A 144,179-nucleotide genomic window follows, 5' to 3' on the forward strand; every position below is an offset into this window, starting at 1 on the left:
ATATTTTTTAAACTAAAAAATATCTTTTACACATTAGCCTCTTAAGTGTCAAACATATAACAAATTTCAAATCTAATTGTGTTGAAAGAAAATCGGTTTGTCTGGCTGACCTGTGAATCTATGTTCTATCGAATCTCTTTCCCTTTACTTGAAAACTACTTTATAATTTCATATAAAACTAAACTTAATTTACTTTTTTCCTCTTTCAAATGCATAAGTCACAATTGCTCCCTCTATACTGGATTATTCACATCTATATAAAAATAATCTCTAATATTCGATTATTTTAAAAAATAAACTCTCCCCTCAGCTTTTATTCCTCCAGTTATCACTCTATTTCTTTGCTTCCTTACCAAGAAAAATGTATTAAACGCAGTTTAAATATGGGTTGTCTCAAATTCCTCATCTCCCATTCTCCTCAACCTACCCCACCACCTACCTTGATGAGAGCACCAACAGCCTCCATGAAGACTGATCCCAAAGTTACCTCTCCACCCTCATTTTACGTGACTTTTTCATGAACATTCAACAACATATGACTGTTGACTTCTCCCTCCTCCTCCACTTTAAAAAAATATATATTTCCTTTCCCACAGTTCCGTGAAACCATAATAAGTTTCTGCTTTCTCTTATCTCACCGGGCTGGTCTTTCCCAGTCTCATTTGCTTGCCCAAAAATGTTGGCTTGCAGCATTCCCAACGTTCTTCCTCTTAAGGAATTTAATGTGACCTAAAGCTTTGAATACCATCTATATTCTGATGAATTCTAAATTTGTATTTTCCGGCCTGACCTCTGTTCTGAAGCCTACGCTCATCTGTCAAACTGCCTATCTAATATCTCCTCTTAATTCTGTTCTCCAAACCTCTAACATCTAGACTCCTATATTAAACTATTTGATATTTTCTCTTCATCCCACACTCTCATTTCCCACTCTCTCAACTAATGTATAAAAAATACTGAGGGCTCAAGGTGAGAGCCTAGGTGTCATCCTGGATTTCTCTTTACCTGTCCGCATCACATGCAATTCATCAGCTAAGTCTACTAGGTACACCCCCCAAAATAGAGGGTTGTATTTTCTGAAAATAATGACAATTTTGTTTCTTTCTCTCCAATTCGTCTATTTTTCTTGTCTAAATGCATTTATAAGGGCCTCTAAGGATCTGCTGAAGGTAGCACTTCAGAGTGAACATTCTTTTCATGTTCTTGAATTTAATGTGAATGCTTCTAAACTTTTACTACTGAGTATAATGCTTGCTGAAGCTTTCCGGTAGATATACTGTCTGATTTAGGAAGTTTCTACTTTACTATGCTGCAAATATTTGATCATGTTTAATCATGATTGGGTCTTGGATTTTTTAAATTATGTTTTTGGCATGATCATAAAGTTTTTCTCTTGTAATCTGTGAATTCAGTGAACATATTAGATATACTAAAATTGCATCATCCTTGCATTCTTGAGACTTATCTGTTCCCCCAGTCCACACCCTCTGCACTTGGAGCACACCCGTGCCACTCCTGCTCTGTAGCACACTTCGTACTGGGCAGGTTGTTGGTTTTCTTTCACTATGTGATAACATCTCCCTGGGTCTTTTAGGGGGAGCCTGCCTTCTGCCTTTCCAATGCTGTGTTAGAGTTTTAGAAAAGAGCTCCTCTTTCTAGTAGTTTAGGGAGAGGGTTGAAGAGGCTGGAGCCTGTGCTTAGTGTGCCATCTTGAGGACAGACAGGAAAGGATTGGAGTTATTTTGGTTGATGATATTAAAGAGATTTGTGATTCATCCTGACTTAGAGGAATGCCCTTGATCCCAAATTTAATGACGTATAGCAACACTGGGGGAAGTGATAATTCAGAGAAAAGAAGAGCCTTTCCACAATGAATGTTGGCTGAAGTTCAAGTGAGGAAAGAAAAGAAGCAGGTGTGGGAAGAAGCAAAGACAGAGACCATATAATGTCCAGGCCTAAGGAATTTAATTAAAAGCTGATTATTTCCCTTGAAAGTTTCCATCATCATCCCCCACAGAAATTTTGCAGAAAACATTCTCATAGGTATTTAATCTTGAATATGTAAAAGGGGTAGTGAGGAGACAAATGGAAAGTTCCCTCTGATCCAATCTGACCACCAAAATGACCAAAATTTATGGAACCAGGTATGAAGCAGAAAAAAATACAGAAAAGACTAAAGTCATATGGCAGTTTTTTTCTAGAGTAATGGAAGGAGTTCTTTGAATTTCAATAAATGTTGTAGACCTCTATAGGATATTCAATTGGAAAGGAGTTAGAAATCCTTAATAAGTCTTGTATACCTTATTCAGTCCACAAATACCTATCCATCAAGAATTTTTGATGTTCCAAGCACTGTGCTACATATTGGGAATAAAATTCTGAGAAATATGGACCTCAGCCCTGCCTCCATGAAATGTACAGTCTAGTAAGGGAACAAAACATTAAACAAACTAACTGCAAATGTGATGAGAAGTATTCAATGAAGCATGGGTGGTGTGACTGCAGGTACACAGTGTGCAGAGTCAGGGAACAGCTGGTATAGTGTTTCCTCTAAGAAATAATCTTTAAATTGGGACCTAAAAGAGGAGACAAAGAACCACTAGTCAGCCTTTCCAAGCAGACTCCCATCTTTCCAAAGCTGGAAAAAATCAAATTCTCGTCTATCCTCTTTATCCAAAGGTACCTTTAAAAACATGGTTTATGGTTTCAGAATCATGGAATTCTAGAGGTGGAGTCTACCTCTAGACTACCTTTACTATCAGAGGAAAACTGGCTTGTGTTATCAGTGTCCTGACTCATGTTGCTGGAGCTCACCAACTATATGTACAGGAAAGAGCTGTGAAACCAGAAAGGTCTATTTCAGGGCAAATCTTTTGTGAGAAAAGACAGGAGTCACACTGTACTAACAGCAAACTGGAGAGGACTTGAGGAAGGGGAAAATATTTTAGTTGGAATTTTCTGATGACAGGTGATAGAAACTCAACTCAAACTGGTAGAAGAGGAAGGAAGAAATTTATTGATTCAGGAAACAAAATTCTGGGAGTTGACATGGAGCTTGAAGCACTGCTAGATCTAGATTCCTGAGCAATAGATTTAGGGAGTTAGATCTTTGATTTCTCATCGTTTTCCTTTATATAGGTTTCATTGTCCACAAGGCTCTCTTTGTGTGAACATAATTGCAAGGCTGCTCCTGGCTTAAATGGCTCATAGAAACCATGATCTCAGGGAAAAAATCATTCTTCCTTCACCAATGACTTTATTAGTCATCAAAAAAGGACACTGCCTGATTCTACTTAAGTCATGTGAAAATCCACGGTCCAGCCACTAGTCTAGGGGATGGCTTACTCTGGCTGTTCATGGTCTTGTGCCTACTCTTATGATGAGACTGCTGTGGTCCCTTGATTGCCAGCCCATTCCAATCATAGAGAAGGCAGAAGTAACTCTCAGGAGGAAGGTTCATAGAACAGATGAAAAAGGCAGGAAGTCCACTAAAGAAAAGCACATTTATATATTTCTTTTCTCTTTGAGCATATATTGGGCTCTTGTAACTAGAGGAAGGATAGCTACGATCGTATGTTCTTTCAGTTACAGGAGCTGGATCTGGACTCTAATGCTCTGTTTCAAATTCTTGCTCTACAATTTGTTAGTGTGTCACTTTGAAATTTAGGTTTCCTTGTGTGCCAGTGAAGATTATCTATGCATACATGGCTTAGCAGCGCTCCATTCAGCATGGATTTGCAACAACATTGATCCTCCAGCACAGAAGATCCTGACCAAAAAGCAGCCATGTGTCTTGCAAAGCTTTCCTTGGTTTGCATGAAACAAGCCAATATTTCTTTTGTTTGCTTACTTTGGTCTATCTTTCTAACACCAACATCATATTTTCTTGGATAACAGACTTTTAATTGTCAGCAAATTGTTCAATTATTTCCCCAAGGGAAAACACAGGGTGTTTGGTAGACGATGTAGCAGCTCCTGTCTGGGAATAATTCCATGGGAATAATTCTAAAGAACACTCAGAAGGTGAGTATACGAATCAATAACTCCCAAAGCATATGGAATATATCTCCATGAAGTTTAACCTATTATTACATTAGAGCTTTAATTTCCAGGAACACATTCTCCTACTTGGAACAGGGTCTGCCGGCAATAGTGCCTAACTTGTAGGGTGGTTACAATCAGGAAATGACCTAGTCCAGGTAAAGCGCTTACCATCCCAGCTGGCACACAGTGAGTTCTCCATCATGCAGGTGTTACTATTCTTTTTCAGCAAGTATCTGTTGACTACCTACTGTGCTCAAACCACCCAGACAAAAGATATCTGTAAAATATATGAAACAATTTTAGGATTTGGAGAAAGGTGCTCTATAGGGATCCAAAGAAAGACATTCTTGGGGTTAAGTCTTTGGGTGGAGCAACTCTTGTCACCCAATGAAGCAAATGTAAAATGCTAAACAAATCAAGAAACAAATCCCTTTGGTTTAAACAATAAAACTGGGCAAAAGATCTGAACAGAGATTTCTCCAAAGAAGATATACAGATGGCCAACAGGCATATGAAAAGGTGCTCAATATCATTAACTATCAGGGAAATGCAAATCAAAGCTACAATGAGGTATCACCTCACTCCTGTCAGAATGGCTATAATTAACAAGACAGGAAACAACAAACGTTGGAGAGGATAGGGAGAGAAGGGAACCCCTGTACACTGCTGGTGGGAGTGCAAACAGGTGCAGCCATTATGGAAAGCAGTATGGAGTATCCTCAGAAAATTAAGAATAGATCTACCATACAATCCAGCTATACCACTGCTGGGTACATTTCCAAAGATCTTGAAAACACGAAGGCATAAAGATACATGCACATCTATGTTCACTGCAGCATTATACACAATAGCCAAGACTTGGAAGCAACCCAGGTGCCCATCAAGGGACTAATGGATAAAGAAGATGTGGTATATATACACAATGGAGTACTACTCAGCCATAAGAAATGATGAAATCCAGCCATTTGAGACAACATGGATGGTCCTTGAGGGTATTATGATGAGTGAAATTAGTCGGAGGGAAAAAGTCAAATACCATATGATCTCACTCATAAGTAGAAGATAAAAATAATGACAAACAAACACATAGCAATGGAGATTGGATTGGTGGTTACCACAAGGGAAGAGGGGAGGATAAAAGGGGTGATTAGGCTCACATGTGAAGGGATGGACTGTAACTAGTTTTTGGGTGGTGAACATGTTGTAATCTACACAGAATTGGAAATATATTACGATGTACAACTGAAAGCTATATAATATTATAATCCAATGTTACTGCTATTAAAATAAATAAATAAAACTAGAGAAAACCTGAGTTATACATATTACCAATTTTGAAAATGACTGTTCAATTTAATCTCCACTTTTCAAAAGAATTAGGATATTCTGAATAAGATTGAGAAAAAAATAAAGTTGAAATTTGGGTTGATTAAGTAAGGATTAGACCTGTTGAACCCAGTGATTTGTTTCACAGTGAACGTTTCTACAATTCTTCACTCCTTTCTGTAAAGTGTATATGATTTCATGGGATTTTCCTGCCACTCAGGCAGACAGGCCAGGCTATCAGCCACTTCCTTCTGGACAGGCCAGCCCCAGGCCTCAAAGAAAGGAATCAGATTCTTCTGCACCTTTTCAGAGAATTTCTTCACCCATAAATTCATCTTGCCACTGTTGTCTTTGGGGATGCCAGAGAGGGTCTGGTATTCAGCAAAGAGCTGCATGAATGGCTCCCACCCAAAGGCCTCTTGGAGCTTGAGAGGGAAAGTAGGGACAGAATGAGGTATTAAGTCTACAAAATCCACCCATTCACACACACAATAAATTGCTTGCTAATGTTTAGTTACAAGGCACTTTTTAACACATTTAATTCTCATCAGTGGTTCTCTCCTTCTCCATTGCCTTATAATCTTCATTCCAGGGACTGGTGTCATACCTTACTCTGCCTCACTCTAGTCTCAGAGATGGAATCTATGCTTACACATTATTTGGTCCATAATAGGTTCTCAAGAAATGGTAGTTACTTTGGTATTATTATTTCTCTCACTCCTAAGCTTAGTGGTAGATAAAGATTTCAATCTGATCTAGTGAGGATATCCTCTCATCTCAAAAGTGGAAGCCTACCATTTGAAAATACCCACACCATCCAGATGTAATGAAATTTTTATTCTTTGTTGAAGATTTGACTCCTAGTAAGTCTGCCAAATTGCCTTCTGGAGACGGGCAGATATGTAAGAAGAATGCATTCTTTGTGGGTAGAGCTAGGAGAGACTCAGACAGTAGGGAGAGATGGGTGCTCAGAGGCAGGTCCTGGAAGGCCCCTCCAATGGATCATCAGGATTGTAGAACTTTAGAGCTACAAAGGACATACTCCTGGTTCATCACGTAAGAATCTATGACCCTGGAGGATCACAGCCTTGAAGACAAGTTGAAGTAGAATGTCTCAGCCAGCACCACTGTCATTCTTTCATCATTGCTCAGCTGTGATATCATGTATCCATTAGATCATTAGGAGATATCTAATAGTAATTATAATCAACCATTTATTGAACATCTACAGTGTACCAGGAGCTGTGCTGAACACTAGGCTCACAAAGATGAAAAAGGAGAAAACTCTCCTATACTGGCCCCCGATAAGAGAGACAAGTGCTTAAGCAAATAACTGACAACGTCGTGTCATTAGAACACAAAAAGTAATGCAGGAGAGCAAGTAAATAATGTCTCAAAGGAATGTATTCAGGGAAGGTTTCCTGGAAAGCGTGACAAATGAGTTGATTTTGAAAGATGAACAGGAGTTTTCCTGGTATATAAAGAAGACAAAACCATTTTAGGGAGACAGAGCAGTGTTTGTAAATGCACAGAAACATGGAATACAGTGATGTGTTCTGAAAACTATAAACAGTTTGGATTTGCTGGCGAATGAGTAAGAGCCTGGAACTCAAGGCAGGAAGATAAGGCAGAGCCAGATAATGAAGAGTTTGGCGTTCTACCTGAAGGCAATAGGGAGTCACTAAAGGGTTTTTAGCTGAAATGTGCAGTTTATTCAGCAGTGCAGACGTAAGTCTGTTGGGATTGTAGCTAGAAGTAAAGAGACTAGTGAAGAGGCTGCTGGAATAGTTCAGATGAGAGATGCTTGGGCCTTGGGTTTTGACCATAGTGGTGGGAATGAAAGGTGGGGAGTCAGGGAGGTGGCTGCCTGGCCAGGACTTGAGTCTCAGACCCCAGAGCCACAGAAGTCTAGGAGGAGAGCAGTGAAGGGAGTCTGCCCCCCAGAGGCTTTGAAGTGAATTTGTATGTCAAGCTTCTGGCTGAGACTATGACTCTTTCATGCAGATGGGCAAACAGATTAGTTACTATTAAAGACAATGGTATAATCCAAAGCTATTTTGCTGCCTGAAGTAATCTCACACTCTTTGGAATTGTGGAGACTGAAAATCCAGAGACAGAGTGCTGTAGTGCCCAGAATGGGCAACTGGAGTCAGGACACCGAACTTGAGTTCTAGGTCTGTCCCTTCCTATTAATCATAAGGTCAATGGCAAACTGCTTATGCTCTTTAAACTTCAGTTTCTGCCCCTGTAAAATGAAGATCATGACAAGACTTCTGCAGTGTATTTCATGCAGCTGGCAAGGATTAGATGAGAAAAATGGGAGAGGTTTTTGAAAAGCTACAAAACACTGCACATATGGTATTCTTTTATAATGAAACCAGAAGTCTTCCACATTAGGGGTTTGAGGAGGAAGATACCGTCTTGAGAAACTTGCTACCAGGTCACTCTCCCCAAAATATATCCCTGTAATGCATTGATAAAGTGAAGTAATGTCATCGTCTTTTGAGCTATAAAGATGACTCAGAAGAAACAATTGGATCTTGTATTTGACAAAGCTGAGGTTCTGCTTCAAGGTTGTCTGGCCAGAGCTGTGTTATAATTACTTTTCGCAATGACTCCACCCACTTTCATTTATTTCCCAAAAATTCTGAGGCCGAGGATTGGAGTGAGACTTGTATCGTTACCCACTATAGACGTGTAAAACCTGAGCCACAGAGAGAAACCACCAGTCCACCAGGTCCAGGGGAAATCATGGGCCCATGGCTGGTGCGGGTGAGGAAGGAATTGTTGGGCTCCTGGGGTCAGAGCTGTGGGTCCCTACCTCCCTCCATTTCTGCTCAATACCTGAAGATCTGTTTCCAGAGCCATCCACATCTTCCAGGCATTCAGGGGGGTTCCCTTGTCCATGTGCATTTTGATCCTCTGCTCCCGATTTTGAGGTCCCAGAGCAGAGTGGGCCTGAGCCCTGGGAATTAGTTCAGGACCATCTCATTCACGTAGGCTGGCCAGAGGTTGCACATGGCCTCAGTGGTATGGGGATGGATAGTCCATCCGGATAGCTGCTGGTTGTGGCCCAGCTCGTGGAAGGGAGCTTAAATGCCTTTCGACCTTATGATCCCCTCATCAAGGAACTCAGGCACTGGTTGCACATGGCATGTGGTGGGGTACCCAGAAGGCATCCAACCTGAAGAAAGCGATAAGGAAGAAGAGACGAGGTGATGTATGATATTCTTTGCAGATTATATCTCCCCCACGATCCCAGAAGACCCAGAACATTTTGAGTAATCCCAGATTAATCAGAAAAGCATCTGACTTTACCTCCCTGTCCAAGTTTCTTTGCAACCTAGCTGGCATCCTTCCCAGTTTCTTAGAGTTTTACATTCTCCTCCCTACTTGACCTGAAAGTTGCATGTATATGGAATGTGACTATTCATGTCATCAGTCTTTTTTTATTTTTTCATTTTTGTGTGGGTGACTGTTGGCACCTGTTTTTATGTGGGTGGTGTGCAGTGTCTGGATTTGGGACTCTGAGAGAAAACAGTATGTTTCTCCCTTCTAGAAATTAGTCTTAATCCATTTTGTGGAATCATTTTGAGAGCCTGAGGATGGCAATCAGGCTTCCTCATTTTTCTATAAATACCTACATTTTCTCCAGGTTTCTCAAGACTCAACAAGGCCTCCTTTACTCTGCTCTAAGTACCGTCCTCTGCTTCTTTTCATTGCCAGCTCTGTCTCCACTCATTTCTTACATGTTTCATGAAGCCATATGTGACTTATTTTTTCTCCATTCTTACTAGCCTGTGACTCCTTGTCTTGAAGATTTAAATAATTTATCTTTTTCACGAGAACGTGGTTTGCAGGACACTAAGTGTTATGCATCATTTCCTCTACTGATCCCAGCAAAATTTTGCTTTGTAATTTAAATTACATTTGTTCAATTGGAAAATAAATTTTCAGAGAATTCCCCCAGAGCACCCACCAGCTGAGATCTTTACGTCAGCAGCTATCCTTTCAGGATGAAGAAGAGGAAATTGTCTAGCTCCCAGCTTGGCTAGAGCCTGCATCATCTCATCCCAGAGGCAGAGTAAAGGTTCTGGGTCCTCCACAGCCCGGAGGTTTGCAGTTGGCGCTGTCAAGATGATGTTCTCTGTTGCCAACTCTCCCAGGTTGCCAGGTCTCCTGGATACAGCCTCTCTACTCCTCCAGGGATGTCTTACCTAAGAAATAAGTCTGCCCACATCATTTTTCCTGGTTTTATATTACAGAACTTTGACCACAGAGAGAGACAACCTGGTAATTAATAAAGTCTTTCCTTGCCATAAAAGGAAACACAAACCCCTGTCCCTTTCCCCATCCCTCTCTCAGGTCTCCAAGGATCATGTGTCCATATTGTCCAGCTCACTTTCTGCCCTCAAGACTCACTCCCCTTTTTTCCATCACTCAGGCCCCTGTTCTCTCTTACAGCCAGCCCACTCTCCACCTCCAGACTCGCCTCTATTCTGGGACCTAAGCTGAATCCAAATCCCCCGCTCACCCAGCTTGAAGTATGGAGCAGACACAGCTCCACTGATGGTTACAGGCACAGAGCCCAGTTTAAAACCGCTGGGCACAATGATGTAGAGGAGGCCCCCCCCCCAGAGCCAGGAGATGGACATCTTTGTTGTTTCCCAGCTGCACTGGTGCATCATCACAGGGGACCGGTAGTAAGTCTCTGCTAGACTTAGGTTATTGGAGCAGCAGTTGATCAGTACCTGTCAGAGTAAGCATCCATCAAGGGAGACAAGGGAGTCATCATGGGGATGTTTGAATAGCTGTGTGTGAGGGTTTGAGTGCAGACAGGATTCCGACCTGCCTTGTCCTGAGCAGGAGTGAGAAGAGGAGCATGCCTGAGTGGTAGGTCTCACCTGGATAAGGGCAGGATGGCTTCTATTTAGCCTCTTTCTTCAGGGCACCCCTTTCTGGTCATAATGATTCTTTGCTCTCTATGGAGTTTGGGGATTTTTTTTCTTTTGTTTAAGCAAATCCAGCCCCATGTTAAATACTGACTCAGAGAAGACAGTGACTCTCTCTGGTATTTCCTGTGGGTCTCAGCTAGGAGAGGGCAGGATCTGCACCCATGTAAGTATCTATGGAAGTGATCCCTTTATTTAGGATGGGGCTGGAGCTTGGGCAGCCCATAAGGTTTGAGATGTTAGGGGAAAGAATAAAGGTCAGAAAGTGTTTGATATCGGGCAAAAGAGGAGGAGGAGATAAAGAACCTTTTGTGATTCCTTGTTCTCACCAGAACCTTGGGCTTTTCCATGATGGCTTTCCTCTTTTGTAAAGTGAGGGTGGTACCTGCCCTGTACGCCCGGTGGGGTTGTTGAGAGAATCTAAAACATTACTGAGAGAAGAAGTAAAAGTGCTAAGGAAGTGTCAGAAGTTCACTTCGTGTGGAGGTGGGCTCAGAATGCTCTACCTTCAAGTCAGCAGAGACAGCATCATCAGACAGCGTAACTTCTGCAATTTGTCCTTGAGGTAAGTAGAGTCCAGTACCCACCCAGGAACTACTGTTGTCTGAGAAGAACTGTGGAGAAGGTTGAGGTCTTCCCATCACCATGGCTCCAGCTTCACACAGGATCCCCACAGTCCCTCCCAAAGATTTTGCACCTCCTGCGCACACCTGAACTCGCCTATGCTGCCATGACTCATGTGTCCCATATCTCACTTAGAATCCCTAAACCCTACCTTCTTAAAGGTTCATGGAAAGAATGGAGGTGGCCTTCCTGAGGGGGAAGGTCCTTTGAATGCTGCTGAAGTCACCCAGTCCACCATCTCCCTATTCCTGCACCATCCTAACCCCTCTCTTCATTCCATACCTGAACTGATCTCAATGGTGATGGGAGATTCTGTGGGACATAGAAAGGACAGAGTCTGATCACAGAGCAACAGAAAGCAGTCAGTTCCCAATTTGGCCAGGTCTCTGGCCAAGGATATCGGGATGGCCTCAGAGCTGCCCCTAGTAATTGGGTTTTCCTTATTCACGAGTGGTAAGCCCTTTTGTTGGATCATTTCCGGGACGGTTTTGTGCACAGACTCATAGATGGGAATTCCCTTATATGGGATTTGAAACATGTAGGCACAGTCTTTCATTAGCCTTTCTAGCCAGCTGTGGTCTATGCCTCTTCTTTCATTGCACAGCATGGACTTGAATTGGGAGAGAGCTCTGCGGATGCGGTAGGTTATCACCCCGGGATTGTGGACTGGGAAGCAACCTGTACTGCTTTGCTGATCTGAGATGCCAAGGCCAAAGCGTGTAAGGAGCTTCTTCTTCGGACACCAAGACATACAGTTAGAATTTGGGTGTTTGTAGCCCTGCCACCAGGCCTGGCCACCAATCTGCAACCCTCCGCCTTCTGCAATAAATTCCTCCACCTTCTTGACATCCATGTTGCCGAGTGATTCACAGCAAAAGACACTCAAGTCACTGGTCAGAAGGTCTGCCCTTCTCCACTCCAGGTTATTTTTTGATAACATAGTGCCCAGTGCTTGCATTTTTTAGCTCAATCCAATTATCTCTTTCTGGTTCCTCACTAGCCAGTGCAGAGCATTGACTAGAAATGGGCCCATCCTGTGATCAAGGATCAAACTCTTATGGCCACCAAGCACCACACGACCACAGCCATAATGGGCAGCTGCAAGAAAGCAGCCTAATGAGCTGTCTAGTCCCAGGGGAAAGGCCAGGGCTCCATGAACCAGCAGCTGGGTGTGTTTTCTCTCTCCACTGATGTCCAGCTCTGAGATCCCTTCTGGGAGCTGCTGCTGATCCTGACTGTGGTCCTCCCCACACCTGGAGAAGGGGCATTTCCCGCCCTCCCCCCCCCATTAGCACCTGCAAGACAGGTGAGCGTAAAAATAGGTCAGAAGATAACACCCAAGACCTGAGGCCTTTGGGAACAAAACCTTTAAGAGGAAAGAGAGGAGACTGCTATTTTAATCTTGCAGTCTTCAAATCAGTTTTGATTATGAGTAATTAGCATCATAAAACTGTGAGATTCTACTTTAAAGACTCAATATATCTTGAAATAAAAATATAAATTCTCCCAGTGAAATTTTCCAGCATGAACTGCTGTCTCAGTCAACAATCCATTGACTATTCTGAATTATACATTGTTTATTTGAATAAAAATATGAAATAAAGTTTAGAAAACAGCCTATCATTCCCATAAAGAGAAGACCTGCTTATAAATTTGGAAGGCTTATATTCTACAAAATGTGCTCACATACACATGCATAAATAAAAAAGGCCGTGAAATTCCCCAAATTCTCAAATTATCTTTATCAGAGCTCTAGGCTGTCTTTTGTTCTGCTTACTTTTTGTAGTTTTTAAATAAAACCTCTGGAATTATTACATAGAGGAAAACATTTATTCCATCATTTTTTATCAATTAAATCAGGTAAGAAAACATCACCATTTTTTTAAACTAGCTGATAAAATATTTCAGTGTTGTATTAAATTGTATTCTACTTAGCTGTCAAAACTTGGAGGTTGAGTAAATAGATTTTGGCATAGGTATAGTTACGATAAAAGGCAGCAATTAAAAATGAGTGAAAAAACTGAACTTACAAAAACAGTGTGTACAGGAAGATCCAAAATAATATTGAAAATATTATTGAAAGTATAGAAAAATTACTAGAAGGGTATATATTAGAATGTTATTGCAGTTAGCTCTAGGTAGGATCACTTTGGATGATTTTTGTTTCCTTTTATACTTTTTCACATGTTCTGAATTTATCTTCATAATCAGAAAAAAATAATTTCTATATATTTTTAAATGTTCATTTACTGATTTTATCAAATACTGTGAAATAACTGCTGTAAGTTATTTCTTAATTCATTTTCCACATAAAATTGAGAAAATACTTCGACAGTTTTTTGTCTTGTTCTCAAATCAACATGTAGCATTTTAGTTAAAGTATTCATTCTGCCTATAGATTTCTCTATCTGTGCAGACGTTTCACAACTGATTTTCAGGTTGGTGTCTTTGAAATAGAAAACTTACAAAAACTCTTTATAGTTGAGATTTTCTGTGAGTAAACACACATTACTACTGATACTATGAAAAAACAGATCAAGTGACATTATCAAGAGGAAGGGGTGCTGTAGTTAACAAAATATTAAGTCTAAATGATGCTCAAACCAAACCATCCATTTCATTTCAACTCTTGATTTTTTGGGAGAGGGAGAGGCTTCCAAAATAGATAATATAGCTCAATGGTTAGGAGTTCTGACTCTGACTCTGAACAAATGTGGAGCAGAGCACTAATAAATTAGAGATCAACTTTCTCATTCCTATTGATGTCAAGAAAGCTTTTGATAAAATTTATTCCTGATTTTAAAAAATAAAACAAAATTAAAAACTAAGTTGTAAGTTGAGGAAAACTTGCTTGTCTGAATAAAATGTAGCCATTAGAATATGCAACATCAAAACATTAGAAGCACTTCTGTTAAACCAGGAGAAAAAGACCAAGGTTTCCCTCTATTACTGCTGCTATTCATAATTTTAAGGGATGTCCTATTTAATGAATGAAAGAAAGAAATATTATAATGAAATGAGTAAAAAATTCCATTATTTGCTACTAGATTCCATCTACTAGAAGATTTAGGAGAATCAACTGACAAACTATTATAACTAATGAAAGAGTGTTTGAATTCAATATAGACACAAAACTCAATAATTAAATCAGGAACAGATAATTATACAATGGATAATTTCATAATTCATAATGGCCAAAAAAATATAAAAGTATCAAGAATAATCCTACTACTAAGAAATGTGAAAAGACTTTCTAGTGAAATCTATAAAACTTGACAAAGAATATACAGGAACACCTGAATGACTGAAGAGACATACTTTGATGCTAGATGAATAGTTCCAATTTTTCAAGATGTTAATTATCCCTAAATAATCTCTAAATTGAGTCTAATCTTGCCCAAAGTCTCAATATATTTTAAAGGAACTTGATAAATTGCTTCTATAGTTTAATTTGCAAGAATAAATGTCCAAAAGCAAACAGGAAATTTTTGAAATTGCTGAGCAATGTAATATGGGGATATGGAGAAGAGTTTGTTTTCCTAGATGTCAAAATTCACTTCAGAGCTGGAGTAACAAAAGCAATATGGTTGGTGCAGAGTCAGACAAATAGGTCAGAGGTCCAGGGGAGATAGCTGAAGAACAGATTCATACTCATATGGAAGCATATTATACAAAAAAGTAACCTTTAAAATCAGTGAACAAAATACTGACTTTTCAACAAATTGTACTGTCAGAATTGGCCATATGTTGAGAAAAAATATGTATGATATAATACAAAAAAATCTATATGGATTAAAGATCTAAATGTAAAATATAAAACCATAAAAGTACTAGAAGAAAATAGAGGGAGGTATTTTTACACATTTATAATGGGAAAAGACTTTTTAACAATAAAAGGTGCTATGAAGGAAAAAGACTGATAGATGTGACCACATACAAATGTAAAACATGTATATAACTCCCAAAACAAATTAAAAAACAAATGGTAGAAAGAAGTATTTGCAGCATGTAACATAGACAAAAACTTACCATGTGTACTATAGAAAAAAACACTTAGTAATCAATAAGACAAAGACAAAAACCAAATAGAAAAAAATAAAAGTTGTGAACAGACAATTCAAAGAAGAAATACAAATGACCATAAACATAAAAAGAATCCTCTCCATTTGTAATCAGAGAAATACAAATTAAAATAAGAACATTTTTCACATTCCATACTGGTAAGAATGTCAAACAAAAATTAATAACACCCAGTAGTAGCGATTGTCTGGGACACTATTTTTGTTATATGTGTAAATTGATATAGCCTTTTAAAATGGCAATTTGTCAGTTTCTATTAACATCTCAAATACAAATATTTTTTAATTAGCTATTCACCTTTTTTGGACTGTATACCAAAAAACACTTGCAGTTGTATACAATGACATATAAGGATATTCATCTTGAAACTTTGAATAATAGCAGATATTAGATCCCATCAATATTTCCATGGGTATATAAGTTACACTATGGCCACCACATGGAATACTATTCATCTGTGCCAAAGAATGAGGTAGATTTATATATCCAGGGGATGTAGGCAACTGAGGAAGAACTTTGACCTATCTACTTCTTGGGATTCAAATCATAGGACCATTATAGCTCGTTTGAGTCAACCTTATGATTATGAGAAACCACATCACTTGTTCAATTTCTAAAAGATAGAGAGAATCCTACTCCACTGTAGAAGGAGATGTCACAGGGCTGCCCCTGGTTTCGTAACCACGCTGCTACTCTACTTTCATCAACTCAGAGATAATTGCATTGCCCCATTCCACTCCTGGGGAAAGAAGTATCTTAATGCAAGGATTAGACTGTGACATGTTCTCCCTGCTGTCCCTGAAGTACATTGACCCTCAATTTCATTCATTCCTTCATTCAATGTTTATTTAGTACCTACTATATGCCAGGTAGGATACTATGTGCTAGTGATATAACTCAAACAGACATGATTCTTCTCTCTCTTGAACTTTATAGATGTTTTCTCTACTTACAGCCATCTCTTTCTAACTGGTCAAAATTCGGGGGCACAATAGTAAATAAAACAGAAAAACATCCTGCCTTCAAGACATTTAATACCCAGTCCATAGGAGAGAACAGAGAGGATTGTTGGTGTCGCAATCCAATGTACACATCAGGATAGATGCTAAGAGGGCTGATGGCCACTCTGAGTTTATTATAACCAGCGTTTCAATATATACATAACTTACATCTGTTAAACATACACAGGTGTTCTGGATGAAGTAATTAGTGAATGCCAAGAATTCTTAGTGATTTCTCAAGGAGCCCTCCCTCGGCCTCTGTTTTGATATTATCATGTTATTGCTGTGCTTGTATATTTTTATCTCGGAGCAGGCAAGTTCTCCAAGGCAACAGCTCCTCGTGCTCCCAATATCAATATCGTGTCTCCATCTGTGCCCCCAGGCGACTGCGCCTGTCTTAGGTTGCCCCGCCCTGGGGGGTCTTACCCTTCATTGGCTGACTGGCCTTCTCACCTCTGGGTCACAGTCTGTTGGCAAGCCTTTTCCGGTGATTATTAACCCTTCCTGCGTCAGGGGCGGCTACAAGGATATTGTCCCTTATCCGCCAAAGGTCATTTGTATAGTTACACTAGTAATTTGCAATGATTCTCTTCCATACCAACAAATTTCTCCTCTGCTAGACTGAAAAAAGGGGGAAATGGGGCTGCTATTTAACACAGATCAGACTCCACATAGGGACACTTACCTCATGTGGAGTGGGATCTTGGGCACGTTCTCAGAGACCTTGAACTGGCCTCTTTCTCCACAGGTGTTGGTGAAGTACACTCCAGCCACGCTGGTCACCTGGTTCCCGGGGAAGCTGGACAACACCTTGTCACGGCCGTGCTGACTGGCCCAATACCAGGCCTGGCCCCCAGTGAGCAAGCCCCCTGCACGTTTCACAAACTGGGTCAGCTCTGGAGTCATGCTGTCATTGTAGGCACTGATGCAGTAAACCCCCAGGGCATCTCGCAGTTCTGGCTGACTCTGTGCCTCAACCCCAGAGCCCTGCAGGATGTTTACTAGTGATGCCAAGGACGGTTCACTCCAATGGGAGCCCCAGGGGAGGGAAAGAGCCAGCCTACTGCATTAAGAAGAAATGGGGCCAAGCCAGCATCCAGCAGGTAGCCCTCACGGGACACAACAACGAGGCGGCCTTGGCCATAGGAGGAGGGAACAATGAGGACCTGGCCCTTGTCATTCACCATCACTGGGAAGGCAGCCTCTCCAGTAAGAAGGAGTTCACTGGGGATGGGGCCTTTGGGGACATCCCAGCTTGTTACTCCATCCATGAGGGCCTCGAAAGCAGCAGTGGGAGTTGTCCCCATAGTTCTATTAGCTGCTGCAGAGGAAAGCAAAGATTCAGTATAGTAAATGAATGAACAAAAAAATAAATCTATAGTTCCATCTGTGAAAATGTTAACACAGTCAAAAAAGGAAAATAAAATCTTAGTATTATTATGAAAAATAGAAAAAGATAAAGGCAACAGTTACCTTCTTTCTTATAGTGTCCTGTTCAACAGAACCTATAGCTGTACTCAGGTACTTTCAAGTAGCTACCTCTCTGTTGATTTCCCAGGCTCTACAACTCTTCATATATATGATTTCTAAGGAGCTCCGCTCTCTCAATTTATTTTCATTACCCAGACATTTCTAAGGAGCTTCACTCTCTTGATTTATTTTCATTAGTCAGACATTATCTATCCCTCCTTATCTCCCAGATGTTCTCTTGGCTCTGTCCCCTGCTGGCCCAGTCTCCTCTCTTCCAGGCCCATTTTGCCCATCAGAAATTACATTTACAGTAATTCTTCATTATGACAGCTATAAATGATCCCTATCGTTTATCCTTGGCCTGCATTTCTCTAATGAACATAAATCTTTATTTTTAATCAGCATATGGAACATTAAAGTCATCTGCCCAAAGTCTGTATACAGGAAATTTAATTCATCTCTATCTTCTCAACAGTTACCTTTAGATCAAATGCGTAAGATTGTCTCTCCCATCTGCATAGGGAAGATAATATGGACCTTGAGGGGTTTTGATCTGAAGATTGATGTCAATGGTTTGCTGAGAGCCTGGCACATTATGCAACTATAAGTAAATTTCTGTGATTTTATCACTCTTTCTGGCTTCTGAAAATGATGGGAGACACCGCAGCCTCAATCATGATCACCTTCTTCCTCCCTCCTCCTTGACCATCCAGTTAGTCACCAAGCTTTGTCAAGTGTCTATCACTTTGGTCTCCATTCATATTGCCACTAACCTGCTTCAGGTTCTTAGTACTTCAGGCTTTGGTCAAACTGATCTGGAATCTTTGATTCTCATCCACTCCCGTGATAAGAAATTCTCAAGTCTTCACCACAGGTAAACTATGATCGCTTCTTTCAAACTGGTAGAGGAGGCTGCCGGAATCTCGCCTCCTCATGTTTTTTCAGCTTTATCTTCCACTACTTTCCCCAATAAAGACTCTGGTCCACTTGGAAAATGTGAACATGGCCTGTGATTTCTAGTCTCTGTCCTGTAGAATCTCATTCCCTCCCTCCTTTCCCTTCTCTTTCGCCAACACTCATTATAAGAATTTAAATTACCGGAAGAAGGCAAGTGAAAAAGTTTCTGTATTTTTTCTGAGAATAAAGCCTTTTTCACAGAAGGCACTTGCCAGGGGGTCTTTAGACCCATGAGACATGGTTTGGTCCATTTTGAAGGCTGGATATGAGCAAGGGCATGGTTGAGGAGCAGGCTCTGCTGACTGCCCAGCCTGACTAAATGTCACCCTTCCCCCAGCTTCTTCCAAGTACTGAGACTGGTGAAGCGAGTTGAGGAGGAAAATTTTGATCATTTTGAGAAGCCAGTAAGTTTGGCAAAGTGTTTCAGTTTCAACACTAGCCTGGAATCTGTGAGTGATAGTAGGTGATTACTTTTCAAAGTTAAAAGATCTGGTTGCTCCTTTGCAAGTTTAAGGAAAACCAGGAGTTTTCCATGGGATCCTTGAGTGCCTGGCATCTAGATTAGTGAATACCCTGCCCAAGCGATGTGTCCTTTGATGCGTTACCGATGAGGCAGCCAGAGGCATGTGCAAAGATACTTTTATTTGGATGAGGTAATCAATTTTTTTGCCTAACAAATCCTGGAAGAGTTCAGCCTCAAAAAGAAATATTTCAGAGACAATAGTTAAGTCTTTAGACAGCTTGAGAATAAGCTGAGTTGTGCTTGGCTGGAGGAGGTCTTGGGAAAACAGAGAGGTACAGAGTAAAAGAGACATTGTGATTTCATCAGAGATTTTAGGTAAAATTGGCATCCACTTCCCTTTCATCCCAGAAGACCAGGATCCAGAAAGGGAGAGAGAAAGATGCTAGATCACCAATCTGGTGATGGATACCAGGTGGTGATAGGGCCACTACTCCTGGTCCCATCCTCCCACTCAATATACTAGCCTGAGCTCATGAGATTAGGGGAGCAGGGGCAAGGACTCTCAACATGAAGGGGCACGACTGGAGATTCAGGTTGGAGGAACAGCATATATTCCTGTTCAAAAGTAAATCATAATGTGAGTGTCTTAAAGCCAAGTAGAAGATTTTGTTACAAAGCCAAAAAATGATATTGTCTACAGACAGCCCCCATCCCGGGTATTTTCTGAAAGTTTGAGGTCACCAGTGGTTGGGGGAGGGAGAGACATGAGTGACTTTAAATAAAAGAGGGTGGACGATGGAAGCAGTGAGACTGAAGTGGGAGATGACCTGAGACTGAGAAGATAAAGGGGCTCTGTGGGTCCCATGGGAATAGGAGCCTGTGGACAGCCTTTGGGAAGCACCTCCAGGGAGGTGGAAGGATCTGGGGCCAGGGGGTTCAGGGGACGAGAGAGGAAGGGTTTGGGTGTTATGTCTAGAGAAAATGGACACATTCACTGGGGATCCCAGTCTCTGTGAAGATGTCTTAGCTCAATGAAGCCCCAGAACCACTGCAGAGACCATGGAGTTTTAAAGAGTGTACATCTCAGCTGTGGCCGTTGCAGACCAAGGACCAGAGGTGCCTTCCTGAATGTTTTTGCTTAACTTAAGTACCGAGCTAGAATTGAGAGATCCCCAGTGCTTAACAGACAGTGAATTTCCTACTAGTCTAGGAGAAAGTAGGCTTGGAGTAGAATCTAATTTGATTAAAAGAAGATACAGTATCTGACATTTCTTCTCCTTTTGAGATTGCAGAGTAAGGATCATGTGAACAAGAACAGATTGTGACCTGCCACTACCTGTGTGACACTCTGAATCAGATTAAGAATGTTAGAGCCTAAAGCACTGGCTGGATGGTGGTGCGGCCTTTGCACACTCCACATGTAATAAAAAACCAAACCACACACTAAAATATAAAAGAAAAGCAAACAAAACTCTGATTTTCCCTTGGGTGACCACTTCAAATGTTTTTCCCAAATTAAATGTGACAATTCTTTCACATTTGCAACATTTTTTGTTTTTCGATGCCTCTTCTTTGCGGCTGCCACAGCCCACCCACTGGATCCCACAGTGCTGGCGACAGAGAGCATGTCCTTTCACCTCTCCAGCCATAGTTGCTCACCCACAGTGTAACATGGCAGGGTCTCTAAATCCTTGTCAGCCCTGATGCTCTGCCTGCCTATGGCAGCCAAACAGAAAATTGGACTCTTGTCTGATAAGACCCAAGAAGGATAAATATGGCATGAACAAAAGAAGGAGAATCAGGGCACAAAGAAAATCAGAAACAGAAAACAGACCAAGAGCAAGGAAACTCCTCTCATGAGCTTTGGACACCTGGGGGCTCCAGTTCAAACCCACACATTTGCGTCTTTCACTTATACAAAAGTCCAATAGCTCCCCTCCTCTCAGTGGTACCACAAGCCCTAGGCACACAATGTCCAGGTCCAATACACAGGAAAGAACCTCAGTAACCCCTCCCTCCCCACGTGCCTGCACAGCGTGAACATTCACATTGCAGAGACCGTCAGAGAAGCTCACCTGGTCATTTTGCGACTGTAGCTCAGGTCTAGCGTGAAGGAGAAGAGTCGTCTGTGTAGAAGTGATGAGTGGATAGTCTGGAGATGCTATATATAGGGAAGAAGGTGTGATTATCTTCCAGAATATCTTTCTTCCTGCTTCCTTTTGGGAGAGTGGCGCTTGGCTGGGCACCTTCACTGAATACCTGAGTGACATTTAAGTGGTTCTCCTTGCCAGTCTCTGGGTCACTTCTCTCTGGGTCTGGGTTTGTAAAGGCAACTGAAATAATGTAGGTGCTGAGATTGTCCTAGCCTCTTCAAAGTGCCCTCTAGATGTCACCATCATGCTCTGTATGATAATAGTTCCCTGTGGTAAGCAAGGAGGTCTCTGCAAAGCTTCTGTACTGGTTATAAGAAACATGGACCAAAAAATGACAGGACGTGGAGGCAGGCTGAGGAAAGATTTTAACAAAATGAGTGAAAGCAATGAGGCCAGCAACCGTTCTGGGCGTGTCCCGTTAGAGAGTTTCCTTGAAGGAGGCTCATTCTTGAGTTTTCAAGAATTTTATTTTTTTATTATTTGCTCTTTGGACCCTGGTTAGGAAATTGGAATGGCACTACTGACCAGACGGGGCCAGACTAGACATTCTGCGTTGGGCGACTGCCCTCTAGTGAGAGGCAAAGGCAATGCACTCTGGTGCTTGGCATGGTCAATCCCTGCTGAGAAGCCTCGCAGGCCACCTGGGATCAGCGTTGATGACTTGGGAAGAGCCACAGTGCTGAAAGCCCATTCACCAGGGGCTCATCTTTGAACCTCCATTCACTGGAAGCTAGGGTGCCTCATCACTAATTTGCTGAACTTATTTGTTCCTTTTTGCTATTTGTATAGGGTGGAGCATTTCATGCCAAATGAGGGTGGGTTTTAATAGATCATGAAGAAGCCTGTCTTGTTTAAGTTTTAACTAGTTTTGGGGCCGGCCGGGTGGCACAGACGTTAAGTGCACATCTTCTGCTTCGGCGGCCATGAGTTCACTGGTTTGGATCCAGGTGTAGACATGGCACCGCTTGGCATGCCATGCTGTGGTAGGCGTCCCACATATAAAGTAGAGGAAGATGGGCACGGATGTTAGCTCAGGGCCAGTCTTCCTCAGCGAAAAGAAGAGGATTGACAGAAGTTAGCTCAGGGCTAATCTTCCTCAAAAAAAAAGTTTGGGCTAGTTTTTATTTTATTTTATGACTGCATCTGAAAGAATTTTTAATTGTCCTTTTTGCCAAAGTCTTGCTACCGTAGCTGGAGGGAGACGGGACAGAGAGAATGAACTCTCTGCTTGGCAAAAGATGGAGAGCAAAGTGACCACTGAGACATGTATGTCCTTAACAGTTAATATAAGAAAAAAAAATGAACACAAACTGAACTAAGCATCATCCTAGGAAGTTAGAAAATCACACTAAAATAATGCCTCCTCCAAGAAGCAGGAGAAAAGAAAAAATAAAACTGAGAGTAGATATCATTTAAGTAGAAGCAAAGTAGAAATAAACTCAAAGTTGGTTTTTTGAAAAGACAAATTTCTGGTGAGATTGATGAAGGGAAACAGAGGAGTGAGAGAAAGCACAAATAACAAACGTCAGGAGTGAGAAAGGAACAAGACGAGAGATGACGCAGTGATTAAATAATCACACAAGGGTGTTACACACAACGTGAAGCCAACACATTGGGAAAGGTCGGTAAGCAAACTATTGAAAAGCATAACTTTCAAAACTGAATTGAGAAAAAGGGTAACAATAATTCTGTAACCATCAAGGAAATTTTATCAGTAGATAAAAACTTCCTGTAAAGGAAATTCCGGACACAATGTCTGGTGAGTTCTTTCAAATATTTAAGGAACACATAATTTTAATCTTATGAAACCCTTCCAAAATAAGCAAAAGAGGGGAACATTCAGTAACTTATTTTATGAAGAAGGATGTAACTTTAATATGAAAACATGTCAGGGACACTAAAAAAGGAAAATTGTATGCTAATCTAAGCTGTAAATATAGATGTAAGAATCTTAAGAACAATATTAAGCTTATAAATAATAACTTACACATATCATAATGCATGTGACTAGTTGGTTTAACACCAGGATGCAACATTGGTTTAACATTAGAAAATCAATTAATGAATCCACCTGTGTTAACAGATGAAAAAAAGAAAATATGTGATCATTTCAGCAGTTGAACAAATACTTTTTATTAAACTCAAAGGTCATTCAATAAAATCTCATAGAAAATAAGGAATAAGAACAAACTTTCCTAACCTGATAACGGATATGTACAAAAACCTATGTTAAACATTACAGTGAAATGATGAAACATTGAAATATTTCCCTTTGCGATAAGGATAAAATAATGGTACACTGTTACCATTTTTATTCAGCATTGTATTAAAGGTCCTTGCCAGCAGAGAACAATAAGAAAAAAATAAATGCAATAACAAATAAATAAACAAAGAAGCAAATAAAAAAGTGTTATAAGGGTTGGAAATAAATTTATAAAAATTTAGCATTCACTGGTGATATGAGTATGTATGTGGGAAAAATGAAAAAGTTCTCAAAGTTTGAGAACTACAAGGTTTAGCAGTATGGCTGAAATTAATATAAAAATATTAATATTTAGCAATATTGCTGGAGTTAACATACAAAGTTAACTGCAATCCTGTACTAACAATTTACCAGTTGTGAAATGGATATATTATTTCTTTGGAATAATGGAAAAATCCACTTATATTAAAAAATATGAATGATTCAAGAATAAAGTAACATATCTAGAAGATGTTCTACATATTATGGGAGAAATTACAAACGTGTACAAAGAACCACTGGAGAGTACCAAACTAGATGTAGAGGTAAGATGTTATCACAGACTGCAAAACTAACTTTTTAGAAGATGTCAATTCTCCATAAATTGATTTATATTCTTAAAAATCACTTCAAATCAAATCCCACCAGGGCTTCTTGTTGTCGTCATTGTTTGCCTATTTGTTTCGATGGAGCACAATGAGCTGATCTTAAAATTTAAATGGAGGGGCTGGCTCTGTGGCCGAGTGGTTAAGTTCGTGCGCTCTGCTGCAGCAGCCCAGGGTTTGGATCCTGGGCGCCGACATGGCACCACTCGTCAGGCCACGTAGAGGCGGCATCCCACATCCCACAGCTAGAAGGACCTGCAACTAAGATATACAACTGTGTACAGGGGGAGTTTGGGGAGATAAAGCAAAAAAAAAAAAAAAAAGATTGGCAACAGTTGTTAGCCCAGGTGCCAATCTTTAAAAAATTTAAACGGAAGCAACAAAGAGACAATAGTTGAGTGTTCGTGAAGAAAAACAAGGAAGAGCAAACATAAAGATTTGTTCTTAAAATATTACAATATTGTAGCATTGGCAAAGAGATAGAAAAATAAATCAATAGGAAAAAAATAGAGAGCCTCCAAGAAGACCCCCAGACGCAGACAGTGGCCCTGCAGATGATGAGAAGGGTGAACTCCATGAGCCGTGCTGTGACAACCAGGAGCCCACGTGTGCAAAAACTGAAACTGTGTTCCTAATTCACACCAGACACAAAGCTCGTTTAAATCCCTAAACCTGAAAGGAAAATTATAAAACTCTTAGAAGCTAATGTAGAAAAATATCTATGGCATTTGGGTAAATAAAAAATTTAAATCGAGAGACAAATAGCAAGCAGTGATGAGGCACATGTGTGTGGTGATGGATGGTAATTAGTCTTTCGGTGGTGAACACATTGTAATCTACACAAAAATCAAAATATATGACGATGTGCACCTGAAATTTATATAACATTACAAACCAATATTACTACAATTTAAAAAACCTTTTTTTTCTCCCCAAAGCCCTCCAGTACCTAGTTGTATATTCTAGTTGTGAGTGTCTCTGTTTGTGCTCTGAGGGACGCTGCCTCAATATGACCTGAGAAGCAGTGCCATGTCCGCGCCCGGGATCCAAACCAGCAAAACGCTGGGCCGCCGAAGCAGAGCACCTGGCTACTGGTTACTCAGCCACAGGGCTGGCTCCAAAAAACTTTTTTTAAAGATACAAATAGCATTAACCATGAGGAAAAGATTAATAACTTTGACTTGTAATGTTTATCAAAAATATCAGAAGAAGAATGAAAGGTCAACCCAGAGTGGGAGAAGCTATGGGCAACACACGTAACTAACCATGGTCATACATACAAAATACCATGACAGATAGGAAATGCAGTAGAAAAATGCACAAGAAAAAAACAAATAACAAAATCTAACTGTTTAGTGAATATATGCAAAACTGCTCACCCTCATTAGTAACTAGGACAATGTAAATTACAACCACAATAATATGCTATTATGTACTCACCACTTTGGCAAAAAAATAGGGACTGACAATATTAAGTGTTCACAAGGATCTAGAGCAATGGAATCTCCTCATACATTCAAAGTGGCACAACTTCATCTTTAACTTGCCTTTGTCTACAGCTAGTATTTACCTGGTAAAGTTGAAGCTGTGCACACTCCATGACATAGCGCTTCCGCTCCTAGGGTATCCCAGAGACACCCTTGCACATGTGCAGCAGGAGACAGGTATAAGGATGTTCATAGCAGCAAATAGGCCCTGAATGAAACAATCGAATATCTATCAACAGCAAAATAGATGAATGGAGTATAGCATATTGATACGCTGGAACGTTAGGCAGAAATAAAAATGAACTATAGCTAGCTGCATCAACACAGATGAATTTCACAAACATAATATTGCACAAAGGAAGGAAGTCATAAAAGATTACATAAAATCGGATTTTATTGCATTTATATAAAGTTCAAAGTCAGTTAAAACTAAACTATGTTGTTTCAGGTTGTGTACACAGGATAGTAAAACCATAAAGGAAAGTGAAGGAATGATCAGGTTGAAAAGTCAGGTCAACGTCCACCCGGAGGTAAGAGAAGGGCTAGGATCTTGGAGGGCCATTTGGGGGTTTTCAATTATTGCAATATTCTATTCCTTAACCTTGTGGTAGTCTAATGGTTTACTTTACAATTAATATTTAAATTGTACTTATGTTTTATGTACACTTTTTGTGACTGTGATGTATTGCATAATAACAAGAATATGGTTGGGTTTTACGTTCTGACTTCAAAAAGCCCACGTTTAGTTACTAGAACACATTATAACTTATATAGGAACCATGACAATGTTCCTAAAAAATACATTTTCTTTTCAAGTTTTAAAGTCTCATTATAACAAATGGATTATGGCAAGTACAGGTCAAAATTCTGCCTGCTTCTGAGTTGTATCTTACTGCTTCTTCCTTCAATTGTCGGGCCCTAGTGCAGATTCAAACAAATTTCCATTTTTCCTTTGAATTTGATCTTTAAAAGGCTTAAGACTATGTCCTAATGCCCAACTCCTACCTCAAGATCTCATTATTTCTGGAGGGGCCCTAAGAGGTTGGAATATTTTTGATAGAAAATTGTAATTTCCCAGTAAAGTTAATTTGAATCACTTACTGCTTTCAACTCAGAACTGCCTACACCAAGGAGTCTTGCTTCAACTAAAGGCAAAGAAAAACAGGATAGAACCTCCCTAAACACTGTCTGTTTTTCTTTGTCCTTTTCCAGCTGAACAAAGGATTTGGATATAATTGAAGGGCTTCATTGGTTTTGATCCTTCTAAGGGCAACCACCTAACCACATTCAGAAACCAATTTCCCGCCGCTGAAGAAGTAGCTAGAGCTCCCAAAAGAACATCAACTCTAATGAAGGACTGCCTCATTCTGTTCAGAATCTCTCATACTACATAGGCATGCATACACACACACGCGCACACACACACATGCACACGCATATATTTGGTTGGTACCAATATATGAGACTACATTTTTACTTTATCTCTATATTTGGCCAGTTGTTTTCAGATTGATTTGCTCTATATTAGTTTGGGTCCAGCACACCAGATGTCCCACATTCTAGGGCTTGATCCCAGGTCCCATATCATTGGATGTGATATGGAATTCTCTGTGCACGTATTTGATTCCTCAGCCTTTCAACATCTTTGGGCCCAATATAGATGCTGCTGTTAGTGCTGCCAACTTCAATGAAGGCCTTCATCTTATAGCCCTAAAGCAGGGCCGAGGTCCTTGACCAGAAGTTTCAGAACAGAGATTCAAATGAAGTAAAAACCCTTGAGGTCAGAGACTCGGGTCTTAAGAGGAACAGTCAGAATTCCCTGATCATGGCTCCCATTTGGTGAGGTGATTATTGACCCGGGTATGGATGAAATCCCTGATAAGTTGAGTTTTATTTCCTAATATACTTCTTACATTTTTTTGGCAGAACTCTTATTAGCTGTAACCATCTTGTGGCTGGAGAGCCTGTTGTGACTCAATTTTTGAGAAGAGTTTGTAGCACTTGATGTCCTTATGTTTGTAGATTTTTTTTTATTTAACCAGAGCTCAGAAGTACCAAGTGGCAGACTTTCCTTCTCTGTGTGCTATGAGCCAAATGGAAAGGCAGCCTGTGCTGTGACCTGAAGAGCCTCTGGATACCTCCTTACTCCTTTTCCCCAGTGGGAGGTCACTAATTTATGCATGTCCCAAATGATTAGGCTGGAGAAGCCTGCCCAAAGATTGAATGGGCTACTTCAGTTGTTAAAAAGCTACTAACCTCTAGACTTCTTTCTTAGACAACGGGGTTTAAGTGAGAGGAAGGTAGTGTTTACTTTGGGAGGATATTTCTCTGTGGTTAAGATATCTCTATGGCCAAAAGCCTTGGGAAGGCTCTTGGGCTTGTTGTAACAATCATCTATTTTATAAAAGTCACAAATTTACTAAGAGGCGTTAATAAAACTTCATATGCGTAATTGACAAAGGCAATAAATCTGTTGTATACTAAGAATCTAAATCTATCTTACCAATACTGTGAGCTAAACAGATGGATTTGTTTCTATTCCAGTAAAAGCAAATTGATTTGGGAGATAGTAAAAGTGAAGCACATATTGACCAATCAGCTGCTTTTTGGGAAGAGTCACACAGATCTCTCTTTTAAACTAAAACTAGGGCAGGAACTGAGTTTGCCACAACGGGAACAATTTCAGGGTTACAGTTGATGGCCGGGAGCTGTAAGGTTTCCAAAGTGGCCACAGGAGGGAGACAAAGAGTAACATAGGTGACCACAAAATCTAGTGTGTAAGGTTCATTCAAGATAGAAACTACCATAATTCCCTTTAGCAGGGCTTGTTATTTCATTTTAGCAATATTTGCCAGAAGTAGGAGGTTTCATAGTTCCATTTTGTGTGATCAAACACTAATGCTTTAATTTGTTTGAAATTAATTGCCCATTCTTCTAATAAGTCAGTGGCTATATTGTTCTCAGGGGAGGAGTTAGAGGGAAGTTCCTTTTTATCTTCTTTAAAACTCTCAAGTAGCCATTACTGCTTCTCTAAAGTATCTGAGGGTGATTCCATTCCTTTCAAATTTATCCAATTTTCTAGGAATTTGGGTATTTCAGAAACTGGATCTAGTAACCTGTAAGAATGTATGTGGGCCCTTGTCCAGTGCTCTCACACATGAGGATGGAAGTCAGGGTGTCCTTAAGAATGAGCAAAGGACTCTTGGATATAAACCCCATGTTTAGGACAAGCTTCTAGGACTCCACCCAGCTGTTATCTTGAAGCATGGGATCTTGAAAACCTCCAGACTAGGCAGGCCAGGGGCTTGGGTTTGAAGGATGTGTGCTTGGAGGAATGACTCTTCTCATTAAGTAATTCTGCTGTGACTAACTAGAAATAACCTGCTTGGTTTTCAGCAGTTTGGATCCGGTCATTTTGTGACTCAGTAGCCAGACACAAAGTTTCAGGCAAGCAGAGCTGCAGGCTGTGGCAGACCCAGTAACCGTAGAGTCGGGTGTGCTGGCAGAGAGTGTGGGCTCCAGAGTCCAACCTCCAAGGTTGGAAATGTGGCTTCACTACTTGCTACCTCTGTATCTCTGCTTCCTTCTCTGCAAAACGGAGATAGTTAACAGTACTTATCCTGCAGGACGGTCGTGACCATAAATAAAAACACATAAAAGTTCCCGGCAGATAGCATTTATTGATGATGCACCAGACCAGCATTGAGATCATTGGGAGCAAATGTTCTCTGGAATATAGAATACTTTGAGTGTCCCAGTTACAATTAACCGTGAACCCAGAAACAAGCGGCAGAGCCACAGTTTCTCCTCGAGAGATGGGCTCCGGCTCCCCCTGTAGAGAGGGTGGGAAGAGTCAGGTCTCTGTCTTTGACTCTATGATAACCTACTACACCCAGCAGTATCCCTCCAGTTACCCCTCCCTAACATCATGGTAAGGACAGCAGGTCTGGAGTTGAATCTCCTGGGGTCAAATCCTTTCTCTGCCTCGAGGGAGGCTAATCACATTCTGTGACAACCAGGAAATCAGGTACCATACATTTTTGGAGGTTAAATTTGATATTTAATAAAAATTCAATAGTGAACATGGGCTGAATCAGAACTTTGCTGAATCCCCATTTTCTAGGTGAATTTCTTTCTAAATTGTACATCATTCAGAGAGGATAAGCTCCACAAGTTTTTCATTGCTATGGGCTTCCGTCACCCCGTGATGCTTCCTCTTATTAGTTTTTTGACTTCAGAAGTTAAATATCCCTAACATGTTCGTTTCCTCAACTATGGAATGAGGATGATAATAGCCCCTACCTCAGAGGTCTGTTGTGAAGATTCTATGAGATAATGCACAGAAAATACCTCACACAATGCCTGGGACATATTGACCGCTTGCTATGTGCTAGGTATCATCACTGTTCTCTCAATCAACAAATACCCATTGCGCACAGTTTATGTGAAAAGCACCTGGCAAAGGACACCAGTGAAATAAAAGGAAATTATCCTAGAGTTGAGGGGAGGATGTGCTGATGGGATTCAGAAAAAGACATTCCCTGGGTCAGTTCTCCTCTGAGAAGCCACTCGGCTCTCAACAAAGCTCATGGGATGATATTCAAAACAACAAAAATATGGTTTAAAAGCAAGCTGGAGAAAAATGACTAGGTGTACACCCCATTAATCCCAGAGACGACTCTCCAATTAGAACTCTGCCTCTACAAAGAGTTGAGGGGGTTTGGAATGAGATTATGAGAAAGCTCAGGGGATGCTGGATGGTAGGTTAATTAACTGACTGTGGCCTATTTTGATCTGCTGCATCCAGTAATCCTGTCCCAGAGTGAAGCCCATCATGTCTGTGGACCTCTCAGAACAGCTGCTGTCGAGAACTGACAGTGCCTTGTCTCCATGGCAACCAGAGGAGTCCATCGCTGTCTGTGCTAAGAACAAAGAAGTTTATGGACTTGGTAAGGGTTGCTCAAGTGACTTTTACCTTTGGTTGAAACAAAAGTACTAGAAGATGGAACTAACCAAGAAAACCAAACCCCATTAGTTTTGTAACATCCAGTCTGAGTTTATACTATCTCTTTTGAGTTGACACCATTCCTTAGGTTAGGTTAAACCCAACAATCCTTCCAGAGGTGGGAGAAAGGATATACGATTGGCCAGGAGCCCCACAACTATCACTGATACCATGAATGGGAGCAACACTGATATTCATTAAATACTCTTACACAAGGACTGAACACAAACCTGAAGGTAGTCAACTCCGAAGTGAGATTCAATTTTCAGGTTGTCCACACTAAACTGGACAGAGAGGCCACTATGAGACAGGCAAAATCTAAAGACGACCCTTCCATGTGTATGCACGTCTGGTGCACGACATGTTCACCATCACCAAACAATAGATTTTCTACCCCAATATCATGGGTAAGAATACAGACACAAAGAGAGGTTACGTGATTTTCCCATAGAACCAAAGCGGGTTCAGGGCTCTCTCCATTATACCAGCCTGTCTCTCTTGCTATTAGAAAAGCTCTCAAAGCAGAAGAAATTAAGAGCCTTGCTCAGGGCCAGCAGGGGTGAGGGACTGATTTTAGATGATAATGGTAATCCACGGTATTTAGAACTACTGGTCATCAATAGAAGCCAAGAGCCTGCAGGACCTCACGACACCAACATGAAAAATCCTCCACTAGAGGACTAGGATGGTGAGCAAGCCTCTTGGTGAGCACAATAGCAAAGGCACAGAAACAATACAAAGAAGTACAAGGGCATTTCCCTGAGAAAGTTGGTTTCATTTTGTCTTATGACCTTGACTGCCTTCCTGAAGACAGGTTAGGAGGGAGGGTTCAGCTCAAGGCATACTAGGCCAGAAACACGGTGGTGGAGTTGGCGAGTGGTCATTCCTCTCTCCACCCCCGCCCCTTGCTGCTCATTTTCTACTCCTTAGTATGGACATATGCCCGTATAGGGTTTTCCTGCCACTGAGGCAGACAGGCCAGGCTACCAGCCACTTCCTTCTGGACAGGCCAGCCCCAGGCCTCAAAGAATGGAGCCAGATTCTTCTGCACCTTTTCAGAGAACTTCTTCACCCATAGATTCATCTTGCTCGTCTTGTCATTGGGGATGCCAGAGAGGGTCTGATACTCAGCAAAGAGCTGGGTGAAGGGCTCCCACCCAAACGCCTCCTGGAGCTGGGAAGAGAAAGAAAGGGCAGAATGAGGCATCCAGTTCATGAAAGTAACTGTAACACGCATGTTCATAAGCATATTTCATCTACAGTGATTTCTTCCCCTTAATCATTCAGTAGCTTCACTCCGCTTATTTGCCGCTATCTCCCCACCCAACCCCTGCACATATATACAACCCCATTGGCTCATTCCAGGCCTTGGCCACCCCCTGAATCTAGTAGGGGACTTCATGAGGAACCTCAGGTCTGAAAAGAGGCAAATAGTCAATAAATGATAGCTATTTTTATCTTTATTTTAAAAAAATGTATCCCCAGATCCTAAGAGTTTTCCTGGGCATCAGACACGTTTGATCCTTACTGAGATGAGAAATGCTTACATCTTGCATTTTGAGCTGATGTTGGGAGAAGAGGACAATAGAGCTGAATTTTGATAGGTAGCTTCACAGATAACAGACATGATGTTCAAGCAAGTTTCAGCTGCAGGAAGGACACATGGGGAGGCACAGAAGCTGAAAGAGCAAGATGTCTTCACAGCAGGAAGCAGCTTGGCACACTGGAGGAAAATTATGGAGGTGAGGAAATTGGAAGACAATGAAAATGTTAGTGAAAGTCTGAGGATGAGGGACCTTCTACATCCTGCTGAGCAGGTTTGATTGTATCCTGCATGTAAAAGAGAACATTGTGAGAGATTTAACCATGGAATATTAGGTGTGGAAGAAGGATCATGGAGGGTTGAGGCAAGGTGCTGGAACAACTGAGGAGGCTTTTGGAACAGACAAGAGAAGAAGAGTGAGGACTTTAGGCAACAGCGGGAGGAATGATGGAGAGCAGACCTCGTCAGGTAGTACAAGCAGGTGTCTGCCTGTCCTGAGACCAAGTCTCAGACTCAAGATGAGGGGTGTCTCCATAGCTTTTACAAAATGGTATTCAAGGCTCCGTGGGGAGTGGGTAAGTGGGGAGGTGGGTAGGGCAGAATTAAGGCGTTAACTTACACTTTGGTGGCAACCCACCACTTAAGCTCTGTTTCCCTGTAGCCCCTCAGGCTGACTGTATAAGAATACAGAACTGATGTAACGCAAAGTTATCTCATCAACTGGGGTTGTCTCACATTCACTCTTTAGAAAATGAACGAAAGACAATAAAACCAAAGAGAGGGTATGGAAGTGCAAAAGCCAGGGGCCTGTCATTAACTCCTGATTTTAGCTTCTGGGTCCAACATTTAAATGTGTGATATTGACAGGCTGCTTAACTCTTTAACTTTCATGCCTCTGTGAAAAGGGGGCCATACCACTCCCGCCTACAGGGTTGTGGTGGACGTCACAGGATACCGGATAAGGAGAACAGCTTTGACAGCAGAAAACATTAACATTCAGAGCAGGATTGGGGAGGGAACCCGGATTGTGCTTATTTCCCAGGAAGCAGACGTGCTTCAGGGCTTTGGCGGTTTCCCATTTGGTTCTCAGTTATTCATTTATTCGTTCTAAAAACACTTTGGGTTCAAGGGGATGATGGAAGTCTGAGAAGCTCATTAATGGACTTATCACCTACGATGCCTTCTTATAATGCAGTTGTGGTAGACATGTCACTGTTAGTACAAAGGGGCGGAACACTCACTTGGCCCATGACAAGCAGGTGAGGAAAAACAAAACAAAACAGTGACCATTCCTGGAGCCCGGATTAGGGGACCAAGGACAAAACGAGTGAGAGGAAGAGCTGTGATCAACCTCAGGAGTGTCTGCTGTTCTTGACCAATACACCAACAGCCTATATTTCTCTCTGTTATTTTTTTTCATAGTACTTTTCATTTCCTCTCACTTATCACCACAAAATCAGAGGAGGCGAGTGGCACATGTGTCACATCTTCATCTTAGAGATGTATAACCTGAGAAGTACCACTACGCAGCCCAGCTTCCCATGTCCAGGGAAGGGGTGGGCCCAGGCTGGTGGGGGCAGTGAAGGAGCTGGAGAGCTCCTGGGATCCAGAATGCTACATGACAAGAGAGGTCTGGGGCCCCCATCGCCCTGAATTCCTACTCAGTACCTGTAGATATGTTTCCAGAGCTGTCCACACATTCCAATTATGCAGGGGGGCTCCCTTTCCCAGGTGTGTTGTGATCCTCTTCTCTCGTTTAGCAGGATTCAGAGCAGGGTGGGCCTGAGCCCTGGGGATGCCCAGGACCATCTCATGAACATAGACTGACCAGAGGTTGCAAGTGGCCTCAGTGGTGTGTGGAGGGAACTCCCAACCATGCTGCTGCTGGTTGTGGCCCAGCTCGTGGATGGGGCCCCACAGACCTCTGCTTCTCATGCCTGTCTCACTGATGAGCTCCTGCACTGACTCCAGGTGGCACATGATGGGGTACCCTGAGTGCATCCAGCCTGGAAAGCAGAGGGAAGAGATGAGGCGTGGGGGAGGGTCCACCCAAACCCATCTCCCTTCATTCCCCACCCTGTGAACTTTTCCTCACCATCCTGGTTGCCCCCAATAATTCCAGAATCTCTATGTTGACTAGAAAGTAGATGGCTTTCCTCCATTGGGTCAGAAACTCACAGTCCCTAGCCCCCTTCCAAGCTCTCACCCTGGAGTTACGCCATCTCCTCACTCTGGTCCTGAAGAACATAAATACATTTTATGTGGTCATTCTCACTATAATTCAATGATTCCTTTTTTGTGTGTGAGTTTCCCTTGCTTGCGAGTCTGTGACATTACGTCCTGTTCCTGGGTTTGAGATCCTTGAGGCTAAGATGGTGTCATTCCTTGTTCTCCTATGTAAACCACTGTTGTCTAGATTTATGCTCTTGAACAGCGATAATCCAGTCCTTTTTTGAAGATAAGAAAACTAAGATCCTGAGGAATTTTCTCCGTGTCAGACCCTTATTTTTCTTTAGATGTCCATCCTTCCTCCAAACCACTCAATACTTAACATAAACCTCTGTACTCCCTCTTTTCATTGCCAACTCTGACTTAGGTTCAAAGGAAACATTTCTATTTTAACCTCTTCTTGAAACAATGCTCATTGCCATCTGTGAACTCCTAGCCCAACTTTTCTGAGATTTCTCTACCATCCTGTGAAATCTCACCTGTAGATGTAAATGACTTACCTTTTCACATGTAAACATCTTTGCATCCCCATCCAGGCCCATATCTTTTATATCTTTTTTCCCTTACTGGTGAAATCATGCCTTATACATATTGGACATTTAAAAAAAGGCAAAATCATAAATAAATGGTGTCCATGACTAGGAGCCTTCCCTTGGAGCACTCACCAGCTGAGATCTGCACGTCAGCAACAATCCTCTCGGGACAGTGGAAAGGGAAAGGCTGGGCCGCCAGCCTGGCTATAGCCTGCATCATCTCATCCCAGAGCCGGAGGACGGGCTGCGGGTCCTCCAGGGCCCGGAGGTTTGCAGTGGGCACCGTCAAGATGATGTTGTCTGTTGCCAGCTCTCCCCAGGGAGCTGAGCTCTCCCGGATACAGCTTCTCCACTCCTCCAGAGATGTCTTACCTGGGAATAAACATCAAAGTCCAGTCACCCACTTCCCAACAACTCTTGAACTGAAAAATACAACTTGAACTCCAGGAGGAGGACACTGAAACAATGAGCCATTATCATGTGGGTCTTCATGCTATGATGTGAAGGACAGGCCTCCAGACCCTTCCGTCTCTTCTGCCCTGAAGGCTCCATGGACACAGGGTGCTCCATATCTCCTGCTTCCACTGTTACCTCCCTCCTTGCCAACCAGCCCACAACTACCACGGCATTCCCAGCTCTCCCTCGTCCCTCAGCGCTCCGGCCACTTACCTAGCTTGTAATATGGGGCAGGTATAGCCCCCTTGATGGTGACAGACATGGGGCCCAGTTTACTGCCCTTGGGCACAATGATGTAGAGAAGGCCACCCCAGAGGCAGGATACCGACCGTATGGGCTTGTCCATACAGTACTGGTGAGTCACCACAGGAGCTCGAGACAGCTTGCTGGCCATGGTCAAGTCATCGGTGTGGCAGCCGATCTGTACCTGTGAGGTGATTCCACCATGTGTCAGAGGAACTGGGTCCCTGAGGTGTGTGTGTGGGGTTGTGTGTGGTGCTGTGTGGATGGAGGGTATTAGGAAAACTCCAGCTTCCCCCTTCTATGAGCTATGCAAGGAAACCTATGAAATTTTAGCACCGCAAGTCATACGGATTGAAAAGTACGTAGACTCACTTTTCCAGGGATTTACACAGCTCCACAATGGATCACCGTCAGACATACCAGGCATGACCCTGAGGCTGATACTGACTAGGGCCCTATGGTGCCTCTGTACCAGGCAGAACCCTGGGCTCTTCTACCAGGGACTAAGCCATGCGGTGATTCTGACGCTGGGAAGCAGCCAGAGAGGATGCTGGTCTACTCTTTGTGCACAGACAGGAGGCCCACGCAGAGGCAGCGGGATCTGGCCTGATGGGGAGAGACTGATCCTCTCTTCCCCCTTTGCCCAGGGCTCCCATCAGGTCAGAAGGATGTTTCGTCTGGAGTCCTGGGCTTGCTTTTCTTAGGCTTCATTTAAGCAGGCTCCAGAAAGGAGGTTGACACGAGAGAGACCCTAACTGTGATCAGGAGTGACTCTCAGAATTGAGAATTGGGTGATTGGATCAAGTACACCTTCAGGTGTCAAGGGGAAGAGGAAAAACCCAGAAAGGCTGTGTGCTACTGGGGACAGGGGTGAGGGTCTGAATGTGTACTAGGCACTCCTCTCCTCACATGTGGTATCTCTCCACATCCCTGTCGGGAAGTAAACATCACCACGCGTGGAAATCTGAAGGCTCAGGTTTGAGTACTGGATCTGATATTAGGAGCTCTGGGACCTTCGATCCCTGGCTTAGGATCCCTGAAATTTAGCCGCTTATCCATGACATCTGTGAAATGTGCACAGCGATCCCTCCCTGTACTCGTGGTAGCACTGCCATGCATGAGCTGGATGAGGAAGAAGCAGCCCTATGGTCTTGGGATGTTGGCAGTGGGGGTTCTGGCCTTACCTTCAGGCCAGCAGAGGCCGCAGCTTCAGACAGTGAGACTTCTGCATTGTGTCCATTTATGAGGTAGAGCCCAGTACTCACCCAGGAATCCTTGTTGCCTGAGAAAAGCCAGAGGAAGGGCTAAGTTCTTCCCCCACCTGACTCCACTCCACCAGGAGCCTCGCAGCCCCTCCCAGAGGGACAGCCCCTCCCCTGCACACCTCAACTCATCCATGCTTTTTTTTGAGGAAGATTAGCCCTGAGCTAACTACTGCCAATCCTCCTCTTTTTGCTGAGGAAGACTGGCCCTGAGCTAACATCCATGCCCATCTTCCTCTACTATATGTGGGACACCTACCACAGCATGGCTTTTGCCAAGCGGTGCCATGTCGGCATCTGGGATTTGAACCGACAAACCCCGGGCCGCTGAGACGCGGAACGGGGCACTTAACCGCTGCGCCACCGGGCTGGCTCGTCATCCATGCTTCTTGCACTCATCCCTTCTAAACCATAAGCAGAACCTCAAGCCCCATCTTCCTGGAGGTGCCTGATGGAGAATGGAGCTGGCCTGGCTGAGCTTCAGTGCCTGCAGTGTCCCTTGGAGCTCGCTTCCCCCAGGTTCCAATGCCCTGGGCACTCTCTCCTCGCTCTTTACCTGGGTTGCTTGCACAGATCTCCACAGTGATGGGGTGTTCAGAGGGGGTCAGACTAGAACTGCAGGTCCAGGTTCCAAGCCCCTGCACCAACTGGGAGCAGTCAGTCCCAGAGTGCGCCAGCTCCGTGGCCAGGCAGAGCACTGCAGCCTCACAGGAATCACCTGCAACTGGGTTTTCCGGGCTCACAGCAGGGAGGCCTGACAGACACAGCATCTTCCTCAGGAGTCGGTGCAAAGATATGTACGCAGGGACCCCCTCTGCAGGAATCTGCAGGAAGGCTGCACCATCTACTCCCACTTTTGCCAGCCAGCTCTTTTCCAAGGTCCTATCCCCCTGGTTCAATACAGCCTGGAATTCAGACAGTGCCTTGCGGAAATGGTAGCTCCGTGTCTCGGGGGTTGGGACAGGGAAACAGCCCGGGTGAAGGGTAAGAGCGAGGATGCTGAGTCCAAAGCAGTTGAGGATGACGTTCCCAGGGAAGCCAGCCAGAGCGGAGCGGCCTGGGTTCTGGGAGGCCCACCACCAGGCCTGGCCCCCGATCAGCAAGCCCCCACCCTCGGCCACAAACTCCTGCAGCTGCTTGGCCTCCTTGTCACTGTAAGCCACACAGCAGTAGACACACAAGTCACCAGTCAGATGGGGCTCCAGACTGCATTTCAGGCCATGCTCCGACAGAAGGGCACACAGGTTTTTTAACCTCGTGTTCACCCCAACTTTGCCTGTCTGGCCTCTGGCCAGCCAGCGCACAGCATTGAGCAGAAAGGGCCCCATCTTGGGAGCACAGAGCATGCCCTCATGGGCAGCCACAACCACCCGGCCTTGGCCATAGCGGGCAGCTGCCAGGAAGCAGCCAAGTGAGGCATCTAAGCCCAAAGGGAAGGCCAGGGCCCCGTGCACCAGCAGCTGCGAGGGGATGCCCCCCGTCTGGATGTCCAGCTCGGAGATCCCTTCCAGGAGCTGCTGCTGGTCCTGCCTGAGCTCCTCTTCACACCTGGAAAGTGACAGGAGGAACAAAGGGCTACAGTCAGTTAATGAACCACTGAAAGGAGCTCACTGAACAGAGAAATCCGTGTGTGAGCACAGAGATTACACAGTTCACGCCGATCTCGTCATTCTTACTAACAGCATTTGAGATTTTAGTATGTAATACACCAACTTGATGGAGTCTAATGCAGACTTTTTCAGCTTTTAACAACTGACGGCATATCATCATTTAAGTGGCAGTGTTTGCTCTGAGTGGCACATAAAACAATGGTGCTTCTTATAATCGATGTTGTCATAGTTTTGATGAAATACCAGAGACTGAGGTGGTGGCCTTATTTGCACATCTTAAAATCCACATTCACTAAATGAACACTTCCAGGTATTCTTCCCATGTTAGTCAACTGAGTGTTGGATATTTTGGCTTAAATTTCATGTCTTTTTAAATAATTAAATATATAAATGAATTAAGTTAGAAAAAATAGTCTCTTATTCCTAGAGAAAGTAGCCAGATAAATTTTTCAGAGCTAATTTTCTGCAAAGGAAGGCTGTAAAAAACATCAACTAGCACTCTCCACGTGCCAGCTCTCATCTAGGAGCACATTATAGGCAAACTGTTTAACACTACACTTGAAGATTTCATACAAACACACTTTTCTTTTCTAAAATTCTCACACATGATGAGCGTTATTTACTACTTTTTATTTAGAAATGGTGAAAATGTAATAAAGTTATGGTTAGCCGTAGATAGCATACTATATGGTAATTAAAATAATTACTAGTTAATATTGGAAAATGTTCAATGGAAAAAATCTTTAAATCAGATTCCAAAATACTGTGCCCTATGTAAGCCAACTTTTGCAAAGTAAACAAACCTCCCCAAAAAACAAAAAAAATAAAAAACACAAAACCAGACATAGAAACAGGATTTAAAACATATTTATCAAAACAAATTCAGAAAAGGTTTTGCATTTCAAATTTTTTTTTTTTTTTTTACCAATTTGTAGATACTCTAAATGTCAAACAACAGGAGATTGGTTAAATAAGAGCGTTTGGATTGTGGGATGGAGAAAAGGGGCTGGTACCAAAAGAGATGTTCAAACGGGCTTTTGCCTCATTGGCTTTTTTTTTTTTTTAAATAAGGAGAATGTATAAATGTACTTCTCAGATAATTAAAAATTAAATTTAAAATGTTGAGGTAATTTCCGGAAAAACAGAAATAAAATGTATAATCTACAAATGCATTTGGAAAATTTAAAGAATAAAGGAAACTTAACAAGTAAGCAAGAAAAAAATCCAAGAAAACCACAAATAAGGTATAAAAATAGAAAATATGGAACCAAGAAGGCAAGAATAAGAAATATATTTGAATTATCACTAGATGTGAATGGGTTAAATTTTTATATGAAAAGACACAGGCTCTTAGATTGGATTAACAACTTGCAGGTATAAGCTGCTTGTAAAAGACACACTTGAAACTAAATGACACAGAAGGATTAAAATGAAGAAATCAGCAAAGCTATAAGTGGAAAACACAACAAAAAGAACACAGAAGTGTGATTAGTAAAATGAGATGCAACTGATTTCAGAGAGGAAAGAATTATAAACAAAGACAAATATTTTCTATGGGTAAAAGTTACACTTTACCAAAGATATAATTTTCATTCATTTTTATGGTCCTAAAAACAAAGTACCAAAAGCAAAAACTACTACAAAGAAAACTATTTGATGAATTTATAATTGCATGTGGAGATGGTAATGGATTTCTCAGCATCCAGTGGATTGATTACACCAAGTGAAAAAAAAAGGATAGAGACGATTTGAGCAGAATGACTAATAAGCTTGATTAGAACGAAAAGACAATGGTTCAATAGCTCCTAGATTCTGAGGACAAGAAAGTGAGAGCCTAGAATGCTGTACTCTGTCAATTTGTTGTATAAATATTACAGAAAAACCTAGACGTTCTCAAACATGATACGTTAAAAAAAAAAACCCAGTTTTCAGAATGCACACACAGGCACAGATAAGCAACTGAGATGATCCACATCAAACTTTTAAGAGTGGCTACCTTAGTCCAGAGGCGTGAGACTGGGGAGGGTGGTGTGGGATGAAAGACAATCTGCCATTCCCCTTTATATATTCCTGTATTGTTTGTATCTTTTTCATAATAAGCTTGAATTCCTTTTGCTATACTTTTATAAAAAGATGAAATGTTTCTCAAAAGAAAAAGGAAGGAAGGAGGGCGGGGAGGGAAGACAGACGAGCAATCCTAGTAGATGGGATGCCAAGTAATTCTCAATAGACGGTTTGACAATATTATAAGGGTAATATTAATAATCTGAGATATCCATCTACCAATATTTAAGTCTTGTATAATATCTATTTACAACAATATAATGAAAGCAGCTATTATTTAATGAGGTTTAATATATGCTGGGTATTTACATATACGGATTATCTTTTAATCATTATAATAAATCTGAAAGTTACTATCCTCCCTTGGGTGATAGAGAGGCTTAGATGGGTTAGGCAATTCGCCCCTCGTTTCTTAGCTAATAACTGGCAGGGACAGGAAGCAAATCCAGGCTGGATAGTCTCTAAAGCCAGTGTTGTTGTCCACACACCAGGAATTTCTCATTCAATTACTGAGTCTTCGGATGAAGCCCACAGCTGGGTATACAGCAATCAACAGGTATCTTTCGTGCAAAAGAACCTTTAAATAGATGTCAAGATGCGAATAATACTGCATTATGGAAAAGGAAAAGCACGTGTGCCTTCAGAGCTGAAAGTGCAGGAGAAGCCACTGAGAACAAAAGGCCGGGAGAGGTGGTGGTGTTTTTTAACACACCAAATCACACCTAAGCAGACAGGTGATACAGGCAATAGCTTTCTAAACGCGGCTTAAAAAACTGTCACAGCAATGATGGCAATGGCCGGAAAGTTCCGTGTGAAGTGAGCCACTGTCATTTCACCATGCACTGGCCTTGTCTATTCTATTCTTTGTGGTGCCTAACTGACTTATTTTACCTGAGCTGTTTAGTTTTTAATTTGTTTTCTTCACTCTGTCGCTATCTCATTCTGTGTCTCATTTTATTTAACGTGCATTTTTAGAAAGTTTCTTCATAGCTGGAAGCATTCTCAGGGAATCTGCTTCTGTTCACCGGGTCACTTTTTTCCCACATGTGATTGATTCTGTTGTCTTACCATACTAAATTTCTGTCTGTCTTATATTTCCCTTTTAAATTTATTATAGCATTTTTATGTAGATAATATATAGATTTTTTTCACAATTGGCATGGGCAGATCTTTTGCACGTTCTGATACAGTGTGGGTGAATTCTCCTTGATATTCTTTCTAAGTTACCCAGGACCAGTTTGTTTGTACACCACATCCATCCACCTTCTTAAATTATACTGAGGTCTGTATATTGCTTCTTTCCACTTTCTTATTGCCTGAGGTTCGTAGCACTTCCTGAAGGGCAAAGATCAGCTGGGGCCTACTACTGTCCTTGCTGGGGCTGGTCCCTCCACTCTTAGGGGACTTAAAGCCAGGCCTACTGCACCCAACCAGGCATGGAACGCACTTGAGGGATCCAACCCATCACGCTTGCAAGATGGCAAACTCTGGTGTCTCTTCCTGCCTCCACCAAATCCTGAAGCAGCGCTCACGCTTTTACACTTGAGAGTTGTTTTCCTTAAATGTCTACTTGCCCAGTTGTTCATTATTCCACAACATGGGAAGGCATTAATGGTAATTCTTGGAATTGTGGTTTCAACTCTTGTCTTTCAGTTGTGCGTCTGGGGTTGGGGAGTGTCAGGTGATGCTCCACACATCAGTCCCCTGTCTCTCCCACAGGCCGGTGCTCAGCATGGACAGTATCGGCATCGGAACCTCCACAGTCAGCTGTTTACTTACTATTTTTCATTCATGGGGTCTGATTTAGCACAGAAGGCAATTCTGGGATCTAGCCTCATTTCACGCGATCTTTACCTGGAAACTCTCTATGTTTATGGATTTTGAATATGAAAACAGAACAGTGCCACTTATAAGCTGGGACAAAGACCTCAGACAAAGACCTTGCCTACAGGACTGTGGTGAGGACTGATGAGACAACACAATCTTCAAGAGATACATGAACCTAAGCTACTAGTATGTATTACAGTACTTTCATATGAGCAGCTCCTAATAGGTTCTAGACCTCCTAGGCTACACTGTGTGTAAGGGTAATGAGCTGCTGATCTTAGATTAATGTTTTCCCCAGACTCTTCTGTATCTTCGTATAAAAGCAGCAAGTGGCTTGGATCTGCTTTTGCCTAGAAAGTGACTGCAGTGTCCTCCTCAGGCATATAGACACAGGTGTGCAGTCAGTTCTCGCCCTTGAGGACAGCACGTATGAGAGGATCTTTTGTAGGACTTTAGATTGTCCCTTCCCTTGGCCAGCAGAGCAATTCCCTTGAGCTCCAGAGCCTTCAACAGGAATTTGAAGTTAGCGAACCTGCTTGGGAAGGCCAGGAGCCTTTGGCCAAGATTTGTAGGGAAGAAAGTTCACTGAAAACCTCAAAGGGGATGTCCCCAGGAGGAAGGCAAAAATCTGAGCTAGTGACCTGGGCTCAATATAAAGGCCTCATAGACTTTAGAGTTGATGGAGTCAGTCAGCTCCTGCTCAGTTTTCAGCTGAGGCTGAAGCGTCTGAGACTCAGCTCCCTGGGCAACGTATTCCATAATATGAAGTTGTCTGTAGGGTTAACACTAGTATACTAGGCCGCCCTTTCTCTTGATATAGTTTTGGATGTGTATCCATTCACATATTTACTGATTAATTTATATAGTCTACAAATACTTGTTGCTGTCTACTATGTTTTGCACACCAGGCACTAAGAAGAAAGCAGCAAACCTGACAGGTAAGATCAATGCATTCATTGGCTTCATATTCTGGTTGGCTAGACCGGCAGTAGTAAGTACACAGGTGAGGTATTTACAGATGGTGATCACTGATGTTTAGGGAATAAATGAAGGAATGTGGAAAAGAGAAACTGGAAGGTTAGTCCCAGTTTCAACAGGGTCACTGGGGAAGACTCCTCTGAGGAGGGTGTTGGAGCTGAAACTGAACGTGGAGAATGAACTGGCTTTTCAAGAGCCAAGGGAAGATCCAGAATAAGAAGAGAAATTTGAAAACCGAGTCTTAAACTTTGCCATTGAGCTGCCAGTGTTATTTAATTTTTTTTAATAACTAGATTTCCAATTATCTTAATATTTTGTAAGACAAGAAACCCAATGTTACACCTTGTAGTCTTTGGACTAAGTGAGATTTCTGAAATACTTTAAAGATGTGAATAGCTTACCTATCAGTTATGCCTGCTTCTCAAAATACCCAAACTAGAAAATACCTAATGACTCAACAAAAGAAAATAGTCAAATTATGGAACATCTATTGTACCAAAAATTCTCATAAAGAAGATTATGTTTAAAAACAGAAAAATGTTTTTAAGTAAATACAAAATAGCAGTAGGTAAGCACAACTAGCAAAAATAATGTTTAATGAAGAAAGACATGTAAAGGTAAAGATTTTGGGGGCATTATGAGAAATTAAAAATATTCAAATAACTTTAATGTCATATTACTATTTCAGGAAAATTTTTATAAATCAGAAAAACTGGTAACGTGGAAAAATTATTTTCATACATTACCTGGACATTCACAACACTTCTTTCAGTCACACGATCATAGACTTAAGTTAAACACCACTGTAATCTCAATACCAAAATAGTTTCTAGAACTTAACAGGCACCCAATAAATTTTAGACGAATGAAAGAATGGATATATAGACATGTACTAGAAAGAGTGAAAGAAAATCGATATGTCAAGGAAATTTCTTTCTTTATCCTTTTTGTAGCTGAATTAATAAAACAATATAAGCGACGTGAAATCAAAGAAAGACATCTTAATGTGATTTGAGGAGCATTTTTCTATTGTTTAAGGGTTTATAAAAAGGTAGAGAAGTAATGTAAAACATTTTTTTTCAGGTTATAATCATAGACAATTTGGAAATTACAGAAATGCTTAAAGATGAAATGTATATGTATACGTAATCCTATATATATGTATATGGATATGTAACCCAGTGTATATGTAATCCTATATATATGTATATGGATATGTAACCCAGTGTATATGTAATCCTATATATATGTATATGGATATGTAACCCAGTGTATATGTAATCCTATATATATGTATATGGATATGTAACCCAGTGTATATGTAATCCTATATATATGTATATGGATATGTAACCCAGTGTATATGTAATCCTATATATCAAACTATCACTAGAGACACATATAAATACTTTACTTTCTTCCAGTGTTTTATATTCCACGTATACATGCATACATGTTTTAACAGATTTGGCATCATTGGAATACAGTTTTCTATCTTAATTTTGTCTATTATACCATGAATATTTTCTTATTCCTTTAAGTAGTCTTTGAACACATGATTTTAATGGCTGCATAAGTATTCACTCTATAGCTGGAGGACATACCATAATAATTTAAGCAGTGTTCCATTTATAGACACTTACAGTTCTCCCAGTGTTTTACTCAGTGAAAATACTATTTAAAATATTTGCTACTAAATGTGTGCCTCACAGCCCAGGTTCTCCTTCTGTCCAGTCCTTCTTCCTTCCCTTGCCCACAGGTGCTAATCCAGAGAACACTCCCTAAGAACGTCCTGCACAACAATCTCTGTGTCTGAGTTGGCTTCCTGGGGAGCCCAATTCTGCGGAATTTGGTGATCATCAGCAAAATTACATTTGCATTTCTCCTTTGTCTCAGCAATTCCATGTCCAGTGATATGGCAAAAAACATGAAGACATATGCACAAAGGTATTCACTGCAGTGTATATGTAATAGTAAGACTATTAGAAAAATAAAAAAATACTAGAACCTCAAATGTCTGTCAGTAAAGAACTAACTGAATAAACTTTAGTGCATCTATACACTGTAGTATAATAGAATATATAGTGCATAATCTACACACTATTACGGAGCCGTATCTAGGAAATAACGTTAGGTAGAAAAAGTAAGGTGGAGAAAAATATGTATAGTATACTACTGCCTTATCCAAGAAAGAGAAGGACACTAGTGTGTGTGTGTTTATATATAAACAAAAAATGGAGTAAAAATAAATTTTTAAAAAAGGGATAGAGGAAGGAAATTGTATGAAGGGGACAGGGATAGAACATAGGCTTCTTAAGATTTTACTTTGGATCCACATAACTACTTTACATAATTATAAAATAAAATTAATTTACAAAAGCAATTCCACACAGCAAAAGTAAAACAACCAAATGAATCTACAGGTGTATGCACTTAATGGTATAACCACAAAGAGAAGAACTATTCTAAGTGACCTTAAAGGATGACAATTTGACTTTACATATCTAATAAAACATGTCATAATGACAAAAAACATGTCCTTATGACAAAAAGAACAGAAATTAATCTTTAACTGTGCTGGTAGTAGTACTGTTATTTTACAACGGTTATGTGTGTATTGCAGGATAAAGCAAATGAGTTATTATGTTGCTTTCTTACAGAACTAGGATTTTTCATCATAGGAAAAAAAGAGACACAGATGTAAGATTGTTGAAATTAAATAAAACCTTGTAGTCTGGAATTTGAATTTGAAGTATCAGCATGAACTCTTAAGGTATTTATCTTTAAAGATACCTGCTTCTTAGCTCTGCCCACTCAACAGACCTAAAAACAATGATCAACCCTGTATGAGCACCCCTAACACCCAGATTGTGGTTTCTAAATACCATTTCCCACTAAAAGAAATAAGGGCTCCTTGGGGAAATGGTTGGTCCTGGGTCTGGGGCAGGAAATGTGTAACATGAGACTGAAACTCCTTGTTATACCAAAAAACAAGGAAGCCTATTAAGGTTGGGTCAAAAAGATTCAGGATTCAACTTGAATAGGCTCATGATAACCAAACATAAGATGATTTTAGCATTGATAAACATAATAAATGAGACACATTTATTATGTGAGTGTCTCAATCCATGAGTTCATAATGATACTAAAAAAAAATTTTAAAACACTATGGTGACCTTTGGAAGATACCAGGGATCCAACTGAATATTTTGAAAACTGGTTAAAAAAGGAGTAGGGAGAGGGAAAATCAAGAATTTCTCCTGCCTTCCTGATATAAACTATACTACAGGGTAAGCAAATAGTTGATGAGGGGAAGTTTGCTTTATATAAAGAAGTATTCCAAATAATAAATAAAAGGAATGCTAGAATCTTAAATCCACCATTTTATAACCATGAATGAATGAATGGATCTAGGGGTAGGCAAAGATTATTAATGACGGCTAACATCACAGTCAGAGAAAAGGAAACGTTATGTTCTATCCTGTGGAAGTACACACTACCACCTATAAAGGAGGCAAAAAATGCAAACATGAATCTGATCCAGCCTCTAAATCAGGGGGTGGGAAATTCTTTCTTAGCAGGCCAGATGATAAGCATCGTAGGCCTGTGGGCCACATGTTCTCTGCAGAAACTACTCAACTCTACCATTGAAGCTCAGAAGTAGCCACAGACAATATGTGCACATTTTTGTTCCAATAAAACTTTATTTACAAAAACAGGGGGTTGGTGCACAGGCCACAGTTTGCCAATCCCTGTCACAGAATCTAGACCCAACTTCCAATTTACAAGAAATATAGGGAACAAAGGAATATATTCAATGATACCACAGGGATGCAATCAGCAAAATTCAGACTGAAGGTAACTGTTCAGGACAAAGTACCTGTTTTCTTCCACAAAAAACCAGCAAGAGATAGAAAGAGTTGGAAAGGAAACTCACATATTATATGAGACATAACAGTCATATCAAGCAATCAAAATATTTGGGCTTTAATAAATACAAATTCCAACAAACTTTGAAGAAAAATAAGACAATCATGTAAATGAATGATGACATTAAGGAATTACTAATTATTTTAGGTGTGATAATAGTGTCTTGCAGTTACGTTTTCAAAGGAGTTTATATCTTTAGAGACACATATTGAAATACTTACAGATGGAATGATATGATGTCTGTGATTTGCTTCAAAATAACCTGGGGCGATGCAGGGGTGGGTCTACAGATGAAATTAGACTGACTATGGGCTGGCTGTGAATGAGGTTGGGTAATGGCTGCATGGGGGCTCACTGTACTATTCTCTCTACTTTTGTGTATGTTTGGAGTTTTCTATAATTAAAAGTTAAAACAGGGGCCGGCCCAGTGGCGCAGCAGTTAAGTGCACACATTCCACTTCTCAGAAGCCCAGGGTTCTCCAGTTCAGATCCTGGGTGTGGACATGGTACGGCTTGGCAAAGGCCATGCTGTGGTAGGCATCCCACATATAAAGTAGAGGAAGATGGGCATGGATGTTAGCTCAGGGCCAGTCTTCCTCAGCAAAAAAAAAAAAAAAACAAAAAAGAGGAGGATTGGCAGCAGTTAGCTCAGGGCTAATCTTCCTCAAAAAAAAAAAAAGTTAAAACAAACACAAAATATACCTCAGATTCAGTGACAGAGGTGAAAAATGTAGGTGCAGAGGAAGAAAAACAGGTTTAGTTTGCTGACAGGAGTCCTTTCAAACAATTAAGAGGAATTAGGCTGATGGGACTTAACCTGTTTGTCCTGAGAATTAGAATCAAAGACAAGCTAGAGTGAATGAGATCCACGGTGATGTCTCTGAGGAACCCGTCACCTCCCAACCCTGCTCAGAGGGAAGGAAGTCCAAGCGCGCCAGGGCTTGGGGCTCAGGGCTCACTTAACATGGGTATACCCTTCCTTGTAGCAGACTCTTGATTTCCGCCGAGACGCCACTGCCATGAAAACTAGTCAGCCTCTCAGACCCTCTGGCAGCTCAAGTTGACCAGGTGAGCTAGTTATGGCCACCGAAATATACTAGGAAATCTAATGATCAGGGCTTCCAGAAAATATATTATTTTCTGAGTTAAAAGGGACATATTCAGCAGGTGTTATCCATTCTAGCTTATTCTGGCCTAGGTGTAATTACAGTGCTTGAAGTAGTAGTGGCAATCTTGTAACTATAAAGATAAAAGTGACACGCCACGATGGGGGGGGAGGTGGGGTGAGGTGGTAGAGAGACAAAGAGCGAGATAAGGACAGAGAATGAATGAATGAACCTGGGACATCAGGGAGTCACTGCCACAGGCCTGACTACCCACCTGGACTTAGGTTACACGAGAAAAGGAAACTCCTACATGGTCAAGCCACCATAGTAAGGCTTGTTACGTGTGGCCAGACACAACTAGTCACTGATTTAACAAGTTATCTCAAACCCCAAATATCCAAAATTAAACTCCTGCTCTCCACTACAAATAAGCTCCACCCACGGACAACCAGCTCTTAAAGGACCTCACCTCCTACCACCCCAGCCCTCATCCACTCAGCTCCAACCACATGGGCATCACTGACGTTCCTGGAAAGGACCAAGCGGGCTTCTGCTTCAGGCGTTCACCCTTCCTCCTTGGTCTGCCTGGAATCCTCTTTCCACAGATGTCCAGCTGGCTCATCCCCTCTCTTTCAGCTCTCTTTCCAAATGACACCTGACCAGAGAAGGCCATTTGTTTGTTTGTACAAACATCTACTCCCTCCTCTTGTCTGTCACACTCTGTGTATTTCCCAGGCTCCCTGGCCCCCTGGCTTCTGGTGGGCTCGGCTCATGGCAGGCAGAGGTACAAGACTGAAGGCAAGAAGGAAGGAGGAGCCGATATGTGTCTTTCTCTCTTCAAGCTATGTCTCTGGCAATCACTGTGTCTTCTCTGAGACTCCAGGTCCCACCAGACAGCCCCTCCATCTGGTCCCAACTCCTGCTGGACAGGCCTAGCATGGCACCAGCTTCCACCAGACAGCTGCAGCACCTGGGCTCCAGTAACACCACCACCTCCTTCTGTCCATCCTGCTGTTGCTAACCCCTCAGTTACCGTGCTGTGTCCTGTGTGGGTTTTCAGCCCTTGCACTGCCTGTTTAGTCAATTCTGTATATTAAACCCCTTCTATTTGAAACACCAACTCATCCTGACTAGGCCTGATTGATAAGCTTTCCCTGATGGTCCTAAATAAAATGTCCTCCATCCCTCCCATCAATCTATCAGCTCATCCTGCTTTACCTTCCTTACAGCCCTATCAATATTTGCTAGAGGATGTGCCTATTTGTTTCCATAACTGCCCAGTTCTCCACTGGAATATAAGTGACTGGTAATCCATGGGTGGAGCTTTAAATCTAATTCATCGTGAGATGAGAAGGCATTTTGGATTCTCTACAGAGGATTGACATGAGGTACTTCTATTTCAAAAGAAATTCTTTGACTTATGGCGAAGAACAGACTGTAGGAGGCAAGAGACGAATCAGGGGGCTACTGACATGAGAAATGAGAGATGCCGATGGTTCAGACTAGGCTGACAGCAGTAGAGCTGGAGGTTAGATTCTGGACCCAACAGGCTTGGCTGATCCACTAAGTATGGCGTAGAGGAGAAAAGAGGAGTCAAGCTTTTTGGTCTGGGTACCTTATTTGTACTCTGAGGACCCAGCCCCTCTTGGGCCTCGGTGCATTTTAATTATCTTATTTTTGATTTGCGCTGGTTCCAAAAGGGAGTGGAAAATCATGTGTATTAAAATAGCAGCTCACTGAAGGGGGGATCAAATGTATTGGTGACATGGGTCAGATTCCTGGTAGGGAAACACCACTCACCTGATGTGGAGTGGGATCTTGGGCACCTTCTTAGAGACCTTGAACCGGCCTCTGTCCCCATAGGTGTCGGTGAAGTACACTCCAGCCACGCTGGTCACCTGGTTCCCGGGGAACCTGGACAACACCTTGTCACGGCCGTGCTGACTGGCCCAATACCAGGCCTGGCCCCCAATGAGCAAGCCCCCTCCACGTTTCACAAACTGGATCAGCTCTGGAGTCATGCTGTCATTGTAGGCACTGATGCAGTAAACCCCCAGGGCATCTCCCAGTTCTGGCTGACTCTGTGCCTCAACCCCAGAGGCCTGCAGGATGTTTACTAGTGATGCCAAGGATGGGTGCACTCCAACGGTAGCCCCAGGGGAGGGACAGAGCCAGCCCACTGCATTGAGAAGAAATGGGGCCAAGCCGGCATCCAGTAGGTAGCCCTCATGGGACACAACCACCAGGCGGCCTTGGCCATAGGAGGAGGCAGCAATGAGGACCTGGCCCTTGTCATTCACCATCACTGGGAAGGCAGCCTCTCCAATAAGAAGGAGTTCACTGGGGATGGGGTCTTTGGGGACATCCCAGCTTGTCACTCCATTCATGAGGGCCTCGAAAGCAGTAGCGGGAGTTGTCGCCATGGTTCAATCACCTGCTGTAGAGGAAAGCAAAGAACAGCTTGGTCACAACAGATGAAGCAATGAGTGAAAACACAAACAGCTAAATGCATTCAGACAAAAACCACTTATTGGGCCCACTGTGTGCCAAGCACTGGGGGTACAGCAAGGAACAGAACAGACAAGGTCCTCGGTTATAGGAATCTAATATTTTAGAAAGGGAAGGACAATAAATAAATAGGAAGATAAAAAGATAAGCAAAATACAGCAATTAATAATTGTTATGATAAAAAGAAAACAAAGTGATGTGCTATGGAGTCACTGGAAAATTACTTTAGACGGGGTGACAGAAAAGGCCTCTTTGAGAAAGCGACATTGAAGCTGAAACTGGACATTGAAGTTGAGCCCTGAAACGCTACGGGAGAAGAGCGCTCCAACAGAGAGAAGCGCCAGGGTGCCTGGGAGAACGGAGCAGGAGGAGCAGGACCTGGGAGGGGTGAGGGAGGCCGGGGTCTGCAGGGCTGGGTAGATCAAGGTGAGAGCTGCCGTGGCGGAGTTGACTTAGTATTTTATTTCTTTGGACAAAAAGGTCAGGTGACCTTTCAAAAACAGCATTTGTTCTGACAGCTTTGACTAAATGAGCTGGCAATGCCTCCCAGTTTATCACATCTGCCTAACTGGGGAGTTTCCCACCTCTACCTGAGTAGCATTCTGTGGTTTCCCGGGGTCTTCTAAAATTTGGTGTGCCTAAAAGGAAGCTCACTGTTTCAAAGCAGCTCCTCTTGGATAAATTCCTTAAGCCACAGTTTCCCCATTTATAAAAAGAGACCAATATATCCCTTGGACGATTGTTTTTCAAGATTAAGAGAATGCATGTAAAAGCACCCTGCCCTGGGCTGGGTACACAGTGATCACTAAGAAAATGCAAGTGCCTGTCCCTTTGCTGCTCTTTCTAGCTTCCCCAAGTGACAAGGGCCAGGCAGTAGATGCTCTGGGTGCCTGTGCCACTCCCCCTTGGCCCACCTCTGACTTTAGTGGCTGCTGTGGAGGACTTTCCGAGCCCTGGACGCCTTCTTACCTCCGCAGGTGCAGAGGGGCAGCCCAGGTGGCTGTGAACTGATGCCTGGATAAGTTTCACCCAGTGGAGGTGACAGGGCTAAACGCCACACGGCTGTCCTGAGGTGCATCCTAGAGCTCCTCAGAGGGTCCTTGGAGGAACTGAGCTCCAGTTGCCCACAGTGGTAAACAGCTCGGCAACATGCCCTTCCTTCAGGGACCAGGGACTTTCCCTCATTCCTGTCTAGTCCTCTCCACTTCCTCACTCTGGTTTCTGGGCGCAGTTCCCATTAGAACAACTGCCCACACTCACGTCCTTCTACCAGGCTTTTCTTTGGGGAAGAATCTCAACCCAAACAGATACTGAAGTGTTGGCTACAATCGCCTCCTTCCTTCCTCTCTCCTGTTTGCACACCCGGTCAGCCACCTCATTTTGTCCACTTTCTTTCACCTAAGCTCTCAAACATCTGCACCTTCAGTTTACATTCATCCCTTGAGGAAAACAATCTGGCTTTAGTCGCCAGGATGCATTCTCATCTCCAATCTTCCTCAAGACATCCTACTCACTTCTCTTCCTTCAAACTTCATCCACCCCCCATAAGGTAAAAGCTGAGCGCCTTACTCTGGATTTGAAGGCCTCCAGGGTCTGCACTCGCCATTGTTTTCTAGACTTTTTTCCTGCTACATTCTCCACAAAATCTCTAGTAGGCTTGGTATGCCAGAGCATGCCTTGTACTTCCTGGAAAATTCCAACTCCCGTTTTTTTTTCTCTTTAACTTCCCTTCCGATCTAACACCTCTTTCTTAATATTGCCCCCAGGAAAGTGAATTCACAAAAATGAGCCAACCCCAGCTGGAGCATGGAGCTTGTGGGTGAATGATCCCAGCCTTAGGATTTAGGAAAGCAGAAGGAACAGGCGAGAGGTCAGGAAGCCTGGGGCCAAGACCTGCTAACTATCTGAGATGACAAGGGAAGTCTTTGGCTAATCTGGGTCTCCCTAGTTTTACAGGAAAAACAAGCAAAAAACCCAGGAGATGAGTAACATGTTCTTGGAACACTGACTCCCAACTTTCTATAAACAGGAGTGCGCGCGCAGACACACGCACACATCTTTGTCAAATTCCTGATTCACGAAGTTCAAGGAGGCGACAGAAAAGGGTTTTCAGACAAATAGCAAACAGCGCCAAACTGGCGAAATGAAAAGAAACAAAAACCTGGACATCTCTCTCAAGAAGAGACAAACACCCCGATTCCGGGAACGTTCCCGAGCACGCGTCTGACACCTCGGGGCGCACCAGTGTCGCCAGGTGCTCGACCCCCACCCCCACCCCCACCCCCACCCCCACCCTCACCCCACGGACGCGCCGGGATTGGAAAACTCACGCTCGGGCCGCCGGGGTCCGCGGGGCTGCCTGCCGCACTGGGGCTTCCGCTGAGCGCCGGGGGCGGGGCGGGGCGGGGCGGGGCGGTCCCGGGGCGACCGCTCTCCGGAGCCTCCTCCCTGCGGCCCCACCCCGGTCGGCAGCACCTGGGGCCTTGGGCGGCCCGCGCTCCCGGGAGGAAATCCATCGGTCTGCGGAGCTCGGGGCCGAAACCGGTTCTCCCAGACTCTCCAACGTTTCCTGGAAGAACCTGCGAGAGGGAGCTCGGCAAAGTTGCTGTCACACTTGGTGACAAGTCTCCAGTAAACCAGATTCGGGGCAGACAAACCCCCAACAACAACGTAACTCAAGGTCGAGGGGTTGCGGCGGCCCCGCGTGGAATCAGGCTCCCTCCCCTCCGGCCTTGGGGTGCGGCGCCCGGGAACGGCCGCTGCCGCTTCACCGTCGCCGCCGCTTCACCGTCGCCCGGCGGCTCCTGCGTTGAGGGACTGCCCCCTGGTGGTCAGCGCCAGACCATGCACCCCGTGACGGGGAAGATGCGCCGAGGTGGGTGGAGCTCAAGCCACAGAACTGGGTCTGGCCGGGTGCATCACCGGACAGACGCGTCCATGCAGGCTGGTGAAGTTACAGCTAAAGCGATAGAGTAGCTGCTGCTTGAATTTCTCCCGAAGAGAGGTGGGTTGGTGAAAATCAATGTGGAGGAGTACGAGATTTGCCGCGAATCTGATTTTGCACAGCTTTGCACAGCAGATACGCTGTTTTTACATGGATAGAGTTTTGTTTTGTTTTTTGTTTTTAGGAGGAGAGAGAGGATACAGGAAAGCGTAGGGAGATAAGTGTTAGGACTTGAGCGTGATTATGGAGAAGGGGGTTTTAAATCCCTTTTTTCTAAAGCCACCTTTGGGACTGCCGCTGTTTATGCATGTGAGTTATCACACTGTTTATGAAGTTATCCGATGTATCTATTGTTTTAAAAAGTTCATGACTTTCCCTTTATAAGCATTATTTAAAAGCAGCATTTATTGTCACAGCCTTACTGAACTTTAACACGGAGCAGACTCTTCATTCTCTCTTGCCTGGGGGACGGGGGATTGTCAAGGCCAGGCTCTTCACCAGGACTCCAGCCCATTCTCTTTATCAAAATAACAAGCATCTCCTCCAGGATCTTGCTGTCCAGTTCCCTCTCTTTTTGTATTTTTCTTTTCTTTTTTGTAAGGAAGATTGGCCTTGACCTAACATCTATTGCCAATCCTCCTCTTTTTGCTTGAGGAAGACTGCCTCTTAGCTAACATCTGTGCTAATCTTCCTCCACTTTACGTGGGATGCTGCCACACTGTGGCTTGACTGGCAGTGCTAGGTCCCTGCCCAGGATCTGAGCCTGTGAACCCCTCCGGGGCGCCACAGCTGAGCAGGGAACTTAACCACTAGGCCACAGGGCCAGCCTGCTGCTTTTGTATTTTTGTTTTTTATTTCCTTCTGATTTCTTTTCTAGACTAAAAATATACTGTGGTTACACTCTGTTTCTTGCCTCTTTGTATAGAACAGGTCATTTCTTCCCTGCAATTCACCCTGTCCTTTGCCAAGAATGAGGTCCAAACCTTGGCAGTCCAGCTTCTGCTTCTTCCCCTTCTTTTCCTCCCCAAGGTCACCAGTGGACTCCTTCCCGAGTCCAGACTCCATTCTTACCTCCTTACCGTAAGCGCAGAGTTGGCCGTGCTGACTGATCCTTCATTTTCACTCCTTTCTCTTAAACTAACATAATGAGATATTGTTACTATATTTCTCTTTGGAACTTTACCAAAATAGACTATCAGCATTTTAAAGCAGTTTGTTTTTTTCTTTGAGAATGGGGGAACCAGGAATGAAGTGCTGATATTTATTTTAATACGTTGTGAAACGCTTCTTGTTATTGGCTGAATTATGTCACCCCCAAAATTCGTATGTTGAAGTCCCAATCCTCAGCACTTCAGAATGTGACCGTATTTGGAGAGATCTTTAAAGAAGTGGTTAAATTAAAATGAGGCCAATGAGGTGGGGTCCTAATCCACTATTACTGGTCCCTGTAGGAAGAGGAAGAGACACCAGGGATGCCCCTGCACGCAGAGGAAAAGTCACGTGAGGACACAGCAAGAAGGTGAGTGTCCACAAGCCAAGGAGAGGCCGCAGGAGACATCAACCCTGCTGACACCTTGATCTTGGATGTCCAGCCTCTTGAGCTATGAGAAAATAAATTTCTGTTATTTAAGCCAAAGGCAACTCAAAATTACCTAATGAATAAGTTCTAACTACCAGTAAGTTAGTGGTTAAATTAAGATACATCATACAATGGAATACTTTCCAATTGTTAAAAGAAATGAAGTAAATTTGTAAGTCCTAGTGTGGAAAAGTTCAAGTTTAACGTTTAAAATGTGTTGGTTAGTGTGCATATTATCTCATTAATATAGTTAATATGCAGACACATAGCCTCTGTGTGTGTGTGTGTAAAGGCATAGAAAATGTCTTGAAGGATGTCAGAAGAACTTGGTAACTGGAGTTGCCTCTGATAACTGATTCCAGGGTGTTTGTGAATGGAAAAAAGCACTTTTCCTTTTCATCTTCTGTAGTTCCTAACTTGTACTGTTTGTATCATTAAAAACAAAGGAAAACATAAATGTTTCTGGGAAGAAATAGTCACATACCATTTTGGCTAGGAGAAGTTAATAATATCGCAGGTTAAAATCACTAAAATTTTATTCTAGGTGATACCCATAACTAAGAAGCAGGGCATTGGCGGCTCCAGCACAGAGTCAATCCACACCCTCGGGAAGTCCCATGTCCTACCCGCCATGGGCTGTGCTGTCCATTCCTCAATCCATCCTTCTTAGAACTGAACTCTCACCAGGTCCTACTATCTATCTCTTGAAAATCTTTTGTCCCATTTCCACACCTCTGCCCTATATCAAACCTTGGGCATCTCTCCTACTGCAATGGCCCCCACTGAGCTCACTGCACCCGCCCCATACCATTTCTAGTCCACTCTTGACGCTGCAGTTAGTGTTCATTCTGATGTCTCCAGCCCACTTAGGTCTCCAGCCTTATTTAACACTGTGGTTCCTCTTTTCTCCCAGGACTCTAGCTCCATGGGTTTTCTTTAAGTTTACTCAATGTGCAACACTCCTTGCTACCAAAGGGAAATTTCCTTCTCCTAGAAAATGACTCTTTTTTCTTATCTTAGCTCAGTCATTGCTTCCCTAGAAAAGACTTTCCTAGTCTCCAGGCTACACCAAATCCTCCTCCTGACTACACCAAATCCCTCTGCTGCTTAGTTCTTATCCAAGAGGTAATTTTACATGTATTTGTGTGATCATTTGATTGATGTTGGTCTCTCTCATAGGCTCTCATGCTATGAGTGTAGAGTCTCTCCCCCTTGCCCACCATTTGGTCCTCCTCCTGGTTTCATTCGTGGCATGCAGTAAGCTTTAGTTTCTTAAGAAATACATAAATATATATTAAATAAATTAACATGTATATAGTGAATGTTCAAGAGATGTCCGTTGAATTAGTGAGTAGATAACTGAGTCTTTCGGGGCCTACTGGAAACCTCTTTGGCAGAGGACCAAATGCAGTCAGGTTTCAGAAAGAAAGAGCAAGGAGAAGCCTACACAAGGGAGGTACTTTGGATAAGACCTATCAGAATTTCATACTAGGAAACAACAGAACTTCGGGAAGCAAAATGGAAGAGAGACACTGATGAAGTGGTCAGGAAAGTTCCATGTCAAATGCTGAATTCAGAGTCTCTTTTGTGTGTTTGTGCTCTTGGGTTTTAATGAGTCTTTACCTATGGCAATCTCACTCTTTATGTAAAGTACTACTATTGTTCTAGAACACTCCTGAGAGTACTTTGGTGTTGATAGAAGAAAGGGCTTCCCACAAAAGTGATTTTTCCTGGGTCAGAGAGCAGAAGCAGACCTGCCATCACGAAGGTACCTGCATTTGGGAGCAGGAGTTGACTGAAGAATGGAAACCAAACAACCGAGGGCACAGTGTAAAGGTCCATTAAAAACCTAGGAAGTGACAGATGGTGACCCACATGGGACTGACTAAAGGGTCATTGCTCCTGTGCAGACCTCAGATCCTTCCTCCCACCTAGGAGAAAACAGACTACTCCATGAGAGTCAGTACGTTCTCACTGGGCACATGTCCTATGAGGCACTCCGGGACATGGAGATGATACTACTGTCAGTAAGTCTACAGAGGAGAGGAAATGTGAGACAACTGTAGCATCAGATGGATTTATGTAAGTGCCAAAATTGACTGCAAATTAAGTGCGAGGGAACAGAAAGGAGGAAGCAATTATTTCTAATCAAGATATCAGAGATGAACTTACAGAGAAAATGACAGTAAAACAGCTCTGAAAAATATATGTGATCTTTGTGGGCAGAGAAGAGTGGAGGGCACAGAAGATGAGGCTCTATCATAGTCTACAGCATGGGGACGTGAATGTGAAAAGCTTGATTAGAGAAAGACTAAATGTTGATTGTGCCTGAAACTTGTTAACAGGACTTGCACAGTGCTGGCTCTGAAAGAGGCATTTGGGCCAGGTTTTGAAGGAGTTTAGCTGTCATACTAAGGAGTTTGGATTGTAGTCTATAGTCTGGAGGAAGGTTTTTAAGAAATGCCATGTGGGAAACACTGAGATTACCTCCTCAACATTTATGTCCTACCCCACCTCCGCTGTCCTTTCTAACCAAATCCAAATTTTGCTCCGATAATCCACCTTTCCCCATTTTCAGGGGACAATGAAGTCATCTTCAGTTCCAAGGATAGATATGTATTAGCTTAAGGCAAGCATGCTAATCCATACCTTTTGCACAGCAACTTTCTGAGTTATACATAATAAATGTAAACACTATGATGGATAATTGTCCAGCATATGCAAGAGGCATATGCAGAATAACAGAATTGTGATTGTTACCAGTGGTACATCATCCATTTTTGTCAAATAAAGGGAAATCCCTGCAGTAATTCTAGTTTTTCATGAAGCAAAATGCAAGGGTTACTTCATACATATGCTTTCCAGTTATCTGCGAGCATCAACAGTCACAGGCCTCCTTCAATTATTTTTAGTTACGAGTTAAATTTAATGTGGTCCTATATATCCTTTCCTTGAGGGGCCTCAAGAATCTAGAAAGGATTAAGCACCTTCTAATTTAGGAATAGAGGTGGATGAATCCAGCTATGTGCATTTACTGGTATGAGTCACTGGGGAGGTTTACTAAGTCACTATTTAAGATGATCCAGAACAGGTGTCTACAGCTGTTTTAAGAATAAGTGCTCTGGTGGCCGTGAAAATGCTCCGCTTAGATCTCCAACTCAGGGAGCGGGTATGTAATTGACAGACGGCCCCAGGTGGTGCCCTATGGAATCCTTGGTGCCAAGGCCATGCTGCCCAGGGGCTTCTCCTGGCCCGTGATTAAGAATGGCAGAGGTACTAAGGCAGCCCCATTCTTGGAAGACACAGGACTCTTCTGATGAGTGACTTTGGCTCAAGGACTCTCTCTTGGCCTTGGCCAACTTTCTGAACCCAACATTGCAGTGTAAGCCTTTCCTTCCTCCACTCTCTGCTTCACAAGGTTAAACCTACATCACAGTCTGATGGCTCTCCCACCCTCCTCTGGGTCCCTCTCCATTTTCTCTCATAGGTGTTTCCCTTAGTCTCTTTACATCTGATCACATCTTGGCTTCTGCCTCTTGGAGGATTTGGGTCAACACAAGTACTATTATAATTTTATCTCCTTACGTTAAAATGCTCAAATGTATTTATTGAAATTGTGTTGTAGTGGGAGTAAAGGGCAAAGTAATTAACTTGAGAGTATTTGTGAAAGCCTCATCAGCTACATTTTTTATTCTTTCTTTTTTTGGTGAGGCAGATTGGCCCTGAGCTAACATCTGTGCCAATCTTTATTTTTCTGTGTGTGGGACACCACCAGCATGGCTTGATGAGTGGTGTGTCGGTCCAGGCCTGGGATCTGAACTTGCGAACCCCAGGCCCCCGAAGCAGAGTGTGCAAACTTAACCACTATGTCCCAGGCTGGCCCCTACATTTTTCATTCTTTAGTGCATGTATGATAACCTTTATTCAAATTATAGCATGGTCTATCTCCAAGGGCAAGTTCCTGCCTGCCTATTTATTTAAAGCAGTGAAGCTGGAGTTTGCTGTTCTCTTGACATGTGGCCAGCCCCAACTCAGAGTTATACAAGCTTTTAAATTCTCTTTTGGTGTACCTGTGAAATTAACCTGGGTCTATATTTTCTTTTTGGATCATAAGTGTGTGGAGCATATGTGGTAGGAGCCAGTAATATTCCAATCACAGGGGACGTCTTGGAACATAGCATTACCACTCCAGGGTGATCCATGCTGAAACCTTCTTCCTCCAGTAAGGAACGATAGGGGTCTTCTTACATTTCTAAATTCCTCCCATCTCCAAGTCAGATACAGACTTTGGTTTTGTACTGAAGACTTCAGTCACCAGGAGCAAGTGGAGCTGACAGCCCAAGTCTTAGAGTGGATGTCTTTCCTCTGGCTCTGAAATATCAGACCCCTCGGTAGGCACAGAACAGATCCAATTTCCTATAATTGCACCCACACCAGTGTGGTTTATGTATCTTCAGGCACAAACTCACAAGGGTTGCAGATATCAAGATGCCAGAGGGGCTAACATATGGCAATTGGGAGTCATGGAAGGCCAGTGTCTCTACAACATTCCTATAGAGAAAGAGTTTGTCAAAGTTCCTAGTCCTATGGGGCCAGTAACATTATTTTTTATTGTTTTCTGCAAATGTAAACAATTATTTCCAAACTGATTTATTCCAAAGTTCCTGTGACATCAAGGTCTTCCTTCTCAAGGCTTTCCGTTTTATATTGAGACTTGTGATCTAAAGGGTCTTTTAGTGTTGAGGTCGAATGGACATCATTCAGCTTAATGGGGGAAAGGAGGATGTGGAGTGGGAAGCCAAGAATAACTGAGTCTAAGTTTCCCACTACTCTCTACACATTTGTCCTGATGGACATCAATATATGAGACTAAAACTTTCATTGCTGTCCAAATTTAGTCAGTTGTTTCCAGATCAATTTTCTCCTTATGAATTTGGTTCCAAATTTCATTTGTTACTGGATCTATCAGAGGCCCAGAAATGAGTATATAAAAGAATAGTCATATCTCCATTCAGTACCTTTGGTAGAGGCCACAGCAGCCACTGAGAAGAGCCCCCTTTACTTTTTATAGAAAAATTTCAAGGGGGGAGAAGCTGCAAAATTTACTGTGAAATGTGCCTTCACTTTGAAGTTTGAGGAGAGAGATCCACAAGTTGTGAGTTTCTGTTAGGTAAATGGCTCCTATCAGAAGGTTAAGGTCAGAAATCTGTGATCTAGAGTTACATCTGAGAAAGTAGCTACTGACTATTACAGGGATGAAACTCATGTCTGTCATGCTGCTCTCAACAGGCTGGGTATCATTTTACTCTTTGCCTTAAATTATCTGCCTGGTTGGCTCCATCATTTTCTTCAAGAACTTGCTCAAACGTCACTTTATCAGAGCAGCTTTCCTCCCTACATAAAATAGCAAATATACCCCTTGTCTAGTCCCCTACTCCAGAACTCTCTCTTCCCCATCACTTCTTAGTTTTATACACCTTCAAGGTACTTATCATACCTGATATATGTTTGTTTTTCATTTATGTTCAAACTGGAACATAAACACTTTGATGGTAGGAGCTTTATTATGTTTATCTTATATTTCCAGATCCTATAACAATAACTAGTGTTGTAGGAGGTTTTCAAGAAATTCTTATTAAGTAAACTTTTTAGTGACTTGATAACTAGACTGGAAGATGATGCCCAAATGTGGGATATGCATCTTACAGAAGCCAAAATTTTATGATTTTATGAATACTTAAGAAACATGTTATGAAAGATTTTTAAGAGGGCAGATAAAACAGGAAGGACTTTAACTTAACTTGGGAAAGTATTTTCTAGGGGCTTCATCTAGTTTTGTGCTAAGAAAAAAATATTTAAAATCTGGGTGAGGCCACAGAACTTTACTACCTTAATCTCCTATCTCACAGAGATCATAAATTCAATGGGGGAAGTTTGAGCACTGGCAAAAATGGTTTATGCTATCCCTTTCATCAAAGAACTATATATCTAATGGAGGCATCTCTCAGTTTCCGTTTTAAATTTTAATTCCATCTGTGTGGCCCAATTATAGCAGTTAGCAAGTGCACTTACACAGATTGTGGAGGTATATAGTTACTCCTCCTAGGTAAAAGCAACCTGTTACCCTAATTCCTACTTCCTCTTCCTCCTAGGAATGGCTCAGGGAATGTACGTTTCAGAAGGATTTGGGGACTTTCAGACAATAACGAAGTGACACATAAGTATTGATACAAGGTCTCGTCTTCATTTTGGATTACAACCAAGACGTCTACCAAGTCTAGGGGATCATTAGGGACCCATCCTTTCCCTGGGTACCTCTTGTGTACCTTGCAATATTCACTTTTTTCCTCACTTTTTCCATTATGCTCAGTCAAGAGAAGTGCAGATTTTAATCTTCTGTGAGAGGAACAATGGCTCTTCCTCTATTCTTTCAGAATGAGAAAGGAAAAAAAGCAGCCCCTGCGATCCAGGAACTTGTCTGATACTCTCTGCTGGGCCATGTTGTTCTCCTCTTGTACATAATTTCACAGAACACCAACCTCAGACAAAGTGACTCTGAGACCACGATAAAGTGAGACAAAAACAAGGTCTCTGGGCAGCCACAGATTACCAAACATCCCTCTCTCTTGTCTAAGGTAACTGCTGCTTTTTTTAGAAAAACCATTACACCTTTAGTCAGCCCTCCTTATAGATGAGATTTACTGAGATAATCATAGAATTGCCTTTGCGTCTTGACAGCATCCAATCCAGAACAAAGCCTTATTTCCTCAGACCCTCCCCAAATTTATCCACCCAAAGCCCAAATCCTATAATAGGTTCTTTTTAACACCCTTTTACTGCATGCTCTCAGCTGCCTGGGGTGTGAGGTTTTTCCCTGAGCTGAAATGAGAAATAAATCCAGCTGGTTCTACTACAGGATGTTCCTGGCGGTCTTTGGCTGGAGGGCATTAATAACATCATCTGTTATCCCTGAGGATATCCTCTCCTCCTCATCCCATTAAAAGCCCTCCTTTATCCAGTACCAGAGATCCACTGGGCTTTATCCTAAACTCATTCCAACATCACTGACATTGAGTCAGCTGTTTGCCCCTTGATAGTTGATCTCAGAGTTTCTTATGAGGACCTGAGATTTAAGCCTGCTTTAAGTTTGTTCCCACTAAACAAGCTCATAGTGCCAACTGTCCTGTGATTAAATGTCAACAGCCTTAATTAAGGCTTATTATTGTGTCCTTTTTAACAGTTTGGGAGAGTTGCCTCTCCCATCCCTATTACCTTGATGGCGGGTAGGGAAGAGTTTATGACCTCTTTTCAGGTTCTTGGCTCCTGTTTAACGCACATACTTCACAGATCAGGACCAGGCACAGGTACAGCCTACTGTGTGTACTTGGGCCCTGGACACAGGTTGTGTTGAGGAAAGGCACATGTCTTTGCCCTGTGGGGCCTTTGCTGGACCCCTTGATCTGTTTTTACATTGTACGTTTGATCATTTTGCCCTTTTTTTGTCCTCCCACCCTTTCAGCACTATCTCAGATCTCAAATTATACTAAATAATTTTGGCAATCTGTGAAAGTGAGTTATATGTCAAAATTTAGGTAGTTCATGGAAAGAAATTTTTAGTACTTACACGTACATATTTCTTAAATAGTTATATATGTTTGAGTTTCTTTAGTTCAGGTGAATAGAACACTTTAATGGCCCTCAATTGCATACATCTGTATTAACATAATCCTTGGCTCCTAATACTGTCATCACTGGTCAATGTATATACCTTGTTTTTAATTTACTCATTCATTTATTCTATTTATTTCTAATATAATGAACCACCCAACAAGAAGACAGAACATTGACAATAACTTAAACCACCCAAGCTTTCCAACCAAAGAAATGCTTCTTCTTTATAGCATTCAAATGCACAAGAATCCAAATGCATAAGTAGCATTTCTATTAGCTCACTTGAATTAGTGGAGTTTTTTGTGTGTGTGTAGTTAGAAGATCTCTGAAAAGTTAAGAATCACCCACCACACCTTCTCTACCACACTTGGAAGACTGACCCCAACGATGTGGGTCAAAGAAGGAAATCCTTTTCAAAATGGAAGCAAAGCAGGGGTCCAAAAGCTTTGAAGGAATATAGAACATAGGAGTGAAGTAGTCTTGAAAGAAGGGACAGGGTGTGCTACTTTCATCAGCAAAAACAGTCAACATCTAAGGCCATATCTGGTTACCTATTGGCCTGCTAGGCACATACATTAGGTGAGGTTATAACATCAGGAAGGGACATTGGTTTAGGGACTAAGTATATCAGAGATCGATCTCATGAAGGGGAGATACGACGGATTTCCAATAAATGCAGCTGTTGAAGATTAGCTGTAAGGCCGATACTCATCAGAGAGCTTGCTGGCCTTGGGACTTAGACAACAATAGAAAGTAAACTGATGCAGTAAAGAAGGGCCAGCAAGAGACTAGGAATAGCAGAACACAAGAAACCTGGGAGCCCAGAGATTTCCACTAGATAGTTGACTGTTTCTCCCAAATACAGAGAAAGAATAGCTGAAAACAGATGATGATGTTCAGGCAAAGTGCAAAGAATGTACCAAGGAGGCTGACACGTGGAGGAAAATTCTCTGACACCACCTGGCCTCATTTAAGAGTAAAACATTAAAACTGGCAAATGAATAGGAGTGCAGGAAAGCTTACGGCTCCATTATGGTCTTGAAATGCTTCCTGGGATAGGCACAAATATCACATGCCTTCTTGGAAAGAACATTAGTTGGAAATCTTCATGCAGCACCCTAGTGGGCATTCATTCACTCCACATGCATTGAAAACCTACTAGACAGTAAACTTAATCACCATGACAGACACATGGTGAGATCCGAGGCAGAAGTTGCTTTTTGTGGAACACCTGTAAAAACAAGAGAAGGTGAGGTACATTTGACTAGCTGGAGGATATTTAGTGTGGCTAGAATTAGAGAGTAATGGGGAGATACGATGAGCCTGGACACATCAGGTGGATCCAAATACCTGAGGGCCTTGTAAGCCATTTTAAGGGTTTCGGTTGGACTGCTTCTTAGTCAATATGAAACCACTGAAGGATTTTTATTTGAGTTTATTAAAAATTTTTTGAATACATGCACAAGGTAAAAAATTAAATAGTACAGGACTTAAAATCAAAAACACGGTTCCCCTCTCCCCTCCCCCGGCTTTTTAACTCTAGTCCCATTCCCTAGAGGCAAAGCATTTAACAATTGCTATTTTTAGATCTTTTGATAACTAACTTCCTAACATTAAATAATATGTTTCAACAATAATTTGACTTATTAACTTTAGATAATCTTTAATAATTCCTCATTACAAAAGATAAGGATCTAACTTACACCATCCCCACCTTTGCCTATCCTGTCCCCGATTTTTGATAGATATGTCATTTTTAATACTTCCATTGGCTTGATTTATAGCTTTGAACAGTATGCCAATCCTCTTGTTCTTGTTCCATCAACTTTAGACTTTCTTCTTTCATCCCCACTTTGAATAGGTAAGTAGCCCTCCTCTTCCTTCTACCTCTCTCCCTCCAACTAATTGTCAACCTCTTTCTGCTCTCTTTTTCCTTAACTTCTCAGGATTAATTACTTTCAATTTCAGTTCTGAATAAAAAATTTAAGCCTTTCATGTTTGTCTATCGGCTGATCAGAACACTGAACACCAATAAATAGCATCTACATTATTCTGGCTATGTAAATACTGTTTACTGAGAGCCAAGTAGAAGCTAAGATATTTTCTTCCACATACATCCAATGCCATGATGCTTGTGCCACCTGAAAGGAAACATACCCACCGCCAATGTCAAATCAAAACACATTCCATGAGCATTTTTTGTGTTTGTTTTATAATTGGACCTGAATTTCTTAACATAATTTTGTTTTGCCTTTCTTTATTGTTGACTAAAGAATGCAGGTCTTCCATATTCCCATTCAGCTTCTCAATGATACTGTGTATGGCACAGAATGCAGATTCTTCCCAGAGAGCCTGAGACTGTGCATTCTCATCTGAAATGGGTCTGCTGGATATCTGTCACTCTAGAGTGAGAGACATCTGGGTGAGATCCACTGTTTTCTGGATTCCATTTCTTCCTTTTTCCTGGTTTCCATCCTCATTTTGCTGGAGAACTTCCTCAAGGTACCTCCTCAATAAGGGTGCAAAGGAGGCAGACTTTCTGAAAACTTGCATGTCAGAAAATGTCTTTATTTTGACTTGCCTCTTGACAGTTTGGCTTGCTATGGAATTCTGGGTACACAAATTTTCTGTAAGATCTGTGAAGATATTGCTCCACTGCCCTTTCAATGTTGTTAAAAAATCTGCTGTCAGTCTATTTCTCATGCCTTTTTAGTTGAGCTAATGATGGTGACCTAATTTTACCTTCTCTCGGGGTACTTTTAATGTCTTCCCTCCATCCTTAATATTCCAAAATTTCACAAGACTATGTCTAGATGTAGGTTGTACTGGGGCCCCCTGTTCTTCTGTTTTCAATCCTTTTCCTCTTCATCTCTTCACTTATATTTTCTATGTTCTCTCTTCCAGAAACTCCTAATGGTTAGATATTGATTGTCTATGTCTCTTTCCTTTCTTCATATTTTCTGCTCTATCTTTTTGCTCTCTGTCTAGGGAGATTCCCTCAACTTTATCTTCCAGCTTGTCTACTGGATATTTTTGGCAGTTTTATTTCATTTTCAAAGGGTTATTCTTATTCTCAGTTTTTCCTTTCTTGTAGCATCCTGTTTTCATTTGACAAATGCACCTCAGAGCTCTCTGAAGATATGGTTAGATTTTTAAATTGTTTTTTCCATGTTAACTTTGTTTCCTCCAGAGTTTGTTGTATTTTCAATTGTCCTAATTCTAATTTGCTATTTTCCTTACGTGCTTCTCCCCTGGCCTGCCCTATCCCGCTAGATGCCCAGTGTCTGAGAATTCCTAGCTGACCGTTTGCATTTAAGAATCAGAATAAGTGAGGACTTTGATAGGAGCTGGTGTGGGTTTCCTCTGTTCTTGTATGGTTGGGTCTATTTCTTCTATTTCTCCAGTAAGCCTCTTCTAAGACTAGAAGCACTTGTGTACTGAAGGAGGGGTTTTAACTGTCAGAGAATTAGCTAATAGGCTAGGGGGGGGTCACTTATTTCCACGAAAAGCGAAATTTGATTCTGCTGCACCAACTCCTACCTCCTCAGGCAGTTTGTTCAATTCCGTTACACAAACAATAACAATAACAACAACAACAACATATTTTTAACTGGCAGCAACTGTAGACTGCTGTGTTCTGTGTACAAGGGTTGGGGTGGAATGGGATGGGGTTCAATTTTACAACTGGCATAATTCTTTAGCAGACAGACTTTTCAGGTGCCCAAGTCTCTTTGGGGTTATCTTGTCCTGTCTGAAGGGTGCCTTCACTTTCCTTCATTATCATGCTTCATCTATTTTCTCTCTTCCAGAAATGTGTTGAGATCCTCTTCACTTATATCCAAATCCGTTCATGTTTCTTTGCTGAGATGTGTCAATTCTCTTTTGCATTTCTTGACTTCCGTTTCAGTGGGGCCTGGAGAGGGAGGGGAGGTAAACTTACATATTCAGTGCATCATCTTAAATTCAAAGTCCCACTGGATGCTTTTAGACAGGGGAGTGACATGGATAGCTCTACATTTTTAGAAGATCCCCGGGGCTGTACTGCTGAAAGTGGATTAACAACGGCCAGAAAGGATACAAATATTATTCTAAATGACTGAGAATCTAATTTCCCCTCTGAGAACATGCACTGTCTGGGACATTGGGGAGTCAGACACTTTACGAAAATAACCCATGATTCAAAATCCAATAAGCTAGCAAAAGGCTTTCATGGTGCCCTAGAGAAAATGACTGGAACCTGAATAAGCCAGAACCTAAAAGAATTGCATGATGCTAAAGGGTCACCCCAGCACTGTCTATTGGGAAGCACTTCAGGTGCCTAGCTCAAATTCTTCCTTTGCACTGGCATTTGGGATAAACAAAGAGACTTTTTGTTGTGATAAAATTAGATAAGGGGTAAGTACAAGCAGCCAAAGCTCTGGCAGGTAGGGACATAGAGGTCCCTCTGTTTGTTGCTTGGTTTCTTCATTCACTCATTTATTTGGTTATTCAAAGCACGGTAGTTACTAATACCCATTCTGTAATCAGAATGCCTGGGTTCAAACCCCAGCTCCCCCACTTATTAGCAACGTAGCCTTAGGCAATTTACTTGATCTCCATAAAATTCAGTTCACTAATTCCTAAAATGGGAATGATAAATTTCCATCTCATAAGATTATCGTGAAGATTAAATAAAACCATCTATAGAAAGGAACCAGTACAATACTTGGCATACTCAACACTCCATTAATTGATAGTAATTATTTTAAATGTTGAATGAATATTCAACATCTATGTTTAAAACATCTAGATGACAGATATTCAATAAGGGAAAATAATTCTAGATTGAGAAATGACATGATAAAGGAATCCAAAGAAAAACAACATCTAGGTCAAATATTATTGTCTATGCATCTACCCAACTGCCAATAAAACAAATAAAATGATGTTTTAATATAACCAAGTAAAAAGAAGTTAGCTAAAGGAAAACTTGCTGGATGTATACAACATTAATCCTACAGCCCCAACTCACAGTTAAAACTACAAAGAAATGGGAGGTTCTGAATAAGATTACAAGAAAACCTAAGAAAATCTTTGAATGTGTTACAACTAGATGAAATTTGGGTCGGCTGTATGCAATTAGCTTGTTGCAAAGTAAAGATTTCTACATGTGTGAGGACTGAATCTGCCAAAACGAAAACTCTTGACAGTGACAGGATCTGTGTCACTATAGAAATATAAACACCATCACTAAGCCGAATGCCCATCATTCACTAAAGACAAACACCCTCATGGAATTATTCTGGTTTCTCAAGTGACTTCCACTCTTGATTTAATTAAAGAAGGAATTTTACCTGAAAGAGAATTGAATAAAGAGACCAAACCCCAAGTAGCTTTTAAGACCCCACTGTGAATTTAGAGCCCTTCCTTTAGATTTATAAAGTGAACATACCAGAATCCTTTCAGAGGTTGGTGTATAAAGGACAGGATGGGATAGGATTAATGACACTGCCTCTGTAAATGCCATCTAAAAGCGAAGTCTAGCTTTAAAATGACATTGAGTTATTAAATAACAATAATGACAGCTAACATTTTTCTCAGTACCTACTAACTAGCACATACTATTCTAGTCACTTTTAGCTGTACTGATTTAATCCTCACAATAATCCTATGAAATAGATCCCACTTTACAGGTGAGGAAATCGATTTGCCGAGAAGTTAAGCAACTTGTCCAGCATCATACCACCAATAGGTGAAGGAACTGGGATTTGACACAGCGAGTCAGTGTGAGAGATGATGATCATAACCTCTAGGCTGTGGCAAGAGAATGAGAAGGAGCACGCTCCCTACTCTGTGCACCAGCACAAAATAAAACAGTCCCTTAGAGTGGGTGCACCGTATTCACAAACCTCTTTAGAATTATCAATCTGAGTCTTCATAACTCTGTGAGCCACGGATTTTTATCCTCATCTCACACACAGAAATGGGAGTACAGACATAAAATGACTTTCCCAAGAGCTAACCCTAGCTATGGGCTCTTTCTCGCACATCAGATTGCTTTTCAAGCTCTTTGAAGACCACTCAAGACGCCAAGTATACAAGCCATCAGGGAGCTGGTCTGGTTATCGTGTTAAATTTCTGTTTCAGTTGGATTCTGTGGTCAGAGTTTTTAGAACTACTGATTAAAAATAAAAGCCCAGAGAGCCCTCAGGATGCCAGGATGAGAACTACCCTCTATGGACTATGGCCCATGATGGTTGAAGCAAGGGGTGTCATAGAAGCAGGTGCCGAAGCTCTCAGAACTGGGCCGATATAGCTCAGAGCAGAGGAACAAGACTCATCCACACAAGGCCCTGCTCCTGAGAAATTCTGATTCCCCTTTTTGCTTTGTTCTTAACCCACTTCCTAGACACAGAACTATGCAATAGGACCCAGGGCCAATGAGCTGGGGGACAAGGCTAGAACCCTAAGAGACAGAGGTCGAGGAGTGAATCCCCATCTCTGCCTACCTCCCCAAACCTCTCTACCTGCCACCTCGCTGGGCACTCCTTACATCTGTGTGAGGAGGTATAATTTCATAATATTTTCCTTCCATTCAGGCAGATAGGCCAGGCTGGTAGCCACTTCCTTCTGGATAGGCCAGGCCCAGGCCTCAAAGAAGGGAGCCAGATTCTTCTGCACTTGGTGGGAGAACATCTTCACCCACAGATTCATTTTGTCAACATTGTCTGTGGGCAAGTTGGTCTGGTTCCGATACTCGGTGAAGAGACGGATGAATGGCTCCCACCCAAAGGCCTCCTGGAGCTGGAAGAGAAAGCAGCAATAGGATGAGACACTTCATCTATAAAAAGAAGATGCAACAAACACTCTAATCAAGGAACTGAAAGCATTTAACTCTTCGGACGCTGCTTTCATATCACTGCCCCCTCTCCTGTTTACCTGCTGGCCCTACATGCTGCTCTTGCATATTCTAATCTTAAGAAGGGTCTCTGAGCTAGCACAGTGCTTGACAAAAACGGACACTCCATAAATGATGTTGCGGTCATAACTGCCATGATTATTATCAGTATTTACCACCAATTGCATTATTCATATATCTCACTAGATTATGAAAGTGGTGATCGGATATTACACAAGGCTTCAAAACGAGCTGAAGTGAGAAAAACCTTACCTCTTTCATAGTTGCAAATTTAAACCCCAATAACTGGGGAACTCCTACTCTTATTGTGACACAATCCTCATTAATCATAGGTCTGTGTGAATTTGCAAGGCTACTAAAATTGCCTTTGGGGAAAAAGGTGAGTCCAGTAGAGGCAGAAGACTATGTAAAGTCTAGAATTAAGAGTAAGGCATAATTTTAGAAAAAGGCAGCCATCCTGAGGCCACTGGAAGCAGCCCACGTTAGGCTGTGTTATGGACCTTTAGGGTTGAGAGGGACGTTGGCAGTTCCCGAGACCAACCTCAACTTGATCTCACAGATGAGGAGCTTCTATCCCTGGGATGAAGCAGCCCCAACGACAAGGTTAGAGTAGAGTCGCCCTGGGGGTTTCACTGTCATTCTCGTGGCAGTGGGAATGAGCAGAGAGGAACTCAGGCAGGCAGAAGAACCAGAATAGAGTGCGCCTGGCCTGAGAGTGAGTTCCAGAATCCCAGGTGATGACACTCTCCACAGTGAGCTGGGAATGGATCCAGGGACTCAGGGGGACGGACGTGGGGTGCTGAATGATAATTCAAAGGCAAAGGCAACCTCCATGTCCAGGCCAGTGAGGAATCCTGGGTTGCCTACAAGGTGGAACCCGAGGCACTGCCAAGTCATGATGAGGACATGGTATACTCATCTAAGGAAAAAACATAGGTCCTATCCCATGTATTGAGTATGTGTGTAGGGGTAGTTTGGTTTTAGACAGTTATTAAATAGCATAGTTTGGCTTCAATCTCAGGTCTGTCTGTGTTTAAAGCCGGTGATCGTAATTATATTTATACTACATTTGCCTCCAAAATTTTTTAACCTTTCTTAGTGCTTTCTGCCTAGTCTCACGAATCTCTTCAAAATCATGGGGTGAGGGTGGGGCTGAGGCAATTAAGGCCACTTTAGAATCATGCTAAGTGATGCACTGAGAGGCATCATCACATAGGACTGTCACATGGCTTTGTCAGGGTCTCCCGAGGCCTCGTGTGGGAGACGGCCATAGTGGAAGGACTCCTGGGTCACTAGACCACCACGTAACAATGCTGCTCTGGTGAGCCCCACAGTAGGGGGTTCCCAAGGCCTCTCCATTCTTGTGCAGTACCTGTAAATACGTTTCCAGTGCAGTCCACGCATTCCAGTTTTTCACATTGGGACCCTTGCCCAGGTAGATTCTGACTCTTTTCTCCCGAACTGGGGGCCACAGAGCAATATTGGCACGGCCTCGAGGAATGCCCAAGACCGTTTCATGCACATAAACACACCACAGGTTGCAGGTGGCCTCTGTGGTGTGTGGTGGGAACTCCCACTCCTGCCGCTGCTGGTTGCGGCCGAGCTCATGCACGGGGCCCCACAGCCCCTTCGTTCTGATGAGTTTCTCATTGATGAGCTCTTGCACAGATTCCAGATGGCACATGATGGGGTAGCCTGCATGCATCCAGCCTGGAAAATGCAGGAGGGAGGAAGAAAGGGTTAGAGCATTCTCCATCTGTCGTACAAAATTCTTCTCTGTATTGTATCTCAAAACAACCTGTAGCCCCCGATGACTTCAGGAACCCCATAATGCTCAGAAGGGCAATCCAAACTGAGCCCCTCCTGGGCTTTCCTCCTTACCCTCCCATTCTGTAATAATGCCTTCATCCTCACTCTGACCTGAGAGTGTGGCTACAGGAGGTGATGCAGGTTATAAATAGCCATTCACGTTACTATTCAATTTTTCTATTTGTAAGAGAGTGCTTTGTGCATATGAACCCGTGTCATTATACTGTTTTCTCAAAATTAAGAACTTTCTTCTTTTATTTTTTTTGTGAGGAAGATTGGCCCTGAGCTAACATCAGTGCCAATCTTCCTCTATTTTATGTGGGATGCCGCCACAGTGTGACTTGACAAGTGGTGCAAGATCTGCACCCAGGATCCAAACCTGCAAACCCTGAGCCGCGGAAGCGGAGTATGCAAACTTAACCACTACGCCACGAGGCCAGGCCCCTCAAAATTAAGAACCTGTTGCAGGTGGTCCCCTCTCATTATTTAGATATGGAGTCGCCCACACTGATACTACTTTATCATGATCATCTATGGAAGCCAAGAAGATTAGGGTCTAGGAAGATGGCCATGGTTCTTTAATTTCTATATACCCCCTCGTTTTTTAGGCCTCTTGACCCACTGGCAAACATTTCTTTATTCGTGCCTTCTCAAAGTTGTCAAATTCCTTCTCCCAACAACTGTGACCCAGACGGAGGCCCTCCACCATTTCCACCCACTCCTGAAGTCCCTGGTGGACATCTGTGAAGCCCAGGACTTGTTTTCCGTATCATTCCCACTGTCTGATGCCGTCTCTTGACATGCTGCCTTCAACTGTTACGTCTATTAACAAACTGCATAGATACACTTCTAGAGCCTGCTTTTTTGGTCACATTTCCTTATGCTATCGAAATATCACTTTAAATGGCTTCCTTAATCTCCATTTAAAGTTCATGATACCTTACTTAACCATTCCATAATTATTGAACATTTATGTACTTTCTAATTTTTTGTGGGGGGAAGTGGCTGAGTCTTTTTTTGGTGCATGTTTTCATTTCCATTTAAATCACAAGGATTACATCTTATGTCTTACTAGAAAAATATTTTTACCCCATTGGCTGCCCACTGCATGGCTGTTGAAGGAAAAGGGAGGCCCTTAGGGGCAGCATGCACAGAGGGTTGGTTCGCCCAGAGCACCCACCAACTGAGATCTGCACATCGGCAACAATCCTCTGAGGCAGGCGCAGAGGGAAGGGCTCGGCCCCCAGCCGTGCCACAGCCTGCATCACCTCATCCCAGAGGCGAAGCAGCGGCTCAGGATTCTCCAGGGTTCGGAGGTTTGCGGTTGGCACTGTCAGGATGATGTTGTCTGTAGCCAGCTCTCCCCAGGGACCTGGATGCTCCTGGATACGCCTCTTCCACTCCTCCTGGGATGTCTCCCCTAGGAAGAGAGGCCATGGAACTTTAAACGCACGTTCCCAAATCCCTTACACTAAAACATACAACTTGAACCCCAGGAGGAGAACATCAAGGTCATGAACAAACATATCCCCATCTCTACTCTATGAAGTCCCCATGGATGTAGTTTGGTCTTTATTTCCTTGGCCCCAAAGCTGAATCTAAGGAAGCTGACCTTCCTTCCCTCCCCTAATCCAAACTTTCTTCTTACACCAAACAGTCCCAAGGGACCTCCTCACCCGCAGCTCTCCCCTTCCCTCGGGGTTCGCTCCACAGCTTCCACTCACCCAGCTTGTAGTACGGAGCGTGCACAGCCCCCTTAACGGTGACGGGCACGGAACCCAGTTTGCTGCTCTGAGGCACGATGATATAGAGGAGGCCACCCCAGAGGCAGGTGATGGATTTCGTGGGCTTGTCCAAGCAGCACCGGTTAATCACCAGTGGGCCTCGGAACAGCTTGCTGGCCCTGGTCAGGTCATCAGTGTGGCAGCCAATCTGTACCTGGAGCAGACAGATACCCCCCCAGAGTCACCACGAGAAGAGTATGGGCAGGAGGGGAGAGTGCCCAGGAGGGGAGGACAGGAAGGGTCATGGCCACTTATGAACTGTGTGTGCCCCATGAAATTGGATCATTCCTTGAGGTTGTATGCAGCGAATCATGTGTAAAGATCCTGCTAGGGGGGTCAAACAGCTCCACAAAGGGTCATGGTGACACGCTGATGTGAGGGGCACCAGAGGTAACCCACAATCCCACAAAGGGTGCCTGGGTGTCTCTGCAACAGATGGAATCCTAGGCTGCCTATTCCACGGTGGTGATTCTGGCATTGGGAATGGAGCACTGGTATCCTGCCTTTTGGGTGCTACAAGAAAGGAGGCCCAGTGGAGGTGGTGTGACTGGCTGATGTAGTGGAGGGTTGATTCAGTCCCTCCTTTCCCCAAGGTCCCCATTCCTGGGCCGATGGAGTGACCCCTGTACTCAGTGGAATCCGGGATTGTTTCCCTGGGTGTACGCTAAACAAATTCCAGGACAGACGAAGCACAGAATGGACCCTAACCATCACAATGACCCTCAAGGGGGATAGAGCAGGAAAACTTAATTTTGTGAATAGAGTGTGTGTATGTGAAACTGACAGAGCCAAAGGTGGCCTGGGCAAGCAAGGAACAGTCTCTGGCATCCCAGGCCAGAGTCAGAGAGATCTTGTGCTACAATGGGAGATGCATCTGGGGTGGAAAGTGAACTAAGATTTATTGAATTCTCCTCCATGTCAGGGTGGCTTCCATTCGCTACCTTTCTTAGTCCTCACTCTACGACATAAATTAAAAGCACAAAACCTGAGCCAGAAGTTGGGTAGGGTGGAGTCCTCGGCTCTGAAATGTATCAGATCTACACATTTAAATCAATCACTTAGCTATTCTGCACCTTAGTTGCTTCATCCTTAAAATGAAGGGAAAAGCACATGCCCTGTATTACCAATGGGGTTTTTATGAGGATCAAATAAGACGCCAACCGTGAGAGCAAGACTATTCAGGTTCCATGTTACGTGGTGAGATGGGGCATGGCCTTACCTTCAGGTCAGCAGAGGCAGCAGCTTCAGGCAGTGAGACTTCTATAATTTGCCTCCCAGGGATGTAGAGCCCGGTACTCATCCAGCAATATCTGGTGCCTGCCAAAAGCATAGGAAGAGCAGACTTTATCCCTCCTCCGCAATTCCATCTCCACCCAGCATTCCCAGAGCCCCTTCATGAGCTCTGCACATCTTTCCCCCTCCATGCTGCCCTGACTTGGCTCTTGCAAACATTACCTAAAACCCCAACCCCTTTCTCCTTGAAAGCACATGGCAAAGGATGGAGATGGCCCCGTGGAGGTGATCAGATCCCTGAAATGAGGTGCTGAAGCCATCATGCCCCATTCCCCCACTTCCCACAGGCTGAGCTCCCACACCGCCTTCCGTACCTGGATTGTTGCAGTTGACCTCAACGGTGATAGGAGTTTCTGAGGGGCGCAGGTAGGGGCTGCTGTACATATCTTCAATTTCTGGGACTAACAGAGAGAGGTCGCTTCCCGAGTGGGCCAGACCAGTGGCCAGGGAGAGCATGGCGCCCCTGCAGCAGTCGTTGATAACGGGATTCTCTCGGGTTGCTACTGGGAGCCGATATCGACTCAGCAGCTTCCTCAGGAGCCGGTGCACAGACATGTAGGCAGGGATCTCTTCCGCAGGGATCTGCAGGAACGCGGCGCCATCTGGGCCCAGCTTGGCCAACCAGCCCTTTTCCACATTCCCTCTCTTCCTGCCCATTATGACCTGGAACTCGGCCAGGGTAGAGCGGAAGTGATAGGTCCTTATCCCTGCTTTCGGAGTACGAAAGGGCCCTGGATTGAGACTTTGGCTTGTGATGCTGATGCCAAAGGGATTGAGGAGGAGGTTTCCTGGGAACCGAGCCAAAGGGGACACTCCAGGGTTCTTGAAGGCCCACCACCAGGCTTGGGCGCCAACGAACAGGCCCCCACCCTCTGCTACAAACTCCTGCAGCTCTTTGACTCCCACATCACTCACGGGCTCAAAGCAATAGACACTCGCGTCACTGGTCAGGTGGGGCTCGATGCTGGTGTCTATGCCCCCCACTGCGAGCAGGCTGCTCAGTGTCCTCAGCTCTGTTTGCACCACGATCTTGCCTCGGCGGCCTCCGTCCAGCCAGCGCACAGCATTGAGCAGAAAGGGGCCCAGTTTACCAACGGTGAATAATACCTTGTGGCCAGTCACGACCACCCGGCCCCGGCCATAGCGGGCAGCTGCAATGACACAGCCATGGTAGGAATCTAACCCCAGGGGAAAGGCTAAAGCCCCATGGACTAGCAGCTGGGATGGGAAACAATCCGAGTTGCTGATGTCCAGCTCTGAAATCCCATGCAGGAGCTCCTCTCTGTCCTCGGAGAGGTCATCTTCACAACTGCAAAAGATATGTGTGTTCTGTATTAAAGGAGCGACTCTACATAAAACATTTAGAACAGCACACAGCGTACAGCAAGGGTCAGCTCTACTAATATTATGATTTTTTAGCTCTTACAGGAGAACCTGGAGAACAAAGTGGGCAGATCTGACCTCATAGGGTATGAAGTGGGAGGACAGAGTGACATTACTTCTGCTCTGCTCATTTTCAGAGTACAAATTCTCCAAAAGAAATCTTGAAGGAAGCCCTGCTGTGTTTACCCAATACTGTATCTTAAATATTCTTGGCTTAAGTGTTTATTTCAGCCTTTTAAGCATTATATAAAGAACTGAATGGGAAATCATGTTTTCATTCTTCTAAGGAGTCTTGTTTATAAATAATAAAATTTGCAGCTAATTTTCTGCAAATAAAGCCAATGGAGAGCTGAGTTTGTGGTGCCAGAGAAGAGTTACATTATCTCAAAAAATGGGACAGGGGAGCTGACTGGCCCCAACTCAAGTGAGACTCTCCTGTTACTTGAACCCAAGAGGACTGACTGTCTACACCTAGCACTCCACCCCTTCATTGCCGGCCTAGAGGAGTGATGCATATCCATGCTGTAAGGTTTTTCTCAGCATCATCTGTTACTGTCTGTGGGTAACAAACCCCTATAAGACCTCAGGACACCAATGAACCCAAAATGGGTGACGCAACCCTGGATAAACAGTGGGATTATTAGGTAAGGAGTAGAGTAACCTCTGTAAGTTTGAGATCCAGGGCTGGCTCGGCCCTCTTGTCAGAGGAAGCTGTGGCAACTTCATGGTCAGAAGGCAGCTGTGAGGAAACACTGAAAAGCAGGGGTCAGGTGGACAGCTTATCTGCAGTATTTGCGTCATACTCGCTGGGACTAGTAGAACTCTAATCAACTGATGGGGAAACTAGTCCTCCTAGTAGGTGCAACCTTTTCGTGAAGATAAAGGTATCACCCTACTAGACGACTCTTCAGCTCCTTGAAGCACTGACCAGTAAATCATTCCACTAGCTCTTCCTGCCCCAATTCCAGGTTTCCCAAACAAACTTGTGATTATAATCTTGCTTCTGATGATCATCTGCTAAAGAAAGAAGTCATTGGCCAGGCCAACCAGAATGTTGTAGTTTCATGCCATTTATGTTTCTCAAGAAACACCTTGTACGGTCTATCTTTAATTTGGCAATTATAAAATAAAAAACATTCATTTTGAACATTTTAGTACTTTAAACGTATACAAAATTAAATGAAAAATGTGTTTTAATTCTTATAGTAAGGAGTTCTGCTTATAAACTTCAGGCAACTAATTGTTTTACAAATGAAGTCGGTGAAGAGGTGGGCTATTATGTTTTAAATTAATACATTGGCATCAAGGCTTATACACTAGCCCGTTATGACAAGATGAGCGATACCAAATGTCAAAGTTGAGACCCAGACACTGAGTCACTAGAAGTTCCTCTAGACAATGACCCCAGGTGAGTCCTGCTCACGCTGAGCCAGGGGGAAATCCTCAGAGACATCTGTCTGTTATTTTCAACAGCCATGACATATGTGGAGGGAGATAAATAATTGTTTTGTAAGTTGAAAAAACCTGAATTGAATTTTTACTTCTCTTTCCCATTCTCCTTTGAAATGAAACAAAAGTTATTAAAATAATAATAAACCCATGATAGCACTGGATTTAGAGAAGGGTACAAGCAGCGAACTGGGACAGTGAGGAATTGATAGAAACTATAAATCAAATGAAATCAGATTGACTAGAAAGCGATGAGACTAGAAGAATGTGTAACTGCATATATGTCAAAAAGAAGATCAAGAAAATAAAAAAAAAAACAGGGATTATCATTTGTCCTGAGAAGACACACTTCAGTAACCAATAATGATCAATCTAGAATTTGAATGCCATTTAATACTGAAGTAAACAAGAATCACCAAATATCTGATGAAAATTAACAGCATGAAATAGAAGCACCAAACTAAGCCAAGAGAAAACCAACTTCCAAGGAACTGACAGTGGGAATTGGCAAAGAAAGTCCTAAACAAATACAGTAAACCATTGAAGAGTTTTGAGATATTATATTATCTCTCTATAGCAGGGACAGGCTGCTATAAAAAGTTACTAATTAGAATAAAAATATAATTGCCAAACAGATAATTCCAATCTTAATACATGGGCAGAAAATGAGTCTTGATGTAGATGAAGACCATGAATAAGTCAACAGGAAAATTGAGTCAAGTGATTCTTCCAAAGAGCAGTGCTCAAGGTCAAACAGATGACCATTATCAGAAAAAATGAAGCGGTAATGAAGGACAGATATGAAGATCTAACCTCCAGCAAGTAGGAGTTCCAAAAGCAAAGAAAAAAGAGAAAAAAGAAGAAACAAACATAAAATTAGATGAAAACTTCCTTGCGCTGAAAAATAGATTGGAGTTCTTAGAATGAAATGACTATCTGAATGCAAAGCAGGGTAAATGAAATGCAGTACAGTATGTGGTTGATTACTGGTAAGTTAATGAACTTCAAATATAAAGACAAAGCCTTAAAGGCTGTCAGAATGAAAAAAAAACCCACAAATGACCCAGAAAGAAACAAATGCCCTAAAAACATTTTAGGCCAGTGAACATACTCTGTATGACACACAGCTGCCTAAGACTTTTCATTGGCACCATGGGGATACTGAAACAATGTCAAAGGGCTTATAAAATTTACCACTCATGAAACTTTTCCCAAAAAGTTACCTGAGGTTATGCTGTAGGTCTAAAAAAAACAAAAACGAATACAATAGAAGAACAAATTGGCTGCACAAAACAGTAGTGGGCAAGGATACCAGTATAACTTACAACTAACGCTGAAAAACTCTGAGAAAGGTCCTGAGACACTGGATGCGACTGGTAAGAAATAATTCCAATTAGTAGAGCCATGATATTAAAAACAAAGAAACAAACAAAAATGAGGCAAAATCAAGTTGGAACCAAAATACTCGATGACTTCAACAAAATATGGGAAATAGGGGGTGAGCATGGAAAGTGCAAGAATGAGACAAATGAAGTTCTTGTTTTGAATGGAAAGGTAGATTATAAAAACCAGTTAATTCTCAACTCAGACAAAAAAAAATAAGTTAATTAAAAAAACAAAGGTAACAGTAAATATGGCTATTAGTATATAATAAAGGTGGTGTCTTATATTACTGGGAAAAGACAGATGTTTTCATAAACATTGGGACAACTGGATAGCCATTTGGAAAAAGATGAACTGGACCCGTTCACACAATATACAAGAAAAGATTCCAAATGCATCAGAGATATAAATTTAAAAAATGAAACCAACCAAGTACTATAATAAACCAAGAGTGAAATCTTTTCTAATCTGGTTGTGAAGAAAGGCTTTCTAACTAAGACTCAAAATCAGATGTGCTAATAGAAAAGATTGATAACTGTTACACAGCATTTTGATTACTTTAGCTTTCCACTGAGTCTTGAAATTAGGTTATATTAGTTCCTTTCAATTGCATATAATTTTAGAATCAATTTGGACTTTCACTGGGATTGCACTGAATCTACAGGTCATTTAGGAAAAAACTGGTTTCTTAAAAACATTGAGTGTTCTGATCCATCAGTATGGTGTATTTTGCCATTTCTCTAGGTTTTATTTAATTTCTCTGTGTTTTCCAGTTTTTAGCACATAGGTTGTGTGAAACACTTAGTTAAATTTATCTGTTAGTATTTCATGATTTTGGGCCCTGTTTTAACTGATATTGTAGTTTTAATTTCAATGACCGATTTTTGGCTGCTAGTAGATAAAAATATAATTGATTCTTACATAGTGATCTTGTATCCTGCAACCTTGCTAAACTCAAATTATTATACTAGCTTTCTTGTAGATTTTTAAGAATTTTTTACATAGATAATCATGTTTTCTGCACACATAGGTTTACTTCTTGATGTTTAATCTCGGTGCCTTTTATTTGCCTGATGGCACTGGCTAGGACCTTTAGTATAAAGTTGAATAAAAGTGGTGAGAGTAGGGACCCTTCCTCATCTTATTCTCAATCTTAGGGTATTTCACCATTAAGTATGTTCTTAGCCATAGGTTTCTCATAAGATGACTCATCACGTTGAAGAAGTTTCTTTATACTTCTAGCTTATTGAAATGTTAGCAGGATTTTGTATTGAATTTTGTCGAAGACTTCATGTGTGTACATCTGTGGAATTATATGATTTTACTCATTCATTGTTAATATGGTGAATTACTCTGATGTTTGAATGTTAAACCATTCCTAGGATAAACCCTACTTATTTGGTCATGATGTATTATTCTTTCTATATACTGTATTTTATTTATAATATTTTATTAAGAACTTTTCCATATGTTCATGAGGAGTATTGTTCTGTAGTTTTCTTGCAGTGTCTTTCTCTGGTTTTGGTATCAGAGAAATACTGGCTGAATAAATCAAGTTGCAAAAATGTTCCTCCTTATTTTCTGGAAGAGTTAGTGTAGGGTTAGTATTATTTGTTTCTTGAATGTGTGATAAAATTCATCAGTGAAACCATCTGGGCCTGGAATTTTCTTTATTGGGATTTTTTGTTGCATTGTTGTTAATTTCAAATAAAATTTTTACTTTGAAATTAAAAAAATATGAAAGTTGCAAATATAGTACCTACATACCCTTCACCAAGTTTCTCTAATGTTAACATGCTATATAATCACAGTACATATGTCAAAACTAAGATGACATTGGTAAAATACTATTGACTAAACTCTGGACTTTTTACCAATTCCATCAGTTTTTTCACTAATATTTTCTAGGATCCAATCCAGATACCACATTGCATTTAGTTCTTAATTGCAATGTTTTTAATCACAGTTCAACTCATTTAACACATACATTCTGTTTCTTCTTGTGCCACTTTTAGTAATTTGTGCCCCTCAGGAAGGGAGGGAAAGCTCTTCTTCACAAAAGGATGCCATCCAATTCTGGGAGAAACCTAGGAGTAAACGTGCACTGAGCTGGGGTCAGCACTCGTGTCAGGTTGCTCCAGGATCACAGAAAAGAGGCATCTATTTCAGAATGTCAGGGCCGTTGGGGGAGGTTTCCTGGATGAGGTGACACTTGACAGGAATCTTTAAGAAAAGAGCAGGAGCTACTCAAGTGGTAGAAGAAACCACTTTTGTAAATACTGACTCAGGCACAGATCATCGAAAGATGCTGAAACCACTGGCTGAAAGGCTCTTGGTGAAGAGGATATGAATAGTCCCAAATTGTCACACCAGAGATTAAATTAGTTAAAAAGGGGGAAAGGGACTATTACAATAGGAAAATCTGGCACACTCCAATTTACCTACAAGGCCAATTCTAACATCACCAATAAGAGGACAAATTAACCTCATGTGCCTCCCAATTCGATACATTGTGATGAACACGTCACCTATGTAGCATTCTTGCCAAGAATGTTTGATTACAATCTCATGAGTGTAATCATGAGAAAACAATTAGACAAATCCAAACTGAGGGTGGATGCCTCAAAAATGCTAATGTCCCAAAAGATAAGAAAAGGTGGGGAACTGTTTTGGTTGGATCCTATATTTTAAAAAAAATCTAGGGGCCGGCCCTGGGACAAGTGGTTAAGTTCGTACACTCTGCTTTGGCGGCCAAGGGTTTCACTGGTTCAGATCCTGGGCGCGGACATGGCACTGCTTATCAAGCCATGTTGACATGGCATCCGACATAGCACAACCATAGGCACTCACAACTGGAATACACAACTATGCATTGGGGGCCTTTGGGAAGAAGAAGAAAAAAAAAGATTGGCAACAGATGTTAGCTCAGGTGCGAATGTTTAAAAAAAGAAAATCTAAAAAAGACATTGTTGAGACAATTGGAGACATTTGAATACAGACATTAGACAACAGAATTGTACCAATTCTACATTTTGTTGATTGTGATCATTGAACCGTGGTTATGCAGGAGAATGCCCTTGTATTTAGGAGATACATGCTGAAGAATTTAGGTGTGAAGTGTCGCAATGTCTATAGGTTACTCTCAAATGGTCAGGCAAGAAAATCTGTCCCTGTGGGTTTATGTAGTGTATGTGATGAAATCTAAAACCCTGGTGAATCTAGGTGAAGGGTATTGGTTATCATTATGTTACTCTCCCAACTGTTCCATAAGTGTGAAAAATTTTAAATAAAAAAGTGGGAAAAAATTAAGAATAACTACGAGAAAAACAGAAAAATTATGTGTCATTTCCAATTAGCAAGAATAAAAAAAGAAACTGAACCAATTGAGCAAAAGGCAGTAAAGGAAAATTTAAAAAGACGCAAAAAGAAAGTACGACAGAAAGAAATTGAGCAAGACGACAGCAACTAGAACAAACATCAATTTTCTTGATGATAAAAATGGATTACTTCCCTTGTAAATGACAGCGGTTCTCTCATTAGGTTAAAAAAATCATATTGATGTTAAGATAAATCTTTTTAAAAAGAAACAGAAAGACAGAATAAAAGAATCAACAAAGAAACAAATAAAGTAGGAATAGTAATCATAATATTAGACAAACCAGAGTTAAGATGAAAAATTTAGTTGCAAGAAAGGAGGATATTTTATACTGACAAAAATGTATAACCATAAAAAAGAATCGTGAGTTTTTAGAAACCCAAAATACAGCTTTGAAAAATATATAGTAAAAGCCAAATTCAATTCCAAAATCATACTGTGGGTATAATATAATTGTTTTAGAAATCTTTTAGGTCTAGTATATAAAAATTAAGTAATTCATGAAAAATAAAAATAATCTCGATAGTCTAAGGAATAAGTATCGAGAGATGTATGTAACAAACAGGGCTACTTACAGAATGCTCTCACAAAATGACAGTGTCATGGACATTGTTAGGTCAGAAAAAATAACGTTATTTAAAAAAAAGATAACAGCACTGCGGTTTTATTTAAAAAGCAGTCTTTATCTTTCAGAGATACACTATGGATCCCGGATCATCATGGATGAAATGACGCAATGTCAGGGACTTGCATTCCCCTGGGTGGAGAAGGAGTGGGTGGCGTATGAGTTGATACCAGTGAGCCAGGAGTTGACAATTGAGGCACCTGGTGATGGGTACATGTGTGCACATTGATTTATTTTCTCTTTCTGTATATGTTTTAAGATTTCCAAAATAAGATGTTTCTAAAAGGAAACTGTCAAGTATTTAAAATGAATAGGTATATATATATCAAACCTACGGGTTTTAGTGAAAGGATATTCACTGTATCATTATTTATAAGAGGAAAAATTAGAAAATAACCATAATGTATACTAATAGATGGATGGTTATATGACTTACGGAACACTCCGACTGTGAAATGACATACAGCCCTTACCAAAGGATGATGCGCACCTCTACAGAGGCATATGGAAACATAGTCAAGATGTATTGTGAGAAATCAAGCTGCAGATCACTCTTTCTCTGTCTCTCCACTCCTCCAGCATTCCTACCCCAACCCCAATACACATACAGGAATGCAGACAGAAGTCAGAAAAGACACAGTCCAAACTGTTAGTAGTGATTGCCTCTGGGGAGAAGACTGAAATCAGCAGGAGGTAGAGGGAGAGGTGGAGGACGAAGATCTTTCACTTTTTACTCTGTACATTTGCGGATTATTTCACTTTTTTCCCAAAAAGCATATACTTTGAAAATGAATAAAGGAAAATGTTCATAAAAAGGAAAAAAAAAAACGGAATTGCGATTTAGCAATTTATCTTCTAAAGTGGCATATCTTCCCACTCGCATTCCCTCTCTAAAAGCTTCTGGTTTGTTTTGCAACAGTTAACACAATTTTACCCTACACGGCTAAGAATGTACTAAGCAGCACACAGCATGAGTTAGCTAAGCACCCCCACTGCCTGGCCATGATCCCGACATAACATCCATGATTAGCATTCTATATATTCCTAACATACAACCAGCAGCGACCTCCAAGGATCTGTGGATCCTTGTTATAAATAAGCTTATTAATATCTGCTCAAATATTTGTTTTCCAAACTACTAAGGGGAGTTATATTCACTTTTATCTTCAGTAATTTGGCAGTTTTCCTGTTTCATTTGAGCTCATTTCAAGTAGATATTCAATTTTTGAAATTCTGAAATCTTAATCACCTAGAATTCAAAAGATTCTTGGTGTGTAATATCCTTTCGCCATCTTTCAAAATGAAGGGGATATATATATATCGAGAGAGAGAGCACATCAATTAATATTGTTTGTCAATTCAGGTTTTGCAAGGGTGTTTTCAAGCCAAGGAATTTGGAGCATGTGGACATCTTAGAACATGACCATTTGTGCAACGTTCAGGGATCACTGAAGACTGAAAACCAGTCTCAATGGAGCAATAGCTAAAACGAGGACACGGACCTTCTCGTCCAGCACCTTCCGTTTAGAGGCAGAAAGGGAGGTGAAAGGACATGCTACGGTCACACCGTGCAGTTACAGGCAGTAGATCCCTGGTTTCCAGGTTCTGCTGAACCACAGTATCACAGCCCTCTTCCTACAACAGTTATTTTGGTTTTTCTGATTTCTTCCAGGTTTGGTTACTGAAGATGTTTCTGTATCCTAATTCTCAGATCTTTGGAAATCATTTTATTGAAACAAGAAATAATGCCTGGGATATAGAATACACTCAATAAATGTTGTCTAAATGAATGGATGAAAGAACAACACAGTTAGAACGCTGTAACAGAAACCTGAGATCTGGGTTAAAATGAAACAAGAGGCCTTCTTATCCAAAAGAGAGAGTACACAAATTATTCTGGTTGATTCTCTTGAAACCTCCTAAAGATTGCTTATCCAACGATGTTTAATCTGCACCAAATCCTTTGTTGGTAAAGGCAATTCAGTCCCTAGTACCTGTTTTGTTAAATGTATAAAGAGGGTAAAAGGTGGCAGTCGATCATAACAATGCTGCCTCTGTTTGGTGAAGGAAGTAGGAAAAAAATACCAGTTAAAATGTAACTTACACAATTGGAACAACAGGTATGAGTGGGGCAAAGCAACATAATGACGGATGCTAGGTGATTTTCAGTGGTTGGGAATGGTACTGATGACATCATACACTTACATACCACAGTGTAGAGGCTGGATGTCAAAATAATTAAAGTATTTTAGGTACTTTGAGCATGTTTCTTGATTCATTTAATCCTCACAACCAGCCTGAAAGATGGTCATTATTAATCCCTCTTTAGAGACGAGGTTTAGAGAGGACAGCTATGGCACAAGGTTACAGAACAAACAGGATACAGAGTGTGGCAACTGACTAAATATAAAGTCAGCCTTCTCTAAAATCTGCTTTTTCCAAGATTTACAAAATCTCTTACTAGAATCTAGAGTCCTGTAATAAGGCTGCGAGTAGTTTATGACAATAGACCCAGTGTCTGTTCAAATAAAATACCTAATAGACAGAACGTGGGATTAGTCCTGCACATAAAGTACAATAGCCACTGCCCTCAGAGCTGGAGGTGTGGCAGAAGCCAGTGAGGAGAAAGCTGATGGAAGAGCAGAAATTGCTCAGGAAGCAGACTACAGGCATGTCTGGACATGGAGGCAGCTCACGACACCTTCCAGGCAGGAGGTGAGGGCAGTGACTATGAGGCTCCTGCCCTGACATCTATGGCTATTCTCACCAGGCTAAGAGGAGATCATCAGGTTTTATTACTTAGGATTTTATTTTTCTGATCATAAAAGTAATAACTTGTTCTAATAAAAATTTGATTCATCTTGAAAACACCTGTAGACAGTTTCCTCTTTCAGAAGATTGAGAGGATATCAGGATCATATTTAGAATTTCATTTGACCGTCAGAAATGTGCAAGCAATAGGTTTAAAGCTATCTTAATTCATACTCACACATTCAAATAAGGGTTTAAAAATAAATAACAAGACACTTTGACAGAGTAACTAAATTCATATGGGCTTTTAATCTGAACCTCACTCAGCCTGTGATGGAAATAATCTTCCTTCTTGAATCCTAATAGAAGCATCTTGGTGTCTTGTACAGTATTACCTATCATAAGAGTGGAGAAAGATCCAAATATTCAACAGTAGGCAAGTGATTAAATAAATAAGGCATACACACTAAAATCGTATGAAATGAACCTAATATAATTTTAAAGATTATATAGAATAAAAAATACTTTTGAGAATTCAAAATACCATGTATATACTATGATGATAACTGTAAAATTATGAAAGAATGGGAAAAACAATATGCAAGATGAAAAGAGTTGTATTGTGGGTTTATGAATGAATCCTTTTTCAAATGAAAATTTAAAAAATAAAAGATCTAGCAATATTGAAAAAGTTTAAAAAGAGTATCCCATGAAGAAGAATCATAATCCAAAAGTACTGGCAATACTATATACATATATATATATACACACATACACACACACATATATATGTATATCACAGATATTAGAAAGTGAAAAAAGTGACCTATTAGGAGAGTTAGAATTTTGTTTTATATTTTCTGTTTATGTAATAGAAAGTGTTGTATTGTACACATGTGGAAGATCTTTAATATGATTTCTGAATTATTTTTTGTCTTTTAATGTTCTTGCATCTGAAGAGAGGTAATGAAATACATGCCTTATTAATAAAATTTGATAGAAAGTTTTCCAAATAAAGTTTAAAAATAAAATCTTCTGTTATTCTACAACCCAGAGATCTACCCATTACTAACATTTTGGGCTTTTTTCTTATATATTTTCTACACACAGCTGTATTTTTTGAACAAAATTGGGAATGTTTTGAACAAGAGGTTAGCATCCTACTTTATTTCATTTAATATTACTCTCAAAAGATTTCCCCCATGTCCTTAAACATTCTTGGGAAAATATTTTTAATGGTTGGTTAACAATCCATCACATAATGGTCTGTAATTTATTTAATTATTCTACTCTTCCATATAAGAAATAATGCAGAGCTGCAATCCTGATACATAAATCTGATTATATCTCTGACTGTTTCTATACCTTTTAAAGTTTTATTTTAAAAAAACTATTTTAGGGGACCAGCCCGGTGGCATAGAAGTTACGTCCACAAGTTCTGCTTTGGCAGCCTAGAGTTTGCCAGTTTGGATCACAGGCGCAGACCTAGGCAACGTTTATCAAGCCATGCTGTGTCAGCCATCCCACATAGAAAGTAGAGGAAGATGCGCACGGATGTTAGCTCAGGGCCAGTCTTCCTCAGCAAAAAGAGGAGGATTGGAGGCAGATGTTAGCTCAGGGCTAATCTTCCTCAAAAAAATAAAAACATTTTTAAAGGTTTATTGAGGTTTAATTTACATAAAGTTCATTCAATTTAGGTGTACAATTAATGAATTTTGACAAATATGTATGGTTTGGTGACCACCACACCACCAGGCGGGAGAAAGACAGCTTAATGTTTCCCTCCCAGCACTGGGTACTTGAGAGCTAATACTAAGAATACTGGGGGGTGAGGAGAGGTTTTTTGTTTTCTCTTTCCCTACTAATCTCAACCTATGCATTCAAGCAGTATTTCATGTGACACACACACACACACACACACACACACTAACACCCCCTCTTGCACCTTTTACTTTATTCTCTCTGCTTCATCTCAGCCAATTAGCTCAGGGAAATCAGGAAAGTCACTGTCGCCATCTTCAATCCATCCACAATTCGAAAAACGACCCACCTAACATGACTAATGCTAGGACAGACCAACTTGTATATGCAAAGAGAGTCAAGAGTTGTGATGCAATCTTACCTAGTAAATAATCAGTACTGATAACCCACAATCTCCACAGTAGATTCTATATACTGCCCTTATTAGGTCTGCTTTTTTCCTCAAGCATTAGCCTTCAAGTTGATTTCACAGGCACACACACACAAACTCATGCACATGCACACACATACACACACACCCCCTCCTAATTTCCCCCCAAATTCAGATTCAGTGATGATGAGAGATGATTTAGGCACAGCCAAAGAAAAAAAGGTATGGTTTTGGTAGAGAAAAACGTATTTTAAGGCAACTAAGGGGGATTAGACTGTTAAAAAAAAAAAAAAGAATTATGGCCAAGTCTTACCTTCCTGTGCCTTAGGATGAAGATTATTGGTTAACCGAAGTTTGATCAATTTGATCAATCACTATGGTTCTGAACACCTGCAGCTCTCCTCATTGCACATGTGAAATGGGAGCTGTGGGCTGCTCCAGGAGTGCCATGCCAAGGAAAGTCCACAGCTCATTCCCTCTGTCTCTATACTAACCCTGATGTGCCCTCCCAAGCTGGTCCTACCTTACTTTGTTCCCATCAGTCAGAAACATCAATGCTCTTTGCTCCAAGGATGCTGAGAGTTTCAATGGACAATACAGGGTGTGGCCTAGTGTGCTTTTTCTACTCCTGGGACTACTCTAGCTTCTAATATCTCCCATTCATCTATCCAATCATCCATCCAACAAATGTTTACTGAGCACCAACTAACTTGCTCGATGTTCAGCACTGTATGAGGTACTGGAGCACACTGTGAATGGCACAGGCTGGGCAATGCTCTCAAAGAACTTTCAGTGTAGCCTGTCTCTGTACCCGTCAACCACCTCCTTCATTCTCCATCATCAGGACTTTTGCCTCCAGAGATAAAATCCTCTCTTACTCCTAGATTTCACACATAGAACTTGTGACATCTTTCCTATCTCAACTTCTGAATCCTCTAGTGCTTACTTCCATCCTAATCCCAGGTACCTGGACATTTCAAAACCTTTCCCACAGCTCTCTAGACTGTCTCGAGGAGTCTCTCATGTCCATTTTCCTTTTCCATACATTTCAGTTGTAAGCAACCTTCTGCTATGAAGTGTCCTGGATTAGCAATGCCAGCTCTGGGATTCAGCAACCTATTTTATTAAGCTAAGACACTGGGGGACATAATGGTCACTAAGTTTATCCCCTCAAAGAGCTAAGTGTTCTGGTCTGAGGAGGCAGCAGCAACCAGGACCCTGCCCCTCCTGTGCCTTGGGGTATCTTAAAAATCTCTTCGATTTATGGTGAATTCATGTCTGAACACCACATTCTCTTCTGTTAGCCTAGGAGTAACCTGAAGACAAGAACCGTGTCTGCTTTTTAACCTGGGACCAACTCCCCACTCACACTCACCTAACTAAGACTGGGATCTTGGGCATCTTCTTAGAGACTTTAAAGAAACTCGTGTCCCCTTTGTTGTCAGTGAAGTACACGCCGGCCACGCTGGTCACAAGGTTGCCAGGGAACGTGAACAGAACTCTTTCATCATCACCCTGGTTGGCCCAATCCCAGGCCTGGCCTCCGATGAGCAAGCCCCCTCCACGTTTCATAAACTTGACCAACTTTTCAGTCATGGTTTCATTGTAGGCATCAATACAGTAAACCCCCAGGGAGTCTTTCACTTCTGGCTCAATCTTCGCCTCTAGGCCAGAGCCCTCGAGAATTTTGGCCAGAGGTGCCAAGGATGGGTGTACACCAATGGGAGCCCCAGGGGAAGAACAAAGCCACCCCACTGCATTGAGGAGAAAGGGAGTGAGCTGGGCTTCCACCAAGTAGTCCTCGTGGGACACCACCACCAGGCGGCCTCGGCCATAGGAGGAGGCAGCAATGAGGACCTGACCCATGTCATTCACCATCACCGGGAAGGAGGCTTCTCCAATAAGAAGCAGTTCACACGGGATGGCATCTTCGGGGACATCCCAGCTTGTCACTCCATTCATAAGGGCCTCAAAGGCAGCAGAGGGAGTCGCCATGGCTGGATCAGTTTCTGCAGAGAGGAAAGCAAAGACTTAGCTTGGTGAAGAACAACAAGGAAACAAGAATAACAAAGATACGCAAAGAAACAAGTCAAGCAGTTCATTCCTCCACTAGCTGCGGCAATTCTTTCCAATATGCAGATGAGACTGACATTGTGAAACGATTCAAGCATTCATTAGGGGTGTTGGTGTCTCTCATCTGGCAGACCCCATCACCCCCTGTCCTCTTAAACTTTTACGGTCAAACTCAAAGAGCTCAACACTTTTCTGTCACAGAAGGGAACAAACATAAGTGAAGAATGAGGGCCGAATTGTGTTCCCAAAGAGAGATGTTTAATCGTAACCCCCAGTAACTACGAATATGACTTTACTTGGAGATAGAGTCTTTGCAGATATAATCAAGTTAAGATGAGGTCATACTGGATTTGAGTGCATCCTAATCTAATGACTAGTGTTCTTATAAGAGGAAATTGGGACACAGACACAGATACACAGGGGAGAATTCTATGAGAAGACGGAGGGAGAGATTAGAGTAATGCATCTGTAAGCCGAGGAATGCCAAAGATTGCTGGCAAACACCAGAAGCTAGGAAAGAGGCATGGAACAGATTCTCCTACAGAACTTGCAGAAAGAACCAACCATGCCAACACCTGGATTCCAAACTTCTAAGCCTCCAGACTCGTGAGAGAATAAAGTTCTGCCGTTGTGAGCCACCCAGTTTGTGGTAATTTGCTATGGCAGCTCCTGGAAACCAATACAGTGGTGTTACCCCCGCTCCACCCCACTCAACTCTCACATTGATCTTCTTGATCTCAACTTGGGGAACCCGGACTTTTAGTCTGAAAAGTCTGGTTCTCAGAGAAGGTTCTTTGGTCACAGTCACAGGCCATGTAAGATAAAAGCAGAAGTTCTCTGAGGCTTGAATCCAGGTCCCAGGCAACCAGAAGCAGGAGGTAACACATCACGAAATTATGGCAGACTCTTACTTGTATCTGGACACAGCGTAGAAAGTGTGTCTGTCTGTGGATGGAACTCACAAAAGTCCTCTGCTTCTTCATGAGCTCCCCGCTTAAGGACGCTCTTCAGTCTGACCTCTGCTATACGTACTTTATCAAATAAACAGATCGCTCAAGGAAGACATGTTTTCCTAATCAGGACATCGAGGGCTTGTCATCCTCACTGACCACTTGGCGGCACTGGACAACGCTGCTCTCCTGGCCCCTGAGGCTCTTACCACCTCTATGTTATGGCCCATGACAACCTCATCATCTTCAATCTCTTGAACCACTTACTTTCTATCCTTCCCTCATCTCTTCTGAAAATGCAGATAATCCTTGTTGTTTTCTTCAGCCCTTACTTCTTTTCTATTTCCCTTGTCAGAGAATATGCTCACTCTCGAGGTAATAGGGCAAAGTTTCACAAGCTCGGGCCCTGGAGTTAGGCTGTCTGGGTTTGAATTGCAGGTCTGCTGCTTATTAACTGTGAGATCGGACAACACATTTCAGACTTAGTTTCCTGATTTATTGAGTAGGGATAATAGTACTTACCACATAGTTTGTCCTGAGGATTAAAGGAAATACCACAGGTTAAGTGTCTTTCCATTATTTTATTATACATATATATATATATGAGTATTCAATTATTTATTATATATATGTATATATACACACACAAATACAAATATATATTTGCTTATAATTACTTGGTTAAGAGTAAACTATTTAAATTTGTGAATAGAGAATTCTTAAAAAGTAAAAAAAACACTAACCTTATGTCCCATTTCACAAAACACTGGATTAAGCATTTATTGATTCTGACCTTATAGTTTTCATATTTTAGAGCCAATATTAATACGAATTTTTACTATATTTAGTTCTCAAGTATTTCTATGGGCCCTTGAAAAAGGCCTTGGCAGAGGGCTTCCCTGTGCCTTCCCCAGGCCATGGACGAAAAGGTCCTGGTCCTGACGTAAGGAATAAACTGAAGACCCCCACTCAAAGGGCACACTCTACCATTTGTAGTGGTCTCTAAAACTAAAGAAGTCTTAAATTTATTCTTTTCCTCCAAACTAGCTCCTCTGAGGTAAATGACATAAGCTCCATGTCCCTGGTTGTTAAAGAGGGTAACCTCTACCTCAGAGAACTAGTAAAAAGATACAATCAGTGAACAGCTGGTTAATCAGAGCTTGTCCCTTCCCTGCTCCTCCTGGTGTCCACAAATAACCAGGACAGCCAACCACACAGAGTCACAGTTGTGTCTCTGCTCCCTTCTCCCTCTGCTCCTTATCCAGCTGGTCACAAGTCCCGTCAATGTCGTTCACAGTTTCCAATCATGCTGCCGTTAACCTAGTTGGGGTCCTCAGTAACTCATTCTAAGTCACTAGTATCAGTTCTAGCCTTTATTATTCTAGAGCCACTGGTGGTATTATTTCCCAGAAAAGAAGTCCCCGCAGAGCTTCGCCTTTGCCCACAGGGGAAAGTCTGAGCCTCATCTTGGGGTTTAAGGTCTCCAGGGCTAGCTGTTCCTCACTCTTCCAGCGTATCTCCTGCCACCCAACCTCTCTGCAGCTGCCAGAACACCTGGCATCGCTGACATGCCCTGCTTTCATTTTAGATCCAATCTCCTTCCTGTTCCCTCTCCCACATTTTTCTATCTGTTGAAATCCTATTTTTCTAAGAGAAGATAATCACAGAAGAGAAAATTTAAATGGCCAATTAGTCGAGGAAAACATGCTTAATCTCACTAATCGGGCAAATATGATGTATGAAAACATAGTGGATCTTGCCCATAAGATTGTCAAAAAAGATGGCAAAGAAGAAAGAGGAGGAGGAAGAGAAGACAATGAAGGCAGCAAATAATGTCCAATATCCAAAAGGCTATGGGGACATGATCACAATCTGCAGGAAACACTGAGAATCTGAAAGCAAGCTGATCGTGGCAACTCAGTTTCAAAGGTGTGCCTAGCCTTAGACTAGCAACTCCTCTTCTAATAACCTTTCTTACAAGAATAAGCGCAGCAGTATTAAAGACACATGTACTAGGATGTTCACCACCACACAAATGGAGATTGATAAAGGAAAATCTAGAAATGGAGATAAGTAAATGACAAAGAATGTTCCCTAGAATCATTTTTGACTCCTGTGGGTGCAGGATCTCTAACCCAAAGCCACATCTATCCACAGATCCCAAGCCCCTCACAGCCCACTATTCCCATCATAAGACCCTGGGGCACAGCCCCCAGCCAGCCACTCTACACATCCTGTAAAGAGCTTCCCATCAGACCCCTTCTCTCTGGGCCTGTGTTGCCACCAGTGTTGATGCTCCAAAGACACCCACAGCGGGGAACTCACATCCTTGTAGCTCTCCCTGTACTCTGAGCTAGTCCACGGGAGAAGAAATATCTGTGGAGAGTGACAAAGGGATGGGCGGGTGGTCTGGAGATGTGAAAAGCAGGGCCCAGAGAGGACAGGAGCGCTTTTCCTGCCAAGTCTCCTCTTTCGGCCTGTCTCCTGGGCCAGACTGGAGGCCCGAGGGCAGCGGGGTTTGGCGGCGAACAGCTGGGCTCCCGTTCTCTCTGCTGGTTTTCCCCTTTCCTGCATCCTGAGTGAGACCGACACCAGTGATGTGCTTGTGGCAAGACAACTTTTGAGAAGGAGAATGAGTGAAGTGTAATAATCTGCATAGAATATCACATGTAGCTACTACAAAGGATGAGTTAAATCTATTTTGCATCTACCTAGAAGAATGTCCTAGGTATGTTTTAAGTGAAAATTTCAAATCACCATAATATGTAGGACACAAACCCATTTTTGTGTTGACAAAGACCATAACAATAAAGGTAGTCCTAGTAATTTTAGTAGTAGTAACGACAATACAGTGCCTACCAGATTCCAGGCATTATTGTAACTGCTTGCATAAATTATTTAATCTTGACAAGAAACCTATGAGGTACATACTAACACTACCCCCATTTTATAGATGGGCAAAAACAAACAACCTGATGGCCAGAGAATCTGTCACTTGCTCAAGTCACAAAGCTGGTAAGTGGTGGATTCAGGATTCAAAACCAGGGAACCTAGTACTGGATTCCACCTAGGCACCAGAAATATAGAAGCCTGTTAAGTACCAGGAATTTATATACACAGAAAATCTACAGAGGCCACGTTTCAACCTGTTACATTGATTGCATCAGAAAGGTGAACAGGATTCCTTCTCTTTATTCAAGTCCGCATCGTTTGTACTGTTGTACATATTAGTATCACAATTAAAAATAACACAGATAATATAAATTCAATCAAGTAAACACACATTAAATGATTGCATATATAAATGATCAGATCGAGCAACTGAGCCTATCTCGCTCATCCTAAAACGTCTGCCTTCATCTCCCAACAGGTTGAACACTTGCCCACTGTAAGTTTGCCTTCCTCCTCCATGGGGCTCCTCGAACTGTGCAGCTGCGGCTGTTCCCACTTTAACCGGCTATCAGTGACTCCAAAAGGACTTTTGAACTAAATGCTTCCTCTTTCTGCCTGAATCTGTTTGCGCTCTCAGCCTGGTGAGATCAGATGGACACTGCCTGGGGGAATCACTTTTATTTCTCCTCCTAAATTCTTCATCCCTGGTTCTCCTTCCATGGATCCTGCTTTCTCCTCCCATGGGCCCATTCTGGCCCTTTCTAGCTTGATGGAACCAAACGCACCACTAAGGCAGAAGGTACCTCCGGCACAACCTGTAACTCAGGGAGAGAGCTTACAAAGCTTCTAGCCTGAAACCCTTTACAAAGCGGCCCCTTGGTGCCCAAACGCGGTTTTCCGTGGAAGGGAAGGTGAGCAGCAGGCCCATTTTGGATATTACATAACATCCTGCATTATAGTTTGATTTCAAATCTCCAAGGTAGGGTAAGTGTCTGAGGCCAGGGGATACATTTTCTTCTTTGGATTTCCCAGGGGAATAAACAGACACTCCATGATGTATGACTGAATGATGGATGTGGGTTTAAGGGCAAACCGAGGATCACTTCTTCAGCAAACAGCTACCCGACCTTGTCAAACGATTAACGTCATAGACATCCAAATCTACAGTCTTCTCCTCTTCATGTTCTTTTCTTCCATGAACCTTTGTTTTTTTTTATACGTCCACTATCTTTTCCAATGTCAATCAACTTCTACGGAGCCAGAATTGGGGCAGGTTCAACCCCTTCTTTTGCATCCTGTCTTAGAAATTCCCAGCTTGATCTTATTTATTTGATTTTCACTTAAAAATGGTTTAATTTATACTTTTAAAAGAATATATAATGCACGTGGAAGGATATAGACAGTAAAATAATAATAATTCTAAAAATTAAACAAACTCCCATATACCAACCACCCAGCTGAAAAAACAGACTGGACCTTGGGAGTATTATGCTAAGTGAAGCCAGACAAAGACAAACAGTGAATGATTTCACTCATATGTGGAAGATAAACAAACACACGGACAAGGAGAACCGATTAGCAGTTACCAGAGGGGAAGAGGGTGGGGGGAGGGCAAAAGGGGTAAAGGGGCACATATACATGGTGACGGATAAAAACCAGACTACTGGTGATGAACACGATGCAGTCTACACAGAAACTGATACATAACAATGTACACCTCAAATTTTCACAATGTTATAAACCAATATGACCTCAATAAAATAATTTGAAACTCCAAAAAACAAAAACACCCCACACCATTATTAATATCTTTGAAGGCACTCCTGTGGCCTTCGGAAATCAATCCTTCCCCATTCCCATACAAGGAGGCACGATTCAAAATTTTGCTTTTTCCATTCCCTATTTCCATCTTACTGCACTCCCTTCTTAATTCCTGAGTTCCCCTGGGGCTCTCTGTCTCTCTCTCATTCACATTTGCTCACTTCTCTCACCACCTAACTCCCGGGAGAACAGCATAATGGAGGAACACTAGTCCAGGAATGAGAAGACCTGTTGTTGTTTTTTTAAAAAAATCCTGGCGTTGACTCCTACTAGCTGTTGATCAGCCTGCCTCAGAGGGTGTTCTATCAAATGGACAACGTTTGAGACAGGACGTTCCCAACTCCGAGGGGCTGTTAAGACTAAGTTCTGGTGTGGGATCCCTTTCTCCCGTTTCCTCTCCAGGCCCTCACCAAGGCCACACTTTCCTCCCTAGCCCCAGAGCCAGTCTGCAACGAGCATGTCGGTGACGTCAAAGGTGTAGAGGGGAGGGGGCTGGAGTGGGGGTGGGGGAGGTAGCAGGGGGAGGAGGGGGTCCTAGCGAAAAGCTGGGGTTGGCAAGGAATGAATTCTCCAGGCCCTCTGGTACGGAGATCTGGATGGGGTGGCGGTACACAGACCACCGGCCCCTCTTACACATTTACACACACACACACACACAGACACCAGTCTCGAGGGGGCCACTGCGAGAGGGCGAGGGATCTTAGCACCAGAGACGGTGTTTGCACAGATCAAAGGGCAGTAGGGCAAGTGATGCTCAGTCACCAGCTACCTGGGTGGCGCTGAGCAAGCCCTGCCTCCTCCCTGAGCTACAGCCTTCTCATCCGATAAAGCTGCGCATTAGATGATGTTTCTCTAGGTCAGGCCTGTGCGTAACTCGACTATACAAAGCAAGCAAATAAACATCAGATGTCAGACCCCGGAGAGGGAGCTATGCGGCAGGAGTGATGCAGAGCCCGAGAGCAGAGCACAATCCCTAACAGGAACGCGGACGCAAACAGCGAGGGACTCCGGTCCCAGATCTGGGCACTCCCAGCCTCACGGCGCCAGCTCCCGCAGGCCCGCCCGCGCCCCCTCGCGCCCCCACGGCCTCCAGCACCGCCCTCCCCCAGACCCAGGCCAAGGCCACCGTCACCGCCCCTTCTCCAGCCTGGAGGCACTCGGACAGGACCACTCACCAGGTCGCCCTGTCACTTCCGGGGGGACGTGAGGGGGAAGGGCTGGGTGCAGACAGGGACGCACAGTCAGGCGAGGAAGGGGCTTCCCTGCAAGCAGCGCCCGGGCGACCGAGCAGGAGCTGCGAGGAGACGGAGCGGGAAGAGAGGAGGGGCTCCCGAAGAGTCTCCTCCTCCCCACTTCCTCCCGGGCGGACCCGAGCCCGAGGGGGCGGCGCTTGGCAAGGGACAGCGCTTCTTTGTGTCGCCGGCGCTGTGGGCTGGGCATTGCGGCGGTCCCCATCCTGGCAGTGTGCATGGCGACATAAACTTGTCTGACTATTCATTTATAAGGAAAAGGCTGAATAAACTAGAGGACACATTCTATGGAATATTATTCAATTCTTATGAAGAGCTTAGATCTCCATTCAGTTGGAGGAATGTACTTGAAATATTGCTAAGGGGAAGATAAAAATTGTTGAAATTGTTGAACATATACTTTTATTTTTACACTAAAACCAGCCCTATGTATATTTGTGTTATGGTGGGAGAAGGTTAGGATACATCTCTACTTGTTAATATTGCGTAACCTGAGCAACAGCAGAGGGCAGCTTTTACATAGCTCTGCATTGTCTGCACTGTTATGTGCGTTACTTTTGTAAATTAAAAATAAGGATATTATGTATCAAACAAACAGGTAGCTAAAATTTATTCTTGTGTCCATTTCAAACCCCATTTCTTTCCTCAAGTCCTTTTCCATAATCAGTTGACAGGTGCTCCTCCCTTCTGTGAATTGTAAGTTCCTACTGTGTGTGGTGACTTCAGCTGGCTCAGGTGCTAGTTCTAGCTTGTGAAATGCAGGGTAGTATGGTGGTTAGGAACCCAGACTGTCATCAGATGGCCTGCATTCAGATGTCAGTGCTACACTTTACCAGCTGAGAGACTCTGGGCAAGTTACTTAATGTCTCTGTGCCTCAGTTTTATTACCTGTAAAATGGGAATAGTAAAATTAGTACCTATATTTGAGATTTATTGTAAGGTTTAAATCAGGTGAGTGAACACTTGTAAAGTTCTTAGGTCAATGTCTGGCATCCACAGTAAGACTGTATGAGTGCTTGTTCAATAAAATAAATATTCAGGTAGTCCCAAGACTCAATACTTCATGTTTTAGGAAAATGTATACCTTTTATAATCCTGATTAGGGTTTTGGTCCAAATCTAAGCCATATTTCCTCTCCCCATCTCTCTTCAACCCCCTTTCCCCAAACTGACTCCTATGAGCATCAATAGGGGCGTGTGGGTAGGTGGGCTCAGAGGCAGGGCTTACACAGAGGAAAGGCTAGGAACAAAATCAAGAGGACTTGAATTCAGGATCCTGCCCCTTCAAGGACCACCTGAGGGACTGTGAGCATGCCCTTTATCTTCTCCATGGTTCAGGGTTCACAGCTAAACAAGGAGGGCTGGTGACGTGCTTGCTAAGTCCCTTTGGGTCTGAAATGCCAAGATTAATAGCACTCCAAGGTAAAAGCTCAAAATACTGAGTTTCATGAAAAAATTTAAAATTCAAAACAAAAACGCATATACTGCTTACATAAATATAAATAATGAAAGGACAAGAATATACATACGTGAGAAAGATTACGATCTAATTTACGTCTGAGGATGGGGGCATGAGATTTGATGGGAAAAAAGGTTTTAACCATCAGGTTTTGTTTCTTAGAAAGGAAGAGAGAAACACACAGAAGGAGAGAGAGCGAGAGCTGAAGCGAAGGTGGTAAACTGTCAGCATCTGATAAATGTTATGTTATTTTCTGTACGTATCTGCAGCTTTGAAAGACTGCATTATGAAAAATATAATCAAAAAGGGCAGGAATGTATTTGACTCTTGATGGTTAGGTTAACGGAGGAGAAGAAACGAAGCACGAAATAAACAAGAGCCAGAGTGGTAGAAATAAGCAGAATCAGAAAGAGAGATGGAGAAACCGCAGGGAATCCTCTTTGAAAGACATCTGCCCCCTCAGGCCCCAGCGATCTAAGGCCCCAAACCCGACCATTGTCTCGTCCCCGCAGGGCCTCCTCCTAGGCGCTCCCCGGGGACCCCGGCCGCTTCCTCTCCCACGCACTGGGGCCGCAGCGGACTCGGTAGGCGCGCCAGGGCCTGCCCCGTTTCCAGAAACCATCTTTGGACAAGACTCACCCGTTGTCCAGAATTTTCCACACCGGGCTACTGCAGAGGGGGAATGGACTCCTCTGCAGAGATGTGACAAGAAGACGACGAGGCAGGCAGACTGGGGATTTGAAAACCAGTGGAGGCGTTAGTGGGAAGCTTGTTGGGGGAGATGGGCTGTGGTGCATGGCGAGGTGAGGATGGAGCCGTCCCGGGAGCTGATTGGCGGCCGCGGCAGAGGGGCGGAGCTTGGCTAGCCACCCCCGGACTGCTGAGGCCCGGCTTTGTGCCTATTTCTCCGCGAAGAGGTCGTCCCTCGTTAAGGATGGAGACCCGGGCGTCCGCCCCGGGAGAGAGGCAGGGCAATTTGTTAAAAAATAAATCCGTGAGGCTATTTACCAACATGGGAGTGATTGATAAGTAATGATAGATCTTTATATAAAATAATACACCGTTATTTCCAAGGATGAGTTAAAGCTGTATATTTTTGCCAGGAGTTAGGCTATATATTTATATTTTTAATAAACATTTAATGTGGTAGTAAAATGGAAAGTCTGCATTTTTGTACGAAAAATTAAAAAAATATTTTTATATACTTATATAAACACAGAAATTATATGGAAGACATACATCAAACCATTAGAATCAGTTACTTCAAACAAGAAAGAGTGGATTACTTGTATTTTTCTTCATATACCTCATTAACATGTCAATAGTAATATGTATTATTTTGTGATAAAAATAGATTAATCAACTAAAAAATAGATAAAATATCCTTGCTCAATCAGCTAGTAGTGAGCCCTGTATGAATATGATTTCATATATGAAGATGATTTCAAGAAACTCTATGGGGGTTTCTTGAACTTTGTTCCTAGTCTTGATTCATTTTAATCACGTAAGAGAGGGATCCAACATTTGACTTTTGACCCAGGATTTGGCTTCATGCCTGACCAGGTCTTGCCTTTAATTGGTGTCTGCTCATCTGGCTTGGTGAGCTCAACTTTGAACCTAGAGGAAAAGCCACTTGCCCCTTTTTATGTCTGGCCCCAAAAGCCTGAAAGATTTGCATGGCCTTTGTACATTCTCCTGTTTCCTCAGCCCTCACCACTCTGGCCCCTATTGGCCGGCTACCCGAGGTGAAGGTGTCCCCAGACGAAACTCTCCTCAAGAAGAAGTTATTATAAAGCTTTCTCCCTTGCCAAAAAACAGTGTCCAGGCTGGTCCTTCCACGGGAATGCGGATTCAGTGGTGAAGGGGATGGAATACCACATCTGCTATTACTTCAGGGCTTCATCACAACTCCCCAAACTCGAGTAAGCATAAGTCAAGAACCACGTTTTATTCTTCTTTAGATTCTCCACTTCACGTGGCCATAAAAAGGTGCCCCTGTAATGTCCACTTGATGCGTGGATGGACACGAAAGATGAATGTGGGGTATGGAAGGTAATCCTAGGATCACCCTCAACAAAACAAACAGATTGACGGAGAAAACTGATCAAATTACCAATTTCCTTCACTGTAAGTGTTCTCCTTGTCTTCATGCTCCTTTCTTTTAACTTTCTCCCTTAAGCCTTTTGTTTTCTTCCTTTATCTCCTCAAATTTCAGTTGGTTCTATCTTCTCTCTCTCTGTTTCAGACTCTACATTACTAGTTCAGCTTTAAATCCTCTATCCTTTCTCATTTCTACTTCCCCTAGAGTTTCTCTTTTTCTTTCCAGTTGCTGCCCCAAGTAATGGAGACTGCCATGAAATCCCGAAAGCACTGAAACAATTTTTGAGATATTAAGTTCTGTAAACACTCAGAACATAGGAATGAATGAACAATTTATTAAAAATCTATACTGCAAAATACTATGCAATTCTTAAAAAGCATGAGCTCAAGTCATATGTGGAGGAATGCTCTCAATGTATATTTTCAGTGAAAAACTGATGATCCTACTTTTGTATGTTTATGTTTATCTAAGGATAGGAAAAATAAGGACATATTTGGCTACCTCAGGAAGTGGGGAGGGTTGACCAGTGAGTTTTTTCTTTAGACATTTTCTATTCTAAAAATGTTACAAAAATCATTTTGACATAAAAAACCAGGACTGTACAGTAATACCACTCTTAGGTATATACCCAATAGAAATGCATATACATATCACCAAAAGACATGTACTAGAACATTCAAAACAGCACCACCCATCATAGTCTAAAACTGGAAGCCACTCAAATGCTATCCTCTCCACTTTGTCATCCCTAGTGCCACCCCGGCACTACCTTTTACTATAGGAGTGTTAGAGAGGTTACTTTCAGATCAACAAATAACTAAGAATTTATTATTGAAAGATCTGCTTTAAAGGAAATTCTATAGGATGTATCTCAAGAAGAAATAAAATAATCTTAGATAAATAATCTGAGATGTAAGACAAAATGGCAAGAGACTTCCAACTCCAGCATTAAGAGAATACCTTGTTTGAAACAACCCTTCCACTGAGAACAGCAACAAAAGTTTGACAAAATACAGAAAACAATGGAAGACTTAGAAGAGCAAACAACACAAGCTGGATTGAGAAGCTACAATCCCAAGGGAAGGAAAACACAGGACATGGGCTCCACATTCACTATGACTTCTTCCTTTGGGGCATTTTCCAGTTCACAATCCAGGGTAACTTAGCCAAGAAGAAAGTGTCAGTCTTACTGGTTCCAGATTACCAAATCAACTGGAATTCAAAGGGCAAAATTTCAGACAGGAAGAAATCTCAGACAAGTGAATCTAAAATCTATGTAAAAATTCCCCTTAAGTCACTGGGTGACTTCTGTGCTACCCATGCACAGGGACAGACCCCCAAAAGACTTGCAGAAAAATAGTGGGTAACATGGTAAACCAACTGAACAACCATTTCAGTAGCTGTATTGTTCTGGGAATAAAGCAGTGGAGGTCAAGCCCCACCAAAGTAGATGATTCTTATCAACACACTCTGCTTTCAGTTGAGACATGAGAAAATTCATGGCATATAAATAAGAGTGACATTTTAGGAATAGGGACTATGCTCCTGGAGACAGAAAAAACCTGAAATGGACCACTTCTAAGAAACCTTAAATCTAACTTTTGATAATATGAAAGTAATCTGCCGATAATTTATCTGTACCCCACTCCCAGAAAATCCTCTTTAAAAAACAATAACAACAACCAGAACTTTTATAATTTTTCATTCACGATGTCTTGCATCCAATCAAACATTTAGAAGGAGGCAAAAAATCAGGATAAACTGCCAAGAACTCAAGAGAAACAATGAATAATAGACACAGACTCACAGGTGATTCAGACATTTGAGTTCTTAGACAAGGATTGACTTTAAACAACTGTAATTAATATGTTCAAAAGTAACAGAAACAAGGCTAGAGAATTTCAGTATAGGACTAAAACTCATAAAAGAGTGAAACATAAATTTTAGAAATAAAAATATAATCACTAAAATCAGGAATTCAACACTTGGCTTTAAAAACATATTAGACTCAAATGCCCAGAAAATTTGTGAAATGTAACAAAGGTCAGTAGAAAGTTTCCAAAAATAACACAGAGGGAAAAGAAGATGACACACGAAGAGATGAAAAGATATAGAAAGAGTATAATAAAATTATGAGACATGGTAAAAAGTTATGATATGTGTAATCAGAGTCCCAGAAGAAAAGAAAGAATGAAATAGAAGCGATATGTTAATAATTACTGACTGAAAGTTCCCAGAAAGAGATGAAAAACACCAAAACTCAGGTTGGAAAAACCCTACATTCCCCAAGCAGAATAAATACAAAGAAAACTATAATCAGGTACATCGTAGTCAAACTGCTAAAAACCAAATTCAGAGAGAAAATCTGCAAATCAGCCAGAGATAAAGGATACTTTCCTTTCAGAGGAGCAATAATACAGCTGGCTTTTCAAAAGAGATGATGGAAACCAGAACACAATGGAATGGCTGAAAAAAAAAAAGAAGAAGATAAAATCTGCCAACTAAAAGTCTATGCACAGCAAAAAATATCCTTCAAAAATGAAGGCAAAATAAAGACCATTTTAGATAAACAAAACCTGAGAGAATCTGTTGCCAATACACTATAGGAACTATGAAAAGGCATTCTTCAGGATTAAGGAAAATTATCCAGAAAAAAAGCACAGAACTGTAGAAGGAATAGAGAATACTGAAACGAATAAATACATGGGCAAATATAACTTAATATTGACTGCTTAAATTTTTTAAAAAATGTCTTGTGGGACATAAAAGCATAACAAATAAAATATACAATAACAATAGCATAGCTACAACTCAAGGATTAATGAAGATAAACTATTTTAAAGTTATTGCACTGTTTGAGCCTTACTCTTACTCTGATACCAAAGTCAGACAAAGACACTACAAGAAAAGAAAATTATAGGCCAATACCCTAGATGAACATAAATGCAAAAATCCTCAATAAAATATTACCAAACTGAATTCAACTATGCATTAAAAGGATCATATACCATGATCAAGTGGAATTTATTCCAGGGATGCAAGTATGGCTCAGTATCTCCAAATCAATAATTGTGCTACACCATACTTACAAAATGAAGGATAAAAATCATATGATCATCTCAATAGATGCAAGAAAAACATTTGACAAAATACAAAGTCCTTTCATGACAAAAACTCTCAACAAATTGGATATATGATGAAAATAGCTCAACATGATAAAGGCCATATATAGGAAGCCCATAGTTAACATCATAATGAAAGGTGAAAAGCTGAAAACTTTTCTTCTAAGATCAGGGACAAGACAAGGGGTCCCACTCTCACCACTTTTTTTCAACATGGTACTAGAAATTCTAGCCAGAGCAATTAGGCAAGAAAAAGAAATAAAAAGCAACCAAAATAGTAAGAAAGAAGCTAAATTGTTTCTGTTTGCAGATGACAGGATCTTATATATAAAAAGCCCTAAAGATTCTACCAAAAAATGGTTAGAACTAATAAACAAATTCAGCATGGCTGCAGGATACAAAATCAACATACAAAAATCAGTTGTGCTTCTATATACTAATAACAAAGTCTCTGAAAAGAAATTAAGAAAACAAACCCATTTACAATAGCATCAAAAACAATAAAATACTTAAGAACCAATTTAATCGAGGAAATGAAAGATCTGTACACTGAAAACTGTAAAACGCTGATGAAAGAAATTGAAGCAGTGCAGTGGTTAAGCTCACACATTCGGTATCAGTGGCCTGGGGTTCACTGGTTCAGATCCCAGGTGCAGACCTATGCACTGCTTGTCAAACCACACTGTGGCAGGCGTCCCACATATAGAAGTTAAGGAAGATGGGCACAGATGTTAGCTCAAAGCCAGTCTTCCTCAGCAAAGAGGAGGACTGGTGGCAGATGTTAGCTCAGGGCTAATCTTCCTCAAAAAAAAAAAAAAAAAGAAAGAAAGAAATTGAAGACACAAATAAATGGAAAGACATCCTGTATTCATGGACTGGAAGAATTAATAATGTTAAAATGCCCACATTACCCAAAGCTATCTACAAGAGTCAATGCAATCCTTATTAAAATTCCAATGGCATTTTCCACAGAAATAGAAAAAAATCCTAAATCCATATAACCCAGAAAAGACCTTGAATAGCCAAAGCAATCTTCAGCAAGAAGAATAAAATTTAGGCATCACAGTGCTTGATTTCAAACTATACTACAAAGTTATAGTAATCAATCAAAATAGTATGGTACTTGCCTAAAAACAGACACATACACCAATGGAACAAAATACGGAGCCCAGAAATGAACCCACACATTTATGTTCAACTCATCTTTGACAAAGGTGTAAAGAGCATACAATGGTGAAAGGATAGTCTCTTCAATAAATAGTGCTGGGAATAGCTAGATATCCATAGGCAGAAAAATGAAATTGGACCCTTATCTCACACCATATACAAAAATCAACTAAAAATGCATTACACACTTCAAGACCTGAAACTGATAAGCTACTAGAAAAAAAACATAGGAAAAAAGCTTTTCTTCTTTTTTTTTTTTGAGGAAGATTAGCCCTGAGCTAACATCTGCTGCCAATCCTCCTCTTTTTGTTGAGGAAGACTGGCCCTGAGCTAACATCCATGCCCATCTTCCTCTACTTTATATGTGGGATGCCTGCCACAACATGGCCTGCCAAGCGGTGCCACATCTGCACCCGGGATCTGAACTGGCAAACCCCAGCCACCGAAGTGGGATGTGCAAACTTAACCGCTGTGCCACCGGGCCAGCCTGGAAAAAAGCTTCTTGATATTGGTCTGGGCAATAATTTTTTGGATATGACCCCAAAAGCATGGGCAACAAAAGCAAAAATAAACAAGTGGGGCTATATCAAACTAAAAAGCATCTGCACAGAAAAAGGAAACAGTCAACAGAGTTAAGGGACAGCCTATGGAATGGGAGAACCTATCTGCAAACTATATATCCAATAAGGGGTTAATATCCAAAATATATAAGGAACGCAAACTCAATAGCAAGAAAACAAACAATCCAATTAAAAGGTGAGCAAAGGACCGGAATAGACATTTCTCAAAAGAAGACATATAAAGGGCCAATAGGTATATGAAAAGATAATAAAATTCACTAATCATCAGGGAAATGAAGATCAAAACCACAGTGAGCTATCACCTCACACCTGTTAGAAGGCCTAGTATCAAAAAGACAAAAGATAACAAGTGTTAGTGAGGCTATGGAGAAATGGGAACCCCTGTACTGTTGGCGTGAATGTAAATTGGTACAGTCATTACAGAAAACACTATAGAGGTTCCTCAAAAAATTAAAAATAGAACTACCATATGATCAAGCAATCCTACTTCTAGGTACACACTGAGTGGAAATGAAATCAGTTTCTGGATAGGATATCTGTACTCCCATTTTCATTGTAGCATTATTCACAGTAGCCAAGATAGGGAAATAACCTAAATGTCTATCAAATGAATGCATAAAGAAACTGTGGTGTGTATATATATATATACAATAGAATTTATTCAGCCATAAAAAAAGAAGGAAATCCTGCCATTTATGACAACATGGATGAACCCTGAGGGCATTATGCTAAATTTCAAAATAATTCAGACAGACAAAGACAAATACTGTATGATCTAACTTATACATAGAATCTAGAGAAGTCAAACTCATAGAAGCAGAGAGTAGCATGGTGGTTACTAGAGGCTGCCGGGTGGGGGAAATGAGCAAATATTGGTCAAAGGTTGCAAAGTTTCAGATAATGTAGGATGGGTAAGTTCTGGATCTCATGTATAGCATAGGGATTAAAGTTAACAATATGTATTATATACTTGAAGTTTGCTAAGAGAGTAGATCCCAATTGTTCAGTGGGAGGGGGAGAGGAGGTAAACTATGTGAGGATATGTTAATTAGCTTGATTATGGTAAGCATTTCACAATGCATATATATATATCTAAACACATCATACACCTTATATATTCAAGTTTTATTTGTCAATTATACCTCAATAAATGTTATGTTAAGTGTTATACAACTAGAGTATTCTTAAAAATAGTCAACCTAAAACATTAGAACATGTAACAACCAAATAAGAAGAGGAATACAATGGGGAAACAAAGAAAGAAGGAAAAAGAAAGAGGGCAGAAGAATGAAAGAAACAGATAAAACAGAAGAAATACAAAGCAAATAAGACAGAAATAAATCTAACTGTACTACTAATCACAATAAATATAATTGGACTAAATTATTAAATGAAAAGTTATAAATTATCAGACAATAATTTTAAAAATCAAAGATTCTTAACAATACAGATAAGTTTACAACATAGATACTTAAAACATAGATTCAGAAAGATTTAAAGTCAAAGGATGAAAGACAGATAAAAGAGGTAAACATTAATCAAGGAAACTTTGATATGATATTTGAACAAATTAGGAATTTGAAAAAGTGTGGATAGGTAGTCATAATATTGTATCCCTACATTATGATAAAATTTTCAATTTGCTCCAATTCACTAATAACATAGCATCAAAATATATAAAGTTAAAAAAAGCAGATCTACAATGAGAAATTTCAAAGTCCACCATCATAATGAGAGACTTTAACATACGTATTTTTGTTATTGATAATTCAAGCAGATAAAAAATGGATGAAGATATGGCAGATTTGGATTGCATAATTAACATACTTGTTTTAAAGGTATATACATAGGACATTAAATAATTAGAGGACCACATTAATTTCAACCTCACAAATAAAAATGATCATGTGCTAGGTTACCAAGTTAACTTCAATAAATCCAAAGGAATTGGTATCATACTTTCTTTGACAACATTACAAATTAGTTAGGCAACATTTACCACAAGATAATAAAACAATCTTCATGTGAGTGACTAGAAATTAAAATACACACTTCTAAAAAATTCATGACTCAAACAAGAAACCACAATGGAAATTATACATACTTAAAGCTATATGATACAAAATATTCATATCAAAACTTGGGAGATACTGCTAAAAAGCAGTGACACAAATTTATAACCTTAAGAGCTTACATAAGAAGAAAAGCTGAAAATTAATGAGCTGAGTATGTAACTCAAGAGTTTAGAAAATAGGGGCCAGCCCAGTGGCACAGCAGTTAAGTTCGCATGTTCTGCCCCAAGGGCCCCAGGGTTCACCAGTTCCGCTCCTGGGTGCGGACCTGCACACCGCTTGGCAAGCCATGCTGTGGTAGGCATCCCATATATAAAGTAGAGGAAGATGGGCATGTATATTAGCTCAGGGCCAGTCTTCCTTGGCAAAAAGAGGAGGATTGGCAGTAGATGTCACCTCAGGGTTAATTTTCCTCAAAAAAAAAAAAGAGTTTAGAAAATAAATAGCAGAAAAATTCAAAGAAGGCAGGAAGAAGTAATAAAATAAATAACAAGTAATGAAAAGAAGAGACAGTTTTTGTGTGTATATGTGAAAGAGCTAACAAAGTAGTCCAAGTTCTGGCAAACTTAATCAAAGCAAAAAAAGATAGATACATATATTAGTAAAGAAAAGGGAGTCATAATAATAGATGATTAAATATTTAAACAGATAAAGAGAGGATATTACGAACAATTTTATTCTACAATGTTTGAATATATATATACGAAAATATATATATATGAAATGGTTAAATATCTTGGAAAATACAACTAATGAAACCTGATTCCATAAGAAAACCTAAATAGTCCTATAATCCTTAAAGTAAGTGGACCAACAAGTTTAATATCTTCTGACAAAGTAAACTCCAAACCCTGAGGGTTTTGCTGTGATTTGAGGAAATATTCAAGGACCAGATAATTCCAATCTTGCACACATTCTTCCAGAGAATAGCAATAGTGAGAATACTACTCATGTTACCTTATGAGATTTTATCAACAACAGATAATGTTAGTACCAAAAAGGATAATTACAGGCCAATCTCAACATATATAGATGCAAATATGTAGTGCTTATCTTCATGTCTATATCTATACATAGAGGTTATTGCATATTTACCAAAGAGGGTTTATTCCAGGAATGTAAAGTTGATTTAATATTAAAAATTGAATACTATACTACACCATTTTAACATATTTACAGGAAAAAATTATATGAGAAAGTCAATAACTACAGAAGCAGCATTCAATAAGACATCTACTCATAATAAAAGTGTTTACCAAAAGAAGAATCAAACTTTCTTCATGGGACAAGACATTTATAAAATAACCACTGTGAATGCAATATTTAAAGTTAATATAGTGAAACCTTTCTCTTTATTATATTAAGGATAAAACAAGATCCCCCTCCCTATTTTTATTCAATATTATACCGGAGGTCCTGGCCAATGCAGTATGACAGGAAAAAGAAATTAAAAGTCTAAGGACTGGAAAGTTACGACTGCCTGTGTAGCAAATCTGAAACACCCCATAAAGTAAATTTAGAATTATTAATGGAGTTTATCAAGTTTGATGCACTGGATTTCTATACACCAGCAACAATAAGCTACAAAATATAATTTTTATAAAAGAAAAACATTTACAATAGTAGTAAAAATACAATGTACTTAGAAATAAATTTAACAAAAATGAGCAAAAGGAAAACAATGAAAAGTATTACAAAACATTTAAAACATTAAAGGTTAGCTAAATAAACAGCATTATATACCAAGTTCCTAGGTAGAAATATTCAACATCTTAAAGAAGACATTTCACCCCAAATTGATATATAGAATTAATGCAATATCCATCACATTTCTAGCAAGTTTGTTTGTTTGTTTCTTGTTTTGGAGAACTTGAAAAGTTTATTCAAATATTTATATGGGAAGTCAAAGGAGGAAAAACTGCTAAAATACTCTTGAGGAAGAAGAATAAAGAGGTGGGGGGATCTTTTTTGACGGATTTCAAGAGTTACTATAAAACTAGAGTAGTTAAAAACAATTTAGTATTGGTGCAGAGTTAGACAAATGGATAATGAAAGAGAGGAGGGAGCTTAAAACAAATTCATGCAAATATGGAAAACTTGATTCATGCAGATGACTGGCGCTGGGACAATAGATTATTCATATGGAACAAACAACATAAAAATCAATTTCCAGGTGGATTAAGATGAATCGCCAAATGCAAAACTATAAAAGCTTTCAGAGGAAAACTCAGTATAATTATTATCTTGAGGAAACAATTTTTCAAGGCAAGAAACATTATAAAAGAAAATATTGATTAATTTGAAATTAAAATCCAAAAGTTAATTCACTGAGAGAGACAGACAGATATACAGAGAAAGAAAAGCTAAGCGCCAAACTTAAAACTGATATTTGTGGCATATGCAGCTAACAAAGGATTGATTAGCATCCAGATTATATAAAGAAAGCATTCCCATGAGTCAATAAGAAAAAGAGAACCCAATATGAAAATAAGTAAAAGATAGGAACCAGAATTTCACAGAGAGAAAGCACAATAGCTCATCAGTATATGAAAAGATGGTCAACTTCATTAGTTACCAGAGAAATGCTAATGAAAATCACAATGGAACGTCATTTCATGCCGCCAGACTGGCTAAAAATAAAATTTGATAATACTAAGTTATGACAAGTCTGTGAAGCAACAGGAATTCTCATCTGTTGATGGAAGGAGTGCAAACTGGCTCAACACTTTGGGAGCAGCTGGGAAATAACCTAATAAAGTTGAACATACACAGATCTTACAACCCAGTAATTCTACACCTGGGTGTATACTCCAGGGAACCAGAGTGAACCTGTGCAAGTGAACCAGAAGGCATGTACAGGAATGTCAGAGGACATCACTTGTTAACATCCCCTGGAGTAGGCAACCTTTAAAATGGCCCCTAATTATCCCTAACTCCAGATATTCAAGATCTTGTGTAATCCGCTCCCTTGAGTGTGGGCTGGAACTCACTTCTAATGAATAAAAGATGGCAAAAATAATGGGATTAGGTTACAAAAAGAATCTGGCTTTCATCTTTCTCTCTGGGAGCCTTAACTCTGGGAGAAGCAAGCTGCCATGCTGTGGCTAGCTCCTGTACAGAGGCCCATGTGATAAAGAACTGATGTATCCAACCAAAGCCAGTGAGGCCAAGAGGCCTGCCAACTGTCATGTGAGTAAGCTTGGAAGGGGTTCCCTCCACCCCCAGCCTTGAAATGACAATAGCCCCTGCCAGCACCTTGCTTACAGCCTGTGAGAGATACCAAGTCAGAGACTCTCAGCTAAGCTCTTTCTGGATTAAGGTTTCCTTTTGTTTTGTTTTCAGCTGCTAAATATTGGAGTAATTTGTTACACCTCCACAGATAACTCATACATCTCCCAAACCAACAACAACTAAAATGTCCATCATCAGAATGGATAAATGATAGTATATTCAACCATAAACAATGAAAATGAAGGAAGCATCAACAAGGGTGAATCTCAAAAACTTAAGAATATGTGCAACAGAACGCCATTAATAGGAAAGCAAAACAATAGTGGAAGCCAAGACACATATATATGTGTTTGGAACACACACACAAATGATAAAACTATAAAGAAACCAAGGAAACGATTAACAGAAAAATTAGGAGAACTGTCACCTCTCCGGGAAGGATGGGCCTGAGCTGGGACACACAGGCACCTTCTAAGGTACTGCCACGTCCTATTTGTTGACGTAAGAGATGGTCAGGCATTCAATTCATTATTCTTTAGACCGTTCTCAGATGTTTTACATACCTTTTATTAATAATTTTTTAAAAATCAAAGCCAAAAAAAAGAAAGTATTGAAGTCAATTGACAGTTTGGACTATGACAGGATGGATGGATGAATGGATGGTCAGCTAGACAGATACATTTTGTCTTTTATGTCTACGTAGCCCTGCACTTCTTCCAAGAAGTTTCCATTATTATCCTATTCCTAAATCTTTTTCTGCTATACTTAAGGCCTTTTCCCTCCATTTGCAGGTTGAGCCCGCTCAGTGGCCAGCTCGGGGCTGTTTACCTGGGAACTGTATCATCCAGCACTTACTGCTTCAGACCAAATGCGTCCCAAACTACACGTTCCGCCCGATCCAGGCACCCCCTCTCATCACCACCCCACCCGCACCCCGCACCTCGCACCTCCCTCCCCCACCGCCCTCTGAACCCGTGGACGCGGAGGGCACTGGGTGAGGTGAGGCCTTTCAGCTAGCGGGCTCTGCAGAGGCAAGCTACCCCCAAAGAATAAAAGAGCAAGCCCCCAGGAGGTGAGACGTCGTCGCCTCCGCGGTTCCCTTTAGCTCAAATCTCAATGGCTCCCTGCAGAGCACAAGAAAATGGGGGTCATCGCCTCCTGACGAGCAAGGGTGAAAGACAATGCGGCAAATAGGAAAAAGAGACCGAGCTGCAGGGAGACACCAGAGAAGGATGCGGGAAATAAACAGCAAGCAATCCTCCGCGCAGCACGTCTGCCACCCTCCCCTCAGGCACACGCAGAGGACCGACACCCGTCCCCACCCCTCTCCACCCTATCCAAATGCACCGACAGCGCGGACCCATCGCGCACCGGTCTGTGGCCTGTGTCACCGCCAGGCCTCTCCTGGTGCAGAATCCATCGCTGACCGCCACTCACCGTTTGCCCGCTGTTTCCTGCAGCGCGGGTTCGGGGCAGAGAGGACTGGCTAGGAGCGGGCGGCGGCAGTTTCCAAGGGGAAAGAGCTGCCCAGGCGAGAAGGGACTGGGCTGCGGATGAGGCGGGGGACGTGGAAAGTTGCAGGCTGACAAGGGGCCAGAAGGGAGCTGAGGGGAGGGCCGTCCCGGGAGCTGATTGGTGGTCGCGGCGGTGGGGGCGGAGCTTGGCCAGCCACCCCCGGCCCTCAGAGGCCCAGCTTTGCGTCGGTTTCTGCGCGATGATGCCGCCCCTCATCCGGGATGGAGACCCTGGCGCCTGCTTAGGGAGGGCAGCAGGGCAATTTATTGAAAAATAAATTTCTGAGACTATTTATGAAATGAGAGGTTGACAAATAATTATATATTTTTATGTAAGATAATGCGCAATTATTTCCAAGGACGAGTAAATCTAGGGGTCTTAGATTTGTTTTTAATTAAAAGAATAAAGTTGCATTAAAACGGAGCATGTGATGACACTCTTTGAAGAAGAAAACAATCTTGCATTGCTCATGTAAGGTGCAGGGCTAAGAGTGAAGAAGTTGGCTATTGATACTTATCTTCATAACCACTGAATTGTTTTAAAATATCACCTGTATAGTTTTAGAAATTAAATAAAACAAGAAGGTGTTAAAAAGTTTACTAACCAATAAATAGGTGACAGATATTGGGCATGAGGGAGCGACAGAAAGTTGCGGCTCTTAAATGCCAGGACCCTGAAACCACTGCCACACCCTCTATTTACCAGCTATGGCTGTGGTAAGAAATTACTACAGACTTAGCGGCTTGAAACAACACTCTTATTATCTAAACAGTTCTGTAAGTCAGAAGTCCAATGTGTGCCTCACTGGATAACATCAAAGTGTAGGCAGGGCTGGGTTCCTTCTGCAGGCTGGAGGGAAGAATGCATTTCTTTGCCGTTCCCAGCTTGTAAAGACTGCCCAAATTCTTTGGCCTGGGGCCTCTTGCTCCATCTTCAAAGCCAGCCATCTCATCACTTGGACCTCTACTTTTGTCGTCACACCTCCTTCTCTGCTTCTCCTCTTTCACTTATTTCTGGACGAGTTTGACCTGTTCATTACCTTTCTGCCCTGGATCCAACAGGCCTCCCTCCATTCTAAATCCTACTCCTCTTTCTATGCTCATTTCCCTTAGGTCTTTCTGTTCATCTTTTCTCTCCTGCACTATCTTCCTCTCCTGATAATTTAGTTCTTTACAGGTACAAATGTAATGGGTAAAACACCTTATACACAGAATACTTGCGTTATCCTCTGACTACCACTTAAAAGTCTGCTGTTTTTCAGACTCGTTGAGACACATGTGACAATGTGTGGGAAAGGACAGTCTAAACTCCAAGCAGCTGTCAGTACTGGGTTCCCAACCTGCTGGGCTCCCCTCTCCTTTCCTCTCCAGGCCCTCACCCAGGCCCAGAGCCAGTCTGCAAAGAGCATGTCGGTGACGTCAGAGGAGGAGGAGGAGGGGGTTGAGGTGAGGGGAGGCAGCAGGGGGAGGAGAGAAGCAGAGCAGAACAGCCTGGCCCCCGCTGGCAAGGAATTTGCTGGCAGAGGTCTGTGTAGTCTTCGTGTGCTTGCAGGGGGGAGGAGGGTCACAGGCTGTACTGGCCCTGTTTTCTCCCAGCCCCCTAAACACACACACACACACACACACACACCCCACACACACCCCCGCAAATCCGAATGTCAAGGTCATGCTCCATCTCTGCCGCACTAACCCTTTCTGCTGCCTGCATGTCAGCATTTCTTTTTTGATAAAGGAGGCGATTGGATGAGATGTTTCACCTCTGAAACTCTGACCAATTGCACAGCAAAAACAACACCGACTAAAAATGGTGGGCTCTGTGGGTGTGTCTGGGGAGAGCGGGGGCGGCAGGCCTGTGTCCTGTTGACTGTCAGTTTCTGAGAGGAGGAGGGATATGGCAAGAGAGAAATGCAGCTGTCTTGGCAGAGAGAATGAGAAAGAGAGAAAACTCAAGGCCAAAGAAGCTGGGTCTTTTAGAAACACTGTCTACAATCCCTAAACACCCATTGACGCCCCAAGTCCGGCAGAGGCCCCACTCAGCTGCACAGACATGCCTAAATACTGGCTTTGCTTCTCAGCCTCAGAGGACCTTGTAGTCAGAAATCTGTGCCTGGGTAGCTGGGCTTGCTCATGTCTAGAGACCATTGGGAAGTGACCCCGCTGTCTGCCCTCCAATCTCAGGCCGGGCCTGGCAGGCTGGTTCTGAGGGAGCTTAGACTTGGGCAGGGAAGCGAGGAGAGGACGCGCAGCTTGCAGATTTAGAGTAAAGGAGGCGAGGGAGAAGGGAGCCGTGGCTGTGCCTGTGAACAAAATGCTGACCCTCCCCTGAGTAACAGAGAATTCTCCCTGCCTTCAGAATGGGCCACTGCCTTTTTTCCTGCCTTCGGACTCGAACTGAAAGTTCAGCTCCTCCTGGGTTTTGAGCCTATTGGCCTTCAGACTGGAATAATGCCATCAGCTCACCCGGGTCTCGGCTTGCTGGCTCACCCTGCAGATACTGAGACTTGTGGTCTCCGTAATTGTTCAAGCCAATTCCTTACAATAAATCTATCTCTATCTATCCGTCTATCTATCTATCTGTCTATCTATCTATCTGTCTAATCGCCTTTTGGTTCTGTTTCTCTGGAGAACCCGACTAATACAGGCCCCCACCCTACCCTGGCATAATGTGCTCCTCTCAGCTGCTCCCGCCTGCACGTGGCTTTGCTTCTGTTCACTACTGTAACCCCTGAATACAAGCCCTCACTGGGGGCTCTTCTTTATTTACAGAAGTAGAGGGTGAAGTGGGACAAGACTCACTCCTGTGTGTTTCCTCAGGCTTTTTTTTCCTGGCCACTCCTTTAAAGCTCTATGTTGTATAACAAAGGAACTTCCAGTGTGGGGGAGGGAGTGAGTACACTGAATGTAAGTAATTCTTCCTCACAGTTTGTGATAAACACCTCCAGGAAAATAAATCTGCTGTGGGAGGGCCTTTATGGCTGCTTCTCCTACCCCATTTCTTCCTCACCTCCTCACGTGTCTCTCCCTGTGCACTTTTATAGGGACTGAAATAAATTTGTTAAATGGGATTATGACAAACACAAACAGGAAGAAGAAAAATTTTAAAGCTTATGCTTGGAACATTTTGTGTTTGGAAATAAAATTTGCTCAGAGTCTGAAGTAGGAACTTTATTGAGAAATAAATATAGTCAAAACAGAAGCAGTGGGAGGATGGAAGAACACTGAAGGAAGACTGATTAAGCTGGAGAATTTGTTATTTTTAAAAAAAGAAAGTTTCAGGGCCGGTCCTGTGGCCGAGTGGTTAAGTTCGTGCACTCCACTTCTGCGGCCCAGGGTTTTCCCGTTCTGGATCCTGGGTGCGGACGTGGCGCCACTCGTCAGGCCATGCTGAGGCGGCGTCCCACATAGCACAGCCAGAAGAACCTACAACTAGAATATACAACTATGTACTGGCGGGGTCTGGGGAGAAGAAGAAGAAAAGTAAGAGAAAGTTGGCAATAGATGTTAGCTCAGGTGCCAATCTCGAAAAACAAAAAAAAGAAAAGTTGTGTTATCTTCTGTTTTTAAGATGATGACTTCCTTATTTTTATGAAAACAATTTATTTATCTATTTATTTTTTAAAGATTGGCACCTGAGCTAACAACTGCTGTCAATCTTCTTTTTTTTTCTTCTTCTTCTTTTTTTCCCCACAGCCCCCCACTACATAGTTGTATATTCTAGTTGTGAGTGCCTCTGGTTGTGATATGTGGGACGCCACCCCAGCATGGCCTGATGAGTGGTGCCATGTCTGTACCCAGGATCCGAACTGATGAAACCCTGGGCCTCCAAAGCAGAGCGCACGAACTGAACCACTCAGCCACGTAGCCAGCCCCAAGAAAGCAATTTAGTTCATGAAGAGATGGAAAGAAAGGAAAAAAGAAAGAGGATCATACTGAACATACTTTTTTTAATTTAAAGAGTATTTGTCTTGGTCAGTTTGGGCTGATATAACAAAACCACTATAGGCAGAGTGGCTTAAGCAACAAATTTATTCCTCACAGTTCTGGAGGCTCAGAAGTCCAAGATAGAGTTCTAGCAGATTTGGTGTCTGGTGAGAACTCTCTTGCTGGTTCATAGATGACATCTTCTCTCTGTGTCCTCAAGTGGCAGAGAGAAAGAACTCTGATTTCTTGAAATCATCTGCTTACAAGGGCACAAATCCCATTCATGAGGGCACCACCCTCATGACCTAATGAACTTCCTAAGGCTCCGCCTCCTAAAACTATCCCATTGTAGGGTATGATTTCAACGTATGAATTCTGGGGGACACAAACCTTCAGTCCATAACAGTATTAATTTTAAGTTAACTTGAATTCAACAAAGAAGCTAAAGACTCACTCAGGTAAATGTTTCTGCACAAGAACATCTGATACATTGCTAAGTATTCTACACAAGGTTTTCTCCACTTAGCTGGGTTGATCTTTATCCTCTTCTCACAGGACAGCACTTTTTTTTTTTTTTAAACTGAAGCACAATTGACATCTTGATTTAATAAATATTTCTTTTTGCTCTTACAACTTTCTTTACATTAATTTCATTAGATACTGATGGAGGGGAATTTTGTGATCTGGCCTCCTTCTTTCATCGTTTTTTGGAATTCCTGATGCTGAATTCTTGCAGAAATAAGCATTCATGCTAACCAACAGATTCTTGGAAGGATTTCACTTGTTTTCTTTTACAGAATTGACAAATGTTTAGTTTTCACATTAACTTAAAAAATTTTACAGGCCTTTTTTTTCCCTGATCACTCATATATAGCCTCTGAACTCTAAATCTGCAGTCTATTTCCTGCTGTCTGTCTCTGTCTATTTAAATCCCATCTAGGAAATTAAAATAGGATGGTTTGGAGAAAAAAACAATGCCCTAACATCCTTCTAAGGGAAGAAAAATAATCTATTTTAAAGCAGGATCCAAAAAAAGTCTCAACAACTCTGGCTCTGGCCTGGACACTCTTGGGGGGTTACTGTTGGAAACTCTTTGACTTACAAAAGTTACTGGTGAGGACCTGGGTGACAGGCACTAATGACAGAGAGCCCGGGTACATGGGACCCCCAAATTTACCCAATTTCCTCTAGCTAGGTTCCTGCTAGGCTCCAGTTCCCTCAGATCCAGGGCCTGGATTTTAGGCATGTAACTCCTGGGCAAGTCAGATTTAGGCTGGCCATCACTATCATGAAGACGCTAGGGGTCTGGCAAAACAGAGTCAGGGGCAAGGGAGGCCTCCCAATCCACCCACCCCTCCTGAGCCAGCCAGCTGCTCTGTCCTCATCTCCTTATTTCAAGGGCCTGGATGCTGGGCAGGCAAGCCCCAGAGACGCTGGAAGCCGACCTACGCTCATGTGTTCTGAAAGGCAAGAGACTCTCAACAGACCGCTGGGTATAAGGGTAGCCTCTTTTCTCAACTGGCTCACAAACCTTGAGCTAACTGCAAGTTCTGCCCCCAGCCCATCACACTCTAGGGCTTCTACGTGGGACCTGGAAGCCCTGGGGAGGTCCGGTGATGGCAATTCATGCTCTTAGTGATCCCATTCTACCTAGGAGGCACCGGGGCCTGCTCTCAACCTCTCCTGTTGCCAAAAACAAAACAAAAAAAACCCCAACCCCCCATGTTTTATTTGCTTATGGTTAGAAAAATTACCATCCTCACTGAGTTAGATACCCATACAGATTAATAAAAGAGCATTCTTAAGAAGTGGTGCGAACTACCAACGTGACTGACCAATGGCAGGTGCAGTGGGGCTGAAGAGGTCAAACCAAAGCCGGGTATGTAACCACTGTGATTATGTGACGTTTTGACTTGACACCGCGTGGTATAAATGCTATTTACACCTGCTCTTTTTTCACATAAAATATCATGTGTGTCTGTGTGTGTTTTATTACATCTTCCAACTGGTCTGAAGGAATGTCACTGATTTTTTTTTTGAAAAAGAAATTATTAAGTGTGATGTTAGCTATTGATTTCAAATGGAGAGAGAGAACATTTATCATGTTAAGGAAATATCTCTTTAAAGATATAAAATCTGCAATGGGCAAAGCATCTTATTGAATTTCTTCTTTTTTTATTGATCCAGTAGATTTCCAAATTTTAACTTCTTACATTGGTGGAATGTATGCACTTGATTATGGTAGATTCTGTTTTCATTAAGCTGTTAAAATTACTCTACTTATGCTTTATTTAGGAGTTTTGATCTATTTTTCTTTTTAAATGAGCTTTGTCTATACAGCATTCCCCACGTTTTCATTCTGTGAAACGGTGATCAGGAACGTATTAGTAAGTGAACCATGCTCAAATAACTTTGGGAAATTCCTTGTTTTACCTCCCTTTTTGCAGATTCAAAGCTGTATCGGTATATTAAAGGCCCTGAGAAGGTCTGCAGTAAATTATACTCATTAACTTTATTTAGTGCACCATTGTTCATATTTGCTTAAAAATGAAACTTTTTTTTCTGGGATACCTATTAAAATGTGTGGGACAGAGTTCAGCAGAATACCAATTGAGGGACACATTGATCTGGAAATTTCTTTTCCTATATTAATTTTGCCACTTTTAGTACCAGAGCTATGTTAGTTTTATTAGTGTCTGGACATGAATAAAATTTTGTTAATATTTTGGCTTATTTATATTAAAATATCATATTTTTATGATTATAAAAGTACTACATCTCCATTATAGAAAATTGGGAAAGTACCAAAAATCGTAGAAAAAAATTTAAATCACCTATACATAATTCCATTAGAGATAACCATAGTTAACATTCCAATCAATGTTCATGTATCTCTATCTATATATCTATAGATTTCTGTATGTTCAGATATTTATAAAGTTGAGATTATTTTGTGTATTGTGTACAGTTCCATGTTGTATTCTTTTCTCCATGATTTATATCTTGAACATTTTACCATGCCTTTAAACTTTTAAACATTCTTTTGTTTTGTTTTGCTTTTTGCTGAGGAAGATTTGCCCTGAGCTAACATCTGCTGCCAATCTTCCTCTTTTTGTATGTGAGCTGCCGCCACAGCATGGCCACTGACAGAAGAGTGAGGTGGTTCCACACTCAGGAACTGAATTCATGCCACTGAAGCAGAGTGTGCCAAACTTAACCACTAGGCCACTGGGGTTGGCCCTAAACATGAACATGGTTTTTAATGGCTATATAATAGTTCAATTCATTTACTGAAATTATATTTAATTATTTTTTTCTATTTTGGAAATTAGATTATTCCAAAAGTTTGCTACTCACAATAGTCTTATCAAAAATATCTGTTTTACTTACATCTTGATTTGCATTTTTGGTTATAGGCTGGATTCCTTGAATTAGAATTAATGAGCCAAAAGCTTTAAGGTTCAGAGGGTTTTTCATACATAGTGTCAAATTATCCTATAGAAATGTTTTATACATTTATACTCCAAACAACTCAGTATGAGTGTCTCCATCTGGACTTCTGGTACACTGAATACCTTCTTCTTTTCTAAACATTATATTAGGCCTTTGCTTCCAGGAGCCCAACACACACAGAGCCTACAATGAGAGAAAGGCATATTTTGAAATATAAGCCAGGATATGGGGAGTTTAGGAAGATTTACAAGCTTAAAATTAGTTATTTGCAGTTCATAAGTCCATATATCTTTTAGAGAATCCTTCCAGAGGCTGGTTTCAGCAAGAGTCCTTCTCCTTACCCTTCTCCATCTCATTGTCCAAAGGACTCCCCTTTCCCCCATCTCACCCTCTTAGTATGCAGGGAAGCTGAATGGAGCAAGAAAAATGGCTGAAAACTAGAGCTGAAGGCTGGACACAAAGGACTTTGTGGTGGGCAATTGGAGATAACAGGACCAGGGGCAGGGGTACAAAAGAGGGAGAAGACCCAGGAGGAACGTTTGCTACTGATAGCAGGGGCATGCTTGAGATAAACCTTGAGAATTTGGGACTAAGGCCCTGTGCTCGTGGTGGAGTGTGGGAACAGGTTGAATACAAAAATGAAGTTGCTCCAACATCTCTGCATGGACTGGAATCTCTCACATCCTCCTGCAATAGGAAATGACTAGTCTTTCTTTGGGATTATGGGCATGTGTTGGACTGGCTAACCCGAAGGCTGTTTCTGTTGTTGTCATGTGTTGCCTCACAATGTTTGAATACTGTCGGATCATAGAACTGAGCCAAGGGCATTGCTCCACCATGGCTGTTAAACCATTAAAAAGATAGTTTCAAGGAGCCAAAGTAGATCCTAAGAAAGTGATAGTGGTACTTAAAAAATGTGCTCTTGGGTAAAGAAGCTGCTGTGATTTCCATTCTACAGACTAAGTCTGTAATTTATAGCTGATGCTTCAATCAGAGAGTTGGGATTTTTCTCTGTGTTGTGACAGATGCCAGGGATTGGTTGTTCATCACAGGGTCGGCGATGGGTGCTGGTGAGACAAGTCCACATCAATTAACATATTTTGGGGGAAACACAAGCAGACTATTTTTGGAGGAAGAAGTTAGATCAATGGGTAATGTGATTGTGCTGGCCAACAAACCCAAAGAGAATGGGATTTGCTGGTTTCATTGTCAGAATCATGGGTTCTTGGGCTGTGATGAACAGCAGGGCAAGCCGTCCATCCATGTGGGATGCTACCAAGTCCAGAAGGTCAAGGGTGTTTATAGGGTGCAGAAAAGGCAGTGCAGAAGTAAGGGGGAGTTTAAACTATGGAGTGAATCATTAAGCGTCTAAGAGACAGGGGGCCGGCCCCATGGCATAGTGGTTGAGTTTGGTGCATTCTGCTTTGGCAGCCTGGGTTCTTGGGTTTGGATCCTGGGTGCAGACTTACACTGCTTGTCAGCTGTGCTGTGGAGGCATCCCACACATAAAGTGGAGAAGGATTGGCATGGATGTTAGCTCAGGGTTAATCTTCCTCAGCAAAAAAAAAAAAAAAGAGAGAGAGAGAGAGTCTGAGAGACAAAAGAATATTATGGGCAGTTAGCAGAATCTAAAGGTAATTCCTGAATTGAAAGCTGTGAAAGCGATGGATCAGTGCATTATTGGGCACTAGTCTTAAAGATTTTGGAAGAGAGAGCTGGGAAAATGCATGCCAGATTTCTGACTATCAGGGAATGGGCAAAAAATTCTAATTATGTAATGAGATTACAAAAACTTTTTTGTGTGGTAATAATAAAGGCCCTGAAAATATGGCCCAGTGCAACCAGTCACCGATAAGAGGCATTTAAAGTCAGGCATGGCTGACTAACTCTGCCTGCATAACCAACCTGAGATCTGTCTGGGGTTCTTTTTGCTGATGTGTAATTGAAGTGGAAGAGGAGGAAGCCAAAGCCAGGGAGAATTCGAAGACTCAGCCTAGGGCTGTTGGGACTGCATCTTGGACCAAAGCTCCAGTCTCGGGAGATGCTGCACAAGCCAACAGGTTGAAGTGATAGTGGGTGGCTCTTCTCCTCTAAAGGCAGCGAGAACAAAGAGACAGCAGACTCCTCCTTGGCCAGGGGGAGGATGCAGGGAGAAAGGACACCTCAGCTTTGGTTATTCATGAAGATGGGATGGACATGAGATCACAAACTTCACTCTTCCGTGGGGATTTCACTTTAGGGTTGAAGTTAAATCAATGTCTTAATAGTCAGTTGGATGATTTTGATCCATAGATGTTGAACATTTGAATCCGAGTTCTGCCCAATTCACTGTTGCTCACACAACCTCCCTGACCTTTGGAGATTCCATCATCTCATCTGAGGGATTTGGCAGCACCTACTCCTTTAAATGGAATTACCTGGAATGTGTGACTGGTAATGCTTTGTCATGCATCTTGATGACAAAATGCATCTTTATCTCTTTGTGCAAATCTGTTAGGTCCTATCAAGCACTTGGTTGTTGCCTTACAAGAAAATATGAAAGTTTGTGAAATATTTTTCTTAGGAATACTTGCTTCATTTAAAATAAATTTATACTCCACATCTCTACTTAAATGTTATTCTATATATATATAACATTTCAATTAGAATTTTTATTAAAAATTGAATTTTAGAGCAGTATCTCTTAAGAAATTTTAGCTACAATTAGGTTTACAAATTTAATTTAAAATTCAACTGCCATGTTACTATCCATGTGAAGAACTCAGCTAAGATGACAAGATCATTAAGGCCCACCTTTATTTTTTGAGGAAGATTAGCGCTGAGCTAACTGCTTCAATCCTCCTCTTTTTGCTGAGGAAGACTGGCCCTGAGCTAACATCCATGTGCATCTTCCTCTGCCTTATATGTGGGACGCCTACCACAGCATGGCTTGCCAAGCGGTGCCACATCCACACCCAGGATCCAAACCGGCGAACTCCAGGCTGCTGAATCGGAACATGCACACTTAACCACTAAGGGCCACCTTTGTGCATGGTTAAATTCATACATGCTCAGGCAAAAATGACTCCACCAGTTTACTCCTGTGCCTAGAAGATGGCAGGTTCTTTTCATATTAGATACTTTAAAGTGTGGAGAAATCCAACTACCATTTTATTAGAAATATGGAGGACAAACAAATATGTAAAATGGCACCATAAGGATGCAATCAACCAGTCCAAATTGTGGGAAGCTCTACAAGAGCTTAAAGTGCACAGAGAAAATGTTTTCCCTAAACCATTTAAGAGCAAGGTGCTAATATAATGCCCCTATCACACCTGAATATTAAGGAGATTCTCCTATATGAGCACCATATGACCATCCCAATCAGAAAAATTAACATCACTACCATCTAATCCTCAGACCCTTTTTAATTTTGCTAATTATCCCAATAATGGCATTAATAGCAGTAAGAGCTAGTCTAGAGTCATACGTGTTGCATTTAATTGTCATCTCTTTAGTCTTCTTCAGTCTTTCCTTCACATTATGACCTTGATACAGCAAGTTATTTTATATATCCTCAATTTTGATTTTCTTCTATATTTTCTCATGATTAATTTCAGGTTATGCATTTTGGGAGAGTATCACAGAAGTCATGCCAAGGTCTTCATTCTATTGGATACCAGGTGATTTCAACTTATCCTATTACTAATGATGTTCATGCTCATTCCTTGATTAAGATGGTGTCTGCCAAGCAATTGAGAAGTTGTTTATTTAGCAAAAATCTCTAATTTAGGCCTCCTCTAATACAGTTCTCCAGTGCTGTTTTAGTTTAGCGCACCCCACCTTATAACCCCATAAACTCACTTTTCCTGAATGTGGTGGCAATGGCATAGCTAAGGCCACTGACCTGTCTTTATATTTGCACAGATTTTGTGTCACATTAGCCTTCTTATTTGATTATTCAGAACATTTCTTTCACTTTTTTTTTTTTGAGGAAGATTAGCCCTGAGCTAACATCTACCGCCAATCCTCCTTTTTTGCTGAGGAAGACTGGCCCTGAGCTAACGTATGTGCCCATCTTCCTCTACTTTATATGTGGGACACCTGCCACAGCATGGCTTGCCCAACAGTACATATGTCTGCACCCGGCATCGGAACCGGAGAAGCCCAGGCCATGGAAGTGGAACGTGCACACTTAACTGCTGTGCCACTGGGCCAGCCCGCTTGCCTTTTTTCTTGGTATGCAATATTACTTGTCTCTAATTTACATGTAGGAACATCGTACCATTGGTTTCGAATATGTCACTTTGAACATATGCATTAATGTGCAGTAACTATATTTCTTCAGGCTCATACAACCCTTTGTATGGAAGACGACTCAGAAATCCTTTATCCTGTATTAAAAACAAAATCAAATATATATATATTAGAATTATTTTTCTAAGTGTTAAGTTTTTAGGAAATTAAATATAAAATGAAATTTTTATTTTCATAAGAGGAGGAGAGGGAGTTGATGGGAGGAAAAGGAGAAGGTGGAATGACGAAAATAGATGGGAGAGGAAGAGCTGTGTCCACACCTGCCGTCATGAGTTGAGCCTGCACCAGGTCTGGGTGCCAAGTGTGAGTGCTGGAGGTGGATGGCCACCTCCTGCCCCTCCAACACGGGAAGCCAGTGGGTGAGTGGACTCAGCTGCAGGGATTGTGCATCTGAATGAACAGAGGGGAGGCAGAGAATTGGGGGAGTTCAGCCTGTGCTGTCATTAATTCCTTGTGTGATGATGGGCATCTTTTTTCTTCTCTGGACCTCAGTTTTCATGAAATGAAGAGAGACGATTCCCTCTCAGGACAGCAAAAGAATAAAGGAAAATATCAGGACTGTGAAATTGTGCATAAGAAATAAGGCACAAGAGTAACACAAGTGAAGTGAAACAGAAATGGATAATCCTCAAGAAGACGTTTGTCCCCTTTGGGTTCAGAAAGAGTCTCTAACTCATAGACATACCTCCCTATGTTTCACACATTCACAAAGACCCTCTGTTCCAACCACAGGGACCTTTATAACTGCTTCCCTCCCTGCCCCTTACTCAAGGAACTGTCCATCTGCCCTCTCACCGAGATGCCTGTTGAGCTAAACTTGCCACATTCCAGAAACTCTTAGAGGTAAAAACTCCCTCGTCTGTGCCACTGTTTTGTTCCAGGTCAGAACATGCTTAGAAGGAGACTCATCTTCAGAGAAGTGCTGAGGAGACAGATAAGCAGGCTGGAGGTTTAAAAAGTAGGAAAAGAGAGTGAAAAGGAGAATTATCGTCCGTAGAAGCGTTCTTCCTTCTTTCTGGGCTCCACTGGAGCCCCGAAGGGGCTGGAGCTTTTGCTGTAGAGGCACTCCTGATTCAGTAAAATTTATAGATACAGCTTGTGGGGCTCCTATGCTTGGGAAACCCATACAGCTGGGTGGAAAGAAATTACAAAGCCATTTTAAAATCTTTTAGTCTTGTTAAAATGTGTTTTTTTCCTTTTAAAGGATCAAGTTCTTTCTTAGGCATTGGTTCTTGACACAGCTTTCTCAGTGAAGTGCTATCGCAGACACTCTGCACAGCTGGAGGTTACTAGTTCCAACAGGTTTTCGAAAATTATCACCAAGAGGCTATCATGGAAAGAAGCATACAGGAGAAGGAAGGAGGTTGTTTTGCATTAAAATAAATAAATAAGTCCAATGTAAAAAGCTGAGTTGCCTTTTAGGAATGGAGAGAATTGGTCACGGGCTTCCCAATGGCGTTGGGAGCACCACGCCCTTACATGTGCCAAGAGCTTCTCTTTCTGCTTCAGGCGGATGGAGCAAGGAGAAAATATTTCCTTTAGGCAAACCAGCTAAAAAACAACACAAACCAGATCTGCTCTTTCAATGAACTTTAAATGCCAAGCAAGACAAATTGACTATTGCAGTGGCAGGAGACAGGCAAGCAGTTGAGAAAGGCTGTCTAGACAGACTATTGGTATCAGAAAACTGCAAAGCAGCCTTGCTGTTTATCCACCTGGTTCACTATGTTCTGTGGACATGCTCTCACCTTCGTGCAAATTGGGGGCTCGGTTTAGGGGACTGGAGGTGAGGAAAGGTGCTATCTTTAAATTTTGAGGATTATTTGAAGGTCTCCTTCTGTGGTAGGAGATTTGAAGAATATCTAAAGGAACAAACCAAAAATTAGAGCCTAAAATTAAGTTTTTTCCAATAAGAATTTAAACATCCGTAGAAAGATAAAAATAAATCTCCCATCATTACGAGATCCAAAGAAAGCTACTCTTAACATTATTAAATACTTCCTTCCTTTTTACTTTTTTTTTTAAGATTGGCACCTGAGCTAACATCTGTTGCCAATCTTTTTTTTCGTTTTCCTTCTTCTCCCCAAAGCCCTGCTGTACATAGTTGTATATTCTAGTTGGAGGTCCTTCTAGTTGTGGCATGTGGGACACTGCCTCAGCGTGGTCTGATGAGCAGTGCTAGGTCTGCATCCAGGATCTGAACCAGCAAAACCCTGGGCCCCCGAAGTGGAGTGTGCAAACTTAACCACTTGGCCACAGGGCTCGCCCCTGTTCCTTCATTTTTAAATCTCTATTTTTAAAAACATAGCTGCAAATTGTCCTTAATTAATTAAGCCATTCAACAATTTTAAAAAATTTTTACTTTGAAATAATTATAGATTCACATGAAGTTGTCAAAAAAACGTACAGGGAATTCCTGAGTACCCTTCACCTAGTTTTCCCTGATGGCAACATCTTGCAGAATTATAGTGCAGTGTTACAACCAGGAAGCACACACTGCTATGATCCACAGAGCCTATTCGGATTTCACCAATTTTATATGCACTCATTTGTCTGTATGTATATGTATTTCTATGCTATTTTGCTACATGTTGATTTGTGTATCCACCACAATCAAGATACGGAGCTGTTCCACAGCTACAAGGCTTGCACTACCCCTTTGTAGCCACGTGCACCCTAACAACACATAGTTACAATGTCGGTACACTTTCTGTGTGCCAGGCACTGTTCTGGGCACTAGGAATACATCATTGCATAAGCAAAATCCCCTGCTCTATTGAGAAGAGACAGAAATAAACAATTTTTAAAAATGAATATATAACCTATGCTAGGTGATGAGTGAAAAAAGTGATACCCCAAAGAATACATACTGTAGATTCCATTTTTATGAATTACAAGAGCAGGAAGACTAATATGAGTTGTGATAAAGAGCAGAAAGTGGTTGCTTCTGTGGGGGTATATTGTCTGGAAAGGGGTGGGAGGCACAAAAGGAGTTTCTGGAAATGTTTTGCATCATGTTTTGGGCGGAGATTATATGGATACATACAGTGTCAAAACACAGCACTCAACACTCAAATCTGTACATTTTATTGTATGCAAATTATATCTCATTTTTAAAAAGTAACTGCAGTGGCAGAAACTATTTAGCTAATATTAATCCTCAAGCCACCGAGCACATTAGGTTAAAATGTTCAAAATAATCTGTTATAAGCAAATGATTAGTCATTTGGTCAATATTTATATTCTAGATTCCAGAGACTAGAACTTATCTTTTAAATGTGTCACAATGGGAAATCTCTTCATTTTGATCCTGAAAAGCAAGAAGATGTAGTTTTCACAATGTAGTATCCAGCATATGCACATTTAAAATTACAGTTTGAATGCCTTCACTCATGAGTGGACTTGCATTTTGACCTGAATTCTCCTTAGAGGATGTTCTTTGTGACCACATTCCTCCAGCCGTGAATTAAAGGATTTAGCAGAGTTGAAAATGCTGTAAAATTTGAGTTTATTTCATTCTAGTTCAGAAAATGTAGGCACATAGCTCAGACATGTGCGAAAATCAGCAATATGGAAACAAATGAATAAACACACTAAGCAAATTCAGATGAGATAAGAAGGTAAAGAAAGATTTCTTTGGTATTTGATGGGGGTCTCATCTCCAGGACAATGGGGATAATAAATATATTCCTTCCCTTATTCCTTTATTCATTCCTTCGTCATTTACTTATTGCGCACTTACGTATGCTATGCATTATGTAAGAGATGGTGATAGATCAGTGAATAAAACAGACTAAAATCCTTTTCCTCAAGGTGCTTATATTCTATAGGGAAGATACAGATAATAACAATAGTAAGGAAAGGATATGTTAATTTTAAGGTTTGTTAGAAGATGATAAGTCTATAGAAAAAAATAAAGGAAAGGAACGTAGGAAGATCAGATGTGTGGAGGGGAAGGAGATCCTGGTTACCTCACTGAAAATATAGTGTTTGGGCAACACTTTGAAGGAAATATGGAATGAGCCACGTGGGTCTCTGGAGAAGAGAGTTCCAGTTGAGAGAGCAGCCAGGGCAAAGATGCTGAGATAGATGAATGCTAAACATGGTTAGAGAATAGTATGAGCTGGGAGAGTGAGGGGAGAAGCATCAGGAGATGAGGCCAAGCATTAGGGTGGCAGAAGTGTGTACAGAACGCAGAACCATCCAAGATAAGAAAGAAGAACTCAATAAAAGAATTTGCTGGTGAGTTCCAACTCAGTGCATAATTAAGCAACATCGATTTCTCTTCCTAAATAGACTTCAAATTCATTCACTTTTCTCCATGGCCGATACTTTGCCCTAGTCCAGTCTGCTATCAACTCTTGCCATGGACCACCATACCTTCTGACCTGGTTGGCCCCATATTCACTCCTGTATTCAACAATTCATTCTCCACACTGCAGCTGGGCATATAATCATGTCCTTTTTGGTCATTAGAGACTAAAATTTTTTATGGTCTTCCAGTTCTGGCACCTATTCAGGCTCATCTGGTAGCGCACAGCTCTGCAAAGCTTCCCTCAAAGGGCCTTTACAGAAGCACTAGCCTTTACTAGATATCAAGTTGTTGTTCATTTATCCACTTCCCAGAGCTCCCTCCTCGCATACATCAAATGAACTCCTGCTTATATTTTAGATATTAGTTCACAGGTCCATTTTTCAGGAAAAACTTCCCTGGCACCCATCACACGGATGTACAGTTTGCATATTATGGCTCTTTATTTTGCTGCCTATAATTGTGGTAGATCATTAATTTAAAGTCTGTAGATGCGCTTTCATGAGTTTCTGTTCTCAGAAATATTGTGGAGTTAAAATGGAATCTGCTAACTTCAAAATAGTGTTTGAATATTATGTTAAAATGATTTGTTATTGGAAGGATCCAAACTTTTGGCTAGATCTCTGATATAAAAGCTATTATGAATAATTTGCAGAAGTCATTGTTTACTAATTCTAAAGGTTTTCGAAAAGTGTTCTTAAATGCTAACAAACTCTAAACCAGAGGTAATCAGGAAAACCCAAATGCCAAAAGAAAGGAAGTTATATTTCATTTTTTAAAAAAGGAAATAGAAAATCAAAAGGCCTTTAGGACTGGAAAGAACTAGCCATGGGCGTTTTCATGATTTTAGAAATAGCATGCCTCTACAAATCTAAGAAGCTTCCATCTGGGTTTCAAGAGCGTAGGATAAAAAGCTTGAGAAGATTGAGAGAGAGGGAAATACAAAGAATTTTCCCAGAGAATAAAGGTAGCTAGAAAAGCAAACCAAATATATCTTTGCAATTAGCTCTAAAAGCTTGAGCTAGGAAAATTGACCCTGGTGGGGACAGCAGGCTGGCTTTGAAAACTGTACAGAGAGGCAATTGCTGACAGACAGCTTGACGTACTTTCCTGATTATCTATGGTGAGTCATCCTTTCACAGGGCAAAGCTATCTCAGTGCAAATCAGGTCACAGTAGAAGAGTGAGTAGGCAGGTGCCTTGAAGTTTCAAGGGTTAATCTTTGCAATCATTCTTTGAGGGTCTTCTCTCTGTGGTTATAGCCTGGGCCAAGCTTTTTAAAGAAAAATCAGATGAATAAACAAAAAGGGAAACCTGTATTTTTCCTTTTTCTGTTATGACAGTTAAACAGAAAAGTGGAAAAAGGGGAAAAAACCCACTCATTGTACCACTCCTGTTATTTACCAAGTTTTCATGTATCATCATCATTCAGTGATCATAGTTGCAAGCAATAGATCAATGTTTGGCCAATTTAAGCAGAAAACACATTTATTAAGGGGTACTAAATAGCTCACAGAAGCTCCGAGAATCAGGCTTGGAGTTGACCAGTGTAGTGAAAAACGGCCAAGAATCATTCCGCAGAACTGGTTCCACAAGGACCCCACTGCAGTCCCAAATTGTGGAGTGTACCACACACACCCTCAGTGCAGTGTTACCACTATTAATTCTGGAAACTATACTCACCACTGCCTCTAGTGCCAGCCTCATCACGTTTAATTCTAGGAGGTTCCTCCATCTTTGCATCACTAGTCCTTGTACTGAATTCCAGCACAAAAGCACCAGAGTGACAGCCCAGGTCACAAGCCTGTGCCCCTGTTGCAAGGGATGATGAGAACATTTTAGTTTCTCCTGAGTAAGGATACCCCAAACATAGAAGGAAGATTCAGATGCTGGGTCAAAAAAAATCGTGACAGATAGCAGATTTCATGCTCTACTCTAAGACAGCATATTTCCTTCTTCCCACGTTAACAAGTCCTCCCCTTTAAGAAAGCTCTCATCTCACACAATGCGCAACTTGAATTCAACAGCTGACTTCTCAGATGGTGTCAAAGACTCATCCATCTCCAAGACCAGAACTCCAGGACGGGCCCTATTCCTCCTTCAGAATCTCAAACCCCAGTCTGGATGTTCTGTAATCTTTGGACTAATGTGAAAAATATGCCATCAAGAGCACACTCTATACAAAGTAGGAGGGGAAAGGAGATGAAGGAAGAAAATGAGTCAAAAATACAAATATACACAGAACACATCAAGGAGGAAAACGTGTGAAGAGGCTGTATCCTCATTTCTGTGACTAGTCATGTGGTCACAGTGTTTGTGACTTTTCTCCAACACCCATCCCATGATCCCTTTGCCCTCACCAGCTCCTCAGTTTGTTTCGGTTCTTCACCCAAAGGGTTCTCCAAATCTTCATTCTGAGAAAGCAGAAATGTTGACAATGGGCATTCGATATATAGAAACATAATATGATGTACCTCAGAGTCTATCTGATAAATTTCTGTTTTTCTCTTTTTCATTTTATTGGCCTTATTTTTTTTCAGGGCAGCATTTTCTCAGCCAGTGACAATCAATTAAATTACTGAGGGCCACCTAGAGGCCACAGGCATTCTTAATAGTAGCTGCTTATGAAAGAAAAGATGGTCTGGACCTATAGGAGAGAGAAAAGAGTTGTTGATGCAGGGGCAAAATAACATGAAATTCTAAACAATAAAGCCATTAGGAAAAAAACTTGTTTTTTAAAGTTGGACACTGAAAAATATTTGAGAATAAGAATATGATTTAGTATTTAATAATCATAAAGACATCCTTGAAGTTTGTCTGTAAAACAAGCCCTTTGGGGACATTTAGGCTTCTGATGTTGACTTATTTCTCTTGTGGAATGTAACATTTAGTCTCCATAGGCCTTTAGGATAATTAGTCACCATGAATAGTGATACGTAAATTAATTTGTGTAAACTTAAAAATCTATGAACAGTCATGTCTTTTGTTAATCAAAAATATCTTGATCAATCTTTATATTTTCTCTATGCATTGAAAGGTAAATAAACGATTTTGGTAGATTCCTAATTTTAAAATGATCCATTTGAGTTATTTTTGATATGACAGGTATATCAGTGAAAAGTACTACTCTCAATTTTGTATTTGGAACCTGTATATGACCGGTCTGCCTCTGGAAGAAACAGCACTAATGCTGGTCATAGATTAGAGCACTTTCTCAACCTTGGCACTGTTAATGTTTTGGGCTGTATAACACTTGGTTGTTGGAGAACTGTCCTGTCCATTGTAGGGTGTTTAGTAGCATCCCTGGCCTCTACCTGCTAGATAACTAAATGTCCCCTGGGGGGCAAGCCACCCCCAGTTGAGAACTACTGGATTAGAGTATATACAACAAAGAAGCTCACAACATATTGTTTCCCTGTTGGAGACATCCCAATTCTTCAATAGACTGTGCTACCTGAATAATGGGTTACATGGTGAAACTCGCGAATCTCAAGCATTAGACCATCTCCTTATTTCTTTTTCTGAGCAATACAAGTAAAATTACGAGTTTTGAGTTCTTATGAGGCATGGCTGGAAGCACTTTTCACCTGTTAGCTCATTTAGTATTCAGTGTTACTGTGGGGGGAAGGCACTTTGCTTAGCCCTATTTTATAGAAGAGGCACCTGAGGCACAGAGAGGTTAAGAAACTTCCTTAAGGCCATGCTGCTAGTAGGGGATAGAACCAGGATTTTGGAAATTGATTTTTTGAAATATATTACTTTCTTTTGCATTACTTGTGGCTGACAGAATTTTTCCAACAGTACAAAAGGCTGCATTATAAAATATAAATCTCTTCACATCTACTGCAGCATTTTTCCAAGGCAAATACTGTATGTATGTATGTCTGCATGTATGTGCAGTCCCTTGTAACACAGTTGGTAGTATACCATTTAAATGCTTTATATCTTGCTTTTTTTACTCTACAAAGTGTCTTGGAAACTATTTTGTGTTGTTAATATAGAGACGGCTACCTCATTATTTTTTACATCAGCTCTTGTTACAATTTAAAAAATTTCTAATACGAAATTTAAAAAATCTACAAAAGAGGGGCCAGCCTCGTGGCAGAGTAGTTAAGTTTGCGCGCTCCGCTTCTTTGGCCCAGGGTTTCACTGGTTCAAATCCTGGGTGTGGACATGGCACTGCTCATCAAGCCATGCTGAGGTGGCATCCCACATGCCACAACTAGAAGGACCCACAACTAAAAGTGCACAACTGTGTACCAGGGGGCTTTGGGGAGAAAAAGGAAAAATAAAATCTTTAAAAAAAATCTACGAAAGAGAAGGAATAGCAATGAATCCTCATGTGTACAACACTCAGCTTCAACAATGATCAAATCTTGGCCAATCATGTTTTATATATAACCCTACCATTTCCCCCTCCTTTAATTATTCTGAAGCAACTATTTCACATTGTACCTCTAAAAGATAGAGAATTATTACATTTATAACCAAAATACTATTATTACACTTAATAAAATTTAACAATTTCTTAATATCATCAATTGTTTATTAATGTTCACATGATTACTTTTCTCTCACTTGCATCCAATGTTTTTTATTGAGTTCATAATAGTCTACATCAATGTGAGATTTCAGTTGTACATTATTTCTTGACTATCACCACATAAGTGCTCCCCTTCACCCCCTGTTCCTCCCCACCCCCCTTCCCCTGTCACCACTGAACTGTGTTCTTTGTCCAAGTAGTCGTTTATATTCCACGCATGAATGAAATCATCTGGTGTTTGTCTTTCTCAGACTGGCTTATTTTGCTTAGCATAATTCCCTCTAGGTCCTTCCATGTTGTTGAGAATGGGATGGATTTGTCTTTTTTTCTAGCTGAGTAGTATTCCACTGTATGTGTATATACCACATCTTCTTTAACCTAAATCATTGATCGATGGGCACTTGGGTTGCTTCCATGTCTTGGCTATTGTGAATAATGCTGCCATGAACATAGGGGTGCATATGTTACTTTGGATTGTTGATTTAAAATTGTTTGGGTAGATACTCAGTAGTGGGATAGCTGGGTCATATGTTAGGTCTATTAGTTTTTTGAGGAATCTCTATACTGTTTTCCATAGTGGCTGTACCAGTTTGCATTCCTACCAGCAGTGAATGAGGGTTCCCTTCTCTCCACACCCTCTCCAACATTTGTTATTTTTAGTCTTAGTGATTATAGCCATTTTAACAGGCGTAAGGTCATATCTTAGTGTAGTTTTGATTTGCATTTCCCTGATTATTAGTGATGTTGAACATCTTTTCATGTGTTTATTGGCTGTCTGTATATCTTTGGAAAAATGTCTCTTCATCTCCTCTGCCCACTTTTTGATCGGGTTGTTTGCTTTCTTATTGGTCAGCTGTGTGAGTTTCTTATATATTATGGAGATTAATCCCTTGTCAGATATATGATTTGCAAAATTTTCTCCCAACTGGCGGGCTGTCTCTTTGTTTTGATCCTAGTTTCTTCTGCATTGCACTTGTTTATTTTTTCTTTTGTTTCCATTGTCTGAGAGGACATGGTATTTGAAAAGATTCTTTTTAGGTCAATTTCAAAGAGTGTACTACCAATATTATCTTCCAGGTGTTTTATAGTTTCAGGACATGTCTTCAAGTCTTTGGTCCATTTTGAGTTTATTTTTGTGTATGGCGTGAGATAGTGGTCTACCTTCATTCTTTTGCATGTGGCTGTCCAGTTTTCCCAACACCATTTATTGAAGAGACTCTCTTTTCTCCACTGTATGTCCTTGGCACCTTTGTCAAAGATTAGCTCTCTGTAGATGTGTGGCTTTATTTCACGGCTTTCAGTTCTGTTCCATTGATCTGTGTGACTATTTTTGTACCAGTACCATGCCATTTTGGTCACTATGGCTGTGTAGTACATTTTGAAGTCAGGGGTTGTGATACCTCCAGCTTTGTTAAAAATATTTTGTGTACTACTTTGTTGGATCAGGAGGGAACGAAATTAAAAGCAAACCAAATTGGAAGGAAAATGATTCTCCAATCTGGATCAGATTCTGTGGTCTGGTCTGTCAAGGCTGAAGACCACAGGCGGCTCCTGGGTGCTTCTCGTGAGATGACACTAAGTGCTCTGCTTTGGACTGTCTATTATCTTGTAGTCTTTTTAAACTCTAAAAATGAGTTTTATGTTTACCTTCAATTTTACCATTCCTAGCACTTTTCATGACTTTGCGTGTATCCAAATTTCTTCTGGTTATCATATTCCCTTTGTCTGACAAACTACCATGAGCATTTTTTGTAGTGTGGGTTTTCTGCAATGAATTCTGATTTTGATTATCTGATGAACTCTTATTTCTCCTTCATATTTGAAAGATAATTTCTCTAAGTCTAGAAAGTTTGGCTGACAGCTTTTTGTTTTTGTCACTGTTGTCACTCCATTGCCTTCCAGCCTGTATAGTATTGAAAAGTCTTTTAATTCATATCTTTGTTCTTCTGTATATAACATATGTGTTTTTCTCTTTCTACCTCCAAGATTTTCACTTTTTCTTTTTAAGAGGTTGGAATATGATGTCTCTTGTTATATTTATTTGTGTTTTTTTTGTTTTTGCTTGTCCTGCTTGGGGTTCTCTGAACTTTTTGTATCTGGAGTTTGACGTATTTCATTATTTATGGAAAATCTCCTGTCATTACCTCTTTAGATATTTCTTCTTTCCTCTTCTATTTCTGTTCTCCTTCTGGGATTCTATTTGCATCTATGTTAGCTTAATATCATCTCATTGCTCTTTCATGCTCTCTTGCTTTTATTTTTTTTCATTTTTTTTTTAGTCTTTGTTTTTAATTTAGGGTAAAATTTGCTGACCTGTTTTCATGTTTGGTTTCTCTCATTGGTTGTGCTGAGTCCATTTCTAAGTCCATTTAAAATAATTCTTCATCTATGTCATTGTGTTTTCCACTCCTAGACTTTCTATTTGATCCTTTTTGAAAGTTTCCATCTCTGTGTAGAATTTTTCCACAAAATTCTCTGTTCAGCTTTTCCACTAGAGCCTTAGCATATTCATCATAGTTATTCTAAATTCCATATCTGGCAGTTCAAACATCCATGTCTGATTCTAGTTTTGTAAAGTGGTTTTTCTCTTGGCAGTATTTTTGTTTTCTTGCTTTCTCTGTGATGCATAATTTTTGGGTAAAATCTGCACATTATGTTAAGGATAGTAGAGACTGAAAGTATTAAGTTTATGCCTTGAAATGGGTAAGTCTCTCTTCTATTAGGCCTTCAGTATGTATATGTTGGGGCTGAGTCAATTATTGTAAAGGGTTGAGCTGACTTTGGGTTTTATTGTTTTATGGGTAGTCTCAGTGTGCAACCACCTCCAAATCCTTCTAGAATCACTTTGTATAAGGGTGGAAGTCTAGGTTACCAGGCTTTTTTCCTCCGTCATGCTGTTCTACCTTCAAATTTAGGATCTCTCTTTAAGTCTGTACCTCAGAGAGGATCTTTTCCCACACAATTGTCCTCCCCCATGACACATTAACGTTACTTGTTCTTCAGTTCTTGCTAGCTTGATGATAGGAGGTAGAGGTTTCTTTTCTGTTTTCTTGCTTCTCAGTTTAAGCTCATCCTTTGTTCCTGGGTCTCCGGGAAGTGTCTTCCTCAGTGATCCCCAGAGCACCTGCTGGGGTAGTGTTAGACATGGCCAAGAAGGCTGCCAGAATTTTCACCTATGCTAGCCATTAATAATCCCCCTGCTCACTATGGAGTCAGTGGAAACTATGTGGCGAGCCTGGCCTTGCACCCCCACCTGTTTGTAATAAGGTACCCTCCCCCTTTTAACCTTATAATTATTAAGAAAATTGAATTGGAATTTAAAAGCTCCCATAAAAGAATTCTCCAGGCCCATATAGTTTTATTGAAAAATTCTATCAAACATTCAAAGAAGAATTAACACCAGTTCTGCCCAGTATTTTCCAGAGATAGAACAGGAAGGAGCACTACCAGATCCATCTCATGAAGCTAGTATTATTCTGACACCAACATGAGAAAAGGATGACTCATGAAAAGAAAACTACAAACCCTCTTGAAAATACATGTAAAAATTCTTAACAAAGTATTAGCAAATACAATTCATAAATATATGAAAAGAAATATACAGCATGACCAAAGTAGAGTTTGTTTTGAGAATGCAAGGCTGGTTCAATATTTGAAAATAAATGAATGTAGAGACCATATTTACAGACTAAGAAAGAAAAAATACATGATCATATCAACTGATACAGGAAAAGCATTTGATGAAACTCAACATATATATATTCATGATAAAAATCGTCAGAAAAAAAGGATAGAGGGGATCTTCCTCAACTTGACATATTTACAAAAACCCACAGCTAACACCATACTAAATGGCAAATGAATGCTTTCCCCCTAAGATCAGGAACAAGGTGGTGATATCTGCTCTCAGAATTTTCGTTCAACATAGTAATAGACATTCTAGTGATGCAATAGGGTAGCAGAGGAAATAAAGGCATATAGGTTGGAAAAGATGAAATAAAACTGTTCCTACTTGTGGATAACATGATTGTCTACATAAAAAACCCATGAGAAATCTATGGAAAACTCCTGGAATAAGTGAATTGAGCAATGCTCCAGGATATAAGATAAATATGCAAAAATCCATTGTATTTATGTACACTAGTAATGGATATGCAAACACTAAAATTAAAAATATAATACCAATCACAAGAGTTCAAAAATGAAATAATTTGGTGTAAAACTATCAAACATGTACAGAATTTATATGCTTAAAACTACACATTGCTAATGCAAAAACTGACAAAAGATTTAAATAAATGGAGAGACACATCATGTTCACGGACTGGAAGACTCAATATATGAAGATTTCAACTCTCCAAAAATTTGTATACAGATTTAATGCAATTTGTATCAAAAGCCCAGAAAGGTGGGGCTTTTTTTTTTTTTGGTACAATAGACAAGATTATTTTAAAATGTATATGGAAGGGAAAAGGAAGTAGAATAGTTAAAACAATTTTGAAAAGGGAATATAAAATGGGGCAAAATTAATGTATCCACTTTTAGGATTTATTATATATCTACAGTAATAATGACTGTGTGGTAATAGTAGAGGGAGAAATGCGTAGATCAATGGAACACAGTAGAGAACTCAGCAGAAAAACAACCCTCACATATATGCTTTACCAATTTGAGCTAAGGCCCAATGGGGGAAAGATAGACTTTTCAACAAATGGTGCTGGAGCAATTGGCCCTCCATAGGCAAAAAAACACAACTCCATCAGTCTTAGAGCTGTTATTTTTGGAGCTTAAATAATACCAAGAGCAATGCACTAGGATGTCCATCATTCCTGCAAGGCTCGCAGAAGCCCATTAGAGTTTTTGCACATGTGTCAGGGGAGTGAAGCACATCTCTCCTATCTCTAGAAGGAGAATTAAAGGCATCTAGAGCCAAAAGGGGAGAATTGGTGTTTACACCAGATTTAGATGCAGCCCCAGGAACTGCCCCCTAGGATTGGACCATTGAGGGATCAAGTGTGGCTTCGGCTGTAGGAGAACATCCTAAAACCTCAGAAAGCTGGCTTTTCTGACTTTAGAATGACCTAAGGCTATAATGAAGATGTTGGTGGAGAAGGATGGAAGAGAACAGCCTTCCACAGGGAGAAGAAGGGCGACATGGAGGCTCTGCCCTTGTGAATTGGGAGTGGTGGCAGCAATTAACATTCTAAAGCATGGGGCTCCTAAGGGGAATCTGTCAGCCCTATATTGCCAATGCAGCTGCTGCCAAAGCTCGTTAGGTCTGTGTTTGAGCTGTTTTCAGAGATCTTGTCAACTTCCTCCCATCAGTGTCCCTAACAATCGCAATTAGTCCCAGCTGACTTATGAGCCCTGGAGCCTAAGGAATTTGGGGTATCTATTCTATATGGCCCATCACTTTGTTGGAGGGGAGAACTCTTGACCAACTTAACTTAGATGGAAGCAGACGTCTATTTTGTCAGGCACTGATTAATATTTGACAGGCAGCAAGAACGTGTGGGAGTGTGGGTTTAGAAGAGATGGAAGTAGAAATGATTTGACTTGTTAGGGACTTTGGATCAGGGATATGAAACAGGACAGGTGAATTCTTCTCAACTTAAGTATTGTAGCAAATGTAGTAAAATAACTGTGTTTTGCAGAAGCGTGAGGCTTGGGTATAATTTCTTTGAACAGACTTCTCCAAGGTTTAGAACTGACAGAGAGAGAAAAAGCCACTTAGGGAGGAAGCCCAAAAGTAAAAATCTTTGTTAGGTATTGATATTGACTAGCAGGTGGTAGGAATGTTAGTATATTACATTTCCAGAAAAGAAAAGATAAATTGTCAATTGCTTTAAAGCCTCCAATCTCAATCATTTCCAAAGGTTTTGGTACTCACGATATTGTGATTTTCCTTTTAATGACAGATAAATTAAGATGTAAGGCAATTAATGGCTTATTCAAAGCCCTCAGAGAGTGAACTGGAGAGTGAACTCAGAGAGTGAACTGGAGCTAGGATTGAGGTCTCCTAACTCTCATCCCAGGGTTGCTTCCTTTAGACTTGGCCATAAGGATTGTATTGTGGAGACTTGCCAGACCGACAGAATTTTACTGCAAAAGAAAACCGTAGTCTTAGCTTCAAGGAACAAGAAATATAAGAAGGTGAGAATTCACACAGTGAGACCATAATAAAATATGTCACCAAAAGTGAAATGTCACGTTGCACATGTTTGAGAAACTGAGTCTAAAATGTTGGACTTGATTAAGTGAATTTCAGGTAACCAAATTAGGCTAGAAAAAGTTAACATGACTCCAAAGAGAAAAAATTCTTTTTTCAGGATGTCCAACCCATCTTTGAGATATCAGCCACGCAAGGGGCCCTAGGTTCTGTCTCCGTGCATTAGGATGGCACAAATATTCCTGCTCAGGATGGATGCACTCAGCGTCTACGTCAACCGACTCTTCAGTCAGAGTCAGAGAAATCTTTCTCTGCATAAAAGTGCCATTTCTATGGATGGGTCAACCATGCAGAGGTATGGCTCTGAGCTACTTTGACCAGCATGAAAGACACATATCTGCAAGTTGTGGGACCTGCCCTCATGTGTTCTGCTTCTGTATTCTGGATTTTCACTTGTCCCAGCCAAGATTGTTAAGAATCCCACTACAGAAGGTCAAATAAGTTTAAAGCTAAATGAACAGGTTTTCTTTATTTAAACAAAAAATCATAACTGACTAAAGTTGAACTTTCTGATTAGTTTTATTAAGTTATACAAAATGTGTTGTATTAAGAATCGGAAAATGTATTTTCTATATCCATTTCTCTGTCATAGAGAGAAGGCTTTTTGGTTCTATTTGCTGTAAGTATTAATAACTGAATAATGGGAGAAGGCACATGGAGGTACTTTTAACTAGGGTCACCAAAGGTTATCTTTAACAATGAGGAATTGGTCTTTGCTCTCCAAACCTCATACCTGATTTTCCTTATAATTTCTGTGACATTTCCCATCCCTCCCTCATTTGTAAGGGTCCCATTTTTCAGCTCTAACATGACCTATTTTAAAGGGTCTTAATAAGGTCAGGTAATTCATATTTTAAAAATCCTGTTTAGAATAATTGCATCTAAAAAATTCACAGAGGATATCTCAACATAAAAGAAATAAATTCTGATGCTGTTTCTATTTTTTTACTCTACCAAGCATCCGAGAAGGAACTCTATGACTGTAGAAAATAAGAATATTTAGATATCAATTAATTAAAATTTAAATTATTTGAAAGTCAAGGCAAAAGACTAGAAATAAATGCACTCTTTGATGGTTTAAAAGTAATTAGCTGATATATTTGTGAAAGGTATTTAAGTATTGACAGGATATTATAGTAGAATGCTTTGCTCTAAAGCACACACATGATAGTACATACTATAATTAATATAATAAAAGATAGGGCAGGATCCAGCTAATGATTATTTAAACATTCTCCTGTCCAGGATGTGTTTAATTCTGTAAGCAATTGGACATACACATCTGTTTGTGTATTTAAGGGGTATGATTAAATTTGCGTTTTAGAATGATCATTCTGGTGGAAGCATATAGGCTGGTTTGGAGTGGGCACCAATCAGTGGGATTCAAAAGGAAGTTGTTACACTTTATCAAATGGAAGGTGATGAAGCATGTGTTAGCATACTAGCAGTGTGAATGAAGACTAAGGGAGATGGGAGATATGTAATAAAGAAATGAAAGAAGATGATTTATTCTGTGGAGTGTTGAGGAGGTGGGAAAAATTAAACGTGATGCTTTGGGAGAGTGGGAGAATTTTAGTCTACTCAAAGAAATGAAGTCAGGAAGGAATATAGTTTGTGGAGAGATGAGTTAATTGTGAGACATTTAGGAAACATTCATTAAGCTGTTGAAGATAGCATCTGGACTTTTGTAAAGGTGTCTAGGAGATAATTGCAAAATTGAGAATGAATCATGTAGAATTGATAATAATTGTTACAATTAGAGCTATGTCCACCAAGGAAGAGGTAGAAAGAAGAGTACAAGTTCGAGTGCAGAACCTTAGAAAATCCTTACAGTAATGGAGCAGGAGAATTTAAAATAATTATTCATGGATACAGACAAAGAAAATTAGTTTGGAAGAAAATAAGGGCAGAAGAGCATCACAGAATTGAGTTTGAAGGAATAAATAGTTAAATTGTTTAAATGATAAGAAATCAAGTAGAATAAAAGTCTCTGAATTTGATGATTAGAAAGTCACGCATGACCTTCAAGAGTGAAATTGCTATAGATCAGTGAAAGTGGAAACCACGTTTCCGTGGCTTAGAGGATGGATGTAATGAGGACATAAACCCAGCAAGTGGACACCAATCATTTGAGAGTTGTGGATGTGAAAGGAAGAGAGAATTAGAATGGTAATTGTTTAAAAAGATTTCTCTCGCCAAATTGGGTATGTATATTTTTTATAAGGAGGAAAAGGAATCAGTCACGAGCAACAGAAACCCAGGATGGTAGAAAGGGAGAATAAACAAAAGAATGTGGTCAAGAGTTTGAAATGAAATGTCAACCAATCATCATCACTAAATGATGGACACCTGCCCTAATTCAGTCGCTAGTGTAGGAACTATCGCTCTTCAACACATTTGAGTTCGCCAACGACTCTTTCAGTTGGCCAACATTACCCACATTTTACAGATTAAAAATATGAAGCTAGGAGAGGTTCAGCAGCTTGCCCTAGGCCTCGGGAAGCAGAAGAGACTAGATTCAAAGCAGGAACTGTTCGTTCTGTTCTCTTGGATGTGACACTGTCATTCATTTATAGTGAGACAAGGGCTGTAGTAGAGAGATGTGCGGGTGAGTAAGGGGAGCAGAGTGAGTATTCTCCAGGCAGCTTGCACATGCAACAGAGGAACACATGATGTGATAACTATCCGTTCTGTGTCTTTTTCTTCCACTTGAACATTATGAGCACAGGGAAGTGTCATATTCCCCCTTGAAACTCCAGCATCCAGCAAAGATGGCACTTCACAGATGTTTTCCCAGTTAATAAAAAATTAAAGATCTACTTCTTATGCAGATCTGCTAAAAAGTCAACAAAAGTTAGCAGATTTGTTTTCTCTCCTTCCTTTTTTTAAATTTATTTTATTTTATTTTTTAAATTTTTTTTTAGGAAGATTAGCCATGAGCTAACTGCTGCCAATTCTCCTCCTTTTGCTGAGGAAGACTGGCCCTGAGCTAACACCCGTGCCCATCTTCCTCCCTCCTTCCTTTTGTACTAGAAAGCCTAAGCAGCCATTTTCATACTATCTTTCTCACTGAGACCATATAAAAGGGCTAGAGTTGTTAAAACAAAAGAGCAAGTCAGAACGAGTGAAAAAAGGGTAGGAAAAAAGAAGATACAATTACCACACTTCTCCCTCTCCTTCCAAAGACTGAAAACACCAAATTGTCAAAAAGACTCATATTTTGCTGGAGTTTCAGAGCATCCAAGCTGCCCTTTAGACTTCAAATCTATTAAAGATTTCGCATACTTTTAAAAACTTTTTTAATGTCTGAAACTGCGGGAGGAGATATGAGAGGAAAGCACAACACTTGTTTCTCTCTCTCAGAGTGGAGCTCATGCTACAGCTGATACCCAAATTAATGAAGTAGTACGACCATCAAGAGTTTATAAAGTACTTTCCCCATCATTATCTACATCTAAGCTTAAATATACTTGTGAGTCATGCAAAATTATCCCATTTTGTACATACAAGTTTAAATCTCTAACCCAATCACACGTCTGGTAGGTAGTAAAAACAGGATTCATATTCAAGTTCCCTAATTCCAGATTTTTCCATGAGACACCAGCCTATTTGCAGTATCTATTTCTGTCTTCCAATTTTTTTTTTTTGTAATTTATACATTTCATCATGTTTGGTGTGGTAGATATAAGTAGGGTAGTCCTTGAACTTTGACCCATATTTGTCTTCATTGCTTATCATTTTACCTCTCATTGTCATCTACAATTCTCTCCTGCCCTGGAAACTAAGGTAAGTTGGAAACATACAAAACTTCCAAAATTTCACTGCATTCTCTTCAGACTTTAACTGACGCCCAGAGACCAAGTACTTATAAAGGCACTAGGCTCTCTCTTATGCAGAGTAGATAGAATGCATATTGTGATCAAGCCTGTCATCTTGGCCCATACATGATCTGAAACATCTGGCTAAGGCTGCAGGTCATATGCAATATGCATTCTCTTACGAAGTTAGTCTCTTATGGTTCTTTAATTCAACAACTTCTGTTACTTTTGACTCTCTCTGCAGATTAATAATCCTCACATTCTTTAATGGGAACAGATAACCAGACTTGGGTGAGGGAGTTTATTCTTCTTGGCCTCTCCAATGACTGGGACACCAAAGTCACCCTCTTTGTCCTGTTCTCCATCACATACTTGGTGACAGTGCTGGGGAACTTCCTCATTGTCCTTCTGATCAGACTGGACAGCAGACTCCACACTCCCATGTATTTCTTTCTCACCAACCTCTCCCTTGTTGATGTCTCTTATGCCACAAGCATTGTTCCTCAGATGCTGGTGCATTTTCTTGCAGGACGTAAAGTAATTCCTTATGTGAGCTGTGCATCCCAGTTGTTTTTCTCCCTGGGCTTGGGTGGGATTGAGTTTGTTCTACTGGCAGTAATGGCCTATGACCGCTATGTGGCTGTGTGTGACCCCCTGAGATACTCGGTCATCATGCATAGAGCACTCTGTACTAGGTTGGTCATCACATCCTGGGTCAGTGGCTCCATCAACTCTCTCATGCAGACCACCATCACCTTTCAGCTGCCCATGTGCACAAACAAGTTTATTGATCACATATCCTGTGAACTCCTAGCTGTGGTCAGACTGGCCTGTGTGGACACCTCCTCCAATGAGATCGCAATCATGGTTTCTAGCATTGTCTTACTGATGGCACCTTTCTGCCTGGTTCTCTTGTCCTACATCAAAATCATCTCCACCATCCTAAAGATCCAGTCCACAGAGGGAAGGAAGAAAGCCTTTCAGACCTGTGCCTCTCACCTCACAGTGGTTGTCCTGTGCTATGGCATGACCATTTTCACTTACATCCGGCCACATTCCAGTCCCTCTGTCCTTCAAGAGAAGTTGATCTCTGTCTTCTATGCCATTTTGATGCCTGTGCTGAACCCTGTGATTTATAGTATAAGGAATAAGGAGGTGAAGGGAGCCTGGCAGAAACTACTACGACAATTATCTGGATTAACGTCAAAACTGGCAAGTTGATGAATCATGAGCATCACTTAGAGAAAAGAGCTTTGCCTGTGTGTTCTCCCACTCAACTTAGATGCGATGGGCATCAACTGCATTGCCCTGGCAACCAGGAAGGAGATGATGAAACGTGTAGTGGTGATGCTGGGTAGAAGGCTGAGTGGTTGGGTTTGGGTGTGGGATGTGGGAGTACTTTTATGTGACCGCAGCATGTCCAGCAGAGTTAAGCACTGCTGTAAAAGAACTTCCCACCCTTACTCAGTCTCCATTCATATGGCCTGAGAGTAATTGAAGAAAGTACCATTTACTGTTTCGATTTGTCATATTTTTTGTAATCACGGACCAATTCATGGATCTTACCTTGGACTGCTGGTTCCTATTCATCCAGATTTTGTA

General features: G+C 41.3%; 4 protein-coding genes across 13 annotated transcripts; 1 reads left to right on the forward strand and 3 right to left on the reverse strand.

Annotated features, from left to right (window-relative positions):
- Positions 1-9,260: 9,260 nt before the first annotated feature.
- On the reverse strand, positions 9,261-22,409 carry LOC106842226 (TRPM8 channel-associated factor 3-like). The gene is given in 3 exon segments (XM_070515120.1): positions 9,261-12,199; positions 16,713-17,046; positions 17,049-22,409. Coding segments are annotated over 3 exon segments (1,602 nt in total). The 5' UTR covers positions 17,335-22,409; the 3' UTR covers positions 9,261-11,217.
- A 3,056-nt stretch (positions 22,410-25,465) lies between these two features.
- TCAF2 (TRPM8 channel associated factor 2) lies at positions 25,466-53,170 on the reverse strand. 4 transcript variants are annotated; one of them, XM_070515195.1, is made up of 9 exons: positions 53,029-53,170; positions 49,991-50,627; positions 37,232-38,223; positions 36,598-36,695; positions 35,384-35,597; positions 34,847-35,086; positions 33,621-33,958; positions 31,461-31,583; positions 25,466-25,612 (listed from the first exon to the last, which is right to left on the reverse strand). In XM_070515195.1, exons 2-9 carry the CDS (start codon positions 50,611-50,613, stop codon positions 25,484-25,486), a joined length of 2,757 nt encoding a protein of 918 aa, XP_070371296.1. In that variant the 5' UTR covers positions 50,614-50,627; positions 53,029-53,170; the 3' UTR covers positions 25,466-25,483. The 4 variants fall into 4 exon arrangements, with proteins under 4 accessions (XP_070371296.1, XP_044623420.2, XP_070371277.1 ...); XM_044767485.2 differs by lacking the exon at positions 25,466-25,612 and adding an exon at positions 29,067-30,326; XM_070515176.1 differs by lacking the exon at positions 25,466-25,612 and having other exon boundaries at positions 31,167-31,583.
- An 11,142-nt stretch (positions 53,171-64,312) lies between these two features.
- On the reverse strand, positions 64,313-112,115 carry TCAF1 (TRPM8 channel associated factor 1). Of its 7 annotated transcripts, none has more exons than XM_014858352.3 (9): positions 111,930-112,115; positions 89,150-89,783; positions 74,991-75,985; positions 74,603-74,700; positions 73,324-73,537; positions 72,780-73,019; positions 71,163-71,500; positions 69,425-69,675; positions 64,313-66,805 (listed from the first exon to the last, which is right to left on the reverse strand). In XM_014858352.3, exons 2-9 carry the CDS (start codon positions 89,767-89,769, stop codon positions 66,796-66,798), a joined length of 2,766 nt encoding a protein of 921 aa, XP_014713838.1. In that variant the 5' UTR covers positions 89,770-89,783; positions 111,930-112,115; the 3' UTR covers positions 64,313-66,795. The 7 variants fall into 7 exon arrangements, with proteins under 7 accessions (XP_014713838.1, XP_070371257.1, XP_070371249.1 ...); XM_070515156.1 differs by having other exon boundaries at positions 69,399-69,675; positions 111,930-112,073; XM_070515148.1 differs by having other exon boundaries at positions 111,864-111,945.
- Positions 112,116-142,844: 30,729 nt separating this feature from the next.
- LOC123283558 (olfactory receptor-like protein OLF3) lies at positions 142,845-143,798 on the forward strand. Its single transcript, XM_070507554.1, has one exon. The coding sequence runs from the start codon at positions 142,845-142,847 to the stop codon at positions 143,796-143,798; it is 954 nt and encodes a 317-aa protein (XP_070363655.1).
- The last annotated feature ends 381 nt before the right edge of the window (positions 143,799-144,179 follow it).

The sequence above is a fragment of the Equus asinus genome, chromosome 1, assembly GCF_041296235.1.
Source record: "Equus asinus isolate D_3611 breed Donkey chromosome 1, EquAss-T2T_v2, whole genome shotgun sequence".
NCBI classification, from domain to species: Eukaryota; Metazoa; Chordata; class Mammalia; order Perissodactyla; family Equidae; genus Equus; species Equus asinus.

Coding starts and splice junctions, on each gene's coding strand:
- TCAF2 (XM_070515176.1), bottom strand. CDS start 50,613: ATGGCGACAACTCCCGCTACTGCTTTCGAGGCCCTCATGAATGGAGTG. Junction 38,224..49,990: donor AAGATCCCACTCCACATCAG/GTGAGTGGTGTT, acceptor GTCACTTTCCAG/GTGTGAAGAGGAGCTCAGGC. Junction 36,696..37,231: donor GATCTGTGCAAGCAACCCAG/GTAAAGAGCGAG, acceptor GGCTTTTCTCAG/GCAACAAGGATTCCTGGGTG.
- TCAF1 (XM_014858352.3), bottom strand. CDS start 89,769: ATGGCGACTCCCTCTGCTGCCTTTGAGGCCCTTATGAATGGAGTGACA. Junction 75,986..89,149: donor AAGATCCCAGTCTTAGTTAG/GTGAGTGTGAGT, acceptor TATCTTTTGCAG/TTGTGAAGATGACCTCTCCG. Junction 73,020..73,323: donor CGCTCCGTACTACAAGCTGG/GTGAGTGGAAGC, acceptor CTCTCTTCCTAG/GGGAGACATCCCAGGAGGAG.
- LOC123283558 (XM_070507554.1), top strand. CDS start 142,845: ATGGGAACAGATAACCAGACTTGGGTGAGGGAGTTTATTCTTCTTGGC.